This window comes from Haemaphysalis longicornis, unplaced genomic scaffold (genome assembly GCF_048455015.1).
Source record: "Haemaphysalis longicornis isolate Haplotype H1 unplaced genomic scaffold, Haemaphysalis longicornis Haplotype H1 scaffold_3, whole genome shotgun sequence".
In the NCBI taxonomy this organism is placed as follows: Eukaryota; Metazoa; Arthropoda; class Arachnida; order Ixodida; family Ixodidae; genus Haemaphysalis; species Haemaphysalis longicornis.
The window spans coordinates 11,942,564-12,086,170 of NW_027526335.1; the positions used below are offsets into that span (position 1 = coordinate 11,942,564).

The 143,607-nt window shown below is 47.9% G+C and overlaps 4 protein-coding genes across 9 annotated transcripts in view; all 4 read left to right on the plus strand.

The window, feature by feature from the left end:
* Positions 1-28,696: 28,696 nt before the first annotated feature.
* On the plus strand, positions 28,697-53,655 carry LOC144173801 (uncharacterized). Its single transcript, XM_077702059.1, has 12 exons — positions 28,697-28,785; positions 31,902-31,981; positions 34,478-34,631; positions 35,473-35,558; positions 36,142-36,273; positions 37,018-37,111; positions 37,449-37,716; positions 40,025-40,148; positions 44,744-44,882; positions 46,581-46,885; positions 47,215-48,999; positions 51,282-53,655. Exons 1-12 carry the CDS (start codon positions 28,697-28,699, stop codon positions 53,543-53,545), a joined length of 5,520 nt encoding a protein of 1,839 aa, XP_077558185.1. The 3' UTR covers positions 53,546-53,655.
* A 6,493-nt stretch (positions 53,656-60,148) lies between these two features.
* LOC144173175 (neprilysin-1-like) lies at positions 60,149-93,920 on the plus strand. The gene is made up of 17 exons (XM_077701685.1): positions 60,149-60,377; positions 62,573-62,700; positions 65,572-65,640; positions 65,721-65,891; positions 67,548-67,625; positions 68,315-68,583; positions 70,282-70,440; positions 72,039-72,160; positions 79,849-80,077; positions 80,820-80,996; positions 83,895-83,995; positions 84,080-84,138; positions 86,757-86,808; positions 86,942-87,009; positions 88,065-88,348; positions 92,463-92,536; positions 93,774-93,920. The coding sequence occupies exons 1-17, from the start codon at positions 60,304-60,306 to the stop codon at positions 93,871-93,873; spliced, it is 2,214 nt and encodes a 737-aa protein (XP_077557811.1). The 5' UTR covers positions 60,149-60,303; the 3' UTR covers positions 93,874-93,920.
* Positions 93,921-97,979: 4,059 nt separating this feature from the next.
* Positions 97,980-130,169, plus strand: LOC144173962 (uncharacterized). 6 transcript variants are annotated; one of them, XM_077702341.1, is made up of 12 exons: positions 97,980-98,131; positions 99,967-100,092; positions 104,706-104,825; positions 111,201-111,357; positions 112,209-112,336; positions 113,757-113,804; positions 113,951-114,061; positions 114,539-114,740; positions 118,520-118,699; positions 120,295-120,495; positions 121,138-121,361; positions 129,712-130,169. In XM_077702341.1, the coding sequence occupies exons 2-12, from the start codon at positions 99,982-99,984 to the stop codon at positions 129,907-129,909; spliced, it is 1,680 nt and encodes a 559-aa protein (XP_077558467.1). In that variant the 5' UTR covers positions 97,980-98,131; positions 99,967-99,981; the 3' UTR covers positions 129,910-130,169. The 6 variants fall into 6 exon arrangements, with proteins under 6 accessions (XP_077558467.1, XP_077558468.1, XP_077558463.1 ...); XM_077702342.1 differs by having other exon boundaries at positions 104,718-104,825; XM_077702337.1 differs by lacking the exon at positions 97,980-98,131 and adding an exon at positions 98,192-98,350 and having other exon boundaries at positions 129,715-130,169.
* A 5,220-nt stretch (positions 130,170-135,389) lies between these two features.
* LOC144173965 (choline/ethanolaminephosphotransferase 1-like) overlaps positions 135,390-143,607 on the plus strand; it is a 24,424-nt gene continuing 16,206 nt past the window's right edge. The window contains exons 1-4 of the mRNA XM_077702348.1: positions 135,390-135,548; positions 137,419-137,569; positions 137,805-137,934; positions 141,334-141,478. Coding sequence (XP_077558474.1) covers positions 137,427-137,569; positions 137,805-137,934; positions 141,334-141,478 — 418 coding nt within the window. The 5' untranslated portion in view covers positions 135,390-135,548; positions 137,419-137,426. The remainder of the gene's footprint in view (positions 135,549-137,418; positions 137,570-137,804; positions 137,935-141,333; positions 141,479-143,607) is intronic.

Sequence of the window (143,607 nt, forward strand, 5' to 3'; positions counted from 1 at the left end):
AGGATGCGTTGATCCAGCGCAGTACTCTGTCTTCCGAACAGGACATCGACAAGCCGAAAGCCGCGGCCAACTGCGAGCCGCTTAAGCTGAGAGACCCGGTCATGCTTCAGCACCCAGACGTGGTCCTCAAAAACATTTTAGTCGAGTTGTCTAAGCGTCGCGGTGTGCCTGCACTGCGATCCCTTTCCGGGCCGTCTTCTGGAGAAGATAGAAAACAACAGAAAGGAACAGCGGTGGCTGAGCCCAAGGACACGGCGGCGCGAGATTATAAAGGCCACCAAAAATGCTACACTGTCGTTCGGGGCTTTGATCCCATGATTGGAAAGGCAGAACTCGCTCGTTCCGAAGGGGCCTGCCAGACGACGGTTCCCCAGCAGAAGCAGTCGGGCAAGTCTTCTAAGAATGCCGCCCAACGTTCAACCACCACTAAGCCGCTTTTGAAAATCGGCAGTCTCGAGCGCAGGGCGGAGCAGGAAGCGGTCTCTTTGAGAAGGGCTGCAGCAGTGGTTAAGGCCGCGGGGACTACGGCGATTCGTTTTATCGGTTCTTTGTCCTCGCAAAACTTCTCCATTATGCCTGACCTTGCAGTACCCGTGGGCCTTCAAAGCGATAAGGGTGTAGACGTTCCTCCGCGGCGGCAGCTAATCGGTGCGCATATGCGGCCAAGCAAGCTGATGACCTTAGCTGAGTCCAGGAACCGACAGATTCTGCTCTCCAGAGCCCTAGAGGAGCCAAGCTTCGAGTCTATCTACAATGCCATCCTACAGTCATCGCAAGAGACGGCCCCGGGGCTGAACGTGCCAAAACACGTGCCGTGCAGACCAGAACGGCCCGCTTCATCGTATCGGTCCGTCTGTTACGACGACTCGCTGACCATGGTGACCCTGGAGACGCCGCCCCAAGAACAGCCTACCAAACGCGACCCCGCAGAGGCCGAGGCGATGCTGCCACCGCTGTGGCTCCAGCTAAAGCGACGGCGTCGGTCGAGCGTGCGCCACTCGTCATCGGGTTCCCGCCACCAGGCGCAGGCCACTGGGGCTGCTGCAGCGTCGTGCGAGGCAAGGAAAACGATGCGTGGCCTCGGCCGGCGGCGCTCTGCGTTGCACGAGTCCGGTGTCCGGCCTGACATCACTACCGAGGCGGGCGGAGGATGTTCGGAGACTCGCGTCGGTGGAAGGGTTTCCCGGCGGAAGTCGCTGTCTCCGCTCATGTCGCCTTTCTTTTCGTTCGAGGACACTGGCTCCGAACTAGTCTTTCTTCCAGACTCAACCAATTTCGACTGCAACGACTCGAACTTCGCTTCACAGCACCGGGACAGTTATCACGAGGTCCCCAATTGTGACGAAAAGGCGACCTCGCCGAAAAGGAGCGACGCCGGGCCTCGTTGAATCGTGGCCAACTTAACCATTCCGGCCTTTCTCTGCCCTTAACGCCACCCGTCAGAACCATGTTCGGGCTGCTTCTAATTACGCGTAGTTGTCAATAAATGCTTCGAGAAAAGCGAATTCTTGTACCGTGTTGTCTAACATTATGGACTGGTTATAAAAGTTAAAATGAAAAACGCAGGGCAATTTTGTCACTTTTTTAGCATTTGCTGCTCATGTACGTCTGCGGGGAATTACAATGCCAAAGTTCGAAAGGTAGGTATCTCAAGTTTGAGCCCAGTGGAGGTACCATATACCGAATTATTTCATAGCCGCAACTGTTCAGGTCTTTCGTGACGACCTTAGCGGCGGAGGGTCACTTTCATTTCACATCCGCTTTTGTTCTTTTGTTGTTGTTTTTTCATCTGAGGAGCCTCTACGCAAGCTTAATACCCCCAATCTGCTGCGACTGGAAACCACAGAGCTGAGGTTCTCTTATATTCAAAAAGTGTCTCCCTGTGCAATCGTTACTCGTAATATGGAAGTAGTATTGGCTATCTTTATATCCACCTCTCAGTTCGGGCCAACTGGAAGGTTATGCTGAGCAGGGTTAAACACGTTCGCTGCGGAATACCTTTTTGAGGTGTTTTACTTGCCGAGTGATCCACCCGTGGGCCATTCGGCATAAATCTCCCAGGTGCGGCATAACCCACTGGTGGGTCACGCGCCTATGCCTGTTTCATTTGCTCCAAAACAGATGGCGCTGCAATATTCCTTTCTGGAGTTAGGCGTGTTTATTTGAAAAATGCTAAAATGTTTGCGAGCAGCAGTAAATACGAGTGAAACGTATTTCAAGAACTGCGGCAATATGTTGGCGAGCAACAGAACAAGAGAGATAGGCCGCCACTCTGCTCCTTACAAACTATTCGCACTTTCCAGCGATTATAGGTGGCGCGACGGGGCATCCAGAATGGAGGACGGGACGATGATCGGGACGTCGCGTAAGTGGGCCCGTCTGGAGGAAAAAGCCGACCCGGGCCCATTAGTGTCTCTTCAGACCATCTCTTCCCTTGCCCATGAGACACGAAGGTGTTTTGTCGAAGGCGAAGCAGTTTATAACTCCAGTCACACAGTGTTTTGCGGCATCAGGGAGGCCACCGATGACATGCTGAGCATCGATGGATTGTGCCTGCAACCGAATGGCGTCACCAGCCAACCACACTGCGTGAACGTTTGTTGGAACTAAAGGTTCGGTAAAGGATGCTACACTTCCATCCATGCTCGTAAAATTGTTCAAGCACACTCTGCGCATATTTACTAGGCCCCAAGCAGAGCTCGGTAGACGCAACCGAGCACAACGTTTTGTTATTGCCACCTGCGCAATTGTGTCGGGCTAAGTGCGAATAATCTGAGTAAATTATAATTTTGTGGGCTGTTTTTACAAGGAAAGATCCAACGGCGTTTATGCAGGTTACAGGTAATAATAAAAATACCGAAACTAAATATCAAACGCTAACGCCTCTACGGCAGGGCCAGTTACATCAGCCGTGCTGTGCTTTCAGCCTGCTGTCGGAAACGCCGATGTCGCAGTAACAAATTTATTTATAACAAATACCTACATCGCCCATTCATGTGGGGGGTTCGAGATTGTTGTTGCTGTTGTTGAAAACGTTTATTAAGAAAAGAGGGGAGAGGAGTTGGGTTAAAAAGTGGAGCACTGGGTTCTCGTTTAGCCGCGCCTACCACAAAGCCGATGCTTCCCCCGAACGGGAAGTCTGAGCCTAGAGGCATATCAACTTCGCCAAGCAACTTTGCCGGCGGACACGGGTTGTATATTTTTTTTCTCTCTTTCAAACCTTTATGAAAAGCAAGATTGGAAGCTGCTGTTGAATAGTGAAGAGCTGGTGAGTAGTAGCGCCTTTTTTGCAAAGAACTGGATAATTCATGGCACTTAGCGCGACTTTGCTTATCTCGAAAATCCGCTTACCTCGAAATTTTTCCCGGTTTTTATAACTTCAAGTTAACGGGGTATGCTAACTGAGTATTTCGTTTACAAGGAGCTAAACTTCCTAGTTTTTGCTTAAAGCTCCAATCAGTAATGATTCCATAACACTAAGGCTGTGTTTCGATAAGAACTGGCACATTTAGCTTTTTGGGTCATCCCTCTTGAAGTGATGACTGCCTTTTTATTGTTGTTTATAACGACAGGCTTCGCGGGCAAAGGTACACTGGTGTTACCATTGAGAGCTATCCGAGTAAGGATCAGCGCAAAACTAGACGAAAAGCATACAAGAATAGGACACGGACGGCGTTTGTCCGTGTCCTCCACTCGTATGTTTTTCGTCTATTTTCGCGCTGTTATGTCCATGTGTCTGTACCAAATAGTCCAGCTCGCCACACATCTGAATGGGGCGTCGACTGTTAAAAATGTTGCACCACGCTCGATTCACGGCACCTTGGCGGTTTGAAGAATCGGTGGAAGGGGACAGGATGACGGAATGGCGGTGCGGCTGCAGGAAGAAGAAGAGCAGTGGGAGAGAAGGGGCAGTGTAGAAGATACTGGGAGGAGAGCAGTGGGTGTGACGTGAATTCGGTTCGCCAACACACCTCCGTCATTAAACTGGAACCGCAATCCGGGCTGTAAGGTTTCGCAGTGTCAGCATTAAAGAAGCCGACGCAATAACCTCGTTCTCGGCTCAGTCATGCAAAGTGCACACGTGAGAAAGTGTCGATGTCTGTTTTGCATTTTACACGGGCGGTGCCCTGTTTACACCACGGACATCCGCAATGTCAGCAGCATTGACCTCTGGCGACTATAAGCGCTAAGTGCAATGTTGGTTGCGCATTTTGGGACTCGCCCAAAACGGAACGTCCAAGTAAAGTGTTGGCAAGCATTCCTCTGCGGGTATATATATACACTAGGTTAGTTTTGAGACCCGCCGCGGTGGCTCAGTGGCTAAGGCGTTGCGCTGCTGAGCACGAGGTCGCGGGTTCGATTCCCGGCCGCCGCGGCCGCTTTTCTGATGGAGGCGAAAAGCAAAAACGCCCGTGTGTACGAGATTTCGGTGCACGATAAAGATCCCCAGGTGGTCAAAATTAATCCGGAGCCCTCCACTACGGCGCGCCTCATCGCCTGCGTTGCGTCGGCGCGTTAAACCCCACAATCAATCAAAATCAAATCAAATCAAATCAAGGTTAGTTTTGAGACTTGCATGAAATGAAGACCACCCGGGGATAAGAGCGGGCCAATACACCTTTGCGGGCATGTTTTTTTGGTTCTCTTAAGGCTTTAATAGAGTGAGTTTAACGTTATGTAGCCCTATATATCATTTGGTCTAACGACATGCCAAGCAATGCCAAACTTCAAGTATACGTCAAGCTTTGGGCACCTGCCAACATCGTTAGACTTGGAAATGTTAAGTTTAGCCTAACGGCGGGAAAATTTCAGATTAAAGAGTGGGCCAACATCCCTGCGCGTGTATGTTATACCTGTGGGTAAGCGACATTAGGCAACTACTTGTCCACCACGAAATGAAATAAAACCTAACTAGATGCTACGAGCTCCAATGTTCAAAAAAGCAGCAGAGGTCACGAATAATAAACGGGCTTAGTATTTCGACGTCAACGAAAAGCCCGCCCGTTATTCTCAATGCCATCGCTTGTTGCACTGCCCTGTGGACAGGTTTGTGAAGGAGACAGGTTTGGCATGGGTCCCTGGCCAACGGACGTCAGGGGCAATGAGTTAGCGGACCGTCTAGCTAATCTCGCTGTCACAGCTCCCGCTCAATTCGGCGTCGCTATTCCTGCTCTTTCTTCATCTTGAAGATTAAGAAGATATTGGCATCTAGACGCTATTCTTTCATATGCACTCTTATCAAATGAAGAGTTCCCACATTTAAAGTTTGGGTGGAATATTCGTCTTTTTAGTTCACGGGAATGCGAAGTGACTTTCACCAAGCTGCGCTGCAGGATTTTAAAGGTAAATTTATATCTGTTTAGAACAGGACTTTCCCCTGCGAAACTACGGGGCAACGCCAGGTCCTAGAATCAATCCAACGTTTTTTCCTCACCCGTAGCCACTTATCGGTAGCTAGACAGCTGCTTTTCAATGAGTCAATTGGGTGTATGCAGTCGACCTCTTCGGTGTCACATATCTACTGGGGTAATTAATTTAGAGTACGCAAAAAGATACACATATATATATATATATATATATATATATATATATATATATATATATATATATATATATATATATAAATATATACATATATATATATATATATAGAGAGATACGGGACGAGGGACTCGGTAAAGATACATATCAAGGTTGCAGTCGTCATTGCCAGTGCTATTCGGCTTTTTTTTTCTTTTTTTTTTTTTTTTTTTTTTTTTTTGAAATATATAATAGGGCCGAATGACGTGTGCTTGTCACGTTTCTTTGATTCATTGATAAATAAGCGAAAATATAAGTCGAGAAAAAATCCGCCGTTTTCCGGGAGCGGGACTCGAACCCACATCTCCGCATAACCGGTGCGGTGCGTTAACCAATTACGCTATCCCCACAGCGGCTTCTCTCTCGACTTTAAAGCGGGGGTTTATATTTACAAGAGCTCTGAGGCCGGTCAACTAGCGCCGCCCCTCGACTACCGCGGGAGACGTAGAACGTCTTCTTTCCCAGCGGCCGCCACGTAGAACGTGGTCGGAGGTCGGGGTTAGCAATTGGCATATCCGAACTGCTGGAGCCAGTGCCTCGTAATGCATGTAGCAGAACAGAGAGATACGGGACGAGGGACTCGGTAAAGATACATATCAAGGTTGCAGTCGTCATTGCCAGTGCTATTCGGCTTTTTTTTTCTTTTTTTTTTTTTTTTTTTTTTTTTTTGAAATATATAATAGGGCCGAATGACGTGTGCTTGTCACGTTTCTTTGATTCATTGATAAATAAGCGAAAATATAAGTCGAGAAAAAATCCGCCGTTTTCCGGGAGCGGGACTCGAACCCACATCTCCGCATAACCGGTGCGGTGCGTTAACCAATTACGCTATCCCCACAGCGGCTTCTCTCTCGACTTTAAAGCGGGGGTTTATATTTACAAGAGCTCTGAGGCCGGTCAACTAGCGCCGCCCCTCGACTACCGCGGGAGACGTAGAACGTCTTCTTTCCCAGCGGCCGCCACGTAGAACGTGGTCGGAGGTCGGGGTTAGCAATTGGCATATCCGAACTGCTGGAGCCAGTGCCTCGTAATGCATGTAGCAGAACAGAGAGATACGGGACGAGGGACTCGGTAAAGATACATATCAAGGTTGCAGTCGTCATTGCCAGTGCTATTCGGCTTTTTTTTTTCTTTTTTTTTTTTTTTTTTTTTTTTTTTTTTTGAAATATATAATAGGGCCGAATGACGTGTGCTTGTCACGTTTCTTTGATTCATTGATAAATAAGCGAAAATATAAGTCGAGAAAAAATCCGCCGTTTTCCGGGAGCGGGACTCGAACCCACATCTCCGCATAACCGGTGCGGTGCGTTAACCAATTACGCTATCCCCACAGCGGCTTCTCTCTCGACTTTAAAGCGGGGGTTTATATTTACAAGAGCTCTGAGGCCGGTCAACTAGCGCCGCCCCTCGACTACCGCGGGAGACGTAGAACGTCTTCTTTCCCAGCGGCCGCCACGTAGAACGTGGTCGGAGGTCGGGGTTAGCAATTGGCATATCCGAACTGCTGGAGCCAGTGCCTCGTAATGCATGTAGCAGAACAGAGAGATACGGGACGAGGGACTCGGTAAAGATACATATCAAGGTTGCAGTCGTCATTGCCAGTGCTATTCGGCTTTTTTTTTCTTTTTTTTTTTTTTTTTTTTTTTTTTTTTTTTTTGAAATATATAATAGGGCCGAATGACGTGTGCTTGTCACGTTTCTTTGATTCATTGATAAATAAGCGAAAATATAAGTCGAGAAAAAATCCGCCGTTTTCCGGGAGCGGGACTCGAACCCACATCTCCGCATAACCGGTGCGGTGCGTTAACCAATTACGCTATCCCCACAGCGGCTTCTCTCTCGACTTTAAAGCGGGGGTTTATATTTACAAGAGCTCTGAGGCCGGTCAACTAGCGCCGCCCCTCGACTACCGCGGGAGACGTAGAACGTCTTCTTTCCCAGCGGCCGCCACGTAGAACGTGGTCGGAGGTCGGGGTTAGCAATTGGCATATCCGAACTGCTGGAGCCAGTGCCTCGTAATGCATGTAGCAGAACAGAGAGATACGGGACGAGGGACTCGGTAAAGATACATATCAAGGTTGCAGTCGTCATTGCCAGTGCTATTCGGCTTTTTTTTTCTTTTTTTTTTTTTTTTTTTTTTTTTTTTTTTTTTTTTGAAATATATAATAGGGCCGAATGACGTGTGCTTGTCACGTTTCTTTGATTCATTGATAAATAAGCGAAAATATAAGTCGAGAAAAAATCCGCCGTTTTCCGGGAGCGGGACTCGAACCCACATCTCCGCATAACCGGTGCGGTGCGTTAACCAATTACGCTATCCCCACAGCGGCTTCTCTCTCGACTTTAAAGCGGGGGTTTATATTTACAAGAGCTCTGAGGCCGGTCAACTAGCGCCGCCCCTCGACTACCGCGGGAGACGTAGAACGTCTTCTTTCCCAGCGGCCGCCACGTAGAACGTGGTCGGAGGTCGGGGTTAGCAATTGGCATATCCGAACTGCTGGAGCCAGTGCCTCGTAATGCATGTAGCAGAACAGAGAGATACGGGACGAGGGACTCGGTAAAGATACATATCAAGGTTGCAGTCGTCATTGCCAGTGCTATTCGGCTTTTTTTTTTCTTTTTTTTTTTTTTTTTTTTTTTTTTGAAATATATAATAGGGCCGAATGACGTGTGCTTGTCACGTTTCTTTGATTCATTGATAAATAAGCGAAAATATAAGTCGAGAAAAAATCCGCCGTTTTCCGGGAGCGGGACTCGAACCCACATCTCCGCATAACCGGTGCGGTGCGTTAACCGTTAACCGTAATTAACCGTGCGGTGCGTTAACCGTGCGTTAACCGTAACGTAATTGGTTAACGCACCGCACCGGTTATGCGGAGATGTGGGTTCGAGTCCCGCTCCCGGAAAACGGCGGATTTTTTCTCGACTTATATTTTCGCTTATTTATCAATGAATCAAAGAAACGTGACAAGCACACGTCATTCGGCCCTATTATATATTTCAAAAAAAAAAAAAAAAAAAAAAAAGAAAAAAAAGCCGAATAGCACTGGCAATGACGACTGCAACCTTGATATGTATCTTTACCGAGTCCCTCGTCCCGTATCTCTCTGTTCTGCTACATGCATTACGAGGCACTGGCTCCAGCAGTTCGGATATGCCAATTGCTAACCCCGACCTCCGACCACGTTCTACGTGGCGGCCGCTGGGAAAGAAGACGTTCTACGTCTCCCGCGGTAGTCGAGGGGCGGCGCTAGTTGACCGGCCTCAGAGCTCTTGTAAATATAAACCCCCGCTTTAAAGTCGAGAGAGAAGCCGCTGTGGGGATAGCGTAATTGGTTAACGCACCGCACCGGTTATGCGGAGATGTGGGTTCGAGTCCCGCTCCCGGAAAACGGCGGATTTTTTCTCGACTTATATTTTCGCTTATTTATCAATGAATCAAAGAAACGTGACAAGCACACGTCATTCGGCCCTATTATATATTTCAAAAAAAAAAAAAAAAAAAAAAAAAGAAAAAAAAAGCCGAATAGCACTGGCAATGACGACTGCAACCTTGATATGTATCTTTACCGAGTCCCTCGTCCCGTATCTCTCTGTTCTGCTACATGCATTACGAGGCACTGGCTCCAGCAGTTCGGATATGCCAATTGCTAACCCCGACCTCCGACCACGTTCTACGTGGCGGCCGCTGGGAAAGAAGACGTTCTACGTCTCCCGCGGTAGTCGAGGGGCGGCGCTAGTTGACCGGCCTCAGAGCTCTTGTAAATATAAACCCCCGCTTTAAAGTCGAGAGAGAAGCCGCTGTGGGGATAGCGTAATTGGTTAACGCACCGCACCGGTTATGCGGAGATGTGGGTTCGAGTCCCGCTCCCGGAAAACGGCGGATTTTTTCTCGACTTATATTTTCGCTTATTTATCAATGAATCAAAGAAACGTGACAAGCACACGTCATTCGGCCCTATTATATATTTCAAAAAAAAAAAAAAAAAAAAAAAAAAAAAAAAAAAAAAAAAAAAAAAGCCGAATAGCACTGGCAATGACGACTGCAACCTTGATATGTATCTTTACCGAGTCCCTCGTCCCGTATCTCTCTGTTCTGCTACATGCATTACGAGGCACTGGCTCCAGCAGTTCGGATATGCCAATTGCTAACCCCGACCTCCGACCACGTTCTACGTGGCGGCCGCTGGGAAAGAAGACGTTCTACGTCTCCCGCGGTAGTCGAGGGGCGGCGCTAGTTGACCGGCCTCAGAGCTCTTGTAAATATAAACCCCCGCTTTAAAGTCGAGAGAGAAGCCGCTGTGGGGATAGCGTAATTGGTTAACGCACCGCACCGGTTATGCGGAGATGTGGGTTCGAGTCCCGCTCCCGGAAAACGGCGGATTTTTTCTCGACTTATATTTTCGCTTATTTATCAATGAATCAAAGAAACGTGACAAGCACACGTCATTCGGCCCTATTATATATTTCAAAAAAAAAAAAAAAAAAAAAAAAAAAAAAGAAAAAAAAAAAAAGCCGAATAGCACTGGCAATGACGACTGCAACCTTGATATGTATCTTTACCGAGTCCCTCGTCCCGTATCTCTCTGTTCTGCTACATGCATTACGAGGCACTGGCTCCAGCAGTTCGGATATGCCAATTGCTAACCCCGACCTCCGACCACGTTCTACGTGGCGGCCGCTGGGAAAGAAGACGTTCTACGTCTCCCGCGGTAGTCGAGGGGCGGCGCTAGTTGACCGGCCTCAGAGCTCTTGTAAATATAAACCCCCGCTTTAAAGTCGAGAGAGAAGCCGCTGTGGGGATAGCGTAATTGGTTAACGCACCGCACCGGTTATGCGGAGATGTGGGTTCGAGTCCCGCTCCCGGAAAACGGCGGATTTTTTCTCGACTTATATTTTCGCTTATTTATCAATGAATCAAAGAAACGTGACAAGCACACGTCATTCGGCCCTATTATATATTTCAAAAAAAAAAAAAAAAAAAAAGAAAAAAAAAAAAGCCGAATAGCACTGGCAATGACGACTGCAACCTTGATATGTATCTTTACCGAGTCCCTCGTCCCGTATCTCTCTGTTCTGCTACATGCATTACGAGGCACTGGCTCCAGCAGTTCGGATATGCCAATTGCTAACCCCGACCTCCGACCACGTTCTACGTGGCGGCCGCTGGGAAAGAAGACGTTCTACGTCTCCCGCGGTAGTCGAGGGGCGGCGCTAGTTGACCGGCCTCAGAGCTCTTGTAAATATAAACCCCCGCTTTAAAGTCGAGAGAGAAGCCGCTGTGGGGATAGCGTAATTGGTTAACGCACCGCACCGGTTATGCGGAGATGTGGGTTCGAGTCCCGCTCCCGGAAAACGGCGGATTTTTTCTCGACTTATATTTTCGCTTATTTATCAATGAATCAAAGAAACGTGACAAGCACACGTCATTCGGCCCTATTATATATTTCAAAAAAAAAAAAAAAAAAAAAAAAAAAAGAAAAAAAAAAGCCGAATAGCACTGGCAATGACGACTGCAACCTTGATATGTATCTTTACCGAGTCCCTCGTCCCGTATCTCTCTGTTCTGCTACATGCATTACGAGGCACTGGCTCCAGCAGTTCGGATATGCCAATTGCTAACCCCGACCTCCGACCACGTTCTACGTGGCGGCCGCTGGGAAAGAAGACGTTCTACGTCTCCCGCGGTAGTCGAGGGGCGGCGCTAGTTGACCGGCCTCAGAGCTCTTGTAAATATAAACCCCCGCTTTAAAGTCGAGAGAGAAGCCGCTGTGGGGATAGCGTAATTGGTTAACGCACCGCACCGGTTATGCGGAGATGTGGGTTCGAGTCCCGCTCCCGGAAAACGGCGGATTTTTTCTCGACTTATATTTTCGCTTATTTATCAATGAATCAAAGAAACGTGACAAGCACACGTCATTCGGCCCTATTATATATTTCAAAAAAAAAAAAAAAAAAAAAAGAAAAAAAAAGCCGAATAGCACTGGCAATGACGACTGCAACCTTGATATGTATCTTTACCGAGTCCCTCGTCCCGTATCTCTCTGTTCTGCTACATGCATTACGAGGCACTGGCTCCAGCAGTTCGGATATGCCAATTGCTAACCCCGACCTCCGACCACGTTCTACGTGGCGGCCGCTGGGAAAGAAGACGTTCTACGTCTCCCGCGGTAGTCGAGGGGCGGCGCTAGTTGACCGGCCTCAGAGCTCTTGTAAATATAAACCCCCGCTTTAAAGTCGAGAGAGAAGCCGCTGTGGGGATAGCGTAATTGGTTAACGCACCGCACCGGTTATGCGGAGATGTGGGTTCGAGTCCCGCTCCCGGAAAACGGCGGATTTTTTCTCGACTTATATTTTCGCTTATTTATCAATGAATCAAAGAAACGTGACAAGCACACGTCATTCGGCCCTATTATATATTTCAAAAAAAAAAAAAAAAAAAAAAAAAAAAAGAAAAAAAAAGCCGAATAGCACTGGCAATGACGACTGCAACCTTGATATGTATCTTTACCGAGTCCCTCGTCCCGTATCTCTCTGTTCTGCTACATGCATTACGAGGCACTGGCTCCAGCAGTTCGGATATGCCAATTGCTAACCCCGACCTCCGACCACGTTCTACGTGGCGGCCGCTGGGAAAGAAGACGTTCTACGTCTCCCGCGGTAGTCGAGGGGCGGCGCTAGTTGACCGGCCTCAGAGCTCTTGTAAATATAAACCCCCGCTTTAAAGTCGAGAGAGAAGCCGCTGTGGGGATAGCGTAATTGGTTAACGCACCGCACCGGTTATGCGGAGATGTGGGTTCGAGTCCCGCTCCCGGAAAACGGCGGATTTTTTCTCGACTTATATTTTCGCTTATTTATCAATGAATCAAAGAAACGTGACAAGCACACGTCATTCGGCCCTATTATATATTTCAAAAAAAAAAAAAAAAAAAGAAAAAAAAAAGCCGAATAGCACTGGCAATGACGACTGCAACCTTGATATGTATCTTTACCGAGTCCCTCGTCCCGTATCTCTCTGTTCTGCTACATGCATTACGAGGCACTGGCTCCAGCAGTTCGGATATGCCAATTGCTAACCCCGACCTCCGACCACGTTCTACGTGGCGGCCGCTGGGAAAGAAGACGTTCTACGTCTCCCGCGGTAGTCGAGGGGCGGCGCTAGTTGACCGGCCTCAGAGCTCTTGTAAATATAAACCCCCGCTTTAAAGTCGAGAGAGAAGCCGCTGTGGGGATAGCGTAATTGGTTAACGCACCGCACCGGTTATGCGGAGATGTGGGTTCGAGTCCCGCTCCCGGAAAACGGCGGATTTTTTCTCGACTTATATTTTCGCTTATTTATCAATGAATCAAAGAAACGTGACAAGCACACGTCATTCGGCCCTATTATATATTTCAAAAAAAAAAAAAAAAAAAAAAAAAAAAAGAAAAAAAAGCCGAATAGCACTGGCAATGACGACTGCAACCTTGATATGTATCTTTACCGAGTCCCTCGTCCCGTATCTCTCTGTTCTGCTACATGCATTACGAGGCACTGGCTCCAGCAGTTCGGATATGCCAATTGCTAACCCCGACCTCCGACCACGTTCTACGTGGCGGCCGCTGGGAAAGAAGACGTTCTACGTCTCCCGCGGTAGTCGAGGGGCGGCGCTAGTTGACCGGCCTCAGAGCTCTTGTAAATATAAACCCCCGCTTTAAAGTCGAGAGAGAAGCCGCTGTGGGGATAGCGTAATTGGTTAACGCACCGCACCGGTTATGCGGAGATGTGGGTTCGAGTCCCGCTCCCGGAAAACGGCGGATTTTTTCTCGACTTATATTTTCGCTTATTTATCAATGAATCAAAGAAACGTGACAAGCACACGTCATTCGGCCCTATTATATATTTCAAAAAAAAAAAAAAAAAAAAAAAAAAAAGAAAAAAAAAGCCGAATAGCACTGGCAATGACGACTGCAACCTTGATATGTATCTTTACCGAGTCCCTCGTCCCGTATCTCTCTGTTCTGCTACATGCATTACGAGGCACTGGCTCCAGCAGTTCGGATATGCCAATTGCTAACCCCGACCTCCGACCACGTTCTACGTGGCGGCCGCTGGGAAAGAAGACGTTCTACGTCTCCCGCGGTAGTCGAGGGGCGGCGCTAGTTGACCGGCCTCAGAGCTCTTGTAAATATAAACCCCCGCTTTAAAGTCGAGAGAGAAGCCGCTGTGGGGATAGCGTAATTGGTTAACGCACCGCACCGGTTATGCGGAGATGTGGGTTCGAGTCCCGCTCCCGGAAAACGGCGGATTTTTTCTCGACTTATATTTTCGCTTATTTATCAATGAATCAAAGAAACGTGACAAGCACACGTCATTCGGCCCTATTATATATTTCAAAAAAAAAAAAAAAAAAAAAAAAAAAAAAAAAAAAAGAAAAAAAAAAAAAAGCCGAATAGCACTGGCAATGACGACTGCAACCTTGATATGTATCTTTACCGAGTCCCTCGTCCCGTATCTCTCTGTTCTGCTACATGCATTACGAGGCACTGGCTCCAGCAGTTCGGATATGCCAATTGCTAACCCCGACCTCCGACCACGTTCTACGTGGCGGCCGCTGGGAAAGAAGACGTTCTACGTCTCCCGCGGTAGTCGAGGGGCGGCGCTAGTTGACCGGCCTCAGAGCTCTTGTAAATATAAACCCCCGCTTTAAAGTCGAGAGAGAAGCCGCTGTGGGGATAGCGTAATTGGTTAACGCACCGCACCGGTTATGCGGAGATGTGGGTTCGAGTCCCGCTCCCGGAAAACGGCGGATTTTTTCTCGACTTATATTTTCGCTTATTTATCAATGAATCAAAGAAACGTGACAAGCACACGTCATTCGGCCCTATTATATATTTCAAAAAAAAAAAAAAAAAAAAAAAAAAAAAAAGAAAAAAAAAAAAAGCCGAATAGCACTGGCAATGACGACTGCAACCTTGATATGTATCTTTACCGAGTCCCTCGTCCCGTATCTCTCTGTTCTGCTACATGCATTACGAGGCACTGGCTCCAGCAGTTCGGATATGCCAATTGCTAACCCCGACCTCCGACCACGTTCTACGTGGCGGCCGCTGGGAAAGAAGACGTTCTACGTCTCCCGCGGTAGTCGAGGGGCGGCGCTAGTTGACCGGCCTCAGAGCTCTTGTAAATATAAACCCCCGCTTTAAAGTCGAGAGAGAAGCCGCTGTGGGGATAGCGTAATTGGTTAACGCACCGCACCGGTTATGCGGAGATGTGGGTTCGAGTCCCGCTCCCGGAAAACGGCGGATTTTTTCTCGACTTATATTTTCGCTTATTTATCAATGAATCAAAGAAACGTGACAAGCACACGTCATTCGGCCCTATTATATATTTCAAAAAAAAAAAAAAAAAAAAAAAAAAAAAAAAAAAAAAGCCGAATAGCACTGGCAATGACGACTGCAACCTTGATATGTATCTTTACCGAGTCCCTCGTCCCGTATCTCTCTGTTCTGCTACATGCATTACGAGGCACTGGCTCCAGCAGTTCGGATATGCCAATTGCTAACCCCGACCTCCGACCACGTTCTACGTGGCGGCCGCTGGGAAAGAAGACGTTCTACGTCTCCCGCGGTAGTCGAGGGGCGGCGCTAGTTGACCGGCCTCAGAGCTCTTGTAAATATAAACCCCCGCTTTAAAGTCGAGAGAGAAGCCGCTGTGGGGATAGCGTAATTGGTTAACGCACCGCACCGGTTATGCGGAGATGTGGGTTCGAGTCCCGCTCCCGGAAAACGGCGGATTTTTTCTCGACTTATATTTTCGCTTATTTATCAATGAATCAAAGAAACGTGACAAGCACACGTCATTCGGCCCTATTATATATTTCAAAAAAAAAAAAAAAAAAAAGAAAAAAAAAAGCCGAATAGCACTGGCAATGACGACTGCAACCTTGATATGTATCTTTACCGAGTCCCTCGTCCCGTATCTCTCTGTTCTGCTACATGCATTACGAGGCACTGGCTCCAGCAGTTCGGATATGCCAATTGCTAACCCCGACCTCCGACCACGTTCTACGTGGCGGCCGCTGGGAAAGAAGACGTTCTACGTCTCCCGCGGTAGTCGAGGGGCGGCGCTAGTTGACCGGCCTCAGAGCTCTTGTAAATATAAACCCCCGCTTTAAAGTCGAGAGAGAAGCCGCTGTGGGGATAGCGTAATTGGTTAACGCACCGCACCGGTTATGCGGAGATGTGGGTTCGAGTCCCGCTCCCGGAAAACGGCGGATTTTTTCTCGACTTATATTTTCGCTTATTTATCAATGAATCAAAGAAACGTGACAAGCACACGTCATTCGGCCCTATTATATATTTCAAAAAAAAAAAAAAAAAAAAAAAAAGAAAAAAAAAGCCGAATAGCACTGGCAATGACGACTGCAACCTTGATATGTATCTTTACCGAGTCCCTCGTCCCGTATCTCTCTGTTCTGCTACATGCATTACGAGGCACTGGCTCCAGCAGTTCGGATATGCCAATTGCTAACCCCGACCTCCGACCACGTTCTACGTGGCGGCCGCTGGGAAAGAAGACGTTCTACGTCTCCCGCGGTAGTCGAGGGGCGGCGCTAGTTGACCGGCCTCAGAGCTCTTGTAAATATAAACCCCCGCTTTAAAGTCGAGAGAGAAGCCGCTGTGGGGATAGCGTAATTGGTTAACGCACCGCACCGGTTATGCGGAGATGTGGGTTCGAGTCCCGCTCCCGGAAAACGGCGGATTTTTTCTCGACTTATATTTTCGCTTATTTATCAATGAATCAAAGAAACGTGACAAGCACACGTCATTCGGCCCTATTATATATTTCAAAAAAAAAAAAAAAAAAAAAAAAGAAAAAAAAAGCCGAATAGCACTGGCAATGACGACTGCAACCTTGATATGTATCTTTACCGAGTCCCTCGTCCCGTATCTCTCTGTTCTGCTACATGCATTACGAGGCACTGGCTCCAGCAGTTCGGATATGCCAATTGCTAACCCCGACCTCCGACCACGTTCTACGTGGCGGCCGCTGGGAAAGAAGACGTTCTACGTCTCCCGCGGTAGTCGAGGGGCGGCGCTAGTTGACCGGCCTCAGAGCTCTTGTAAATATAAACCCCCGCTTTAAAGTCGAGAGAGAAGCCGCTGTGGGGATAGCGTAATTGGTTAACGCACCGCACCGGTTATGCGGAGATGTGGGTTCGAGTCCCGCTCCCGGAAAACGGCGGATTTTTTCTCGACTTATATTTTCGCTTATTTATCAATGAATCAAAGAAACGTGACAAGCACACGTCATTCGGCCCTATTATATATTTCAAAAAAAAAAAAAAAAAAAAAAAAAAAAAAAGAAAAAAAAGCCGAATAGCACTGGCAATGACGACTGCAACCTTGATATGTATCTTTACCGAGTCCCTCGTCCCGTATCTCTCTGTTCTGCTACATGCATTACGAGGCACTGGCTCCAGCAGTTCGGATATGCCAATTGCTAACCCCGACCTCCGACCACGTTCTACGTGGCGGCCGCTGGGAAAGAAGACGTTCTACGTCTCCCGCGGTAGTCGAGGGGCGGCGCTAGTTGACCGGCCTCAGAGCTCTTGTAAATATAAACCCCCGCTTTAAAGTCGAGAGAGAAGCCGCTGTGGGGATAGCGTAATTGGTTAACGCACCGCACCGGTTATGCGGAGATGTGGGTTCGAGTCCCGCTCCCGGAAAACGGCGGATTTTTTCTCGACTTATATTTTCGCTTATTTATCAATGAATCAAAGAAACGTGACAAGCACACGTCATTCGGCCCTATTATATATTTCAAAAAAAAAAAAAAAAAAAAAAAAAAAGAAAAAAAAAAGCCGAATAGCACTGGCAATGACGACTGCAACCTTGATATGTATCTTTACCGAGTCCCTCGTCCCGTATCTCTCTGTTCTGCTACATGCATTACGAGGCACTGGCTCCAGCAGTTCGGATATGCCAATTGCTAACCCCGACCTCCGACCACGTTCTACGTGGCGGCCGCTGGGAAAGAAGACGTTCTACGTCTCCCGCGGTAGTCGAGGGGCGGCGCTAGTTGACCGGCCTCAGAGCTCTTGTAAATATAAACCCCCGCTTTAAAGTCGAGAGAGAAGCCGCTGTGGGGATAGCGTAATTGGTTAACGCACCGCACCGGTTATGCGGAGATGTGGGTTCGAGTCCCGCTCCCGGAAAACGGCGGATTTTTTCTCGACTTATATTTTCGCTTATTTATCAATGAATCAAAGAAACGTGACAAGCACACGTCATTCGGCCCTATTATATATTTCAAAAAAAAAAAAAAAAAAAAAAAAAAAAGAAAAAAAAAGCCGAATAGCACTGGCAATGACGACTGCAACCTTGATATGTATCTTTACCGAGTCCCTCGTCCCGTATCTCTCTGTTCTGCTACATGCATTACGAGGCACTGGCTCCAGCAGTTCGGATATGCCAATTGCTAACCCCGACCTCCGACCACGTTCTACGTGGCGGCCGCTGGGAAAGAAGACGTTCTACGTCTCCCGCGGTAGTCGAGGGGCGGCGCTAGTTGACCGGCCTCAGAGCTCTTGTAAATATAAACCCCCGCTTTAAAGTCGAGAGAGAAGCCGCTGTGGGGATAGCGTAATTGGTTAACGCACCGCACCGGTTATGCGGAGATGTGGGTTCGAGTCCCGCTCCCGGAAAACGGCGGATTTTTTCTCGACTTATATTTTCGCTTATTTATCAATGAATCAAAGAAACGTGACAAGCACACGTCATTCGGCCCTATTATATATTTCAAAAAAAAAAAAAAAAAAAAAAAAAAAGAAAAAAAAAGCCGAATAGCACTGGCAATGACGACTGCAACCTTGATATGTATCTTTACCGAGTCCCTCGTCCCGTATCTCTCTGTTCTGCTACATGCATTACGAGGCACTGGCTCCAGCAGTTCGGATATGCCAATTGCTAACCCCGACCTCCGACCACGTTCTACGTGGCGGCCGCTGGGAAAGAAGACGTTCTACGTCTCCCGCGGTAGTCGAGGGGCGGCGCTAGTTGACCGGCCTCAGAGCTCTTGTAAATATAAACCCCCGCTTTAAAGTCGAGAGAGAAGCCGCTGTGGGGATAGCGTAATTGGTTAACGCACCGCACCGGTTATGCGGAGATGTGGGTTCGAGTCCCGCTCCCGGAAAACGGCGGATTTTTTCTCGACTTATATTTTCGCTTATTTATCAATGAATCAAAGAAACGTGACAAGCACACGTCATTCGGCCCTATTATATATTTCAAAAAAAAAAAAAAAAAAAAAAAAAAAAAAAAGAAAAAAAAAAAAAGCCGAATAGCACTGGCAATGACGACTGCAACCTTGATATGTATCTTTACCGAGTCCCTCGTCCCGTATCTCTCTGTTCTGCTACATGCATTACGAGGCACTGGCTCCAGCAGTTCGGATATGCCAATTGCTAACCCCGACCTCCGACCACGTTCTACGTGGCGGCCGCTGGGAAAGAAGACGTTCTACGTCTCCCGCGGTAGTCGAGGGGCGGCGCTAGTTGACCGGCCTCAGAGCTCTTGTAAATATAAACCCCCGCTTTAAAGTCGAGAGAGAAGCCGCTGTGGGGATAGCGTAATTGGTTAACGCACCGCACCGGTTATGCGGAGATGTGGGTTCGAGTCCCGCTCCCGGAAAACGGCGGATTTTTTCTCGACTTATATTTTCGCTTATTTATCAATGAATCAAAGAAACGTGACAAGCACACGTCATTCGGCCCTATTATATATTTCAAAAAAAAAAAAAAAAAAAAAAAAGAAAAAAAAAAGCCGAATAGCACTGGCAATGACGACTGCAACCTTGATATATATATATATATATATATATATATATATATATATATATATATATATATATATATATATATATATATATATATATATATATATATATATATATATATATATATATATATATATCAGGGTGTCGAACCGGAACCGAACCGAACCGAAAACCGGAACTGAACCGGTATTTTTCCCGGAACTGAACCCGAACCTGAACCGTTATTTTTTGAGCACGCTGAACCGGAACCGGAACTGAACCGAAAAAAGAAATAACGGTTACCAGTTCATGCCGAAACGGTTCGACACTCCGTTGTTTAAATTGCACAGTCAATGCAATTCAGCCCTTTTTTTTCTTCCACGTACCATCAACTTCGTACCCGCTCCCGCACTTTTCCCTCCAGACAATTGAACACTATCACGCTCTATGTAACAACAGGAGAAATGAATGAGCACCAATGTAATTAATGGCCTGTTGCTGCTGGAATCGCGAGCGTAGTGCCAGCTGACCAAATGAAATGTCATTCTGGGCAGCTTGCAGGGGATATAACGCGACTTTGCCCTTCCCTAGCTGCGATTTTATTGGAGCAATCGAGCTGCAGGAGTGCTCCACTGCGCAACAGCGAAAGCCCCCACCCGATGTATGCAAACATTTTGCATTTCATAATTTGTTTAAAAGGTTAGACACCTGCAAATTGTTAATACATGACAAGTCTGACCGCAGGAGCTGCTCTGTGGCTAAGCCGTTTGCTGCTGACCACAAGTGGCTTCGACTGTTTGTTTGATCTCCCTTCCCCACGACCGTTTTTCGGAAGTAGATATAGAACATCCGTGTATCGAGATTTTGATCCACATTTAATATCACCAGCTGGTTAAGATACGTCTGCCGGCCTGCAACATCAGCTGCGCCTCAGAGCAGAGAAAATGCGCCAGTTTTTTTTAAATGTGTTTACACGTAAAACAACAAAAAAGAAAAGGCAAATCACGCTGTTTTAAAATATTACGCAAAAAGTAAGTAAAACCAAATAAGTAAAAAAAGCACCAAAACGTCGATATTGCTCTATACTTTTATTTGCCCTGCCTTTCACAACCAAACGTGTCATCAATGCGAAGGAAGTGAATTCCGTGGTCAGTTTTTGAGGATAGTAAGTGGAGAAGTTCCTTTTTTTACAGAAACAAGCAACAACAAATATATGTCAGGGAAAACTGTAAAGATGCGCACTTAATCCCTTGGAAAGAAACTGCAGCCCTCGACCTATAGTAATAAAGCAGATGACACGTGCAGAAAGGCAGGCCACCTCACACTGCCCCATTCGCCCAGCGATCATCTTTCCTGCTTGTTCTGCAGTTTTGTCGCTTTCAGATCTGCTTTTTTTTTCGAAGGTGCACTTGTACTGACTGCCCAACTCACTACATTACTTCTACTGCTACTCGTTACGGAGAGGAGTACTGCTGTGGACGAATGAAAGAGCGTCTACCTAAATAAGTCCCATATCATGCTTTGCGCGTCAATTTTCTCTTTCATTTTGTAACAGCATAATCTGTCATAAGATTCCACAATGTAGCACACGGAACGATGGCCGGGGGTCAGGCGGTACGATGACATACTGATTGTAATGCACACTTCCGATATATCTATCGCAAAAGGAATTGCAGTGGTAAGAGCAACAATGCAGTGACTGAGCGTTAACTAAAGCTTACTTTTTAAAAAAGTGTGGCTAACACATTCGATAAGTTGACAGCTAAGAAATTATTCATGATGACCAAATAATCTAATTCATTTGTAGTATTTATGTGCGTGTTTTAGAATTTTTCTGTTTTGTTACAAATATAAAAAAAATGTGCGCCATTGGTAGTAAGCGCTGGTATTTGAACGCGGCAGTACGAAAGCCTAATTTGAGGCTACAAGGTTAGCGTGATTGGCGATTCCATTGCGACGATTGCGATTTCAATAAGAAAGGAAAGAGCAGAAAATATATGCCACCGTCGTATCTCTTGGCGGTGGCTTTATGAATAGTCGCTAGGACAACATAAAATCTGGACGAGAAAGTAGGTGGTAAATCGTCACCACTTCATCTGTTTTTCTAATATCTCGTAATTGTTTAAAGTTTGCTTTGCAATTGCGTCACTGCGCTTGGGGAACAGCAGCATCTTGAATTATTGTTTGTATTTTGATTTGGCTGTCGTTTTAAACTACTAAATGTTTTTTTTTTCTAATTGCAGTGATAATTCAACTCATCGAACCGGTTCGTGAACCGTTTCAAGCTCGCGAACCGGTTCGCGAACCAGTTCGGTAGGGGATTTTGTCGAACCGGAACTGAACCGGAACGAAATGATTTCGCCTGAACCCGAACCGTAACCGAACCGGTATTTTTTTCGGTTCGACACACTGATATATATATATATATATATATATATATATATATTAATGGGAGAGGCCTTTGCCCTGCAGTGGGCGTAGATAGACTGGTGATGATGATGATGATGATATATATATATATATATATATATATATATATATATATATATAGAGAGAGAGAGAGAGAGAGAGAGAGAGAGAGAGAGAGAGAGAGAGAGAGAGCAGTATTCCAGATATTCAGTAAAAGATATCACTGTTGAAGGTTCCGTCACTCGAATTGGTGGAGAGCATTTTGAAGTTTCGGGTTCCGTGAAGTTTAGTTCGTAGATTTCGTGAAGAGGCAGGTGCTCGAGAACGTTTATGACAGGAATGGGTCCAGGTAACCACACCAGCTTGCAGAGATAACTTTAGTGAGTATTCAATTATTTTATGTAGCGCTGAGGGATCCGCTCGAACGCGTTGCAAGTACCCTTCCTCATCTGCAGATGGGGAACCGAGTCCCAGTAATTGCTCGCGACCAGTCGTGAAATGTACACAGTGCCATCTGAAAGAATATAGATTAGGGATGCGGGTATCATCACAATACGTGCAGCATTGCATGTGCGAGATGGCAACGTGGGTCCATTTCCCTAATAAATGACGGGTTAGTGCCGTGTTGGCATAGATCCTCCTATAAAAAATAACTTTTGCGTCCCCCGAACGTGTTAGCGCCTTCAGAGTGTATGGTACACCCTGTGGGATACAAAACTACCCGAAATGCAAATACAGTAACTCCCGTTGAGACGACCTCGGAGGGATCGTGAAAAGTTGTTCGTATTATCAAAAATTCGTCTTAAGTGAACGATTTTTGCGTTTTGCACGTTACAAGAGAGCAAAACTTTACAGTCAAATCTCGTTAATACGAACCCCACTTAACTAATTTCTCACATTTACTAAGATTATAAAATCCCCGCAGCTTGCCCCTATTTTCAATGTAAAAATAATTCAGAACAACAAATTTCAGTATAGCACGTATTTCATAATAACTGAGTTTTCTCCTTTACAGTCGAGAAACATCAGTGTTTCTAATCCGGGTGAAGTGGTGGGGGTGGTGGTTCCAGTGAAATGGCGCGTATCCACTCAGGGGGATTGGCCAGGAAACGGGCGCGGAAGAAATTAGGTAATTTTTTGTAGGGAAAGAAAAATATTTAAATATTAGGATGGATTAGCAGTAGATGACTAGAGAAATAAAAGTAAAAAGATTAGAGAAAGAAATAAAAAAAAGGTAAAAACGAACGCCATTTAACGAAAATTGGAAGTAAGAAACACGAAGAAAATGGTACAGACGAAGCAGTGAGCTGGGCGCGCATATACTTGACAAGGGAATTCAGTAGGGCGAAATGATGTCTAGCACCGCAGACGGCCTGATTCCAGGATGAATGAGGGCAACGCACTACAAAGATCCCCGTGGCAGAATCGCAGTTCCTTCTCCCCGAATGACAAAATAACTGTAGCAGACAGTGGGAGGTTTAGCCGGCTGCATGTACTTTCTAAGCATCTTCGTCTTATCGAGGAGAACCGTCGGCAGGAAAAGAAGAAATGGTCGATTGTTTCTGATTCTTTGCAAAAGGTGCATAACGGCGACGGGGCCAGATTAGAGCAGTGCAATTAGTAATTTAAATTTGGCACGCGACAGCGAAAGCTATAGTGAGGGTGACTTCGCAAGCTCGCGACTGGCTTATGCTGCACTTCCATGAGTACCGGAGGTGTTCGAGCTCCGAGTCTTCGTAAGCAGAATCAGGCAGACTTTGGAGTAAGCACAGCCTACAGAAGCGAGCCGAAGTTATGAGGGAAATGGGCGGCAGAACCTCCACTACTGGACCGCCCAATGCCATTCCCGCAAGAGCATCCGCCGATTCGTTAAGCCAGATACCTGCATGTCCAGGTACCCAGACCAAACGAAGTTCATGAAGGGAGGAAGGCGATAAAGAAGCAAGGACTCGACGTAGGGTGGATGAAGTTGAAGAAATAAGGGCAGAACAAACAGAAAATGAATCCGTGAGAATTATTGCCTGTCATTTCGAGGAACCAAGCTTACGAAGGGCCAAGACTATTGCGAGAAATTCTGCGTGGAAAGATGTAGTAAAGTTAGGCAGCGGGAGAGAAAGGGCCCAATCTAGACCGGGAGAAAAAATACCTACGCCTGCCTTCTCCTTGCGGACAGAAGCATCGGTTGCAACAATGGCGTGGAATGGGAAACCGTTCAAATGATCCTGTAGGAGGCCTGTTAAAAGGTTCAGAGGGAGTAATTTCGCGTTAGAGGAGGGAAAAAATTTCATCCGGGTAAAGTAATAGTTGCGCAACTCTCGCGTGAAACAAGAACCGCCTTTTCTGTGTGTGTTCACCCAAGTGGAGTCGCTATAATCATCACCATGTTGATTGCCGATTTCTAGCGCCTCCACAAAGATGTAGTTTAATGTGCAGTAGCCTATAGCGAGCCTAGCCGCATTTGCCCCTTTTCTCTCTCGTTGCTTTGGGTGTCAGTCGGTGGCCTGTCGGTGTTTAGGTTGTTTCGCACGCTATTCACGTGTGCGGGCAGGTATTTCATTGTTGTGAGTGATCTTGCTGAAGAGTTTGCACGAAATCCAACTATGAACGCCGCTAGCGACGCAGCCAAGAAGAAGCGACAGCAGTCATCTTCCCGACGCGAGCGAATACGTCTGTGAGTCACAGAACACAGAAACACATCAGATAGTGCCAAAAAAAATGATGTTTTACTGCACATGAACAAAGTCCACACTGTCATCGATGGTCTCTTCAAATAAAGCTTCTTTGAAGTGAGTGCAGCGTTTTGATTTGAAAGTTTGCTTGTCTGCACACGCGTATACTTCCAAGGTACGTCATTCTCGCTCCTAGGTATGATCACCGGCATATAGCCGCAAGTTTTTGATTACAACGATATTTCAAATAAACGAATGATGTTTGGCGGTCCCACATGATTCGTTATATTGAGATTTGACTGTAGTTCGTTTTAACCATGAAATTCGTCTTAACCGTCATAACGACTGTCTACTGCAATGCAGAAAGGTGTCATAAACATATGTGACGCGTGATAAAAATGTTACCGTTCAATTATAACACAAATGAAAATAAACAGCAGAACCGGAGGGATTCGAACCTTCGTAACCTTCCTATCCAGTAGAGGAACCACTGTTTACAGTATGAGGTGCTCGCTGGCGCATTTCCGTAAGATTCCTTTTTCCCCGCGGGTACATGCCAGGCGTTTCCTGATTATGATGATGGGGATGATGATGACGATGATTATGGTGGTGATTATGATTATTGTTATGTTTGTGATGCTGATAATTTGAGACCCTCCCTTTGTGTCGGGACGTCAGTTGTCACCAACCGACTTGCCTGTGGTATTCTACTTATGTGCCCTGCCGTTAAATAACCTGATGGGTTAGCCCCCCTCCCTCCGGTTTGAAACTCTCCTCGCTCCCCCACCTCCTTCCTGCCCTTGCACCCTTTTGTTCTAAATTCTAATTCGGTATATTACTCTTCCCACGTCCCACTCTCTCCCCTAGTTTTCTTCCACCACCACTCCAGCCACGTCTTCGTCACCCCTATGGCCCTGAAGTTAGCTCCCCCTTACACCAATTCCCAAAAGCCTCCGTAAATGCGCTTCCCTATCGTCCAGCCCCGGTTGTTTCTCTCTGTGTTCTACGGTTTCCCGATCCCTGCCGCAGCATGCAAACGTTTCGTCCTGCTGCCTGTAGTTAGCCGTGAATGCCCGGGTTCTCAGGCACCCTGCCCGTGCCTCGAAGAGCAACGCACTGCCTGTCGTATTGCCATAGAAAACTTCCTTCCTGATTTCTAGCTTCTCTGCTCTATATGTCTCCAGGGTTTTTTCACTTCCATTTTTTTACCCAATTCGTCGTCTCTGCTGCTTTTACCTGCTTTTTAACTGTTGCGTATTCCCAACCTTCCACTACCGAATTTCCGTACCGCTTATTCAGCTGTCTGGTCCTCCATCTCCACCACGTGCCCATGCTCCTCATACACAGGTGTCTGAACACTCTCGCGACCCATTTTTCCTCCTCCGTGTCACGTAGTCTTTCCTAAAATTTTATCTTCCTCTGCGCCTCCCCTGCCTCAAATGACGACCAGCCCATATCCCCCTGTACCGCTCCATTCGTTAGTTTTGCTATGGGCCCGTACGGCCAGCCTGCCTACCACCGCCTGATTTACCTCCAAACCCGCTTTGGCCTCTGACTTCATTTATATAACCGAGTTTCCGCAAGTCAATGAAAGTCAATCCTGGTACCATGACCCCCTTCCAGACTCCCCATACAACCTCGTATTTCTTGTAGCCCCACAGTGCTCTATGTTTCATTATAGACGCGTTCCGTCTTCCGTTTGTTTTAAGGTGTGCCTCACAAGCATGCGTGCAATCTGGGACGTCGTTAAGCGGTACTTCTAAATATTTATAGTCCTTTACACGTGGTATTTCTAATTGTTCGACTGAGGCCGATTTATGCTCCGTGTCGTCGTTGAATACCATGATCCCTGATTTTTCTTTGCTGAAGGATAGCCCAAGGTGCGTCGCTTCCTCTCGGCATATATTCATCAGGCCATTCACACATCTTCGGTCATCCGACGTCAACAATATGTCATCTGCATACATTAATCCTGGAATCCGCTATTCCACCACCAGCCCACTTTTACTGTATATAAATCGAATCCCAACCTACTACCCTCCAGCTTCCTTTGTAAACTCGCCATGTAGATCGAACAGCAGAGGAGAAAAAGGACATTCTTGTTTCAAACCCTTTTAGGTATGTACCGGCAGATTGTATTCTATCCTCCCCCCCACTATTTGCACCTAGTTCTTCTGGTATAGTTAACTTAGTAAGTTAATAAATTCTGCCCCACTCCCTCGTCCTCCAGGATCTTCCATAGCTGTTCCCTGTCCACGTTATCATACGCTGCTTTAATGTCTAGAAAGGCTAACCAACAAAGGTCGACTTTGCATCTTCCCCACCTCTATGCATTGGCTTACTACAAATAAGTTGCCATGTAGTCTTCTGTCCTTTCGAAATCTATTTTGAAGTTCCCCTAGCACTTCCCTTCTACCCACTGCTCTAGTTCCAGTTTGACTGCCTGCATTCCCAACCTGTATAGCACGGACGTGACGGCGACTGGCTTGTACGAGTTCGGTTTAGTCTTGTCTCCTTTGCCCGCATAGATTAAGCTAATCCTGCAAGTATGCCTCCTGTCCGGTATTGCCTTCTTTTCTATCCCTGTGCTGATGGCTTCTAGTAGCCTTCCCTTGCTCTTTGGTCCTAATTGGTAACCTAACGCCATCCACCGGTTCGCTTTCAACACTGCCGCTTTCACTTGAGCAACTGCTAAAGTGAGCCCACGTTCGGCCACTGTGGCCTCGAGATCAACTTCAGGGTTCGGACGCTGATGGCCTAGGTTCCAGCCCCGGCGCGGGTCCTGAATTTTTTATTGTTGCAACGTTTTCTAAGATCCATTCTCCGTGTTGTTCTAGTTATTAAGGGTGGTTTTGTATTTTTTAGGCCTGTTTAGGATCCGGGCGCTGTCTATGACCACGTTTAATAATCGCTCTTCATCGCGCTGAAGGGGCCGGGCCTATGCCTTCATAAGAATGAAATGCCGCCACGAAAACTATCTGACCAGCAACGACCCCATGCCTGCAACCAAAGATAGAAAAGTAAGGACTGTGCGGACGCCTGCACATGCCTCCATGGATGGCGACGAATTTGCCCACCGGGAAACTGTCGACCAGGCTTCTGTGGGCATGGAGAAGCGTACACCACCTGTAACGCACCAAGGAACAACGTAACATTACAGACTCAATCAAGGTACTTTCCCGCTATCTACCTCACCCAAACCTCACGCATTCCCAAGAAACAACACTCATATTGCTGCAGACAAACACCTTTTCGCATCCAACAGGCTACACCGGATATCCGTGACCCAATATCCATCAGAATGCAAATTCTGCCAACAGCAAGGTGCACTCAGAACTTTTGTCATAGAGTGTTGAAAAAACAGGCCCCTAACACTGGGAGACAGTGGGAGACAGTGCCGTCCAGCCCCAGCCCCTCGGACCATCTCCTGCTCACCGGGAGATCAGCCGATGCTAAGGCGGCTCATGGATTCCTGGGGAGAGTGAGCTACTCCCACAGGAACACCACACATGCTCTCAATAAACGTTCTCTCTCTCTCTCTCTCTCTCTCTCTCTCTCTCTCTCTCTCTCTCTCTCTCTCTCTCTCTCTCTCTCTCTCTCTCTCTCTCTCTCTCTCTCTCTCTCTCTCTCTCTCTCTCTCTCTCTCTCTCTCTCTCTTTCTCTCTCTCTCTCTCTCTCTCTCTCTCCGTTGCCTTACCCTCCGTATCAGAAGAAGGATGTGAAGGAGAGAAGCATAAACATGTTTATTCCAGATTAGGCATCATGGATAAAAGACATGGGTGGCTCTGATTACACAACTGTTTAGAGCATCGGAAACATTTTTTTGTCTCGAGGTTAACCCACGTGCGCCCTTAGAACCCAAATCCACCTTCACCCAAAACAGAAGAAAGATGAGAAAACGCGAACCTCTGGAAGACAACAGGTCAGAAAGTTTAAACGAGGAACGCGGCAGTTCCAAACTGTAAATCTTTTTCTTTAACGCGATTTAAGCAGAAAGCTATCGTATTTCATGACAGAACGACTAACGTTATCTTAAGTCACATCGAGAATAATCCATCTCCCCTATAGGTGGCCAGGATGCAGCATGTCTCGAAGAAGACGAAGACTACTGGCTCGTGCACGTGCATCGAGTGGGGCGTGCAGTTCGTTCCTCGAGCAGAGCACCCCCCCCCCCCCCCCCCCGTGATAGCCACAGCGACGCGCAGTATTTCCAGGAGCCACGCTGTCACAGGATCAGCCGGCCATGGGTGGTAACCGGAAAACGGTCGCTGTCGTGAGCCTCTTGGCCCTGTGCGCCACCGTCCCGGTCGCCGGTCAGCTGGAGGCCATGGAGTAAGTCACTTCTCCCACAGCTCCTGACATGGCTGCCCATGCTACTGAAGAATTTTGCTTCAAAGGGACCACGAAGGACAAGGGTTCGATTCACGGCCGCAGCGGCCGTTTTTCAGATGGATGCGAAAAGCAAAAATTTCCGTGTGTCGATATTTCGGCGCATGTTAAAGATTGGTAATGTATATTGTCCCGGCTACTGTGATAATTACCGTCAGAATTTTCTTACCGTCAGAATTACCGTCACGGGTTGGGCTGGATTAGATTAGGTTTGTTGCAGTTGGGCTGGATTTGGGTAAGTTATGACGTGTTCGGTTAGGTAATGCTAGGTGCGGTGAGGTTATGTTGTTAGGTTAAGTTGGGACCTAATAATATTCAGCAAATTTTAGGCCAGCCAGCTTTTATGGAAACTGCCGTGAGAATTTGCCGGAGATAATTCTCACGGCTGCCGTGTGATTAGACGCAGCCAAGATTCATCGCGCATTGTATCACCGAAGTTTTACAGCCACGCTGTTCGTTCATGGCGGTTTGCGTTCTTCGCGGGTGATGTGCATAAGGGTAGTTTATCACTCCAATACAAACCCCGAAAACGTCTCGTTTCTCGTAGCGTCAATCCGATCATATGACGAACGATTATTGCAGCGATGAGGGTACCAAGCTGTCATTGCCATCAACACCACCATCAACTTTCACGTTGACGTCAAGGTCACATTTTGATATTTTGTAAATGGTGGCGACACGTTTAAGTAGACACGTTACAACTGCTATTCAGAGGAGACCATTTTTTGCTCCCACAACCATCGCCAAAATGGGAAGGTTTTTCAAAATGCAAAAGGAGAAAAGCGCAACCATTTTAGCGTCTTAACTGAGACGTATGGGCATACGCCTGTGAAGCTTTTTGGCAGGCAGGGAGGGGAAGGTTACGGGTTGACTCACAAGTGTGTGAACTAAGCATACGCAAGACTGATTTTTTTGAAGGGGCCATGCAGACAAAATACGTTTGTGTTATTCGAAGTATTTCGTGTTTTATAGTGCGCCCAGGGCTTGTCCTGCATCAAACGGTGCCGTATTCACTGAGAAATTAATTTACGTTGAAATATTGATTCTCCCTCCAAATCGTGTGTTTCCGCGACGTCTGCCAAGAAGCCACAAGGGCGGGTATTCAAACGAGTTTCCAGTGCGAAGTTAGGCTTTGCAGCATTGCTTGCCGTCAATCCTCTCAGGTGACGCTTCCAAAGTGAGCCACGGACCGTCGTCCACCGTTGCGCTGTTTTTGACCGTATTTGCACCTTGCTTGTTTTTGCTACGGTAGAAAGTAATCGTTTCGGGAAACATGGGGTATGCTCGACAAACAGCGTCACGTAAGACAACTTCGCTTACGCCGATCGGCCAGTGTCGTGTAAGACAACTCAAAGGGGCGCACTGCTGTGCAGCTAAAACAAGCATAGCGCACCCAGTACCAACAGCAGTGCGCATCGGTACTTCTATGCTTACGTGTATTTTTGCAATTTTTATTGTTTACCGCCCCCCCCCCCCCCATTCTTACTGTTGTAAAAGGAATATACATTACGTTTAAGCGCAAATCGCTCGTTCGGCAAGCTTATGAGGCCTGCCTAATTAGCGTTTGCTTCTCCAGCCAGTCGCACAGCTGGGCACATGAATTGTTGGTTCTGTTACATAAAATTAGGTAGTGGGTCGCATGGCCACTCCCTTTTTTCCTAATTATAGAGCTTATTTGAGCGAAGTGTGCGTTAAAAGTGGTCTCAGTATGATTCTAACGAGGCAATCTTTCGAATGAACCAAACTTGTGTTTCGTCTGCATGTCCATTTTCAATATTCGATTATGATACACTGGTATGTCTCACAACAAGCAAAATTTGCACATTCGCGCGTGCGTACGTAACCGCTTCCGCTCTTTTTTTGCTCGTGATATCCTGCAAACAATGACCGCTGGTCCCCAATGACGAATGGAAAGGGATATCACTGCGAAAAAAAATCGGCCACTTTTGCAAGTGAGATTCAGCGCTACCTGGCGGAGTCCTAAAAAATCAAACGGCAACAGAAACAAAAGATTCCACTAGATAAGTTCCATGTTCCGCTTTGAACGCTCGTGGAGTGGGCCAACGTGGTTCTATAAATGTTTAGTAGGGTACTTCGATTCACGCGCGACTCCACCGTACGGCAGTGCTGGCATCAAGGCACCAGACTTTTACCAGGCACCGCGGTAAATTTACCGCGGTAAATTTACCAGGCACCGCGGTAAATTTAAATTGACTTCAGCAAACCTCTACCGTGCTATCTTGGAAGGAACAAGACGGGAGAGGAACAGCATCAGAGTTGAGGGGGAAAGAGAAGGGATGCATTTACTTGCCAGGGGCGCCAGTCGACTATCGTCTTGCGTCGACATTTGCAACGAAAGGAATAGATACGCGCCCATATTTTTTTGCTTTCCAATTCGCTGCACATGTTATTGTTCCCCGCCGCTGCTAATCCCGTGCACCTATGGCCTTTCGGATGGCCTAGTGGTTAGGTTGCCGGTTTCACGACGTAAAGGCCCCGTGTTCGATTCCCAGGGCCTCCATGACCACATTTTCTTCTTGAGGCGCGCGCTCGTGGGCTCCTTGCCTCCTCGCCCCTTTCACTCGCACTTGTGGGCCTAGCGTTTCCCCCTCGTTACTTCGCCGATGATAATAGTTTTCTGTTAACAATCGTCACGAACAAGCTCAATCTCCGCTCTACTGCCTATTAACAGCGGAGAGGCAGTAGACCCGCCATTCATCATCTAGCACTCGATAGGTGTGGTTGGAAATCTTTGGGAGAGGCTTTCGCCCTGCAGTGGACACAAACACGGTTATGTTGAGCATAAGACCCGCCATTATCCATCTTTGAGCAGCGACGAAATGAACCCAACCCTAGGGAGAGCGAGGCATCATTGGACGGAATATATGTGTCATCCTGCTCCTCGGCGGTACAAGCTCGAAACGTTAGGGAGAAGCGGAATGATGGAGAGCGCGCATGCGTTTGTGTGCGTGAGAATGCGCCCTTAAGCCCCACGCATCATACCTTCCCACTAATCCCTGCAAAAGTGAAATCGATCCTTAATTCCTTTTCTCTTTCAGTGCTGGAGATTCTTTCAAGTTCCTCCACAACAATGATGACCACAATGAGCCGACGGAGAGCAGGACGAGTTTTCATCCAGGTACGGGGGCCGCCCAAGTACTCTGTGAACCTCCTTCCTCGGCCTTTCTTTTTTTCGCAAACTGAGCTTTTGATTTAACGCAAATGTTGGTCCTGTCAGGGCTCACTGAAGGTTTGTTGTGTGGGGAAGTCTGTGTTTGATGCTTATCAGTGAACGAATAAGTCAGGACTTCTTTCTCGTCTTCTGTGCATTTTTGCAGAGGAAACTGTCTGCACTAGAGGGAGGGAAGGAGGGAGGGAGGGAGAAAAAGAGGGAGGGAGGGAGGTGACAGTTGCCGTGTTCGTAGGGTGGCGCTTTTACCATTCCCAAAAAAACAGGGGTTTAGCTGATGTTATCACGGCGCAAGGGCAAGGAGCACGGCGTGACGATTTGGTCTGCAGTTCTCGCTGAACTCGCAATGTGCGTGACAACGTTTGTCGATCAATTTATTAGATGCAACGCATCTCATGCTCGCCCCTCTGTCCTTCTTGCGTCTGTCCGGCGTTGTCCGCACAGCTGCGCCTCTCCTCCTCTCCTCTCTCCGATAGCGAACACTCTCTCCCAAACAGCTGCGGGTTGGCGCAGCACGCTCTCACTCCGTTGCTAGGCGCCGGTGGGCGGCGCTGTGCTTGGCGCTGCGCGCGCTGAGCATGTGCAGTACTCTCTCTCTCCGCGCTCTCCTCTCCTTCGGGCGCTGTGAATATAAAGCGGCATGCCGCGCTCCGACGGTCGCAGTCGACGGTCGTCCGCGTTACGCTTGCACTCTCTCGCAGTACTCGACGATTGCTTGATGCAATCGTCGAGCCCCTAATTGTGCACTTTACGGACCACAAGGCACTCATTCTCGTCTGCAATAAAGACCGTACCTGAGCATACGTGTACTGCATGTGCATTGCATGGTGAAAATGGAAAATTACGCCCACCTCCCCTTCGTGTGAGAATCCCTGCTATAAGCGTAATCAGTACGATGGAAAACGCCAATGGAACCCCCCAGAGATGCGTTGCATCACACCAGAGTTCCCGCAAGGGGAGGTGGGCGTAATTTTTGCGCTTGCGCGTGGCATTAAAAATGTCGTCATAAATTGCGACTATGGTCGTTTAAATAGAATGGCCGCTTAAACGGAACTGTAGGCTGCAAGTTGGTTGGTCTTGTATTCAGATAAAGTAAACAAACTATCTGTAATTAGACCTAAAATGTCCGCCTCACCGTGTAAATGGAGCTGAAAATTGAACTTTTGTCAAACCCATGGCCAGTAGCATCAGCTTTTTCCGGTTCCGGCTGTTTAGTTTTTGGTTTCTTTTTTAACCTCGTTTGCATAGTAAGCCTCGCCTCATTAGTAGTTAGCCGGGCCAGCGCGACGAATGCAACATCACAATTCTTGTTCTAGTCGTTCGGTCTCGATTCAAGTCGTTGAGGTTTTCAATACCGCGTTGCCATCTTCTAAATTTGGTGACTCATTAGCACTCGCGAAGTTGAGGCCTGAGGTGTGCACACCATACGCTTACGTTAGAAAAGGAAGGACATAATTCTTTACTTCAAAAGCGGCTCTTTGGTGCATTTTAATGGATTTTTTAGGGCACAGTGAATAATTGTTGCCAAAAAAACTTTGTGAATGTTGTGCCTAAGCGTCTTGTAGTTTTCTTGCTTTCTGAAAAACTATAAGCTACATTCACCTTTCAATGCTTAGAGTTCCATTAAGTTCCTTTAAGAGTTTGTACGCCCATAAATTTGCACTTTTGCACAGCTCTCAGTAAACGGAACTCCTGTTAAAGGGAACTAATTTTTTCTCCCTTTAAGTTCCGTTTATCGAGAGCCTACTGTAATTGAGCTGCAGCTGAATATTTCGTACGCAAACTATTATGCACTGGAAACAATCTACATTCAATGTACTCGGCATGGCACTGCAGTTTAACTCGGGTTTTTCGGAATTCTTCTGAAAATGCATGCGGATTGTTCATATTCAAATAAAGATGCCGTGATTTTATGATGACGCATATGGTAACTTACCAGAAACGGCGTTATCGGAGACAGATAAATCCCGACATACTCACGCGGAATCACTGACGAGGATGGATAGTATTCTTGTGTTTTTCCTTTTGGCACATGGAAGTCACCTTCGCCAATTAACCATTCACAATAGTCCGAGTGTGACTCAACCGATAGCATTTTGACTAGAGTAGAAAAGGGAGAACAGCTATTGGTGCTATTACGCCAATAAAACGCTTACATGCACTTTCATGTAGACACTTTCTCGCATATTTTCTCCTATAGACAGCGCATGTCCTCGTGTGAGAATGCGCACTTTATTGCTTGTGGTTGTAATTTGGACGAAATTTTCTAAATGGTACTAATCATCAACATATTTTAACGGTATGTTTTGATTTTTATCCAAATTTAGTCATATTTCGCAGAGCTGTAGTAACCGCACCCACCTTCTCTTATTTTGGTGCCGCCGTATATTACTGTGCTCAAAAGCGAAATATTAACAGAATCCTTCGCCCGCTCCTCCCTTTCAGGTGCCCTTGGGACAGAGCGACCGCCAATCATTTCGAACAGCAGCAACAATGCCTCTGCCCCTCGGAAGCGGAACGCGTCTCTTCTGCAGGGATTTGGCTCGGACTGTTCGCCGGAGAGGCGATGCAACGCGCTGCTCGGCCTCGCCTGCATCAGGTGCGCCCGACTGCTTCGCTTTCCTTCTAAATTTATCTCTCTCTCTCTCTCTCTCTCTCTCTCTCTCTCTCTCTCTCTCTCTCTCTCTCTCTCTCTCTCTCTCTCTCTCTCTCTCTCTCTCTCTCCCCCCCCCCCCCGAGTGCGCCTTGCACATCACGGTTTGAAGCCTTTATTGTAGAATATGGGATCAACACACTAGAAAACTGCGGGTTTTGAGCCGTCTGACGGGTACACCGAAGGCTCCACGCTTAAGCGAACTTCGTATAACTTCGTATAACTGACGCGTTATGAAAACATCGTTGCGGCTTGGCTCAGATAACCTTTGATATGCAAAGCAAAAGCTTGGCTTAGTCTGTTTGAGTCTAGGTTTCGCTTGGTTAACCTTTGATGTAGCTGTATTGGCGACCACGGCTCAAGGTCGTTCGGTACCGTACAAAGCTGACAGAATGAGGCCCGGCCTCGGTTTCATTCCCAGTGAACGCGGCGTTCCTGTTTCACGGTGAACGCGCCGCCAGATAAGTCGCATATCCCGAGACGACGCAGCTGCGCATGCGTGAAAGGCGGCGGTTTTGGTCGGCAGCCGATCAGCCGAGCGCCCGCCCCCGTAGTGGCCGCCGCCGCCGCTAAGTCGCTAATAAGACTTAAAACGGGGCCTTTGTGCGCTGCGCCTACAGGGGACATGACGCGATGTGCGGCGAGGGCTGGGTCGCCGGGGTTGTGTCTCCGGTCAATAGGTTAATTTGCATATCCTCCGCAAAGCCGCTGGACGAAAGTAGTAGTAAAGCTCTGCTTTAACACAAAACGCGCGAGGAATCAGTGAGCGTGTGATTGCGTGTTGCAGCCACAACAACCAGTCATCTCGATGCGCGTGTGCCCCATCGAGCCCCATACCTGTCACCACGGCTGGTGTCCAGAAGTGCGTCAGAGGTAAGGCGGGCTTCCTCGAACCTCTCACGAGCAGCGTCAGGCTGACACGTCACTCGCTCTACTGTTGTACGCGAGCGCAAAACTCCAATGCACGGCTATTGCTTGCGTTTAGGTGGATGGCTTTTTTTTTTTCATTCGTAAAAACTCGCCCCACCTTTGCGGCTGACCCTAAAGAAACTGGCTATTGGCTGCGGAGTGAAATAACGCACCTAACGCTCCCCCTAAAAAGGGCAGAGCAACGCAGGTAAAAAATACACATTTGTAGGGCTTTCAACTCCTATGAATTCATCTCAGTGTCTCGACAAGACCTAAAAATTCAACGCCATTATCCCACTGACTCACTTATTGAATTTTAACGTTCGCGTTACAACAGTCCCGGAGTGAGAGCACTTCGGAATCTCTCGCAATCGTGCACTAGGGGCTGAACGTAAATGCACATTACGCCTACATTTATCGCAGTCAGCATGGCAAAGAAGGAATAATTTACATTTCATGGGCCAAGTCTTGAACGAGACTCACTTTTACGGAAGTGTCGCTTTTCCCTGTTCGACCGAGTCTTCTTTCGTCCTCACCGACGTTTCAGCCAAGGGCCTGTTGGAAGCGTGCGTGAGCCACCAGGAGTGCAGCTTCAACAACCCGAACGTGCAGTGCATCGACTCCCGCTGCAACTGCTCGCGCCCCTTCACGCTCACGCCGGCCCGGCTGTGTCAGCTGCGTGAGTGCTCTTAGCAGCAACCCCTCGCGTTGCCCTCCTCTCTACAGGCATATCAACCATCCTATGTCTCACGCAGCGGTTGCCACAGTTCAGCACAAATAACTGGCATTTTGTTCTGATCAACTGCATCCGCATTCGCAAAGAATGATAAAATTCCCCCTACAGTTTCATATGAATGGCTTAAAGATAAACCAGTGGCCTTTCGCCTCAGCACCTTAGCCTTTTCCGACTGTCAAAAGTTTACTACACAAAAAAAACAAAAACTCGCGTTTCGCGGAACGTTTTATCTCCCTAGTAAGCTCGTACAGAATCTTTTTTCCACCGACGAACAAAAAGTAATAAAAATTTCAGTGCCGTTACGTTTCGAACGTTTATTTATTGTTTATTGGGTGTACTCCGGTAGCACTCTATAGGCATGGCTGGAGAAGCCTTTGGGAAAGGCCTTCATCCTGCAGTGGACGCACCCAGGCTGATGATGACGTACGAAGGAATGAGTTTGCGCAAAAGACGAAGACGAAAATAGGGATGACTCGTCTTGTCCTCTCTTCGTCCTCGTCTTTTGCGCAAACTTATTCTTTCATACGTCATAAGCCAGCCAGCCAGCAATCGAGTCCTACTATGATGATGATTTATGGAGCTAAGATGCCGCACATTTTCTGTCTGTGCACGCGAATGCCGTGCAACACGGCAGCCCTGCGTAAGCTCTGATCTCTGTAATAACACGCACTTCTTGCTAAGCCGCAGCACTGACCGAAGGGGGCGACGTTCTCGGTGTCGCTCTGAGCGTGATGTTCGCCCTGGCGTTGTTGGTCCTGGCCGGAGGCTACGCGTATCAAAAGTGAGTCTACATGCTCGCTTCCGCACTGTTGCTGCAGCTGAAGACACGTGTATGGAAACTAAAACAAATTCGCTGAGGACATTCCACGACCACGCACCGTAGGCTGATTCATCCACGCGGTGCAAGCTTGGTTCGCTCCCACTAATTTAAGTGTCTGTGTATACGTCGTCCTCGATAACATGGAGGGCGACTGCGCAAACCGTTCTATGCATTGACCCTTGCTTGTATCCCGGTAAATTTTAGAAAACTGGACCAGCTTCCCTATAATCCGTTCGAATCACCTTCTAAACTGGAATCAGATGGCGCATCCTTAGAAGCGGAGCCTTTGTGGGCGCAGGAGGGTTCGCGAGCGAGACGGTTCGGGGAACAACTGGATGCCCGACCGGAGCCGGTACACGGAAAGCTCGTCCACGTCCTCCAGGACACACATGTTGGACAAGGGAGGAGGCCCCTTCGGTCACAGAGACGACGACGACGGCTCGAGGCCCGAGGGCGTCGGGGACGAGCGGATGCGCGCCAGGCTCAGCCAGCCGGCGCTGCACCAGCAGGATCCGCTGCCCCGGCACCCCCCGCGCTACATCAGCCACAAGGCTGCCAACCTCAAGGTGCGCCGCTTGCCTGCCACCGTCACGAGTGCACAGAAAATTGCTTGCAACCATGATCTGCTGTTCAAGGAGCAACGCGTTTTACGGTACATTTGAGATTTCCAAAGTAAGATTACCGCGCTGGAGCAGGAGAGAGAGGACGGGGTGGCAGGACTGTATAAAAGCGCTTTAGCACAAGTTTGCAAAAGCGCGACGCCGGGAGTCGGCGCGATCTGGCGGTCAGTTGGACGAATGCATGTGCAGCGTGGTTACCGTCTCAGCTATAGGGCTCCTGCTCTGGAGTTTTGGCGACCTGCAGCGCCCCTTGTGGCTGACGCCTCTGGGTAGTACAAAAGCAGACGACCCTCGCCGCCCTCCATGTGTTTTTAATTACAAGGTAGAGCGAAAGTTGGTTGTACTTAATTTAATCACTTTGTATGCGTTTAAGTGACTTCATACTAAATAAAATGCCCGTAAAATAGTTGCAGAGGCTAAACAAAATATCCGCTACAACAAGCCGATTTATCGGCTTTCTTTGGAGCGAGCTGTCGCGATCTTAGGGACGTAGGACAGTATCGCCAAGTCGGGTGGTCCAACTTCCTGACTATCCTTATCGTTCGTTCTTCTTGCGTCTCGTTTACAAAGAAACAGTTCGCAAGCATATCATAAACACAGAATGCTGCTCATGCTATAGCCTGAGGTAACTGTAAATGGTTGCTTTGTTGTTTAACATTTTACGCCGTACGATTTACGAACGGAAGGGTACATGTATACTAGTGAGTAGGTGAGTCAATAGAGTCAAATAAACAAATGAAGCGCAATTAAAGGACGCAAAACAAGCACCAAATAGTATGTGCTATTGCAGAGATGTGTAATTCTATATTTACATAACATAACACAGCCACATACACGGTGCGCGGCCCAAATACTTACACGCGATCGTCACTATGTTGGTTATATCTACTGCAGGGGTCGGCAACCTACAGCCCGCGGGCCGAATGTGACCCGCGGGGCTGTATTATGCGGCCCCCAGCACGTCGTCAGAACCCCCACCCCTCTCCCTGTCACTAACAATCTGGACGCCGACACGCCAGTTTTGACCTTAGTGTTTGACGGGAAGACAAGGACAGAAAATTGATCGCTTCCAGCTGCATTGTTCTCCATATTCACACTTTGCCAGATTATTGTCAGATATTATTGGCAATCCGCTGGATTTTTTTTCTTTGCCTTCAAAGACCCCCCCTCCCCCTTTCTCCTGATTTGCCATCCAGCCTCCACCGTGTCGACTTCATGCAACTCGGCGCTACACCTGAATACGTTTCGGACCCTTATTCTAGTCTGTTCAGTGCGGACTGGGGATATATGATGCTAGAACGTGATTAAATAAAGTTAGAGCAAACAAGAAAACGGGACGGCCACTCAGTTCGGACGACCACTTCGGTTTACGGCCACTACTTTCGGAATCACAAAACAGATTTCGCGCTTCTGACGCTCACTGCATTTTGTCACTGAGCCACTGAGCCACGGAATGAAACGGCAAGCTAGCGCTGCACCATGTAGTGGTAACGGCGACGCAAACCAGCAGTGTTTAATGAAAGTACGCGCATAGTGCGCATGCACGTACGCAAAAGCGCGGGACACCGCTACAGACGAGCCTGCAGTCCGCCGGACCCGCAAACTTTTACGCACGATAATCGCCGATTGCGTTACTTCTTTTTTTTCGATCACCTGCTGTTGAAACGTCCTTGTCAACAAGCGCATTAGTTTAAACAAAAAGCTTTCACTTCAAATTTCCCTTCATGCGACCATCGATCGGTGAGCCTGCAAGTGGCAGAGCGCCGACACTGTCCAAGCACTTTTGTCGACGCTGTAAACGTACTTAACGCTGCAAAGTTCTTTTTTCTAAAGCCAAGTTGATCGCTAGAAGAGATCGGACGCGTCAGGTATGGGTTGGAGACCATGTCGCAACACAATCGGGAGTATCAAGCTCATTTTTCACCTGTCAAAACGGGAGCCGGAGAAATTTGGTTTTATATTAGTCTGACCAGAAAAACTAAAAGGCGATAGACACCTTTGTGAATGCCTAGCTAAGACTTCCTTCTTCGTCATGCTCTCTTAGCGTGCTATTCGTCGCCCCACTTCTCTTTTGGAATTGGGCTTGCCAAGCATGCGGGGCTAAGATAATTCGCAGTCGTCTTAATGAACGATTGGAAGGGCGCAATTGGGGTGATTTCGATCAACGTGTAAATACCACAGTAGCTTGATTTTAGCCACGTTTTAATGCACAGGAGCTGTATTTTAAGTCATGCTTTAATGGTACCATATTCAGGAGCTGGATTCTGGAAGGGAGCACCACAAGCGTGGCAGTGGTGGCATGAAACTACCGAGAGGCTCGTCTGTTCAGCGGATGCGAAAGGGACGCCACGTGACAGGCCAGAAGACGCGCAAGACCGGTAGGTGGTGACCGTTTCCGATTAAATTTGTGTTAAGTACCAACAATTCCCAATGAGTGGTAGCACTGGCAAGCTTCAGTCAAGAGCCTCGATTTTGTCGATCGAAGGAGGCGTGATGAATGCGTGCTATCTTAAAGGGACCCTGCCACACTCTTTGAGCAGTGCAAGTAAACTTGCGCGACGTTTAGCTTACACTGCCAGGAATTCCTGAACCAAATATTACACGTGCACGTGAAGCGGTGAGCGCGCAAATCGCTGTGAAAGATGCGGAAAAACCAACTGCGCTCTCTTCGATTCTCCTCATTATGCCCCCCTGACATGGCCTAAGCGGCGTCATTGAGGCCATGGCTGTCCGATCGGCTGTCACTGGTCAACTTCGCGGCTTATTTCTCGCATTTCCTGTGACGATCCGCCGTCGTCGGCGCTGTGTGCCAACCTCTTATATGCTTGTACCTGCACGAACAGTTTTGCCGTTTGTTTTGTATTCTGAGTGCACGCAGAGTTTCATTGATGAGCTCAATACTTTTCTTCCAACCAGAACTCTCGACAACAAACGTTTATTGCTTCAAAAACGTCCTACCAGCCCGAACGCAGGCTTGCGAGCAGGCAGCTATGCCTGCCTTTTTTGTGGCACCAGACGGGGAATCGACACTAGGCCCCGCAAGAGAACGCCGCGAGCTGCTTCCCCCTCCGGGAGAAGGCGCGCAGCTTTCGTCGCGTTGCCCGCGGTCCAGTCGAGAGGGAGCCATTATGCGCGACTCTACTGAGCTAGTCCGCACAGTCGGACGTGCCGCGCTGACTGGCCCGGTTACCAAAAAATGAGGTCAGCGCGCAGTACGGAGGACACCGCAGATCCGAGGGAGGAAGGTCAATATTCCGCATGGATAGCTCAACTTATTCAGGACCAGGCCGCTTGTACTACTAATATGCATAACTTCTGTCCCCAGCGCGGCTACAACTCATCAACCCGCGCTCATACGTGACCCCACAGTGCCCGTTACGCCCCGCAAGAGGCACAACTGAACATATTTTGTGGCATTGCCCTGCTATTACCGCGGTTCGGGAGACTGCACTTCAGTCTCTCGGCGTACGCCGACCTGACACCCTCCAGGAGTGGATCGATCCACCATCGCACGTTGGACCATCGTACGCACTCCGGCTCTGGCGGGCTTCTCTTCAATATTTTAAGGACGAGAGAGGACCCGGCAGTTTCTTTGCAGAGCCGACGTCGGGACCATCCCACCTCGAAGACGTGGACAGCGGCCCCCCTCCCCTTCCACCATAAATTCCCCCATTTCTGTCGCAAGGTTTATAACCTGTACAATGCAGAAATAAAGACGTTAAAAAAAGACAAATACCGACAATCCCTGCATAGACACACACCTTCTACACATATAGGAAGCTAGACGCAGCCTCCAAAAGCGCTGGAAAAAGCAGCGGCACAATAAAAAACTCCGCATCCGCATTGCGCAGCTCTTTGAAAAGACGGCCAAATACGCACGCGAACTGTGCTGTGAAAGTTGGCTCTCCATTTAGGGCGCCATGGGCAACCACGTGAGCATGTCAAAAAAATTTCACCATCTTCCCGTAGGGAAACCCTGAGTAGTATGCGAAGCAGCCATGGGGTCGACTCAAGTTCCCATAACTTGGAAAATTCTTCGTTACCTCCTGGACCCCTTCTCTTCAAAGGCACCGTCATCAAACCAACTACGGGCCCTCCTCCACAATCACTCAACTAATTTACTTTTGACGAACATCCAGGCAAAATTATTCCCGCACGGTCCGCAACAGAGCCACACAGACTACAATGGATCGCCGAACCCCGCACTGGATCAAGACATTCTCATCTCGGAGGTGCAAGCGGCACTGCCCCGGATACGGAAAAACACAGCGCCAGGTCCTGACGGAATTTCCAGCAGGGTACTAGCCAACCTCCATGACGACTTCCTCGTGTCCCTCACTGCGTGCCTCAATAGAGTGTGGGGAGAGGGCAAGATCCCTGCAGAATGTAAGCTCGCCTACGTTCACCTCATTCCCCAACCGAACAAGACCCCTTCCATTGACAGCCTACGACCTATATCGCTTACGTTCTGCGTCGGTAAACTCATGGAGCATATCGTCCTCGCTCGCCTCGAGCTTCACCGAGACGATCGGGACCTCATATCAACCTCTATGTTTGGATTCAGGCCCCACCTCTCCACCCAGGGCATTCTCCTCCAGGTTAAAGAACAAGTCATGACTCCGGCCACTCGACACTCTCCCACGGCAATGCTGGCATTGGCATTCAAGGGGACCTTTGACAATGTATCCCATTCAGTCATTTTGGCCCACCTGTGACAGCTGCATTGCGGGGAACGCACGTACGCTTACGTGTGAGACTTCCTCACTAAGAGGCAAGCGGTACTCCACGTTGGCGAAGCGAAGTCCCACCCCATCAACCTGGCGAGCAGAGGCACTTTACAAGGAGCAGTACCCTCCCCAATGCTATTAATATCGCCCTAATTAAACTGCCACAACGCCTTGCAGCTCTTCCAAACATCAAGCATGCGCTTTATGCCGACGATGTGACAGTTTGGACGGGTACGTGCTCGTAGGGGGACATGGAAGCTCGCCTTCCAGAGCGGGCGATGTGGTCACTGAGTACGCCAAATACTGTGGACTCTCGTACGCCCCGCAAAAGTCTGAGCTCCTCGTGGTCCAACCAGAGGGACACAAGAGTGACCCACCTCCACCGGTCGAAATACACCTCGAGGGCCACACTATCCACCCTACTCCTCAAATCAAGATCCTTGGGATGTTCTTTCAGCAAGATAAACGGAACTCCACCCTCATAATTCGGCTGAAGCACACTACGGACCAGGTGTCCCATATGCTGCGCCTAATCATCACGAAGAGGCGCGGCTTCGAGGAGAATGCGGCGCTACGTCTCGTGCACGCCTTCATTATTTCCCGCATCACGTACGCAGTCCCATATGCTCTGTTCAACAAGCACGAAGAAGAAAGCGTCAATACAATATACCGAAGATCCTACAAGCGCGTACTGTGCCTTCCCACAAACACATCCCCCTTGCTACTCCTTCAGCTCGGTATCCACAATACGTAGTCTGAACTAGTTTAAGGACATCTTACAACAATACCAAAGGCTTTCTCTCACCAACGCGGGCCACCAGGTCCTCTCAGGACTGGGAATAAATACACCGGGCTACAATGGCCGACTTCTAGAGCCCCTCCCCCGACCAACTCAAGAACTCCTTAAAGTACAACCCTTGCCCCGTATTATGCTCACTGGGCACCACAGTGGATGACGTAATGCTCGCGCGGAGACCATCTCACGACAGTACAGTCACGATACTGACGCGGTCTTCACAGACGCGGCAGCATACCCCTCCTATCCAGCGTTCGCCTTGGCAGTAAGCCCCGCCCAAGGAGAAGAGATTATCACTGCCTCTGTCAAAATACTTTCACCGGCTGAAGCTGAAGAGGTGGCAATCGCACTTGCCATCTCCTCTACCCAGGCTACTACTGTAGCGACGGACAGCCAACAGGCCTGCCAGCACTTCCAGACCGGAACGGTTCACGCTGCGGCTTGCGCAATGCTACTCTGCCACCCGCCGCAACGACAGATCCAGACCGTATAGACCTTAGCCCATCTGAGAGTGAAAGGGAACGAGATGGCGCACGACCTCGCGCGAAGAATGAGTACTGAAAACACCGCCTCGGAGAGATTTACTGCCCTCCTGACATATACAGAAATGACGCAACATCTACGCCTAGCCCGACGCACCCTTCCCCCACCTCACCGACACCTATCTATCGAGCAGGCACACCACTACCGTGCCTTGCAAACACATTTCCCCACCCAAAAGAGTCTGCCGCTACACCGAACAAATTACGTCCTCTGAGCAGACTGCACTCTTTTCCAAATGGTAGTTGGATGCCCCTCCCACCCTCTCCCCCAGCCGAATCCTTACAACTCTCCCGAGGTCGGAAGGCGCGCCCTGTCCAGCTCATGCCTGTCCGACCAGCTTCGGCTGGTGGAGCGGGCTGTAGCGGCTGGCAAGGCTTATGGAGTCCTGGACTGAGGACGTCACCTAGTGAAGAGTTCACACAACATTTTCCCAGAATAAAGATGTTTATCCTCCTCCTATATATGCGCGATTTCTCATCGCGCGTAGTTTCGATTATGGTGAACAGATTTTCATAATTCTTGCGGGAGGAGATTGCTGGGACAATAGACTTTACCCCAAAATACCTTCCAAGTAGTCGATGGTAAGTGCTGCAGGGCCCCTTTAAGTACATGTTCATGGATGACTTTCGTCCTATTCCGAGTCCTCGGGAATTCTTCCGACCGAAGAGTTAACCATATAGTTTCATCTGCCTCTTCATTCGCTCATCCACTCTTATACCTATCTCTCACTCCCTATTCCACTGTCTCCATCTCTGTCGGTATGTCTGTCTCTCTTCCACTTCTGTATTCGTTTGTTCACGCTATTTTCAGTTATGGCAAAATATCAACTCGCCGAAGCTTCCACCTTCCCAAACTTTGTCACTTTTTGCAGTTGCTAATCCTGCGGAACTTTGCATCTTATTTTCAGATGCCGCGCTGGGGCGCACGGAACAGGAGTTCAGCAGCTCGTTCCCGGTTCACCTGATGAAGCCCAAGGACGAGCACATGCGCAAGATACTCGTCGACGAACAGAAGGTGGTCGTGACTGTTGAAGCCGACAGAGGCAGGCAGGTGGCTTTCTCCAAAACCGTTGAGCGCAGTTAGGCGGAATTGGCAAAAACAGCATGCCACCAACATAAATTTGCGCAATTGTAGCCGCCACGGCCACTGAACAGCCTGTGTGTAAATAAGTGCCCTTAATTTCTGTGGGTAAAGCGTACTTAGGTATTCTTGTAATTTCTCATATACGTACTGCCATGTAGTACTAATTACTCTCTTAATGGCTGTTCCTACAAGATTCTTAACCGAGTGTATTTCCACATATCAGAAATTACAAAAACACCTAAGTACTCTTTATCATGAGCGTCCAACTGCCGCACGTGGCCTCTCATTGTTATCATCATCGTACTGTTGCCACTGCGTCTTTGTCTTTTCTCGGTTACTATCACTCGTGACAAACCCGCTCTGGTATTATTAAGCAGAGAAGACATTTGGTGGTTACTGGTACTATACCTGCCTACTCACCCAGGGGTACTTCTAAAAGTAGCACGCTCAGATTACTCGTGCAGACCACAGTGTACATAGGCACACCTTTAATCAGCTAGGCAAAAAATCACTAGCCCAACACATTACAAGATACTGACAGGTGTACGTAGTGAAAGCAAAAGGCCCATCACTGCGGCTACAGTGACCAAATATTGCACTGCGCCCAAGCAAGTCGCTACTTGCCAGCCATTTTCCAATTGCTTGCCAGCTGCGTTTTGTTACCTGCCCCGGGACCTTCCTGTTTCTTCATTTTTCGTTTGATAATGCCAGTGATTCCGCTTTATTTTATAGGCTCACACTCATCGTGTACGCATGATGTATTTTCATTAATTCGCATATAGTGCTGGCTTTTGTAGCAGGTCCGCCCCACTCCCCGAATTTATTTCCTGTGTTCTCGGCTTATTTGCATTGGCTTTCAACCTCAGTGTCAAAATTTTTTTCGCACACTTATGGGGACGAAAACGAACAGATGACACGATGGCAAGCGCAAACTAACAAGCGTTCTTAATCTGCGCTGTTCTTCGTGTCACCTGTTCGTTTTCGTCCCAATTGAAGTGTGCTAAAAATCTGAACTACGCATCGTAACCAACCAGTCTGCCTTTCGGTGTTTTTGCAGTTATACAGGTAACGTACTCGTTTGCTTTCGTTCAATGCAAAGACATTAACATTTGCAAACACAAATTCACGAATCGCACTCAGAGGTCGTAATAGGCGCAATGCGACGCTTTCATCGTGGCGCACCTGGGTTGAAATTAACTGATGTGCGGCTTTGCTTTTTTAGTGTTATTGGGCTCGGTGTAGTTGCTGATTGTTCAGAACAATGCGCCGTAGCGAGCGCGTCAATAAATACAGTACGCCTTGAGGAAAGTTCAACGTCTCGTTCTCCCCGGCGAAGACGCCAGCAGGTCCAAGCTCGGAGAACGTGATGCGCTTCACTGGCCTACTATTGGAGCGCAGTCGAAGGGTCCAGCGGTATATCGTGTAACTTCGCCAGGCGCACCTCCCCCTCAACACACAAACTAGCTTTCCGTGCCCGCGAGCGTGATGCACGCAGGCCAGCTCGCGTTATCTGATTTAAGAAAAACTCACAGGTGCACCAGGCAAGAAAGCGGCAGCAGCAGCAGCCTCCTGAAAATCTGGGCGAACAGCCAAAGAAAGCTTCGCTTGTAAAAGTGGGAAATTACGGTGTCCACCAGTCAATGCTGGGCCGCGGTGTGCAGGGGCGGCCCGGAAGAACAAGCTCAGAGCCCGCCACCCGTGATGTTCCTCCGGAGGCACGAGGCGCCACCTGCGGAGTCCACCGACGACTCCTTCATGAAGGAACTGAAGCTCCGGTGCATGCGCAAGGCACACCGCATGGGCGACCTCACGGACACCGTTTCCACGACCTCCGCGGAGCCTCCGCCGCCGCCTCCTGCCGTGCACGCGGGACACCAGCATAAGGCGTTACAGACGGCGCCCCCGCCGCAGGCAACAGCGGTGGTCGACGAACAGAAGCAGCCGGGCACGGGGCAACCGTCCGCAGGTATGCTCTTCCGCCCTTCACTTATGCTCATGGAGGGTGAGACCTAATCGACCCAAAGGCCGTAATGCGTCACATAGAGCTCAATGCTGCGCTGATCGGCGGTCTTATAATACAAATGCCCTTATTTTGCACACAAATAACTGTTCACATTGCTGCATTTTCTAAGGTTTTTTTCTGTATTTGCAATAGAGAATCAAGCGAAGTAAGAACATTTAAAGGGACAACTTGCTAAAATAGTTTTCTTCTTACAATTACTATGCTACTAAATGATTTGAAAGCAATTTTATGATTTATGGGGAAACATACTAAGCAGGGATTTTTTTCTGCAGGAGCAGCGCCTAGCAATGGCGTGCCCCCCAAAAAACACGATGCTGACATCAAGCCAATGCAGCACGAGCAGTACCATACGAAAGCTGTTGGAAAGGACTTGGATACCGATAAGAAACCGCAAGTGGGGCAGAAGCTCCTCGCCCGATTTGGCATTTTTAAACCGCCCACAGACCAGAACGAGCGTGCAAGAGTAGATAAGCGGCCCGAGCTGTCGTTCGCGACAAAAGCTGCCTTGGATACAGATGAGAAACCGCTAGTGGGGCAGAAGCTCGTCGCCCAATTTGGCAATTTTAAACCGCCCAAAGACCAGAACGAGCGTGCAATACCAGATCAGTGGCAAGAGCTGCCGTTCGCGGCAACAACCTGCAACATAACTCGTCGCGCGTCATCGCCTCCTGCCATCTTCACAACGTGCGAGGCAGACGCCCAGGCGCCGGGTAGCGTCGCCAAAGCCCGACCGCATCGTCCTTCCCAAAGCGAACGCCACATCGCGGGTAACAGCGTACGGAACAGCACCGTTCCTGCGGAGGCCACAGAGAACAAATGCCTTGAGGGGTACACAAAGAATGAAGGGGTGAGGCGAAGCCCGTCACCACATTGCATGGACACAGCAGCACAGCCCGGAAGTTCCAGAACGAGCACCCGAACAAAGGAAACGAGCAATCGCCCACCCGAAAAGGCCGTAAAAGGTGTCGAGCTTGATGTCGGCCCGATCGAAACAAGTTGCGGTGGAGACACGAGCCTCAAATTTAAGGCCGGGCTCGGAGTCACAGGCGCACGAAAGCAACAAGTTGATGACGCCGATTACATGGGCATCGAAGAAGTCGGAAAATTAGCCCGCCTCCTTTCTGGGCTCATCAGAAAGCATGAGATGAAGTCCTCCTTTTCGTCTGGGCAGGATGCCACGATAAGTGAATCTGATCCACTGGAGGCAGTCCCAAAGTTCCGTAGTGGCTTCGCTACTGCGCTGGTCGGCCCAACCAGTACATCGCCGTCCAGAAAAAATGCCAAAGGAGCATTTGAGAGTGACACTGACAGCATTAAAACCAGCATCATGCACCAGGACGTGAAAAATCGTTTGCCTCTTCCACCCTCAAAAGAGCTCCCGGAAAGGCACCGCAAAACGCTACAACACACAGAGCAAGGAGCCGCTCGGACGTCAGCGTTTATGCACAACACAAACGCGCAAAGGCCATTCGGGCTGCAGTCCGGGATGACGTCTTTCAGCCCCTTACCAGATAAGTGTGGTGCCGGCCAGGAAGCTGCCTGGAACCCCTGGGACCAGATCGGGGGCGACGTGCGAGGCGAGAGGAAACCGGTGGCGTTCGTAAGCACGGCAGGACGGCCAGCAGTACTGCACATACTTAGCACTAATAACGCTGATCAGGCTCAAACATGCACCATAAGAGTGAAGGGAAGCTCTCCAGAGCCCACTCCTGCTGGCTCCCCGCAAGGCTACCCTAACAGAGCAGTTGCTCCCCAGCCAGGTTACGCTGCTCAGACGGCATTTGAGAAGCAGGGAAGCGCAAAGCGCGTGGTAATCGAAAAGATCACTGAACACGACGAAGATTCGCTGCCGTCTTCTGGTGCTGGTGGTCAAGCCTTCGCAAATTCCACTGCGTCCGAAACTACGCAATCACCGTCAACCCAGGACCGTTTTCAGCAGTACATGACAGGACGGATTGGCCGGCCTACAAAGTTTGTCGAAAGGCCTTTTGCGGATGTCCTAGCCAGTCTGGAGAGCGAGATGACAAGTAGCCTGCGCGAGGATCACCGGAAAGAAGGTGAGCAGTGTTAACTTCTGTCCTACAGCCGACTGTAGAAAGGTGCGTATATTCTAAAGCCGTGTGCGGAACCAGTCCGCCATTTGCAGACGTTCATCGAATTTTTGGTTACACGGTAGTTGGCATTTTTCAGTGAGTATACAACATTTCTCCCAACGACAGGTTAGTTTATAGTCATGAATTCTCTCCTCATTATATGGTTTCCAATCCCTAACCTCCTTGTTTACACTTCTCAATCTTTTTAAGAGTAGAAAAACTGCGCGTTAAAGACAAGTCTAATAAAAAGGGGACAGGACGGGCGCAGACTCACTTTATTTGAAAAATGAACACGAATATATACCATTTATTGCACATGCGTAGACAGCAGCCATTTCTTCCTAATATCAACGCACCATCCTGTTGATAATCTCTATATTATGCACCATCCTATTGATAATCTCTGTATAAGTTTTAATCAGTTGGGTTTTTGTCAGTTGGTTGGCCTATATACTTGTTTCTTAATAAACGTTGAAAGTTGTTAGTAGCGCGTCATCGTCTGTTTTTATTTTGGTCAGCGTCTTTTCCGCGCCTGTTTTCAAGATGAATCAACTCCAACTCTCCCAACTTTCCATCCTTTACAGAAAAAAGTTGGAATTTTTGAACAGGATGGTGCATTGATAATGGGGAAAAAACGGCTCTTGTGTGCGCCCGTGGAATAAACGGTATATATACATGTTCATTTTTCCAATAAAGTGAGGCTGCGCCCGTCCTCTCTGTGTGTCCCCTTTGTACTAGTCTCGCCTTTGGCGTGCAGTATTTCTACTCAAGCTGTGCTGTTCTCAATCCTTAACCTCATTCGGTACACCAGTTCGGGCAGTTCCACCAGCCCTTTTTAACCTCTCCTGCTTGGCACCCTTCAAGTTTAAATTCTTAAGCCAGTTCCTTTATTGCTTTACGAGTTTTTTGTTTTTTTCATATTACCACTTACCGTGAGTCCAAGAATGCCGTTGTCACTTTTACCTCCTTCGAGCTGTTAGCCTATGATGATTAAGGGAACAAAAGTTTTTCGATCCTTGCTTGAAGTAGGTGTGACATGTTCCTGACACCAGGCTCACCCGTTTTTTTACCGCCGCGTTTGTAGCGGTATCGTTCATCACTCCCTCCCCCCTATGTTGCACTCTCCCTCCATCTCCCTCTCTCTCTCTTCTCAGGTTTGGCTTTATATCGCTACTCACCGTCCTTGGGTCTATCAAGCAGATAATGGCTAATCACTCAGTATAAAGCTGCATACATGGATTCGCGCGGTTCGCGGCGTCCAAGTTTCCGAGTTTAAAGTCAACCCGACTATTGAGAAATCGGGGACTAAAGGCCCCACTAGCTCGGGGTGAAAAGGGGCTGTCGTTTTAACTCCCGGGTAATGACTCGAGCGTCTCACTACCAGACAAGCATTGCTGAAGTTGAATTTTAGGTGCGGAGTACCTTAGGACCGCACAATGTCCATCCGCCCCCGTGCACTTAACATTTACAATCGCAAAAAATCACACAGGCACCGGCAGGATTCGAGACTGTGTCAGTAGACCAGACAGAGTTAGTGTCAGTCATCTTACACATTGGACTACGACCATGAGTTAGTAACCGAGAGTCAAACGGCTTAATCCCTCGACTGTAACGGTGTGGAGTCCCTTAGGACCTCCCAAAGTCCGTCCGCGGCCATCCGTGCGCGCACCACCATCAAGCGAAAATCAAGTAAAAAACGATTTGAGCCGTGAGTTGCATTTTCATTGAGGGAATAATCAAGGTGCAACTCACGGCTCAAATCGAATGACGGTCGAGGCGCAAATCGGATGTCACTCGCGGCGCAATTTGGATGTCATTTCGAGTCGCTGTACTCCGCACCCTCGTTATCCTCCACTGAGTGAAGATGCTGCCATTTATTTCTATCCTATTTTTTTCTTGTACTTTTTTCTTACGTTTACAAATTCTTGCGCTGTTTCTGACTCGAGCAACATGAGTACTTGCTTCCACGCCTTCACCTCCCTCTCCTTCTGCTGCAGTTCTCCCTCGAAGAACGTTAGACGTTTACAATTTATAGAAACACTAAAGTAATCGCGTCATTACCCCATGGATTTAAATTACAAGTTGTATATCAGTTTCTGCTTGTTCAACAATACTTCAACGTGGGGAACTTGTTCAACACTTAACCCTCCATTTTGGGCGTTTACGTCATAACGTTTTTAACATTGCTTGTTTTTTACTTAGAATTGCTCCGGCACTCTTTTGCCGTTATGACTTGTCTGTTGCAGTTAAAGAGGATAACGGAAACGCCATCGGCAAGGCGCCGGTATCCAGCACCAGACGCAGTTCGGGTCAGCCATGCACGGATGTCCGGAGCCTCGATGCAGCATCCATCCAGCGCCCTTCAAAGGAAGCCAATGAAAGAGATCTTGCACAAGCCGTTCGGAGCAAGCAGGACGGCGACGCGTCGAGTAGCCTGAAACACGATGCAGCAGCAGCAGCAGCAGCACCGAGCAAGAAGATTGTACGATCGGACAGACACGCTACAGCCACCACGGTCGACAGCGGTGAGGGTTCCACGGAGGCACCGAGGGCACAGATGGCTTTCTGCGGCTCCGACGAAGGCCCCATGCCGCCGTCGCTCTCTTTCGTCTCTTCCACGGGCAGCCTGATGCCTCCCCTATCGGACCTCCCGAGGCTGGACCAGAGCACGAAGCCGTCGACAGGCGAAACGGAAGGCAGTATGACGTTCAGCGTCCAAGTGGACCGCACGTTTTCCATCGCGACCCAGACAGAAAGCTCGAATCCGACTAGTTCTGTGAGAAGCGAGCCCCACGCCCATGCACAGCTGCTGCCGACACCTCCCGGCTTCTTGCCGAAGCTCAAAAAGGTTCGGAACCGTGATGTAGGCCCTCGCGTGAACACTGACCACCCCTGTACAGAGGACATTAAAAAAGTGGTCATGCTGGGCAACAAATACTACCTGGAACAGCGCGCACGGAAGCGGCCAGCCTCAAGGTCAGCAAGCACGCTAGACGAAACTCAGTACGTGCTGTCCCAGATTGAGGATCCAGCAGACCGACCGCCTTCTAGGTTAGCCCTACTAGGTCCCGGCAGCAAGTTCGACGAGATGTCGCCATGCAGCCACGAATCCATGCCGGATGCGTTGATCCAGTGCAGTACTCTGTCTTCCGAACAGGACATCGACGAGCCGAAAGCCGCGGCCAACTACGAGCCGCTTAAGCTGAGAGACCTGGTCATGCTTCAGCACCCAGACGTGGACCTCAAAAACATCGTTTTAGTCGAGTTGTCAAAGCGTCGCGGTGCGCCGGCACTGCGATCCCTTTCCGGGAAGTCTTCTGAAGAAGACAGGAAACAACAGAAAGGGACAGCGGTGGCTGAGCCCAAGGACACGGTGGCGCGAGATTATAAAGCCCACCAAAAATCCTACACCGTCGTTCGGGACTTTGAACCCATGCTGCTTGAGAAGGCAGAACTCGCTCGCTCCGAAGGGACGTGCCAGACGACGGTTCCCCAGCAGAAGCAGTCGGGCAAGTCTTCTAAGGATGCCGCCCACCGTTCAAGCATCATTAAGCCGCTTTTGAAAATTGGCAGTCTCGAGCGCAGGTCGGACCACGAAGCGGTCTCTTCGAGAAGGGCTGCTGCAGTGTTTGAGGCCGCGGAGACTACGGCGATTCGTTTTATCGGTTCTTTGTCCTCGCAAAACTTCTCCATTATGCCTGACCGTGCAGTGCCCGTGGGCCTTCAAAGCGATAAGGGTGTAGATGTTCCTCCGAGGCGGCAGCTAATCGGTGCGCATATGCGACCAAGCAAGCTGATGACCTTATCTGAGTCCAGGAACCGACAGATTCTGCTCTCCAGAGCCCTGGAGGAGCCCAGCTTCGAGTCTATCTACAACGCCATCCTACAGTCATCGCAAGTGACGGCCCCAGGGCTTAACGTGCCAAAACACGTGCCGTGCAGCCCTGAACGGCCCGCTGCATCGTCTCGGTCCGTCTGTTTCGACGACTCGCTGACCGTGGTGACCATAGAGCCGCCGCCAGGACAGCCTACCAAAAGCGACCCCACGGAGGCCGAGTCGATGCCGCCATCGCTGTGGCTCCAGCAGAAGCGGCGGCGTCGATCGAGCGTGCGCCGTTCGTCATCGGGCTCCCCCCGCCCCCAGGCGCCGGCCACTTGGGCTGATGCAGCGTCGTGCGAGGCGAGCAAGATAATGCGTTGGACCGGCCGGCGGCGCTCTGCGTTCCACGAGTACGGCACCCGGCATGACACCCCTGCCGAGGCGGGCGGAGGTGGTTCGGAGACGCGCGTTGGTGGGAGGGTTTCCCGGCGGAAGTCGTCGTCTCCGCTCATGTCGTCTTTCTTTTCGTTCGAGGACACTGGCTCCGAACTAGCCTTTCTTCCATACTCGAATAATTTCGACTGCAACGATTCGAGCCTCGCGTCACAGCGCCACGACAGTCGTCACGAGGGCCCCAATGGTGGCGAAAAGTCGACCTCTCCGAACAGGAGCGCCGCCAGGCCTCGTTGAACCGTGGCCAGCTTTACCATCCCGGCCTTTCTCCGCACTTAACGCCACCCATCAGGACCATGTTCGGGCTTCTTCTAATTACGCGTAGTTGTAAATAAATACTCCGAGAAAAGCGAATTTGTACCGTGTTGTCTGACATTATGTACCAGTCACAAAATTTAAAAAGAAAAACGTAGGGCAGAATTTGTTGCTTCTTTTACATTTGCTGCTTAAGTACGTTTACAGGGAATAATAACAATGCCAATGTCCGCAAGATAGGTATCCCCTGTGGAGGTATCACATAACGGATTATTTCGGTCATTTAGCCGCAACTGTTCAGATCTTTCGTGACGGCCTTTGCGGTGTTGGGTCACTTTCATTTGCCATCCGCCTTGGTTGGCGTTTTTTTTTTTTTCTTGTTTATCCATAGGAACCTCTAAGCAAACCTACCCACCACACACCCGCTGCGACTAGTCTCCCTGAGCAATTGTTGCCCATAATATCGAAGTCGTATTGGCTCTTTGTCTTCGTTCCTCTCTATATCTTTATCCTCCTCTCAGTTTGGGCCAACTCGAAAGGTATGATTAGCAGAGTTTAACACGTTCGCTGAGGAATGCCTTTTAGGGGCGAAGCTCCTGAGGTTGTGGGTCTGGCCATCCTCGACGTATGTATGTAGCCACCTCTAGTTTAGTTCTTGGATTGTTTACTAGATGGCGTGGCTACCTCTAGTTTAGGTCTTGGATTGTTTACTAGATGACAGTACTTGTATATGATGAAAAGATGCGCTTGGATTGTTTACTAGATGGCGTGGCTACCTCTAGTTTAGTTCTTGGATTGTTTACTAGATGGCGGGGAGCGTTGTAATAAAATCCGTTCGCTGTTGGCGCGCGCTCGGAGTCGCCCGATGGATAAGGCTGCAGATGTGCGAGCCCGCGAGGCAGAAGCGCTCCGTGAAGCTGCGTGACGCCGCCGCCAAGATCCTGCCGTACGAGAGCGGGAGGCCGAAGCGTGTCGTCTGGCTGCGCGACGACGCCGCCAAGATCCCAGCGTTCGAGAACGAGAGGCCCAGCGTCACGGCAACGGCGCGAGGACCCTGCCGTACGCGAAGCGGCACGGCTGCGGCGCGAAGAGGATCTCCAAAACGTCAGAGAACGGGAAGCGGCGAGAAAGCGCGCGTATCGGCAGGCAGACCCCGATGCAGTGAGAGCTCGTGAGGCGTCTGCAAAACGCATCAGGCGAGCTCAGCCCCAAGGTGCCGACGCGCGGTTTAAGCGAGATTTTCTAGACGTTACGTTCGGACACAGATGTAGTGGGCGAACTTTCACTGAAGAGTCACGGTTTTACCGATGATTTCCCCTCAGGAGCTTCGCCCACTCATCATCATTCACCCCGTGGATATGCTGTGAATTTTTTTTGAGGTGTCGTTTTACGTGCGGAGTGACCCACCCGTGGGCCATTCGGCATAAATCTCCCAGGTGCAGCATGGCCCACTGGTGGGTCACGCGCCTATGCCTGTTTTCATTTGCTCCAAAACAGGTGGCGCTGCAATCTTCCTTTCTGGAGTTAGGCGCGTTTATTTGAAAAATGCTAAACTGTTTGCGAGCGGCAGTAAATAGGAGTGCAACGTATTTCAAGAACTGCGGCAAAATGTTGGCGAGCAACAGAATAAAAGAGATAGGCCGCCACTCTGCTCCTTGCAAACAATAGTGCCGCCCCACGTCCAATGCAATAAATATATAATTATGCATCAGCTGCATTTTCAAGGTGGCAGCGCATCACGGAGCGTTCTCGAGCACAGGTCACCGACGAGTCACACCGCACGCAGCATGAAAACGTTCTCATTGAGTGCGTCGTAGGCTACCGGTGGGTCATGGCATTTAACACCAGGAAAGTACTCCTCTGGCCATTTATACCCTCGTACAACAAGAATCGCATTACTGTGTTCAAGTGGGATGGAGCTATTCCATCCGCAAGCAGATGCATGCTTGTAACTTCGCTGCCGCGTAAGAAGAGCACGGACAGTGACCCACCGGTGAACCACAACGCAGTGAACGTGTTAACAAACGGCATATTTTAATTACTCGGAAATACCTACAAATATACAGTAATACTTTGTAAACTCTAACTCGCATATTTCGAAAAATGGGCAAAGGCGAAATTTTCCGCTGTACCGAACCATTTCCTATATGTCCCATGTATATGCTACCCTTTATTTAGAAGTGTTTTTGGGCCAAACTGCGGATATCTCGAAATATTGACTGAGAGTGGAACGAAAATTTCGCCGCCGCGGACCGTTTCACAAGATTTGCGCGATCCTGCCGCGCCTAAGTCCCTCGATTTTTTCTCGTTTAGCCGCGCCTACCACGAATCCGATGCTTCCCCCGAACAGAAGTCTGATCCTAGAGGCAAGGCATATCAACTTCGCCAAGCAGCCCTGCCGGAGAACGTCTCTTGTATGTTTTTTTTTCTTTCAAACATTTATGAAAAGCAAGAGTGGAAGCTGCTGTTGAAGAGTGACGTGCTTGTAAGTAGTAGCGCCTTTTTTGCAAAGAACTCGATATTTCAGGGCAATTTGTGCGACTTTGCTTATCTCGAAAACCTGCTTACCTCGAAATATTTCCAGGTTTTTATAACTTCAAGTTAACGGGGTATGCTAACTGAGTATTTCGCTTACCAGCGACTTAAACTGCCTAGTTTTTGCTTAAAGCTCCAATCAGTAATGATTCCATAACACTAAGGCTGTGTTTCGATAAGAACTGGCACATTTAGCTTTTTAGGTCATCCCTCTTGAAGTGATGACTGCCTTTTCATTGTTGTTTATAACGACAGGCTTAGCGGGCAAAGGTACACTGGTGTTACAATTGAGAGCTATCCGAGTAAGGATCAGCGCAAAACTAGACGAAAGGCATACGAGAATAGGACACAGACGGCGTTTGTCCGTGTCCTCCACTCGTATGTTTTTCGTCTATTTTTGCGCTGTTATCTCCATTTATCTGTGCCAAATAGTTTACTCGCCACACATCTGAATGAGGCGTCTACTGTTAAAAATGTTCTGCCACGCTCGATTCACCGCGCTATGGTCATTTGAAGAATCGCAGAAAGGGGACAAGATGACGGAGTGGTGGTGCGGCTGCAGGAAGTAGAAGGCAGTGGGAGAGAAGGGGCAGTGTAGAAGATATTCGGAGGGGAGCAGCGGGGGTGACATGAATTCGGTTCGCCAACACACCTCCGTCATTAAACTGGAACCGCAATCCGGGCTGTAAGGTTTCGCAGTGTCAGCATTAAAGAAGCCGACGCAATAACCTCGTTCTCGTCTGTCATGCAAAGAGCTCACACGAGAAAGTGTCGATGTCTGTTTTCAATTTTAGACGGGTGGTGCGGTGTTTACACCATTGAGTTTCATACTAATATATACTAGAGGGAAACCTGACGCCACTGTCTAGGGGAACCGCGCTTCAGCGAGCGTTCCGTCATGTATCGGGCAGGCACGTTCCACTTGTCCTTGGCATGGCTTACGAACAGGCTGGAAAGTTTCCTCTGGCTACAAAAAAAAAAAACAATATCACTGCGAAAGATTAATTTAATTTGTTTTGTTATTATAAAATTACAAGTACCAGAAGGATTTATTTGTCAGGGATTATTTAGAAGCTGCATGAGACAAAAAAGAAGCCATGTGGCTAACCAAGCTAAGTAGACGGGGAACGTCGCTCGCTGCAATGGCGCCGCCCACGGCGGCCCGCGATAGCAGCGGCAGATTTCCCTATTATTATGAAACTCTATGGTATACACCACAGACATCCGCAATGTCAGCAGCATTGACCCCTGGCGACTATATGCGCTCAGTGCAATGTTGGTTGCGCATTTTGGGACTCGCCCAAAACGGAACATCCTAGGAAAGTATTAGCAAACATTCCCTTTCCGGTATGTATAAACTAGGTTAGTTTTGAGACTTGCACGAAATGAAGACAACCCGGGGATAAGAGCTGGCCAATATACCTTTGTGGGCATGTGTTTTGGTTCTCGTTAGGCTTAACTAGAGTGAGCTCAACGTTATGTAGCCCTATTATTAGGACTAATGTCATGCCAAGCAATGTTAAACTTCAAGAATACGTCAAGCTGCGGGCACCTGTCAATATCGTTAGACTTCGAAATGTTAAGTTCAGCCTAACGGCGGGAAAATTTCAATTAAAAGAGTGAGCCAACATCCCTGTGCGTCTATGCTCAACCCTGTGAAAAAGCGACATTGAGCTAGTACTTGCCCACCACGAATATGAAATAAAACCTAACTAGATGCTAAGATCTCCGATGTTCAAAGAAGCGGCAGAGGTCACGAATAATAAATGGGCTTAGTATTTCGACGTCAACGAGAAGCTCACCCATTGTTTTCAATGCCATCGCTTGTCACACTGCAGTGTGGACAGGTTTGTGAAGGAGACAGCTTTGCCATAAAGACGTCAGGGGCAATGAGTTATCGAACAGTCTAGCTAATCTCGCTGTCACAGCTCCCGTTCATTTCGGCGTCCCTATTCCTGCTCTTTTTTAGATGTGAAGCATATCATGGTCGGGGCTATGTCCCTCCCTTCTCGTTGTTGCGCCGTCCACACCCCCACTGTGCATGCTCGGCTTGCTGCCTGGAGCGACAGTGTTGCCGGTGTCTTCCTGGGCCGGCACGAGACGAGCACGCTTCACGCGCCTTCGACGTTTCATCGTCGTCGGCAGCGGCGTGCGCCGGCGGGTCTCGGCAGGCCGTGATTACAAGCAGCCCACAACCATCCGGGGAACGTGCATCGACCTCATCTTCAACAACTTTAGGGTTCATCCACTACAACAGCCCTTGACTTTACATTTCACAGACCATAAGGCGGTCATAATCAAAGCGGAACGCCAACCACAGCTCGACGTCACCTACGTTGAATGTGATGATGATAATGCTTAAATAAAGACAAACTCATACCACGTACAACGTGTCCTCTCTCTCTCTCTCTCTCTCTCTCTCTCTCTCTCTCTCTCTCTCTCTCTCTCTCTCTCTCTCTCTCTCTCTCTCTCTCTCTCTCTCTCTCTCTCTCTCTCTCTCTCTCTCTCCACGTACAACGTGTCCTCTCTCTCTCTCTCTCTCTCTCTCTCTCTCTCTCTCTCTCTCTCTCTCTTTAATGCCTCTCCACTCTACCACTCTAACACCCCCCCCCCCCTCCAATAATATTGCACCATCTTCCCGTTAGGGGAACCCTGAGTAGTATGCGAAAAAGCCATGGGGTCAACGCAATTTCCCATTTCGTAGTTCCGGCAAGTGAAGTGTGGTAGTTACCATGGAAACCAAACGGTAAATATAACGGTAGCTACGCACCTCAACCTAACGCAAACGACGAACTGAAAACTAATGGGCACTTAAATCGACCACATGGCTGCTTCGCCTACTACTCAGGGTTCCCCTACGGGAAGATGGTGTAATTTTTATCTTCAAGATTAAGAAGATATTGGCATCTAGACGATATTCGTTCAGATGCACTCTTACTAAATGAAGAGTACCCACTTTTAAAGTTCGGGTATAATATTCGTCTTTGTGGTTCGCGGTAATGCGAAGTGACTTTCACGTAGCTGCGCTTCAGGATTCCGAGGCTACAATTATATCTGTTTAGAACAGGGCTTTCCCCTGCGGAACTATGGGTGCACTGGCAGGTCCCAGAAGCGTGTTCACAAACGCTTCGCTGCAGAGAGTACCTACGTGACATGTGTGATGTCACTGCACGCGCTATTCTTTTGAGCGCCTGCTAAAACGGACCTGTCCTTCTGGCTCTGTACCTTCGACGTAGGGCGCTGAGTACTAGCGCTGACGGTTTAGGTTCGAGCCCCAGGTGGTGTAACTCTTCGTTTTTTTTCCATTGCCTGTTTTTTTTTTTTTTTCAAATTGATTTTTTTTTCTAAACTCTAATCTACGCGTCGTTTTTGTTAATAATGGTGATTTGGTATGTTTTAGGTCGCTTTAGGTGTGGGGCGTAGCCAATGACCACGTTGAATTGCCGTTCTCCGTCGCGCTAACACACGTGTCATGCGGGTGCTCTGTGCAGCGAAGCGTTTAGAAATACGCGTCCCGGAATCAATCGAACATTTTTCTTCTCACCTATCGCCACTTATCGGCAGCTAGACAGGTCTTCTTTACTGCCAATTCTTATTTCTGTCGTATATATATATATATATATATATATATATATATATATATATATATATATATATATATATATATATATATATATATATATATATATATATATATATATATATATATATATATATATATATATATATATATATATATATATATATATATATATATATATATATATATATATATATATATATATATATATACATATATATAGTATTCAAGCTTACCTTTCTGCTACAGGTCGCTTGAATTGCTAAAGAATACATAATTAATGGGTAATTGGGGGTTTTATTCACAGCAAACTTTCGTTTCACGGCCTTCTTTGTCCTGACAACAAATTATTATTTCAAAGCCCTGTCAAAGCCCAATCAGCAATTAGCCCTGGCCAATCCCCCTGGTGGGTATCATCATCGTCGTCGTCGTCGCCTTCCTTTTCGTTTCCTCCAGGCGCGCACCCCATTGCTCCCATCGGGGCGGCCGGAATCTCGAGCGCCTCTTCGGAACAGCAGCGAGCCTTGCGAGCCCATGGCCTAGCACAGCGCCAAGGCGACAGGCGCTGCTACCCGCGCGCGGACACCCACAAGGCAGCGGGCGCAATAGCGACAGCGAGGCCGCCATGTCGACGTACGCCTCGTCGGGACGCCGCACCAGCACCGCGGCCAGCACGACCAGGCCACCGGCGCGTACCTGGTGAGCGGGACGCTCTTCTCTTGGATGCCAACGCTGTATATATAACGGGCAGCATGCAGAGAGAGCGAGAGAAATATCTTTAGAGGGCAGCCAGGCCAGCCCGCCTACTTGCTACCCCGGATGGGGGTGAAGGGGATATGAAAAGATGTGAAAAGACCTCTCACGTACACACGACTGTTCGAACGCACATACACGCGCGCAAAGCACACACACAATAAGGCGGAACAGTCATTTGTTAGAGTAGCAAGGCGCCTTGCACGCTGAAGGCGAACACGCGAACCTACGGAACGATCTACAGTAAGAAGGTATTGGGCTGCGTCTAATCTCACGGCAGCCGTGAAAATTACCTCCGGAAAATTCTCACGGCAGTTTACATGAAAGCTGGCTGGCCTAAAATTCGGTGAATAATATTACCTCCCAACGTAACCTAACCTCACCGAACCTAACCTAACGTAACTTAACCTATTCTACCCAAAGTATTCTATACCCTACCGAACGTATCATAACATACCCAAATCCAACCCGACTGCAACGAACCTAACATAACGCAGCCCAACCACACAGAACAGAACCTACACTAAACGTACTCCAACCCATTCTAGATGTCCTGTGCGTCGATGGCTTGTAATAGTAATGACTAGAATAAAAAACAGCATTAACAAAATCTAGATGATCGAAAACTTCAAAAATTCCAAAAACTTTTTTCACGCTTCCCCAAATCGTGGACTCCAATTTGAGGCTTTTCGTTTCAAAGTATGTGCTATACCACAGAGCCACAGGAGCAGCTGCGGGAACAAGTTCTCGGGGAATATTTTCCCCAGCGAATCTATAATTGTCGTGCGTAGTAAATCAGAGGCGACTGCCGTGAGAAACTTGTGACGGTAACTCTCATAATAGCCGGGATAATATACATTACCTCATTTTGTATCTTTTGCTGTCATGTACCATTCCTTGCCTGCTGAAGCGCCTTGTGTTGCTTCTGAGGTAGCGCAGCCTTCTCCTTTCAGTGTGCTTATGGTATTGGTCTAGAAATCTAGAAAACCTCGTCGCATGCCTCACAGAACTGGAGTGTAACAGAACGATACTGAAGGCGGCAGAAAAAAATGTAGGCCCTTGGTGCACTTACACATGCATACCCGCAGTGCACGAAATCGTATCTGCTGCGTTCACAGCTCGCCACTTCACCTGTTAATTATCAACGCATATTTAAAATGTGCTTGCCATTCAAAGGCCTCATTAAGAGCTTTATGATGAGGCACATTGTGATTACTTGCTTAGGCCATAGTCGCCATGGGCATTAGTATCTGTACTGATGATCTCTTTTAAGGCTACCCAGTTGTACGATGAGACGCGCGCGAGTTCACACAGGCAGCCATATTATAAGGAAGTGGTTAACAAGAATTTATCTTGCACAAGAATTTATCTTGCGCAAGCCGTTCTCAGGAACTGTTCTTACCACTTGAGTGTGAGCGCATTCACTCTATATAATTCACCGCCCGCCGAATTTTGCCTCGCACGGACACCCCAGTGCCGGAAGACGCGATAAGCCTCGCCCGTATACGTAGCTTCGAAATTTAATAGCGTCATTTTAGTGCGAAAGGGCTATAACCTATTTGAGCGACCGAATTCTAGAAGCAACGAATAAAGACATCGCAGTCGTACAGCTTACGTCATTTTATTGACATCATACTATTTCATCATAGTACGCGCGTTGATATGAAGCCTAAACAATACTTGAAACTACACTTTTCGGGTATCGGAGTGTTTGCCCAACGTGTAAGTGCGTGCATGATGGAATCGTCATTGTTTTACAACTGCACCTCGTGTAAACCCAGTCATACCCAGCGGCAATACCATAAAAAATTTGAAAGGACCTTGCAAGGCTAAGGGGACGCTGCCACTTAAACCCTCGATAAGAATTACGGCTATTCGCCTAGTAGGCATATATGTATGTCAGAAACGTTTGAGAGCTACCTGTTCCTTGTTTTCCTCTTTCCTCGTCAAGCTGAACAGCGTTTATTCGTAACAAATATTATTCATAGCGGTGTGCTTCAGAGGACAGCGTAACCTAAATGCTTTCTAAATGCTTTTGTAACCTGAGCGCTTTCATACTCGTGCCTTTGGTGATTTCAGCAATCGCGTTCGCAACCAGGCGGTCACTTCTTTTCTTACCCCCCTCTCCCTTGGTTGTGTAGGTTGGACATGATTGAAGAAAGCCCGAACCGGCGCAAAATCGAGGTCGGCCTCATCAGCAGCATATGTCTGGTGCTGCTCATCGTGCTCTCTCTCACGCTCTTCGTCGTGCTCACGCTCCAGAACAACCGTGAGTGGGAGACGCGGCCCCGTGAGAGCTGTTCGAACCCTCGCGGCACTCATCACGGGAAACTTTGTGTGCCGTAGTTCAGAGATTGATTGATTGTAGTTTTGAACGGTCCGACGCAAAGCAGACGATGAGGCGCGCCGTAGTGGAGGGCTCCGGATCAATTCTGACCACCTGGGGATCTTCAACGTGCGCCGAAATCTCGTGCACACGGGTGTTTTTGCTTTTCGCTTCCATCAGAAAAGCGGCCGCCGCGGCCGGGAATCGAACCTGCGTCTTCGCGCTCAGCAGCACAACGCCTTAGTCACTGAGCCCGAAATTCAGCGAGTTGTGCTTTGATGAGAGTCCAAGGGCTTAAAAAAACTTATAGATTCAGGCTGAAACTTGTAGTTTGGAATAACATATGCATAAGGCAAGGAATGCCTGAAAGCACTGTAAGCCCTATCGGCAGACGTTGATGATGATTATTCCGATGAGGTCGTTTAATTCGTAATTGAAACAAGACAAAATGTCTAGCCTGCCAAAGCAACGTAAAGCTTGCATGGCAGAACCTGGCAATTGATCATGGAAACCAGACACTAAGAAAGTACGTGGCGAAACAAAAGTAGATACGAGAACAATGATTTTGAGCAATAGAAGTGTACACAAAGACACATAAAGTATCTATTTCTCAAAAACACCTTTACTTTGTTTCTTGAGTTTATGCTACTAAAAGTATAACCGCAGAGTTGGTTAAACGCAGCCGGAATAGAGTACTGTCTCCGTCCTACGTCCATACCTTGTATTGTGACGGGGCATCAAGCAAGGCTGTTTTGGTCAGCGTTTACGCGTAGGGATATACAAGGGTTTCAAATTATTTTACCAGAAATGTTTGAAAATAATTGTTTCGCTCAACAGAATAGCAAAGTTCGGTAAATGTGAAGGTTTGAACACATCTCTTACATTCAACATTTACATCGTAGCTTGTGTTCGTTAATGGAGAACGGGGAATTGAATCGAGCCTATTTATCTATCGCCTGGCACAAAATCCATACACTGTGATCCCGTATCTAAGTAAGCTATAAACCAAAGCATGCACTAAAGTTTTATGCACGGGCAAGGGAATAAAGTATCTAACGTTCAAAACACAGGAAAGAGACCGTAGTTTTCGACAAATGTGCGCTAAGTGAATGTTCCAGGATAGGTCAGTGTCAAAAAACATACCAAGATATTTCATAGAAGTACGTCCCCAGATTTCTGCGCCATACGTCCACCCCCCCCCCCCCCACCCCCGCCCCCGCGAGTACGAATTGGTTGTTTACGTTTCTTTTTAGTGGATGCAGAGCATTCAGCAAACACTCTTACGCAGTGACCAGTGGACTACTTTTTTTACTAAAAAAGAAGGGTGCACTTTTCTTGATTTTTTTTTAAATACTGAGCCATTTTTTGTTATCCTATTTGCTAAAGTTCTGTGCGCTCTTTTTTGAGTTGCAATTTGTCCGTTTATAGACAATTCGCTCTCGTAAACAATTATTTACAAGTGTTTAATACAGACCTCAATGTTTCTCCCCTAAATAAGTGGCATGCCGACTAATTTTAACACGGCAGCATTTTGCGGCTCCTCTCTCTGCTTACGTTCGTATTTATACCTACTTTCATGTTGGGAAAGTGCGGAAATTCTAGGCCTTCGCTGCTAGTATGCTTGCAGCAGTATATGAGCCGCAATTGAACCAATTGGTTCCGTGGAACTAATAGAACCGCATGGCACCAAATAGAGCCAATGAATGAGCTGCAGTCTATCAATGCCTGGCCCTTTTTTTTAAAGGTGGTTTTCTTTTGTGCTGTCTTTTGTTATGTGCATTCGGTTTATTTTACAACCGTCGGTACTGGCGCCTGCGCCACCGAATTTTTATTGGGCGGGAGGACTTCAAAAGAGCAGTTTCGACAGCCACCTTGCATCGAAACGACTAACACGATGTATACTTTACGTAGAAGCTGGTAATAGACCCTCGGGGCTGAAAAGTGTCAGCTGTAACGAGGAGGATGGCCACTCCCCGCTAGCCTCGCTTGCATTGTGCATAACCAAAGTAACGTTGTGCATAACGATACCGTATGGCGACCGCATACGTTTTACTTCCCTCACGTGAACTTCATGCTATTTTACGTGCCCTCCCACTTTCAAAAAATAAAACATATTTTTATCGTAAATGAAAATAAAAACATTTTGCTACACCACAACGTTCAATTCAAGCTGTTCTGACCGAGGAATAGTGATCTCAGAAGTAGCCTTGTGTTTGGTAATGTGTAGCGCAACAGGCATAGCGAGCTCTTTATCGCTAAATGCAGCACGTGAGCACGCGTCATCCCGGTTCCGAGGGATAATATTTTTGTTGGATGTGGTGGTAAAACGTTTATTGAGCCAAAGGGAAGGGATAGAAGGGCGTGGTTAGCCTCCTAAGTCCAGGAGGCCTCTTGTCCGGGCTGCCTCCAGTGCGCGCCGCACCAGGGCGACCTATCTCGGGTGTGGAGCTGGTCAGCTCGGACTCCCACTGCTCAGGGGAAGGGGAGGGCTGGGTTGTGGGTGTTGGAGGAAGGAGAAGACGAGGTGGTAGGTGTTGAGAGGGATGTGACAATTAACTTTTTTTTAATCACGCTTAGGATGCGACAGACGCAGCCTAAAGGAACACCAACACTTTCCGTGAACAATTAACATCCTCTCACTATGTGAGTGCATGTGGTGACAATTGTTTGAACGTTAGTCGGTAAAATAACCTCAAATTATACGGCTCAGAAAAAAAATGATTGGGAGCACTAGATGAAAATCCAAGCGCTGGCGGTTTAACAACCTCAACGCACCGCTCATCTGGTTCAGCCTGGCGCACTGTTTCGTTTCAGCCGTGAACAAGGCGCCACTGAACCTTCAGAACGTCGTCTTCTGCGAAAACGCCACCTGCTTCGAGCAAGGTATGTACGTGCGACGGCTATCAGCGCCGTGCAACCAACGACGGCCGTGTGGACGCTCCTCCCGCTCTCTTCCATCGCAGCTCGTCGCGTCATGGGCTACGTGGAGTGGAGCCGGGAGCCGTGTGACGATTTCTACACGTACGCCTGCAAGGGCTACCACGTGAGCGTGGCCAACTCTGCCTCCAAGTACCCCATCACGCAGGGCGCCCAGGAGCAGCTCAGGGCGGCCGTCGAGGAGGTGCTCGCCAACTGTGAGCCGCTTGCCCCCCTGCCTTGCGCGCGCGCTGCTTCTTACCGCCGGAAGTAGCGTCCGGCTGATCCTTCTGCGGCGAGCTCTTAGATTGAAATACAGTTCGTACTCCGTACTGCGTGGAGCTGAACGCGTGACCAAACACGGACGAAAAAAATCCCGGGCCATCTCCACTAACGTAAAACCTAAGGAGGGGAGAAGCACGCAGTGTATAAGTGTATTCTTGGCGCCTTGGCGCTTTTGCCATCGGAGATGAAACCAATTGGGGGGTAGAGCTATACAGCTTTGCTGCAAAAGTCTCTTGTCTTTGAAGCACGCAGCTGTCTAGCACGAGGCGTAAACAAGTGCCCCGGTGTTTTTTTTTTTTTTTTTTTTTTTGTACACGCTACGTTCTAGCGCGAGGCGTAAACTATTGTCCCGGTGTCTTAGTACCGTGACTACATGAGAATACGATTACGATGATGACGACATCAGACGCCGACATCCCGAGCCCCTAAGGGGTTCTGCCCCTTAAAAAACAAAAAACAAAAATCCCCAGGCCCGCTCACCGCGGCGCTAGTGGAAACTGCCAGACTCAATTTGAGCGCGTCACAGATGTGCCAGTGTGAGGACTTGCAATTAGCGACAAGGGAAAATGAATTCTTCGCCTCGTTTGGCTCACGTGCTGGCAGCTTATGTTATTGAGCGCATAGTTGGCGCTTTAGATGGCTCTTTTCATTTTCCTGTTGATATTGTTTTTATTTTCTGAGACGTAAAAGGAGTGTTTTACGGAACTACACTTCAGTTGACAGCACTTGTTCCCTGTCTTGTCTTGCCCCTGTTCACTTACACGTCAACTCTATGCATCATAGTTTGCGTAGCGGTTTACAAAAGTGCCCCACATTTATCTAATTAGCACAAATACGCAGGAGTTTTTTGTCGCTATCTCTCTCTCTCTTAATGGCTCGCACGAAACAAACAACTTGTCTGGCCAGCAACCATGAATTGCACTACGAATGCTCCTAGATCAACCAAGACGTTTTACGACCGGAGCTCACATGTGCTACGAAGAAGTCGTATATATGACACACTTTAAGTAATTTTCGGTAAATGTCTAATGAGCTCGCAAAACCAGCAATTTTAGGAGACACCTAGAAAACACGAATATGTCATTTTGCTGCAAGCAAAAAAGTAATAAGAGGAAAAGTGCTTCGTGTTTTAAAGTTTGGTCATACAGTTAGTAACTCAATATAATTCCTTTCGCGGTGCTGCAAAAAAATAATGAAAGCTTAGTTATAGGCGATCCGATGCTTTATTGTAAGCAAAATCTTCGTTGCTGAAGATCCCAAGAAACGCAGCAAACGCTACTTCTCCACTACTATGAGCAACCGTGTTGCAGGTTATGTTCCTCGCATTGATTTGTTGATGATTTATCTTTTTGCCTAAAGGCCCGTTCACACTTGAGACTGAAACGATCAAAGCGACGCGGTTTCTGTCGCTTTAGACGCCGGGCAATCACTTTTGTCATTTGGTCTCGGCCAATTTTTTTCACCACGACAGTAGTCTCGTCACTTCTGTCGTGGCGACAAAAGCTGGAAGCTGGACCAAAGATACATTCTTGTGGACGCGCTTGGCATCATAGACCGCGTCCACTCCGCCCCCACCCCCCTCCTCCCAGGGCACGCCAACATGAAGCCGACGGACAACTTCTACCTGCGCTATGGCGTCAACCTCTTCCAGGAGTGCATGCAAGGGGGTAAGCGCAGAGAAAAGTCACCGCAGGCAAACAGTTGTTTCAAGTTTATTCAAACTTCCCTCATAGAGAAAGAACGAAGGGCAAGTGGATGAAAGATGTACTCACTTTAACAAACATTCGGGGACATCCAGAACGTTGTAAAATCTCTGCCTGAATTGGGAAACATCAGCTCCGCCAGGTGTCACTTAAGCAAAAATAGAATTTGCCCCTTTTGAACTCGCAAATAAACAAACAGCTCCTAGGAATTGAAATGATGGTCCAAATCAATGACGTCAAGCGAAGAAAAATATCCTTCGAGCAAGCCTGTCAGAATTACAACACCAATAACCAAGTTGCAACAGGAGGCGGGCGGACATTGAATAGCACCCTTGCAGTACCCTTCCCATGATCTCTCAGAAATCTACAATTATATTTTCAGTTCTAAGGATTGAATCAAGCCGTTTACTTACTTGCTATTACAAGTGTACCGAAATATTAAGCTTTCGAAAAATCATCTATGGATCGGCTAAAATTAGCCTTAAAAAACGACCCGGAATGAATCTTGCTCATGGAAGAATTGCGAGGGATCGCACGTTTTGTTTTCTGAAACTTGTCGCTTTCCGATCTTTCTCGATGGAGGAGAGTTTTGAGGTATATCCAGGGCATCTCGTGACTCACTCCTTCCTTCCGTGGGCGGCGGGCCCGCGCAGTGGCCGACTCGAAGGAGCAGCTGCAGAGCGTGTTCGCCGACATGACGTACAACCACAAGCCCTTCTTCCTGCCCAAGAGCTTCGACCTGGAGCCGCACACGCTGGCGTCACGCGTGGGCCGCAACTTCTGGTTTTTCCCGCTCATCTCGGTGCGCAAGGACGTCGACCTCGAGAACCGACAGCGCATGATCGTACACCTCGACGAGCCGTCGCTCACGGCGCCCCGGGCGCTCTTCGACGACCCGGACTTCCAGAGGGAGTACCTACAGGTGCGCAGGCGATGCGTGACATTCTTTCCGCACAGCTCACAGCAACAGGACACAAAGAAAGATTGAGGACACAGTGCTGTGTCTGCGACCCTAATTTGTGTATGTTCTTGTGAGCTGCGTATTAAGAATGTCTAAATAGCAGCTAGACCACCAGTTAACACGCGGTATATGAACCCGCGATTCCTCAAACGAGTCCGGTGACTGGCCATTTGATTTCAAAACAATGGACGAGGCGAAACGTTGCTAGGGCTACGTTCTGAAAAAGAGTAGAGCCGTCCTCTTACCATATACGAAGACAATTCTTGGCAACACGTTACTTAAGGAACCGCTGGACAATGCGAGACAGTTACGCCCCTGCCAGTCTAGGCGCGAAAGGGGTTTTTAAAGACGATAGTCTTTCTTGGTCTACTTAAACGCAGAAATTTTGGTCTGTCTGTCTGTCTGTCTGTATGTATGGCTGTCTGTCTGTCTGTCTGTCTGTCTGTCTGTCTGTCTGTCTGTCTGTCTGTCTGTCTGTCTGTCTGTCTGTCTGTCTGTCTGTCTGTCTGTCTGTCTGTGACTGGATTCAGACACCCGGCCAAAGTGAAACAGAAACTATGCAGTGGTCTTACATACCCACAGCCAAATCCAAACGTCTAAGTCATGTTCAAACTTCTTAACACTGTTGTTTGAAATAACTGTTCGTATTTGTATGTATTAAGGTATGTATGGTCGCTTCTATTCCTGTCGCTTGTGCTGTCTGGTGCTAGGGGCCTTGTCAGGCGAACATTACAGTGGCTTTTTGCCTCAGCACCATGGCAATTTGTTCGTCAAAAGTTCAATAAAGGATATTTTTACACTGTCCACTTTACTTCTTTCTTTTCTTGTCTGTTTGCCCAAAATAATAGTACACTGAAATAAGCATACTTTAGGGCTCCGATTAATTGAGGCCATTGGCAAGAAACCAGTACTTATATATAGCGCTAGAGGTATGGGATAACAAACCAAGATTGTGGAAACTCTGCAAGAACACCAATGTGGGATTTTGGAGACAACACTAACATTTAATGCTGCAGTGAAAATTCGTTTGTGTACAAAACAGTGAACAAGCTTAAAATGAGTCTTATTAAAAAACTGTGGAATAAAATATTGAGTAGTGAACAAGATATGTCAGGGTCAGACTAAAAACTAAGCTAGTTTGCCCAACCGTTTGGCTTCGAAGTGTGCCTATCCTTCGAGAGTATTATTTTAAGTGAGAGGCCTTTCCTTGCGCGCCGTGCCCCCTATCAGATTGCCTGCAAGGCATGATTGATTTTTCAGCTCGAAGATTACTGAAATTTAAGCTCCGGATTTTCTGGAAATTAGTCAACAGAAAAAAAATCAGGGAATTTTTTTTGTTTTTGACTAGTTTTTGCATTCTAGAACAGCTTATAATTGAACACATAATCTAAATGTTAAGCAATGTCTTTACGTTGCTTTTGTATACTTTTACTCCTCGCGTACTTTTTTGGCAAAGTTGGCCGCTCATCTTGTACTCCGTAATCCAGTGATATCGCCGGTGATACCAACTAGCAACCGGAAGATCGAATGTCCACGAGGACGATTGGCCGCAACTGCTGTGTGAAAGCGAGACGTGCCTGCGTAGGCAGAGCGTTTTGCTCGCCGCGTTAGGCCGTTCACCCTTGACCCCCAAACAGCGCCATTAATTTGGTGGCGCAGGCCATTCGGGATTTAACCATCGCTCTGGGCTTCGACAACGTGAACGAGACCGTACGAATCTTCAAGCTGGAGCAGATGCTAGCCAAAGGCACCACGAGTCCGCGCGCCAGGGCGCCCTACTACAAGAAGGTCAAGCTCGGCTCACTCTTCCTCGACAAGGTAATTACCGCTGCCTACGCCTTTTCGGTGAGAGGTAGGAAGTCTGCGTGGTATCGCTTCTTGTCAGGGACTAAAATATGATCATTCATGGTGAAAACGCATAAAAGACAAAGACAGAGAAGGAAAAAACACAAACACGGCGCTGACTCGCAGTTGAAGATTTTAATGAAGAAAAGCATCCATACATATAGTGTAGATCACGGAAAAGACAACTAAGAAAAGAGGTAGAACCAGTTAGAACTGACTACTACGCTAAGAGACAGACACAGCGGTCATGCGCGATCCAGATATGCAAGCTCTTTTAGAAAGGGAGAGAGATGGACAACTGATACATTTTTCATGTTGCTTGGCCATTGCATGCAGCTCTGTCTTCGTCTTTTATGCGTTGTTTTCACCATGAACATTCACCAACTTTCCCAGTTCGCCGCATTCATAAGAAATGACGATTTTTAATACTATTTTGCTACTTTGTGCTCTTCAAATCCATGGTCCTAATACAGTATCAACAATGTACCGCATTGTGAAACTCGTTCTCGGGGTCCTGAACATAACGTCGTTGTCTTTTAGTCACTGTATACAGACAGGAAACCACTACACCATGTTTGTCTTATCTGCATTCATGTGCTTTCATGAAAATGGTATGCTGGCGATAGTAAGTAATAATAATCAGCTAAATAGGTTAAAAATAGTTCATTCGTTACTGCTAGATAGCCACACACATTTCTGCGCATATGCAAGGAGCGCGAAATTACTCTCGCAAATATACCATGAAAATACATTCTCTTTAAGTATCGCGTGTAGAGGTGCCCTAAATTTTTTTTTCACTTTTGAAAATTTAGAAAATCTTGTGGGACTTAAAAACAAGGTAGTGTCTATTATCACGGCCACCGCGAGAATTACCGTCAGAAATTTCACACTGCAGTCGCCTCTCATTGGCTAAGCACGCTACCCGGAGATTCTATAAGATAAATATTCTCTACGAAGCCATGTTTGCAGTTGCCCCCTGTAACGTTGTAGTAAAGTATTTAGTTTTAAACGAGAAGGCCCAGGTTCGAGTCCGACATTGCGATGTTTAGCTTTCGGAATTTTTCGGTCATCGTGATTTTGTTAATGCTTTTGCTTACTCTGGTTTTTACTTTATCAAGAGATCGACGCACAGGACTTCTAGAGTTGGTTGAATTACGTTTCATATAGGTTGTGTTCTGTGTCGTTGGGCTGGGTTGGATTAGGTTTGTTTCAGTTGGGCTGGATTTGGGTAGGATACGACGCGTTCGGTTATGTTACGCTAGGTTCGGGGAGGTTATGTTATGTTAGGTTACCTTTGGGCGTAATATTATTCAGAAAATTTTCGGCCAGCCAGATTTTATGTAAACTGCCGTGAGAATTTTTCGGAGGAAATTCTCACGGTTGCCGTGAGATTAGAAGCAGCCTAAAAACAATTTTGATACAAATGGGATCCCCCGTTCATGTCATTCACTCCTACTCAACAAGCGAACATTATTGCGATTGCTTCCCCTTGAGCATAGCCTAGTAAAGCTGACACCCGAGCAGACATCTAATACTGCATGTTTTTTTGCCTGCGTGCTGTTGCGACGCAGTGGAACATCTACATGTACCTGAGCAACGTGCTTGGCGAGAACATGTCTCCCGAAGACGAAGTGGCACTGCGTTCCGAGAGATACTTCTCGCGCTTCCTCAAAGCCCTCAAGACGACCGAATGGCAAGTGCTTGTCCCAAATGGGGTGAGACGGGAGACACAAGGCGAACTCCATCTCGAGTTGCTTGCGTGCGCGATTTTACGGAACCGTCTGCTCATGTTAATACCCTCTTTTAGAATTCCATCCTCGCCGAAATTCTGACGCTAAAATCGATCAAAACAGCATTTCATTTTAAGTATCGTTCGAGGTTTTAATACGCGAAGGCACGCACTCTGTGTTAGTCGTCGCATCCCCCTCAATTTGGCGAGAAATTCATCTGATCTGATTGTAGGGTTTAACGCGCCGACGCAACGCAGGCGATGAGGCGCGCCGTAGTGGAGGGCTCCTGATTAATTTTGACCACCTGGGGATCTTTAACGTGCGCCGAAATCTCATACACACGGGTGTTTTTGCTTTTCGCCTCCATCAGAAAAGCGGCTGCCGCGGCCGGGAATCGAACCCGCGACCTCGTGCTCAGCAGCGCAACGCCTTAGGCGAGAAATTCAAAAGCACCGTTCCACATATATACAATAATATTATGTCCTTCTGTCTTTCGCTCACTATAGGGCACTCACACCCAGCGCGCACCACGTTCACTTTTGTCTGTCAGTGGTTGCATTGAGTGTGTCCCGATCATTACTGCAGCGCATGATTCGGGAGAGTGACCGAAGAGGTGCAGCCCCGGGGCAGGCAGCTTCGAATACGGGGAGCATGATGGAGGAGCCGGGAAAGGCTGAGCACCCCCCCCCCCCCCCCCCTCCTCCCAAGTACTCCATGCGGCAACGCTACGCACTGCGTTAGGCTCGCGTAGCCACCAAAAGCAGGCAAATTCACAAACCACTCTATTGTGCGTGTCCATCACGCACAGTAAAGAAATGAACGAACGTTGTCCCTTTCTAACTTGAGTGATGCAGCTTTTCACTCAGTTGGGCGTTACTGCACAACATCCCGGAGTTGCTTCATTTTGCCTCTAGATCAAAAGGTGCAGCCACTCTTCCATTAAAAATCTAAAAATATAAATTCAAGAAATCCGGAGGTACGGCTTCACCGTTAGCTTCGAAAAAAAAAAGGTGAAAACTACTTCAGAAACTGCTACTTCAAGGTTTTCGTTTGAAAGTCAGAATAATAATAACAACGACAAGTTGGTTACTCAATACATGTGCGGCAAACGGAAGCAGCGTCAAAAACAAAAGACACCGGGGAAGGAAAGACACCACACTTGACGTATTTTTTCCCTTTAACTGCGCATTCCTTTTACGCTGCCTCAGTATCGAAAGAATGAATTTAAGAAAGCTGTAAGTGTCGCTTCACTTTTAGCTGCAAAACAAAGGGGGGAGCTTCTCTTCCGTTCGCAATGCAGAAAAAATAATCAATTCAAGGAGGCCGGAGATTTTGCTTCACCTTTAGCTTCAAAGCAAAAGGTGAAGCTTGCTTTTCGTTCGAATGTATGTATTTATTGCACAAAAGAAAGAAAGGAAGGTCCACCAGCAGGCGTAAATTTTCTCGCCTAGGGGTGGACACCGGAACGCCTGCTGGTGTAGGGGAGGTGGGGTAGGGAGGAAAGAGTACATAGGAATAGGGGGATACGGTAGAGGGCTAACATAAATATATTACACATGGGCAAGAATAACATATATACAACGTTAGGTGACAGAAAACAAAAACAAAAAACGAAACACTAGACATATAAGTAAATATCAAAATACAGGACACGAAGGAGTAGCAAAAAGGACACCTGCACACTTACACACGCACACACACACAAATACACACACAGGAATTCTACACTAGCAGCTACACTCCACTGCGACCCGGGCAGTTACGTGAAGTTGTAGCTTAGTGCGTTGTGGAGCCCCGAGGCCCCCAGGTATGCTCCCAGGGCCTCGAGCACTTTGTACCGCTCCCTGGCACTTCCTGGGGGCCAAAGCAGTTCCTTGAGCGGCCGCACCCCTCGGAGCACGGCCAGAAGCTCCGCCCGCCCTGCCGCAAACTTGGGGCACTCGTACAGTACAGCCGGTAAAACGCTTGTCTATAACAGCGATTTCAACTTCAACCAGCTACATCCGAAAACTGCCGAAACATACTCGTTCCAAACATGTCGGAGGCAAAAGCGAAGGGCTAAGACTTCAGAATTCCGCAGTGTTTTTATTCAAATCCCGCTGAGAGTACGGCTGAGATAGGGCTGAGAGTACGAACGCTGTGTTGTAGACAAGCCTTTTACCGGCTGTACATGCGGCAGGGACTGCACGGGCGCTCGGCAGTGAGTGCAGGCGGGACTGGCCACCCGCCCCAGTCGGTGCTTCCGCTCTGCCGTCCACGCTGCCCCCACGCGGAGGCGCAGGACGGCCGAGCGCAGTCGACGAGGCAGGCGTGATGCCCGCACAGGCGGCAGACCCCCTCCGGCACGCAGCCGCGGGCCTGGATGCCTGGTACGGAGGTGTCGCTGGATGAGCAGGCGGGCGTCGTCCGCTGCCGCCTGGGCCAACATGTCCGAGGGAGGCAGCGCGTGTGCCCCGGCGGCCAGCTCGTCCGCCCGCTCGTTTCCGTCCAGGCCGATGTGGGCGGGGACCCACTGCAGAAAAACAGAAAAAAAAAGGCAGAAAAACATTTTTAAGGAAGCCGGAGATGTTGCTCCACCTTTAGCTTCGAAGCAGAGGGTGAAGCCTCTCTTTCGTTCGAAAAGAAAAAAAATCAACTATTCATCTGCCGAAACAACAATGGGAAGACACAATTTTTTCAAAATCAAGTCCAACACCAAACAAAGCAACCCAGATGCCAGCGGACCCACATCACGCCACCCCCTTACCATACACACAAGGTATTTCTTACTGGTACGTGTTTACTGCACTGCAATTGTGCGCTCTGATGCTTTACTGATGGGGGCATTACATGGCTTTTCCTAGCGTTCAACCATCGTCGTCGTTATGCATAGGGGTCCATTTTCTAAATTTGCACGTTCATGCACCATTTCTCCAAATCCAAACTGCTTCGATCATGCCGGAAGGGCGCAGTCGAACAGACGTCGGCTTCATAACGCGGGGTACCCAGGTTCGATTCCGACCACGATAAGCGTTTTAATTTTGCTTCACTTCACCCGCTATCATCGTCATCATCAGAGAAAGTTGGCTTTCCTGCAGTGCGTTTTGGATAAACTACAGACATCAGTGGGAAGGCAAAAGCTTCGCTTTAAAAAAACGCTGTGTCTAAAGGTACGTCGGACGTACCCGCAGCATTTCTTAAAGATACGTCGGACGTACCCGCAAAATTTCTTAAAGATACGTCGGACGTACCCGCAAGATTTCTTAAAGATACGTCGGACGTACCCGCAAGATTTCTTAAAGATACGTCGGACGTACCCGCAAGATTTTTTAAAGATACCTCGGACGTATCCGGAAAAACTTTTTTTAGTACGTCGGTGTATTCGGTTTCACTCGGCCCAAACATGCAGCATACGTTCAGCGTTTTCTCGCGTCGACGTCGCGTCGCCAGAAATGCATGGCGACGCGAGCTGAAACTCGAGCGACGCCGATGTCTACGCTCGCCGGATAGCGGCGTCGACGCAGCGCGAGAGAGCATCGGAAAGCGAGCGGCAGCGTCCGTCTTCGCGTGGTTTGGGGTCGTTCCTTTCAGCAGAAAACAATCAATTTCTTTTTAACTTACGGTAATCGGTTGCCTTGAGACAAATTGCAAACTATTTCTGTTCGCAAGCGCTCATCCATTTGTGGCTTGTTCGGCTTTCATCAGGGAGATCGGGGATCTGCGATAGCTTTGTGTGAGTTAAATGAGGGAGCTCTGGTTACATCGCATCCAGTATTAGCATAATGTGGCTTGTCAGCAAGATCGGTGCGTGACGAGCAAGCGTTATCAACGCCAGAATTCTGGCGCATTCCATTCCATTCGTAGCTCCCGTGGCTTGCGCAGGGGAGACCGGGGATGTGTGATAGCTTTTTTTGACTCAAATAAGGGAGCTGTGGTTACATCGCTTGTAGCACTAGCATTATTGTCCTCGGCTCCAAGAGCGGTGCGCAAGAAGCAAGCGTTACCACTGCTCAAATCTCTCAAATACGACCAAAAGAAAGCACACCCGACACTATTTGTGGGCAGCCTCAATTGGTACATCGAATTCTTCACACCTCCTCGTCTGCTCCCGTGGTCGAGCGGTTGAGAGCCGGGCTTCTGTTTGGAAAGTCCATGGTTCGAATCCTAGCAAAAAGTTTTTTTTTTTTTTTTTTTTTTTTTGCGGCGAGGGTTTGATCAGTCTTTTTTTTTTTACAGGGTACAGACAGGGTGCCAGAGTACCCTGCCTTTCAACCTACAAATGACGTTCGACGGTAACCTCACTATCAAGGCAGAGTTGAAATTTGTTTTGCTTACAACTTGAATTCATGAACGTGCAGTCAGTACGCAACATGAAGGTTAAATCAAGTAGCAACTAAAGCAGTTGTGCGAGGTGCGTCTTCGTTTATCATTCTATCTTATTTTGTTCTGATTTGACCGTGATGGCTCGAGATACATTTCGCAGCATTTCAATATTTGCCCGCCAACATACTTAGCAATAAATAAAGACGCCAAGGGATTTTTTTTTTTTTGCTAAAGCTAAAGTCTTGACAATTGCAGTTCAAGAAGCGATAATAACTGCTCATAAACGACTTCAACAGGATGGCATACGTGTCCAGCAACGCCCGCCGACGCAGCGACTGGCGCGCGACCTCGCCGGTCTCCTGCGGGCCCGCGCGTTGACGTCGAACGACGCCGACGCTCGCGCGACGCGTGATTTCGCGTCCAATGTGGTTAGGGCTTTAAACAGAAACATATGAGGGGGAAAAAAGGAAAGATACTCGTGTCGCACATGATTTTGTTTCCCTCTTGCGAGAACCCGTAGTGGTCCGCATTCGATCTCTGACCTCAGCGAAGGCTCTAACCGCCCCTTCAAGGTCCAACTAGAGAACACGAGGAAAAAAATACATTCTGCGTCAGGTTAGGCATCGTTAGATTCTTGGCTTATACATGGTGTTGCAACGATAACTGGAACACTTTAAAAATTTTTCCTGAGCGATCCGCCGCTCTGTTCACGCTCAAACTTCACACAAAGGTCGCATTTTGTGGTCTATTTTGTTTGACACCGGGAACAACAACGGTACTTACCTGTTTATTCTGAAAATAAATAAAAACGATTTTCGCCTATGGGAAAATGGCGGCGATTTGGACGTGCGAGCCCGAAAACCGGGTTTTCTGATCGTCTGTTAGCTCATTTCTAGGTGCATTTTGTGATCGTCTGCTGCACCATTTGGCTCCGTACGTGAATCCCAAACGTGCGTTTCACTCTGCAGGTGGTTCCGTCGTTCCAACATCAACTTGCGCTGGCTCGCACGTTCAAATCAGCGGCCATTTTCCCATAGGCGAAAATCGTTTTTATTTATTTTCAGAATAAACAGGTAAGTACCGTTGTTGTTCCCGGTGTCAAACAAAATAGACCACAAAATGAGACCTTTGTGTGAAGTTTGAGCGCGAACAGAGCGGCGGATCGCCCAGGAAAATTTTTTAAAGTGTTCCAGTTATCGTTGCAACACCCTGTATACATCAAACGCGTGACGGTTTTGCCGTCGATGGTTCGAGATAACCACGATAGTTTCGAGCAACGCCGCTTTCGAGCCACTCTGGGCCCTGTACGTCCGACGTATCTTTAAGAAATCTTGCGGGTACGTCCGACGTATCTTTAAGAAATTTTGCGGGTACGTCCGACGTATCTTTAAGAAATATTGCGGGTACGTCCGACGTATCTTTAAGAAATTTTGCGGGTACGTCCGACGTACCTTTAGACACAGCGTTAAAAAAATTCAAGGAAGCCGGAGATGTTGCTTCACCTTCAGCTTCAAAGCAATGGGTGAAGCTTCTCTTTCGATTGAAAGCCAGAAAAACATTTCACGGAAGCAGCTGTTTCACTGGGTTGTATGCAGGTGAGCCCCCAGTTGGGCTTAATAATATCCCCAGTGCACTTCCTTTCCTTTTCACCTGAATCACCTAGCAGTAGTAGTAGGAAGCAGATGTCGCTTCACCCGTAGCTTCAAAGCGCAGGTTGAAGCTTCATGCTCCTAAAAAAACCAGAGAAATAAATTCAAGGAGAAAAGGAGGTCGGTGCCGTTGCCTCACTTATATCTCAAAAATCAAACAGTAAAATTTGTTGTTGCGCTGTACGTTGGATAAGTGTTTTCATTGTGCAATTGGTAATGCGTGAATCACCCACTTGTTTTTTTTTTTTTGTAACGTACGCTGAACGGTACCGTTTTCTGTTTTATAACAAATTTTATTCACGCGTCATTCGAATGCGCTCTGGAACATTCTCGGACCACAAGCGTGCGAGCACATTCAAGATACTGGTAAAAAAGCATCATTACCCGTTATTTTTTCGTGTGGTTATTAGCGTAATGACGCTATTTGGTTAAAACACAGCAATTGCGCCGTGAAGGTAGGGCATTTTGCGCATTACCAATTCAGTAATAAATATTGAGTCGATCTTTCCGGCACAATAAATCATAACGATGATGCTCTTGAGCCATTTAATATTATTAGAATAAATAAAAACAATACAAAAATATGTTTGCACTTTTTGAAAGATAACAGAAAAAGAATGCGTGCAGTATCAGCCACCTAGCAGTATTCCCCGATTCCCATGGTACTTTTTTGCAGAAACCCGGTTTTTTTCCAACTGAGCAGTACTTTCGAGAAGATGTTCATAACCATTTGTATACACTTTAACCCTTTCGGCCCTGATTTTTTTTATTTCAAGCAAAGCAGTGTTTTCTGTGTTTTCCTAAATTTTAAGGCCCCATATACCCACAAACAAAAAATAGAGCTGGAAGTAAAAGTAATAACAGATTTATCAATGAGGCAATTAAGATATCTGGCAATTAAAACTTTTATGTAAAGCAACAACATCACTTTTCCACATTTTCCTAATCCTTACGACTACATGAACCTACAAAAAAAATCAGTTTTGTAGTGCACGTGTTATAGATTTACAAGCTTGGGAATAAAGCTGAGACAGCCATTTTTTTTTTCAGCCTCAGTGTCGTAATTTCGACCTCACTGGAGCTTTTTTTTTTTTTGTAGCGAGTATCTCCACTAAAATGAAACAACAGTGATATCTATCGCAATAGGCATCATTTAAGGACAATTCCCAAAAAACTAGCAGTTTTGTTTTCGTGCTAAGTGAACGCTCACAGTGCAGTGCAGACTTTATATGAACAAACTTCCCCTCCCCTTTTCCCCGTGCCCCACACCAGGGCCTATTGGCCTCCTCCTGTAATAAAGTCATCCATTCCATTCCATTCCTTCTCTATGCGCTAGAGGAACTTTTAGGTGATGGCGTCAATTGACATCACCAGGGCCGAAGAGTTAATAACGTCCGTTAGGGGTAAGGCTATGTTCAGACTACCGACGTAACAGTCATATGGTGCGCTATGAACGTAAAAATACCGTGCTTCACGCAGTTCAGTGGGCTGAGACGTGAAATGACGTCATTATTTAAAGATATTACGCCTGTTGCAACAATAGTCTGAACCCGGCCTAACGCTCGTACACTTAGCAACATTGGCATCTTACTGAATTCACCCACGGACATTCCCGACCACTGAAATGCTACCTATAGAGAATTTTTCACCGGCCGTACCCTGGCCGAGAGGCTGACTAGCGGCACGCTTGGCATGTGCAGGGGCACAGTGAACAACTTCATCGTGTTCCGGCTGGTGCAGTTTCTGAGCCCGCTGCTGATGCCCAAGGAATCCAAGATCCTGCAGTTTATGTACAAGTACACTCACGCGCTGAGGCCGCCGCCCTCCAAGCGCACTCGCTGCCTCGACATCATGGAGCCCTACTTCAAGCCGCTCCTGCTCACCGCGGCTAAGATCACCTTCAAGGACACCGAGTCCAAGCGCGCGGAGGTGCGTCTTTAGCGGTTATAACCCACTCGTTCACTTGCACTCTCTCTCTCTCTCTCTCTCTCTCTCTCTCTCTCTCTCTCTCTCTCTCTCTCTGTTTCCCTCACTTACTCAAATTGGATGTCTCGAAAAACAAACACTGAAAGAAGGGAACTCCGAAAAAATTGTGGTTGATTCCTTTGTCATAGCAATCGGGAAAACACGAAAGTGAAATGTGCAGCGAAATCTGCAGCTGAGCATAATTTGCGGGTCGGCGACTGTCTTGTGGCTGTGCTTGGCGAGGGACGTACTGCTGGCGGGTCGCTTCGGCAAAGCTGTACTGGAGTCATTTCCGTGACGGATATGACGTCAGTGAAATCTTGGTGTATCCCGGCACAAAATACTTTCGTGTTAAAATATAAAACCCGAAAACTAACAACCCGAAGTACAACGTACTCTTTAGTACTACGAAAGTGTTAAAATATACAACCCGAAAACGAACAACCCAAAGTACAACGTACTCTTTAGTACTACGAAAGTGTTACAATATAAAACCCGAAAACGAACAACCCAAAGTACAACGTACTCTTTAGTACTAAAGGTTGCTTCCCCGCAAGAAGACGCTGCGTGTAGGGGTGCACCCTTTACAGGCCGCTTGCTTCGTTGCACTGGCGTCACGTCCGTTAATAGATATGACGTAAGTGAAATCTTCGCGAATTCCGGACTAAAACTTTTTCGTGTTAAAAGTTGCTGCTATCATTCGCAGGCCAGCCGTGCCATCGCCAACTTGAAGGAGTCGTTCAAGCGCATGTCCATCAACTCCTTCTACCCACACACGGAGCAAAGCACACTCAACAACAAGCTTCGGCGCATGCGTATCTACTACTTCTACCCCTACGAGACCAAGGAGTACCAGTACATGAAGCAGTGGTACCGTTCTTGGGTAAGCAACCCTGTGCTCACTGCCTCGTTGGGCTGCCAGTGCATGCATCGTTTCGGTTGGTTTGCTGAGATGGCGTATACTTGCATATAGAGCAGATCTACATCACCAATTCACTCAAATTAATCTGTCTTAAATAAACAAAAAACTGTCGCGGAGCTGTTGGGCCTTCTACGTATTGTTACAAGGTCGAGGGCGTACGAGCACGGACCTCCATCACATCGAGGAAGCGTGGTTGGCGAGCGGCTTGCACGGGAGTTGCATCCGTCCCGACGCCGAAAAGTCAAGGCCAAACCAAACTTAACTTCTTCAACCTATGACGAGTGGAGAAAAGCAATGGTACAAGAAGCAGCACACTGACAACTCGAACGAGCAGAGAAACGTTCTTTACTGAGCCCGCAGCCGCACTGGCTCTTGTCGAAAGATAAAGCCTATTTATTGGCTCCAATGCAACGGACTTTCGTTCGAAGCAGTATCAAACACACACACAAGCAAAAGCAATTTCGTAAAGCAGAAGATGCGATGATTCAGACAACACCGCGAACAGCCGCCCCGGCAAGCCCGTGCATTCGCCAGAGGGTTCTGACCGGACCTCATTATCGGTGTTGCATGAGCGCTGCAGCATGTACTGACTTGCACGGTTCAAAAGCCCTAAAGCGAGTCGCGTGGCGCCACGCCGACAGACACACCACAGTCTATTCGAAACAGCATGCAATGTAAAAATACCCCCGTAGTGCAGAACAAATTTCTCCTCTCCGGATAAACGGAAGCTATTTTTTACGGCTTGACTGTTGTGTGCATCATTGTCTGTTATTGTCGCCGTCGTTTTAGTTGTTGGTAGCGGTGGTTTGTTTTCAATACACCTATTCTGTCTCTCCTCACGTTCCATGTAAGCCGATTTTCGGCGGTGACTCAGAAGAGTCCGCATCATGTGCTTTCACTTAAAACGACGCTCAGATTGTCAGTGAGAAATTCAAAAACGGTGTAATTCTGTAAACGATGTTCGCAGTGAAGTTCAACTAGAGCCTTATATGCCGGGCACAGCATCCCGAAAAGCCCTCTCGGCTGGATTCTTGGAGAGGTCACTGTATGCCTTCAGCGGCGCCTGATTCATGTGAATGTACACACATAAAAGTCATCAATTCCGGGCATTTCGCATTCAGTAGTGTTCTTTTTTTTGTTATTTATATATGCTTCAACGTCATATGTGACACGGAACAGATGCTTCCTGTCCACTCCGGTTCCGTTTAAAGGGACCCTGCAACACTCTTTTCAACTTTTTCTTTGAAATCTCAAATGCTTACAGAGCGTAGTCACCCAACACACCCGGTACTTAAATTAGGGGGTCGCAAAGTACCTCTGCCAAAAATTACTGCTCTATGCCCATCAGAAAGCTTCGAAACTCGCCCAAAAGATTTTTCTGTCTTTCCCTGTCTTGGCGTTCTTCGACGGCTCGAATTACGTCACTAAGGCCATGTAGCGGCTGTTGGCCGGTTTTCCTTCAGTTGCAGCAATGAACGCTTTTCGATAGCAACTTTTAAAAAAAGAAACAAAAACAAAGCAGAAACGGCAGGTGTATCTGGTGCAACGAGCAAATCACGCAGTACCGCTCTGCGCTGGCGATAACTACAGCTTTCACAGTGGTTCCAGACGCGAAGGAAAGAGTGAAAGCGCTTATCGAAAGTGTTGCAGGGTCCCTTTCACAAAATTCTGCTCCGGTGTAGTGGTGCGTATAGCATTGTACGCTCGAACGCGAACGGCCAGATACAGTATTCCAATGAACTCTGCAAAGAGACTAAGCGAAAAATTATATAGGAGTAAAATTCGAAACAGCTTTGGGTTAACTACATTTTCTATTTAAAAGCAGACACACAGCCCTGGTATACAACGTGTTGGGACATGTTAACAAAAAGTGTTGTTACAAAAAGCGATGTTTGAGACGATAAGAAGACGACCAGAAGGAAGAAGGGACAAGCGACTGCCTCACGAGGGGCGAGACTCGTGCTAGCTTCTTCCTCGACCGAATCGCCCGCTCGAAAGTCTTAATAAACCGGTGCTAGTTTTACCGCGTCTGCCTCCTGGTTTTCAACAAGTGTAAACTGCAGTTACTATATGACAACTACACAAAGAGCAAGATACTAGAACAGGAGCAGACTGTGCTTTGTGTCGTGTTCTCTCTGCAGTTGTCAGTAGCTCGCGCAGTTTACGCCTTCTTTAAGCTATGTGAACTCCCCCAGGCTTGCAATTACATTTTTCATTCTTTAGAGATCTCCGTGGGCCTATACACAGCAGAATACCAGCACCTAAAATTATCTATTTATCGAAAGCCTATGGCGCGTTTCTCCGCTTCGAAAACAGCGTAATCAGCCAAGTAAAAAGAGCATGCCCTCTCGGACGGAAGGTTGTACTATAACAGCGTACATGGAAAGATTTAGGTGAAGAAAGAGTTCGTGTAATCGCTGGCGTATGTGAGAAAGTCATCACAGGCTATTCTCGGGGGCGCACGTTACCCAAACAACTTTTAAAACGCAGCAACTAAAACATTCTTAAACTGTGAGCACAGCTGCAGGACCTTTGCCACTGCAAAAATTTTCGCAACACTGCAAGCCGCAAAGCGCGTGTATACCTTATGCAAAAGCATCGGGCAATTGTCCTCGATGCTGACCCTCGAAATTTATCAATATAAGGCATGTGTAAAATATAAAGAAAACTGAATTGGCTTCGCTACGTTAAGCCAATTCTGCAATCTACGTTTATAGATTCCAGATATGCAGGTAGCCTAATTGCTTGAAAATCCCGTTATATCATTGGCAATGTTTAGTCCTAAGCGCTCTGAAAAAGTGTGCATTTATTCTATTGGCCTACTCCTTTAAAGTGCATGTTTTTTTTTCCGCAACACAGAAAAAGTTGCAGTACAAGTACGGTCAAATCGTGAAGAGTTTCCGGAACGCGGGCTTTGAGTTCGCCAAGTCCCAGGCACACAAGACAATCCAGGACTTCGAGTAAGAAATTTTTTGTCCCAACGGCACATTAAAACTGCCCATTCGCACGACCTGCACTATTCTGCTTTCGCTTTCTTCGCATAGGTGGAAGGGATCCGTGTTCCAGCAGGACCCGTACTACGACGCTGACAACAACGCCCTGTGTAAGACCCATTCTTACTCCCGAAGAGCCCAGAGTTTTGTTCGGGCTCCATTTATCTTTGGTATCACCGCGGTCGTCTGGATGACTGCTTAGCAACCATTAATTGACTAACAGTGTTGGTGTTGACTGAGCCAGCGCTGAGTCTCTCAGTGGCTCGTTTTAAAAGCCTTTAGGGACAAGCGCTGGAAGAAAAGGCAAGAGAAAATAAGTCCATGCTGGACGTGTGTGATCCCTGTGTCGGTGTTGTGGCGCTCAGCAAATTAGCGCTGCCTTGCTATTGACTCGATTGGGCCAGAGTTTACACATGTAATGCCGTTCCATATGCAGCTGCATTTCATCTCGTCGTCTTAGCGACTAAACTACGCCCACACGTGGAGTCGGATAGACATTCGCTGGTTTTGATTCAGCGTTTGAGGAGGGGGAGGGCGCTTTTTGGAGGCGACACATGATACAAGAGTGAGGGGCGGCAGAGTAAGTCCGAGGTACTGCTATACAGGCCCAGGGAAGGTCCCCGCACTGAAAAGAGAAGCGACCGCGAGGAAATCTCCGTCTACACCAAAGACGGTACCGTCATACCCAGAGACACAGATATCCGTATTCTGGGAATGCTTATTAACGAGCACGGAGGCAACGGGAAAACAGTGACACGGGTCGTCGGCAAGGCGGCCAACGCCATCAGACTAATGAGAAGAGTGTCGAACAGACGGAGGGGACATCGCGAGGAGAACCTCACGAGGCTCGTGCACTCTTTCGTCCTCAGCCACATCACATACGTGGCCGCCTTCCACAAATGGAAGAGGGACGAAACGAACAAGCTCAACGTAGTCATCCGAAGGGCATACAAGACGGCTATCGGAGTTCCCGAATCCACCAGCATGGAGAGGTTGTACACTCTGGGCATCCACAACACCCTCGACGAAATCGCCGAGGCTCAGAGGATTGCCCAGCTGGAGAGGTTTTCCATGGCCAAGCCCGGTAGGAGAATCCTGGAGAAGCTTGGAATACGATATCACGAACAAGGAGCCAAGACGCCCGTCCCGGACGAGATCAGGAGCAAAATTCGCGTGGACACTATCCCGCGCAACGTGCACCCCGAATACAATGAAGGCAGACGCAAGGCGAGGGCCAAGGAGCTGGCGGACCTGCACGCCGGCGACGCGGGCGCCCGTTACGTGGATGCTGCCGAATATGCGAGCAGAAGAGGATTCGCCGTGGTTGTCATCGATGCTGGGGGCAGCACGGCGAGCAGTACATCCGAAGAGGCCGAAGAGGTGGCCATCGCACTGGCCATCAAAGACCCGGGCTGCCGCACTGTCCTCAGCGATTCGCGGCAGGCAATCGGAACTTTGCCCGAGGCGGGGTCTCTGCTGCTGCGACGAAGATTTTAAACGAGATACCGAGACACCGGGAAAGGGCAAGAATAAAGTGGTTTCCGGCACACGCAGGGGAAGTGTCGGACACCAACGCCAACCATAACGAAACCGCACACGCCCGCGCGCGCGAACTAACGGACCGCGCCGGGTCAAGTGGTGATCACTTGTGGTTCAGTACAAGAGACCGAATGACCAGCTTCAACGAGATAATCAAGGCCTATCGGCTCGCCAGACGCACGCTCCCGCCGCCCTGTAAAGGGCTGAGCAGGGAGCAGGCAGTCATATATAGGCAGCTCCAAACACGAACGGCCATGAGCCCGGCTTTCATGCACAATATTTTCCCGGAGGCACACCCCGACGGTACGTGCAGGGTGTGTCGCAACGCCCCCGCGACTCTTGAGCACATCGTCTGGGACTGTCTGAACTTCCCAGAAGATTCATCAGGAAGACTTCCGCCCGCCTTTGAAGAGGCTAAGCGATCTGGCAACCAAGACCTCCAACTCGAGGCCGTCCAGCGGGTCATCGTGGCGTTGGCCAGGCAGGAGACTTCGCAGCCCGGTAACGGGCGGGGGGCCTCTAACCCTGGTGGCGACAGCGAGGACGACACTGGCCAAGTCTGAAGTCTTAACTTGGACTTAACCGCAGGCACGATAAATGTTTTTCCAATCCAATCCAATCCTCATCCTTCGAAAGACGCTCCTCTCCGTTTTCTTTCTGCCGACGCACGGCCGGGCTAGAGCGGCGGCGTCCGCCGCTCTAGCCCGACCGTGGCCGACGCTGCTGCGTTCGGGACGCCGTCCCCGAGAATCCCAGGCAACGGCTGGCAGAATCTCTGCTTTCACACTTTGTAGAACCACGTGCGTGAATTCCGGTGACGTCGCATGGGCAATGGTTGTGGGTGTCATTTACTGCTTTGATTTCCAACCACCTTCACAGCGTGGATTGGAGCCAATATTTTTTTTCTTGTTGGTGTTAGGACTGTTCATGGCGCATCTATAGGTCCGAATGCTATTTTAGGTATCTAACACCAGCTATAAACTCGCACTCTAAGTTTGTCGCTAAATTGAAGGCGTCATTGCTTATTTTAACTAGCGAGTAGAGAATTCGAGCCGTGTTCTGCTCTAAACGGTCATATGCGGTACGATAAATTTTGCTCCCTTTACTACGACCACGTTGCTACGACCACGACCTTTCGTCATTACCGCAGCTATTTATATGTTCTCGGTTCTACTCCCTCTCTTTTCAGACATTCCTGCGAGCTTGTTCGAGCCGCCGTTGTATTACGGAGACTCGTTCCTGTAAGTTCAAATGACGCTTCCATGCAGTTTTTGTGCTAACAGTGGTAGTTGTTGTGTGTGGCCATTATGCACCAATGACGCACGTGAAAAGGCAGTCAAGCGGTCTTGATCGTTTTTTTCACGCGACACACAGACCGTTCTCGATACCCATGTACGGTTGGCGAATCGGCGTGAAGATGTTCCAGGCCATTGACTATCGGGGTAAGAAACTTTCACTAAATCCCACTACAGGCTAATGGGATACGAAAAAATGCCAAGTCAGTTAGTGTATACACACCATTGCAAGTAACTTTACTGGTTGGCACGCGGTGCAGATTAGTGAAATCACAAGCGCTATAATGCGCTTCACAGGGTTTGCGCTCACAACTTTTGCGATGACAAAAAAGAAAACCTAGTAGGATAGCCGAAGTGACATTGGAACAGTTCGCTCAACACTAGGGCTATGGGATGCATAGCCACATGTCAAGCTCTTGTCCGCGTATTATGGAAGGCTTAAAGATCTTGCGAGTCGCAGAAGTTCCTAATGAACTTCCGTTCCATCAACAAATCTACATTTCTAAACGAATGATTCTCGCTATCTAAATCTATCTTTCGTCCGGGGTCTCTCTGATAAAGATTGGCTGAACCTTGGGGGCGCTCAAAAAACCTTCTTCGATCTGCGCAAAAAAGTTCATTTGAGTGGTGTTGAATTCCGCCTCATATAACACAGTTCTTCCGTAAATTAAGCGTATGGTCGTATTTCCCCCCCTCCATATTAAACTTCCACTCGCGGGAACATGAATGGTTCACGTGATGACCTGCAGGCTAGAGAGAAGAAAGGGCTGAATGGTAATGGTCTGATAAGTGTCGCATTATGGCCGCCATAGGAGCAGACGTAGTTGGCTTCACCCAACGGGACCAACCGCTTCCGCTCACTCACTAGCCAGAGTCACTGTTAATTATTGATAGTGACCCTCGCTAGTCAGTGAGTGGAAGCGGCTTGTCCGGTTGGGTAAAATCAAGACAGACTGATCACTTTCCGTCGCGAAACGACACCAGCGAGGAATGCTGTACTGGATGGGAGCACTCTGTATTGATTTCTACCCAAGCGGCCAAACCGCTTCCGCTCACTAGCCAGCATCACTAGCAATAATTAACAGTGACTCTGGCTAGTCAGTGAGCGGAAGCAGTTCGACCGATTGCGTGAAATCAACTATCACTTCTCCCATGGCCGCCATGATACGACACTATTGAGACCATTACCGGGCTGTTCGCAGGGCGCACCATCACGGACAGCGCGCAGTACCGCAACTGGTGGGGCGAGACGCTGATGGCGCGCTACAACGAGGTGGAGAAGTGCTTCCGCCACGCGCATGGCTCGCTCAAGCTGGCCGACGACTCGGAGCTGTACGACCACATCGCCGACAGCGCCGTGGTCATCGTGCTCTTCCGAGAGTACAAGCGCGTCGTCCATTCGCGCGTCGGGCCCGACAAGGACATCCGGCTGCGGGACATCAAGCACTTCTCCGGCGACAATCTCTTCTTCCTGTCGCTGGCGCACGTGAGCCGCTTTCTCCCCATCTACCCAGATGCTGGGCCCCTCTTACTAATGGACGCGTTTTGTTTACTAATGGACGCGTTTTGTTGCAACACGTCCACGGACGGGGACTTTGGAAGGGGGGCTAGCTGGCGTTCAATTGCTCGCATTGCTGGCGCACGGCCGGACTGGAGCAGCGGCGAGCGCGCACTTTCATACGGCCTGCGGAACCAAGAAGGAACCAATACAGCAGATTCTTTACAGTGGGGGCGCTTCGAACCAACCCTCTGCCCTTCCAACCCGCCTTTCTGTTAGTCGACGCATCGCTTCTGGCCGAGCGCTGTTTTTGACAGTGCGCTTCGCGGCCGGCGGGCCGCTCAGCCCGACCGGAGCGTGAATAGCAGAATCACGTTTAGCTAAGCGATAACCCTATCTACCTCGACGGGAAATCATTCGCGTCACTGGTCGTGCCCTGTGCGTGTGCAAATCAAGACATCATCCGAAAGGAAAAATAAAAAAATAAGAAATGATATTTCAGTAACGGAAAGTGCCGTGTTTATTTGCCTGTCTCACCATTTTCATATAATACAGTCGCTGATAAGATATGAAGACCTCGCATATTTTTCGTCATGCGCCCCGCGTTGAAATGTTTCTTTCAAATGTTTGATTCGGCGCTTCCGAATGATAATGTTAGGCTGTTTGACCCTAATAGACCGAAAATTCAGAAGGGGGTAAGGAATCAACTATTTTAAGAACGCCCATGTAAATTAACACTGGCAGGTATCACCTGTAGCCACGGCAGGGCTAGGGCAGCGGCAAATCCGCGCGCACCGCTCCTGCCGCTCCTCTACCCCGCCCGTGCTGTGGGTCAACTGGAGAGGGTTGGTCCGAAGCGCCACGAACTAGCGGCGGTGAAAGGTGGGAACTATACCCGAAGCGCAGGCCGTATGAAACTGAGCGCCCGCCGCACCTCCAGCCCGGCCGTGGCTGGCGCTATTCGCCGCGAGCTCGACATGTAGGTGGCGACAGCGTCGCGCTGCTAGTGTGGATGCTCCGCTGAGCGGCCCGTAAGAATGCACACTGTGGGCGCGCTTCGTGCATCGCAATACCTTATTGGTGATGGCTCGAGGACAGAGCAAAAAGACGAGGCGGTAAGGAGTAGCCTGCCTTGGTGGCCTTGGGGATGATCCACAGGTGGAAAACTCGGTAGAAGGGTGCGACTGGACAATTTCGGGCCAAATAATTGATTCCGATAGGAACGGGGTTAGGTTAGAAATGGCAAAATAGGTTAGCGATAAGCTAACCACGGACGGAAGAAGTCAAGTGCGTCGTTTTTTTTTTTTTTGTCGGCCGCGCGTGCTCTTATTAAAGGTTGGTGGTGTGTGTGCGTGTATGTGGGGGGAGGGGGGGAAGGGGGGAAGGGGGGTTCGTAGTATGTTAGTGGTGTGGGCTTCACTCGCCTTTCTTCTTAAGTCTTTTCGTCTCTGATAAGCTTAGTTCCAGCAATGTATTCAATTATGAGAGAAACTTTGCCATTTCGCCCAGGCGAGGGCACGCGGAATCAAATACTCAAAGCAGCTACGCGTTGAGGCAATAGATTAAGCATTGAATAATCACCAGTGGCAGCATATTTATAGCAACTGCAAGACGAAGGAATCTTACAAGCGCTTCCACCGTTCCTGTCTCGCGCTACCCGAATCCGTTCTTTGCCCCCAAATTTTCTAATCGCACCTCTCCGCCGAGTTTCCCTACACCTCACTACGTCCCTCGGTAACCATTCTGTTTTTCCCGAGTTGCCCACCTGCTGACAGTTGTCCGTTTGTTTCACATGCACCACCCCAATGGCTTCCCTTCTTCATCTTAATTTATGCCAGGATATCTTTACACCACTCCAAATCAATGACGCTTGTTCCCCATCCCTTAACTTCCCTCTTAACTATTTTACCTTGCGTGATCTGTTGGATTCGCTCCAAAGCCACGGGTGTTTTGGTTAGCAGAAACGCCTATGGACGTTAGCTGTCGAGGTTCTCGGAATTATTAAATATAAGAGCCCCCTTTTGTTTTCTTTGTGGCTCAACTTCTGCTTCTGGCGGGAGAAGTTTTCTTAGGCGTGATATTTCACATGTGCAGCCTGTTTTGTTTGTGGCGTGTGCCTCAGTCAACTAAAAATGAACATTCAGGAACTACTTTAGCGTATGGGGTGGTTCCAACTTTTTTTTAGTAAAGCCGACTTATTCACTGCGACAACACCTACATGAGGGTCTTTTTCTCCCGAAGAGAATCGTGCCAAAAAAATTATTGATTATAAGGTTTAACGCGCCGACGCTGCACAGGCGACGAGGCGCGCCGTAGTGGAGGGCTCCGGATTAATTCTCGAACACGCGGGCTCGTGCAAAAAAGAGGGCGAAAAAGGCTACGAGCTGTGCAAAGCTCTAAGTGTATTGATGAGCATGTTTCGCGGGACTCAACGCGTCACGTAAGAACAGGAACGAAAATGTCTCAGGTTTAGTATCTAAGCCTAGTTATCACGAGCGAAAAATGAAGCGCACGCACAGGCGGCCCAGCCAGCGCGCCATCCATGGCGAGGCCGAGCGATCAGGCGCCGGCGAAGCCACCATTAATTCCTGGCCTTACCACTAGGTACCGCAGCGGCTAGGCTTCGAGCGAGCGTATCTGTGGCGTCACGTCAGCCTGCCACACTTGCGCTCCGACGGCTCAAGGTCAATGCGACGCTATGCATGCCCTTGCGAGATATGACCCAGTAGAGCGCTTTCGCTCTAAAATGAGCAGAAAGGCGTGATATAAACAGCACTTCCATGGCAATCATTTTGCTCCAGTGTATGTATCGGGCTTAGGCCAAGTTGTGACCCCGGATCCAAACCATGAGGCAGAGATAATTAGAAGGATAAGAATGGGGTGGAGTGCATGCGATAGGCATTCTCAGATAATGAATGGCAGCCTACCATTGTCCCTGAAGAAGAAAGTGCATGACAGCTGCATCTTACCGGTACTCACCTACAGGGAAGAAACTTAATTGGAGGCTGACTAAGAGGGTTCAACTTAAATTGAGGACGACTCAGAGAGCAATGGAACGGAAGATGATAGGTGTAACATAAATGGACAAGAAGAGGGCGGAGTGGGTCAGGGAACAAACGCGTGTTAAAGGGACCCAGGAAAGTCTTCTGTAAAAGTTACAAAAGGCCTGTATTGTCGCGTAGCACCAATATAGCGATGCAATGCCGTTGGAATTATTGATCTACATTCAGTATTAGCTGCGCCAGAAGCAATTAAATGCACCTCTCCCCACTTGCCGATCGACTCCTCCTCCCTCTCTGCTTCCTTCAAAGCAGCTGGAAACACTGGGAATAGCCATGTGACTTCGCGACGCGCGACTTTCGTTCTGCGCTAGCTACATTCCTGCGCCTAGGCACGCGCCAATCGCTGCGGACCCGCCTTTGCCGCCTTTGCCTCGGGATCGCGCAGGAAGGAGGGAGAGCAGCCGGAAGCCAATAACAGTGACGCCCCCGGCGGCCGACCTCGCCGGCGATTGGGCGAATCAGGGGGCGCCTTCGCCGTTGCGTCAGCCGCGATCACCGTTGCGTCAGCCGCGGTCGGCTCGCTCAGGCGTCGCGCTCATCGGCTGAAAAAGGCGATCTTCAAAAATTGTTTACAAATTATCCGTACAACGTATGGGGCTCACACTTGGCTCAAAAATCCCCCGTTATGTGTTCTACCACCTGAATGCATTTGATTGCCACCTTCACAAAGCTTTTCGGGGTCCCTTTAAGGACATATTAGTTGAAATTAAGAAGAAGAAGAAATGAACGTGGGCAGGGCATGTAATGCGAGGGCAAGACAACCGTTGGTCATCAAGGGTAACAGAGTGGATCCCTGAAGGAGGCAAGCGTGGCAGGGGGCGGCAGAAAGTTAGATGGGCAGATGAGATCAAGAAGTTTGCGGTGATAAATTGGTCGCAATTAGCACAGGACCGGGGTAATTGGAGATTAATGGGAGAGGCCTTTGCCCTGCAGTGGGCGTAGATTGTCTGATGGTGATGATGTATCGGGTGCAAGGTGCGTTTTGAGTTCGTGTTGCAGGAATTGAACACTCAGCGCCATCCACGTGTGTTAATTTCCAGGGTGTCTGCACGAGAATCTTCACCGATGCGGCACAAGTAGAGAAGAAAGGAGGGAAACGAATCGCACAAGACAGGTCAGGCTCGTGTTCAGTTCTACAAAACCGCAAAGTTCCTCTAGTGGCCTTTCATGAGCGACGCATGAAATTCTTTTCGTTGAAAAAATATTTGTTTAAAGAAGACATTCCGTGCAGCAAAAATAGTTTCACTTGAGTGGCAAGCACGAAAATAGACCGGTAAAAAGCGCAAAGGCTCATGGGTACGTCGTCTGCTACCATCACTTCCGGTTCGAGATTTCTCCTTCCCTCCCGTATGCCGGCGGCTTTCACGCGCGCGTGTGCGTGTTATTTATTTTTCACGGAGTGCGTACCTTTCAGATAAGCCCCTAATAGGATTGTTGTTATTCATGGGATGCGCGATGCATAGGCGTTTTTTTTTTTTTCTTTTTCGGTGGAAACAGATAAGCAACACGCGCCCAAGTGCGTGAAAGCCGCCGACGTACGGGAGCGAAGGAGAGCTCTGGAACCGGGAGTGGAGGGGCTCCGCGGGAGCAGACAATGCACCCATGAGGCTTTGCGCTTTTTACCGGTCACCTATTCGTGTGCCAATATTTTAGATTGGGAGGGACCCGGGCCCTCGAACTGCAGATGTTAACCATTCGGTGCTTAAACATTTTCTGCTGCCACATTTTTTCTGTATAAACTATTACTATTTTTAGCGCGAAGCCTAAACTTGATAACTATCAACACACAATGTCGGGTACTGCATAGGCGTGCATGCAGCACTTGTTTGAAGCCAGCTGTTATAGGACGGTCACAGGTCGATGCGGTCTTCATTACCTATCAGCCTTGTGATCTGAAACGTCTTACAGCTTAAACTTCTATTATCGGAAGCAAGAAACGGGTGTGTACATTTCGCATAAAAAACAATATCATTTATTTTTTTAAGTTTTCATTAGGATAGTTGTATGGGAATATGCACGATGATCCTTATTAGCTTTTGCGGACGCAATTAAATGTCGCAGCAGTAACAGCGGCACCTTATCCCACGGTTTTTTTTTTTAATTTTTGTTTTCCCCCTCCGGTCGTCACTCTTTAGAGAAAGGTTAGAAGGTTTGTGAAGGAGTGATACTGAAAAAGTGGCTCACTTGCTTCGTTACACAACGTTACTCTCCAGACCACAGCAGTTTCGGCATTGTCACATAACTGGCAGAACGTTTTTTATATATATTTGCAGAGCCTTTTATTGTAGTTGCTCGCTACCCACACATTAGATAAGTAATAACTTTTGTCGATGTTGTTGTTCTGAGCGCAGGCTGAACATGGCGCTGACGCATTGGCCCAAGTTCAAGAGCCTCTACGAGTGTTCTTCGAGTGCACACATGGTTCCACAACGAAGGTGCATGTTCTGGTAGTGGGCTGCCCAGCTCAGCTGTACACAGAATATAATTTGTTCCCTCCCACTGGCACTGTGTCCTTGTTTGTCTTCTACCAGCCGCGACGGCTCAATGCCCCGGGCAACTTCACCTTCACCACTTGTGCCGAGTACATCTGTTTCGTTTTCCGGAAAAAAAAAAATGTGCGCTGTTCTATTTAGAACACTTCCCCTTACTTTAACATTTTGATTAAATACGCAATCAGCGAGAATAAAACATTTAGCTTTTCAATAAACAAGTAATGCCGGACTGATTTAACACCTTCACACAAAGCTGAGAAATGTGTAGAAATTTCACAAAAGATTCCGAGAGCGCCCTAACAGCCACAGGCTGTTAGGGCGCTCTCAAGAGCGCAAAGAAAACTGCAGGTACATTTCAGGCAAAATCTGTATATAACCGGCAGCTTTCATTTAGTTGGAAACGCTCGTTGGGTTGGTTTTTACTATAGTAAGCGAAAAAAGCAGCCGTGCAAGAAAAAATGGCACGTTCGAAATGACGCAGAAAGGCTCCAGCCGCGCCAGAATCAAACACTGGAGGGATAGGCGGCACATAAAACGCTCCACCAAGGAGCTTTTTGCCTCTCTGGAGGCTCACATCAAGCCACACCGATTCCTTCGCCGTTTCGAGCTCCTCCCACCGAATGCAATGCAGCGATTTGTCTACAGCCACCAGAACACTCCACCTGTTTGCTTCAAAGCAGCAGAATTTTTGTTAGCACGGAATACTATGTAAGTTGGAGGGAAGTACTGAGCAGAGGAAATGTCGCAAAGCCAAGTTTTGGATTTAACAATGATAAGGCATGTACAGGACAGAACACTCACAAAGAACTCCGAAGCTTTCGTTCGCCAACCACGAGCATCTCGCGGAATTGAGTTCGGAGAAAGAATCATGTCTGGATAGAGCTTGCCTCTAAACGGATTAAAGAGGCAGGCATCATGCAGGGGTCTGTCAGGCGTTGAAAGCCCTGGTCGTCGACGTCGAGTCGAGTTGTACCACTAACGGCGCAACACTCACAAAAGCCCCAACCCATACCCAAGGGTTTATCCAGAATTTCGAATTGGGCGGGGGGCGTGTATAAAAATCCTTGCCCGTACCTATTCTGCGCCATATTTCTCTCTGATGGTTGGGGTCAGCACTAACCATCTGTCCGAAGTAGTTATTTTCTTTTACTTCTAGCGTTTCGTTTCCTAAGCTGAAGACGTTTTTGGCATGCTTATTCCTCATTACTTTAAATTTACTCATATTTATTTTGTAATTCCTGCAGATCCCATACGTATTTCTATATTTTTTGTGTTTTAAATGTTTCCAGCACATATATGTGGGGATTGCTTCTAGTGATGACTGATGCTGAATAGAGCTCAATATACCGGTGGTGAAGGGATATTTTACCCCGGGATTTTTCAAAATGTGATTTCATGGTGATTCGCGAATTTCGCTCAAAATTACACACAAGCGTTTGCGCACCCACAGATACACAGGCTGCATCATCCGGGGATCAGCCAAAACGTACAGCATCATAGATTTGTTTAAAAATTACACCCATCTTCCCGCGAGGGAACCCTGGTGTGATGCGACGCATCGGGGGATTCAACTGGTGTTTCCGTTGGGTTGATTCTCTAAATCGCGTGAAACGTGTTGTGAACGCGTATGATGCATTTCCATCACATGCGGGTGTTCCTATACGCGGGACGATGGGCGTAATTGTTGTGTCACACCACTCACTGAAGGGACCGTCGCTTCCATCACGTCTTCATCGGAAGAATCAAGTCAAGCACGAAGTAGTCAAGCAAGGTCACGTCAAGTGCGAGAGCGAGCGCTTGACTGAACCGCCGCAGCGCGATACCCGCTTTATATTCACAGCGCTTGAAGGAGAGGAAACAATGGAGGAGAGTCGTGTATGCGCGCACTTGCGCGCGCCGGAGCAGTTGTTAATGCAGCGTTACGCAGCGAAGCGCGCCCAAACAAGCGCGCCAGCTGTGGTATGCTAATGAGCTGGAGTGAGAGTGTTGCACACAGCTGTGGGAGATAAGAACGGAGGAGGGATGCGGACGGACGGCGCGACGACGACGCAGGAGGGACATGCCTCAGAGCAAGAGATGCGTCGCATCTAAAAACTAACTGCTCCCTATTTCGGTCTTTAAGCGTAAGCGCATATCCCTGCTCTTGAAGGTCCGCGTCGTGGTGTATGAAGCTTGTCATTCAAGGGCGCATGCCGTAGGGAAATTAATATGCCGGTGTTTTACTGCTAGCAGAGTGTTACATATATTGGGCAACGCTTTTTAAAGCGGCTAATCTGTTTCAGTCAGTCAAAAAGGTCAATCAATCAATCAATCAATCAATCAATCAATCAATCAATCAATCAATCAATCAATCAATCAATCGATCAATCAATCAATCAATCAATCAATCAATCGATCGATCGATCGATCAATTTCAAGGCGCAAGCCATCGGCAAATGCATATGCCGGTAATCCAAGACATAGGCGTGCGCCGGAGGCAGCTGCCGGTGGCAGCCAGCGTTGCTAGGCAACACCGTTCTGTCGGCATGTGAAGCCTCTCAATCAAGGTTGTAGACGGAAAGAATGCCGCTCGAGCAAGAAAACCTAGCTAGGCGACACCCAGGAACGTTGGTGGCAGACGACCCAGTGAGTCGTCTGCTACCGAGCATGGGCGTAGAGTTTTCATTTTCCCCGGGGGGGCGGGGGCTTGGCCCCCGCGTACTTGCACCCCGTAATGATGACGATGAAATGTACCCATCATTATCATGTACAGATACATACATACATACATACATACAGTGTGTTGCGACGATAACTGGAACACTTTAAAAATTTTTCCTGAGCGATCGGCCGCTCTGTTCGCGCTCAAACTTCACACAAAGGTCGCATTTTGTGGTCTATTTTGTTTGACACCGGGAACAACAACGGTAGTTACCTGTTTATTCTGAAAATAAATAAAAACGATTTTCGTCTATGGGAAAATGGCGGCCGATTTGGACGTGCGAGCCCGAAAACCGGGTTTTCTGATCGTCTGTTAGCTCATTTCTAGGTGCATTTTCTGATCGTCTGCTGCACCATTTGGCTCCGTACGTGAATCCCAAACGTGCGTTTCACTCTGCAGGTGGTTCCGTCGTTCCAACATCAACTTGCGCTGGCTCGCACGTTCAAATCAGCGGCCATTTTCCCATAGGCGAAAATCATTTTCATTTATTTTCAGAATAAACAGGTAAGTACCGTTGTTGTTCCCGGTGTCAAACAAAATAGACCACAAAATGCGACCTTTGTGTGAAGTTTGAGCGCGAACAGAGCGGCCGATCGCTCAGGAAAATTTTTTAAAGTGTTCCAGTTATCGCCGCAACACCCTGTACATACATACATACATACATACATTACATACATACATACTTCTAGTGCGTTTCTAGTGCGCCGCGCTTGTCCTCCTATGGTTAGGATTCGAAGGAAGAAACGTAAAAAGTATGAAAGTAAGCCGTCCACATCTGTGCCAATGGTGCAGTAAGCCTTTAGCCCCAATAAAATGTTAAGTGGAAACGTAGAGGCAACTCTAAAGAAATGTTTTCTGGTATTATGGCCCTCGTAAGGGCACTTGGGGGAGTGGGGGGAGGTCAAAAATCCTGTAAGGGGGGGGGGGGGGCGCACTGCCTTTTGGGAAACACTGGAGGGGGCTCGGGCCCCCGAGCCCCCCCCCGTAGTTTCCGCCTATGCTACCGAGGATAGGCAAAAGGCGCGTTCCCGCTCGAGCGCTACCGGGCACATTCACCACGGCGAAATTACTCAATTTTCCACGTGAGCAGAAATGACAAATGACCTACCCTTGATCGCCCCGCAGGAGTGTGCCAAGAATGGGGTCGGCGCGGCACAGCTGTCACGCACGAATAATGCAGTCTTGAAGGGGGCCAAAAAATGAGAGAAATCATTAGACAAATATATGGTAAGGATTAGGTAAAAATAACGCAATAATTTGATATACGAGGACGGTACAAATGAGAGTTAGTGCACTCCCTAATTTATTTCGTGGAACCACCTTTCAATTTTTGTTTCTGATAAGGATCGTTCAGATGGGACCAAAAATTGGCCCACGGCATTCTCGGTTAGTTTGCTAGGACCCAAAACTAAACAAGGCCACAGTAGCGTTTCGCCGATTGCGCTTGGCCGGCTGGCCACGGTGATGAGCAGCCGCCCTGCGGTCGCCATATTTTCTCGCTGTGCATGGTGGGCAGGTGAGTTCCCAGTGTTCAATTTTCTACCCAAGATTCTTCGAGTGCCTTCCCGTGAACGGCTGCGGCCGCGTTGCATGCGGTCGTGCACAGCGCGTCGTTAGCGGTCTATTTCTGAGCAAAGTTACCGACGACGGCAGTTTTAAACAACGCAAATGCGCGAAATAGCCTGTGAGGTCGCCATTTGCCGAAACGGGATGCCGTCACGGCGTTCTTTAAATGGTAAACGAAGGTGCATAGAGCGGCTGCAGCCCGCACCTGACATTCTTACTCTAACCAAACCTCCGCAATTTTATTTTTTTGTCCGTACCATATCATTTCGCATATCTGACGTGATAGAGTTTTGTTGCTGCCTGCGTACGCCGCAACTCCGTTGGCCGTTATGATCAACGCATGCCTCTTCGCTTTACTGCCTGAGGTTGCTACAAGTTATCGAGCGGTCGTCGTTGTCGTAGTCGTCCTTTGCCATCATTGTGGTGGACTGCAAAGCTGAAATCAGAAGGCATTGTGTGCAATATACACCGAGTTGCGTGAACAAAGGCTCCACGGCAGAGTTTTGACGCGGACAGCAAATGTTTACATTTGCCTTCAGCATGACAGATGAGTTGCAGTGCGCAGCGCTTACGTCTGCAGACTGGCAACTCGAAGTATAAGCACGCGACAAGAGGCATGGTTTTTCGGTGCTCTGTAACGCGTCTAGGGAATTGAGGCGGTCGAACCAAAGCGCCCTGCCGCTGGAGTGATATATTGGCCGACGTGAACACCATCAGGACTTTAAACACTAAATAGCCCTGTCGACGGGCGTGTTTAGTAAATCATTTAAGCTAGCTTTGTAATACCTGAGGTTAGTTGTAGGGCACTGTAATTTAATCCGGTTTTGAAGGAAAGACATGTCGACCCAAAATGCGATTTGATCAAGCTAGCACTCCACACCAGTATTGCCCAGTTTTCGGGACTCGAGTCAAAGAAAACTCGAAAATTCGTAAATAATACTTCAGTGTTGTAGTTTTGCGCAAGTTTTAGCCTTCTTGAGTTCTTTAAGTGCAGTGGGTTAAACTCTATAGTAATGGCAAGCACGCTGATTAGAATCATCACAAATACCGGAGAGCTACAGCTGGTGAACATTGAATGTTAATGACATTAAATACTCATTCATGCGGGTGAAAGCAGAGCAAGTGCTGGTGAACCCTGCCCGTGACACCACATACACAGTCTGGTGGCGATGGTTATATTTGTAACTGACTACACCAAGTTCACAGTGGGGCTCTTCGATTTACAGTCTCAGGCTCTCCGCGGACTCCCCGAGAAGCAGTCCGGCACTCAATTTTCCCATGTATCCCTATGACTTCGGGGAATCCTCAGACTACCTGCAGGCTATCTACGGCGAGTTCGAGACTAAATCAAAGAGCCCCAGTGTTAAAACATGGCTTGAGGGCTAAAAAGAGGAAATGGCCCACTGCCTGAAAATGTGTGCTAGCCCTAATTGAGAGGATAATAACATGAAACACATAGTCGAAGCTAACATAAATGTACCAGCACACTGTAAGGCCTCTAGCATGGAAACACCCTAATGTTACGGGCTTGGGAAGAAGGTAACTAAGTTCATATTCCACCGCCATGATAAACTTGCCCATTTAATGTCATGCTGAGTAACCATCGTTCGGGCCATTATTCCACGAGTGTGGCAAGCTTATTTTAGTGCGCAAGACGGTATATAACTGTACGTTTATATATATTTTTTCACAAGTTGCTCTGAGCATGTAACAGGACTAGTGTATCCATTAAAAGTGCTGTTTGCTTCATGGAGCACTTGAACTTTTCACTTGTACACCTTGCAGTTCGGGCTGTGCCGAATGGATGACCAGGAAAGCAATGATGGAGGCACCATCGAGGAAAGCAACACCGGGGCCAGCAGCAATGTTCAGGAAGTGGTCAGCCTCCTGCTCACACCAAACGTGACCTTGGTACGAGATCGTCTTTGCCCTGAGTGCACATCTCCTCTTGCCTGTTGCACCTTCTCTTACCACATGAACACACTTTTGTCAGGGTCACAACGTCAAGAAAACGTATTGCAGTGAATGCCCAACGGTATGTGTGAGTCTCCTAAAGGCACACTGTGCGCAAGAAATAGCCTCGTCTACGTCTCTGCCTAGCTCGTACTCGAGCGACACCTGTCGGTGGCAGGGAAATGTAATGCCTGTACTGCCAGCTCTGATCAGATCACTTTCCACACCATGCTTTGTGGCCTTAAAAAGCGTAAAAGTGAATTCACGGCTGGTAAAAAAAGCCTGGCATAAAAGAAATGCTTAGTCAAGACGTGCAAGTGTGTGACCAGCATACAGTCAAACGCCACTACAATGAAAGCTTCTACTAAGAAATAGCCTGTACAGCGAAGCATTCCATATGGACTGGCCATGTTCATATGTTTTCTATGTATTGTGAGCGCCACTGCAGCAAATTTGCCTGTTTAACGAAGAAATTCATGCGATCTCAATTGCTAAACTGTTGTTTAATAACAAATACGCTTAGCCACGCATGTGGTAACGCGCAGCTGATAGGTATGACGACAACCGTGAGTTATCCAGTTTAGCAACGCAGCTGCAGGAATCAATAAACACGTACAATGCGTGTTGTGGTGCAGCAGCATTGGTTGTAATGGCCGACGATTACGTCTCGGGGGAGACCAGGTTCTGATTTGCTCTGATTTGACAATAACGACATCACGGGGGCCATCGTAGAGAAAAGGGACGCCACAAATGGTCAGGCGAGCAGTGGTGAAGAGCTTGCCTGCAGAGCGGTAGCGGCACTTTTACGCGTTGCAGATATGCCATATTTTCGCGATTCTAAGCACCCACCGCAAGGTGGATATCAGACGCGTGGAAGCAGGCTTGAGTTGACATTGTGGCCGATTAATTTATCAGGTTTTCAATTACAAACCGCTTCAACAGAACAGCACACAACCTGTTAAAGGATACTCAGAGCGGGGGCTCAAGTTGCAGAATGGACCCGAATGGAAGTGAAGGAACTGAGTATCCGACGCAAGCGGTGGTTTCGTTGTCTGTACCTATTTTTCTTTCGAATGTTTGCCAAATAAAACATTTTCCTTGCACCAATCTCGTCGCGGGGAGGGTTTTTTTATGTGTTTCGAATCTTAGCATTCCCCTCACTTTGAGCATCACGTTAGTGGAAAAAACGGGGTGCTTAGAATAGAGTAAATACGGTATACCTCGTCTGTCCCTGACCTGGCGCTGCAGCATGCCGTGAACCTCGACAGCATCAGGTTGGCGGTCGTTGCTCATTCAGTGCATCTCGTGCTACTGTGCTGAAAAAATTTGCCTTTTTTTTTTTTTTTTTGCCTATTGCAGCGTGAATATGATGATTGTTTCTCTCAGTATGCCTATCTGCTTTATAGGGGGTCAGTGAAGTGCGTGATGCATACAACAAAGTGACTTGTATAACGAACAATTATTGCGGTCCCACATGCTTCGTTATTCAGGCGTTTGACTGTATATCTTAACTTCCTTCATTGGTAGCCAGCACAATTGCTGCCTGTCTGTGGTGCAGCCTTGCTGATATTTCACTTCAAGTCACAAAAAGCTAGAAGGGACTGAGAGGAAAATTGTTGCTTCATTTCAAACGAGGAAAGAGGTTATGCGGCTGGTCAAACAGTACGGTAGGTACAAAATTCCCTTGTTCTGTGTAAATGAGAAAACCTAGTCTGCCTTTACTGTTTCCATGTTTCTAAAAAAAATTGAAAAAAGAAATTGGGTTCCCCGGTTATGTATATCAGGGTGACCAGTTCCACTTATAACCAGATTTGGGCTTATTTTTTTCACCGAGTCACTGGTAGATTTTTTCACTCGCTTGTCGCTTTTTTGTAGGCTTATTTGCGTTTTTTGTGGAAGTATCGCTATTTTGTTATGTGATCCTCCTCAAATTGTTCATGGGGGCTGTTGGTCTCCTAAACACAGTACTGATCATTGTGCCTACTTCGGTTGAAAAAATGTGAAGAAAAAGTTCGCGCTTCATTCTGGGCATAAAGTGTTCATTTCACGAATGCATGCAGGGAAATCGGTTCCAAGGAAATAGATTTTTGCTATGTTGTTGTTGGCTATGACCATTAGCAATGCCGTCCTCAGGAAAGTGTTCTCACACATGGACCGCATAAAAATGCATAATCAAAACGGAATGGAGAATCATTGCTGAGCGACATCCTGCACGTACGTTAACAAGCGTCGAGGTGTCTCTTTCCTGGGGTATCAACCAACAGCAAAAATGGTGCAACTTTTCAAATCGAGAAACATTTATGGTTCAGCCTAAGTGGCAGCTGTGGATTTTCCAGATCAATCAGAGACATGCGATGATGATAGGGTTGCCACCTTCCCAGTTTTTGACCGGCCCGACCGGTTTTTTAGACAGCGGGCCGGTTGCCGGTCCGTACTTAAAACCAGCCGTCATTGGCCGATTTTTTTCGTCATCGTGCCGCGATTATTTGTTTGGCATTTTATAAGCGTTAATTCAGCATTTACGACGATAAATAGGTGTCGGCAAGCTGCGCAAAGACACGCGAGCAGAGAAAATATGCGGGCGAGCGTGGGCGAGATGCAAAAAGGAGCTTTTAATAGATGAAGTATGTGCGGTTTTTTTTTTCAGGGCAATACATTCAGAGCAATAACCAAAATTTCAGCAACTTTCAGTACAAACGTTATGTTGATTCCTCTCTAGGAAAATGCTACAATACATATGGCATTGCATGTCATAAAACATGGATTCTTTTTTTTTTTTTTACTGCAAATTCAACCTTCTAAATACCACGCCCCCCTCCCCCGAAGGGTTCTTTTTTTTTTTCCCCTCTCTTTCTCTCAGGGAAAGGTGGCAACCCTAGATGACTGTGTGCAATTGAGGTGGGGAACGAAACATATCTTGGGCAGTCGAAAAGTTGGTCAGTCATGCACTGGGGTGATTGACATTAATGGCAAACGTTCAACTTCAGCAGGGTGGAGACTAGGAGTCTGTATTCAACATTTATTAAGGGCGTTGTTTCATATTTTTCTATATTTTCGTGTTGCAAGAAATTTTATTTTATTTGTTTACTTCCCAACCGTGTTAGATTAAGCTTTTTTTTTTTTTTGTCATATTAGCATTAGTAAACTTTCTTTCAAAAGTGTGAGCATTTATGGCACTCCTGCTTGTTCTGGGCTAGCTCAAAAAAGTCATGCCACCTTTTTTGGGCTTTTGTTAGCTTGGGTGCATCTGGTGTCGCTACTGCCAACCATGAAATTATAAGCATTGCTTAAGGAAATTGAATGAAATGGACAATAACCCCCCCCCTCCCCCCTTCTTTTCTTTTTGCTTTGTAACAGAAAACTACGCATCTGTCAGGAAATAGGAGGGGAGTTCACTTTCCAAAGCTTGTTCAAATGAATGCTGCTGTTTGATAACAGCATGAAGAGTTCTTTCCTCCACTGTTATTGCGTAGCAGCCTAGCCATTCTGCTACTCAGGGCAGAATATCCTCCTCAATACCAGTCAATCGTGGGTGCTCTCTGGACAAAAGCAAAGCCAGCGTGCCGGACATTTGGGGCCCGTTGGGAAATGCCGGGCGGTGTAAATCGGTCTGAAGCCGTCCGCTATGGCACGCCTCCTATCCCTGCGGTTGATTGTTTCAGTGCATTAAACCTCACATTGGAGATTTAAATTTACTTCTCACCCAGCCGAGCTTCAATCAGTTTCCCAGCCTTGCAAAATGAAAATTTTAAGTCTACCTTGGCACAAAACCACGCATAAGGATTGGCATGGAAGTGTTGCCGTTAAGTAGATATTGAAGCTGTGCATTTGTCCTTTTTCTTACCAGTGGTTGTACACAAATAATCAAGTAATATGTTTTGTGTAGCTGGAGTAGTTGTAATGTATATTCAGGCTGTTGATTTAGTCCATCCAAAGTATCATAACGTAATAGCTGTTTTGGCCAGGACTGGTAGTGTGTACCTGTGTAATTGAAAAATCTAATTTCTTGCATTGCATATTGTTTGCTGCGCTGTGTGTTTGGATAGAGCTTGTTCTCTTGTGAAGATTTCTCGTCCACCATTTCTTCAGATGTTGCTTTTGTGTCATTGTAGAGATGCGTATCTATGGCTTAAGAATTTTTTTTTTTTTTATAGTATATCCCGTGTCCTCTTGTGCTGACCTGTGTTATTGCTGTCATGTTAAGTGATGGAGAGACTCTCAAGCTACATTATACAGCTTTTTGACCTGCATTTGCTCATGTACTTAAGAGAAGGAGAATAAAACCATTTAATCGGTGACTTAAAAGGCTTGTTGCGCGTGGCACAAGCTACTTCAGGGGTGAAGCACAAATTTTGGTATAGTTTACCTAAGCAAATCCAAGGCTCAAAAATGTAATGTGGGAGGCAGATGAATTAAGAACTTGTGGAATTTCGCATAGGATGTGAGGTTTTGCGTGTACAGTGGTGTTATATTACGTGCAGTAATCGTGGTGCGAAATTGATCTTTTCGCTTTATTCCTGACTTCCTGATTTGGTCTCGTGTGGGCTTGCTTCTTTTGTGCCTTATTGAAGCGGGGATTGCAGGAGGAAGATGTCGCAGAGGTTGAAGAAGACGAGTCCAGCCAGGGAATCTCCTGCGAACCTGCAGGCGCGGAGGTCGCCTCGGCCGTGGCGACCCTTGGCCTCTCGCACGTTAGTACACCGCTCACTTGAGCCGCCTTACTGCTGCTGGATGTTCAGCCAAGTGCTGTGTGCGAGGTTAGCTGCTGTGCCGGGCTGCTTCAAGGGGTCATGCAGACAAAACACAAGTTTGGTTCATTCGAAAGATTGTCTCGTTAGAATCATACTGACACCATTCTTAACGTAAACCTCGCTCAAATAAGCTATATAATTGGGTAAAAGGAAATGGCCATGCGACATACTCACTCATTTCCCGCAACAGAACCTATGATGTCATACCAGCCAGCTCTGCGATTGGCGGAGGCCGGCAAAAGCAAACACAAATTAGGCAGAGCTTATAAGCTTGCCGAATGAGCTGTTTGCACTTAAATTTAGGACACATTCTGTTTATAGCAGTAAAAACGGTGGGATAAACAGTGGAAGTTACGAAAGCACATGTAAACATTGAAGTACCGATACGTACTGACGTTGGTACTGCACGCACTATGCTTGTTTTAGCTGCACAGCACTGCAGCTCTTTGGGGTTGTCTCAGACGGCACTGGCCGATTGTCATTACAGTCGAACACGGATATATCGAACTCCAAAGGGATCGCGAAATAGTTCGATATATGAAAAATTCGATATAAAAAATATGGGCTCTGGGAGCTCACCTGTGGCGGACGACCACTTACCGATCGGCGCATTCAAGAAGGACAACTAGTTCTGCACTAACGACGCAACAGGATGCTTTATTTGCGTGAAAAGAAATTGCTGATCTTGGCCTGTTTCTTCGTCCTGTACATGGAATTAAAGACGCTGGTCTCGATATTCTCGAGGCTATCCAGGTGTGACAGCCCAGTTCCTCCCATGTCGCCGCAACTGCGTAGAATCAAGCTGAACGCAGCTGCCAGTTCACCGGTGGAGTACGATCGTGTAGCCGCATCCTCGTCCGGACGATCTTCGCCACTCGAACTAACAGCCTGGGTTCCTGCAACCGCAGCTACGATGTCCTCGTCACCGACGCTCGCAACAGCCTAAACATTGCTGTCAGCGTTCACGAAGTCGCCGGCAGACAGTCCGGCTGGAACAGCAACCGGGAAAACGGACGACAGCTCGCGAAACGTGTCGACCATGCCCTATTCGTCGTCGTCGCCGTCTTCGCAAGCTTCCGAATGTTCAGCCGTCACGAAGCCTGCCTTCCGGAAGCAGTTGACCACGCTCTGCTTTACGCTGTTCCAGGCACCCGTCATCATGTGTATGGCCCCCAGCTGGTCAACTTTAAGCTCGGTGCCCTCGCCGAGGTTCATCAAAAGTCTATCGAGGAGTCGCCTCTTGTACCCAACCTTGAACGACGCTCGAGCGGCTGCCGCCTGGCTGTTGTGTTCGGAGGCAGAAACTTGAGCTCGATGTTGTCGAGCTCGCAGGTGGTTTGGTTGGCCGAGCAGTTATCCATGAGAAGGCAAGCGTGACGCTCCGACGCCCCGGCTTCTGTCCCTGTTGGGTTTCGGCGAAGGCACTAAGCGACCGCGGAAATCGGGGGTGTAGCGACCGCCGAAGAGCACCTTCCAGCTCGTGCGGTGTTCGATATACCCAATGTCGGGAAAAATACCGTTCGATATAAACGTACGAATTTCTATACTTTTACACAGAATTTTCAAGGGGATAATTCATGAGTTCGATATAGACAATAATTCGATATACCCGTGTTCGATATATCCGTGTTCGACTGTAGTGACGGCATCTTATGGGACCATATTTGTCAAGCGAGCACCATGTTTCACGAAACGATCATTTTCGCCCTGAACAAAAACAAGCCAGGTACAAATACGGTCATCTAGGTTGACCAACGATAAACAAATCTCCACTTCACATCAAGTTTCAGCTTGAAGGCACATTCTTATGATGTCATTGCAGACGTCGTAAAACACACGATTTGGCGGGAGAGTCAAAATTTTAACTTAGATTGATTAATTTTGCAGTGAATAAAGCATCGTTTGCTTCCGGACAAGTGCTGGGGGCACTATAAAACACGAAATCTTTCGAATAAAACAAACTTTTATTTTGTCTGCATGGCCCCTTTAAGCCTCATGGCACAACAGTGCATATTTTTCGTAACAGCTAAACTGTGTACAGTTGAACCTCTTCATAACGAAGCAATGTCATTGCAGTAAATTAGTTCATTGCATTCAATATTTGTTTTAACAGTAGAGGTAAGAATCACCTCTTGCAAATCGGCAGTCTGGCTCGCGCAAGAATCCTAGATGCAAAAATGCATTATTCTAGGCTTCTGACCCACTGTAAATGAGGTAATCCTTACCTGTCTCCTTGTGGCATTTCAGACTACATGGAATGGAACATGAGAACGTGAAGTGAAACCAGTTAAATGCGCTTTTGCACCAGACGACCAAACTTACCGTAATTTTTTTTTTGAACAATTAAAGAAATGGTTCTGTTGTATTTCAATTTTTTAAATTTAGCTTTTTTTCGCGCCTCGCACGAGCCAAAATTTTTTTTGTTGCAGCCAATATCACATAGCTCTCGTGGTTTCGATTTGTTACTGAATAACTGTTACTGAAAAGAAGTGTGACCAATGAGATTTCATATTTAGTCCACTATAGCCCATAATTCGCTATATTATTCGGTGTTCGTTATAACAAAGTTTAACCAGGGGCATACAGACAATTGTGAGCCACCGTGGGCAGTAAGTGCATCCATGTTGTGGAATGCTTTGCTTCAATGACTCTTTCCAGCAATCCAGACTTCTCATTTGGAATATCATTCCTTTTTTTTTTTTCTTCCTGGTCAGAGATGCTTGGAAAAAAGGTGGCACTATGCCATCAGTAACTTCAATACTGCATTAACATAGTAGAGACTGTGCAGTACGCAGCCTGCCACCCGAGAGAGGGTGCGCCGCCTGGATTACGGCTAGGTTTACGGCTAGACTTTGCGTAGCAGACGTGTATTTCGTATGCTTGGCTGGCCAGGCTGGCTGCGGGTTAACACTACACCTTGAAAAACGTAACGTGGTGTCAGTTTTGTCGAGCAACAGCACCTACATCGTGATGGCATGGTCGTTCACAATACCTCCGCTCGAATTTTTCACATTCTCTGCGAAGGATTGGCCATAATGGAAACAGCTATTCCTTCGCTTTCATTTGTAATCAGGGCTTCAAAACCATCGAGGGCAGAGCAAGTCAACGCGCTCATCCACCTGATGGGTTCACAAGCCAAAGACATCCTGCGCACATTCAACCTTTCGGAAGCCGATTTCAAGGACATCAAAATAGTCATCGAAACATATGAGCAATATTTTTTACGTCGGCAAAATGTCATTTCTGAGAGAGTGAAGTTCAACAAGCACATTCAGCAAGTGACAGAATCGTTTGAAGAGTTTGCGGCAGTGTTTTTGTCAAAAGCTCTCCGAGACGTGCGACCAGAAATCTGCAAGACCAACTGGAATGCGATTGCCTTGTTGTAGGCCTCAAAGACATGCAGTTGTCCAAAATCCGCAGCTCGACACAGACCTCACCCTCTACAAAGCGCTTATGCAAGCCCATCAGAGCGAAGCCATCAAAAGCCAGCAATCGGCTCTACACGTCCTGGCAAAACACTGTTACCAAGCCTTCAAAACAGAACCATTGCCGAAAGTGTGGCAAAGATGGCCATCCTTGTGCATCTTGCCCAGCGAAAGCATAGATCTGTTTGAACTGTCAGAAAAGGGACCTCTACGCTTCAGTATGCTTGTCATCTGCAGACAAACAGCCTACTGCAAGCACCAACACCGCTTTTCCGGGTACAATTATGGCAGGAGCTCCCTCCGACAAGAAAACAGACAACAGTTAGCAACGTGTCACTGCGCTTCAAAATCGACGCTGGAGCAGACGAAACAGTCATCGCTGTGCAAACCAGATGACACATCCTTAAAGGTGAAAAGTACGCTTTGTCTACATATGACGGCTTTTGGCAAGTCCACAGTGCAATCACCTCCTAAATCACGTTTTTCATGATTTAGGGCGTCAAAAAGAGACTTCTAGGAAGGCCAGCTATTGACACTCTCAGACTTTTCTTGCAGCTCTGCCACTAAAAAGCAAAGTCGTCGTCACCACTGCACCAATACCCACGACTCTTCAAGGGGCTTGGACTTATTCAGGGTGAATATGAGCTTGAGCTGCAACAGGACGCCAAGCCTATCGTGCTGATCTCGCCACATCGGGTGCCCCTACCTCTCTGCAATATAACCAAGGAAAACCTGAACTGTATGCAACAATTGGACGTCATCATACCTGTGGAGGAGCCAACTAAGTGACGGGTGCCTGTGATTGTTGTTTCTAAAGGATCCGGAGACATCTGCATCTACATCAGTCTCGCAGAGCTCAATTGGTACGAGCGCCGAAAATGGCATCCGGTTTGCGATGTAGAACACTCATTTGCACAGTTATATGAGGCAAAGGTGTTCCCCAAGATTGACGCCAACTCAGGGTTTTATCAAATTCCCTTCAGCAAGAGAGTCGCCTGCTGATAGCCTTCATCACCTCTTTCGGAGGATACTACAGAGCACTTCCAACACAGAATGGCCCCAGTAATGGAAGAGCTAGCAGGTGTGATTTGTCACATGAACGACTTCGTAGTTTTACGTGAAGGACACGATCATCACCTCCATGCAGTGCTGCAATGCCTTGAGAAAACTGGCATCACGCTAAACACAGAAAAGTGCGTGTTCCGAGAAATAAGCATTGTTTTTCTGAGACACAAATCGATGAATGGGGAATTTGCCTAAGCAGCAAGCTCCTGAAGGTCGTCGAGGATATACCACCACCACCAACATCAAAAGCTGAGCGGCGCGATTTCTAGGCATAGCAACCTAGCTAGCACACTTTGCGCCCAACATGGCCGACCTGATCACACCATTGACCTCAATCCTGAGCTCCAAGCGGGATTTTGTCCGGGACCTACCTCAGCAGGAAGCTTTCGACGCATTGAAAAAGCTCCCGAGTTCTCTTCCTGTCCTAGTGCTGTACGACCCAAGGAAGCCCACAGTGGTATCAGCAGACACATCCTCTAATGAACTCGGCGCCATACTCCACCAGAAGCAACGCAATGACACTGGAGGTCGTAGCCTGCGCATCACTCACAATGACGGACACAGAAAAGAGGTATGCCCAATATAGCAGGAAGAGTTGCCACTTGTCCGGGCATGCAAGAAATTCAGAGATTACCTTCTCAGTATGTCGTTCAAGGTCCGGACGGTCTACAAGCCCTTAGTCTGATTAATGAGCAGCGAAAATCTCTCGGAACCGACGACGGCTTCGCATGCGACTTGTCCAGTACCAGTACAACGTGCTCTGCATCCCTGGGAAAGATCTGATTCCAGCTGACTCCCTTTCTCACTCACACATCAAGGGAACACATGAAGATGAACTAGCTGCTGTAGTAGAGGGTTATATGAGCTTTGTTACATCAGCAACACCGGCTACACCTGCAAGCCTCGAATCAATCGTCAGGGAGCAGCAACGGGACAGCGTCTACCAACAACTTGCTAAGTGCAGCACAACTGATTTGCAGCAGTGGACCATCGCTCTAATGACTGGGTGTAGTGCGTCGCAATGGGTAGGTTCGAATCCCCGGTTCAGTTTGGTTTTTGGTGGGATTGATTTCTTTTTATTGAGGGAACATTTTCTATGCTGCAGTCACCATTTTGCACTGCAACCTTCATTACTTTATGAACGAGTTGGCAGAATGCGTGCGTACAGACACTGACGCACTGGGGAGTTCTCGTTTGCGGGGTATTGACAAAAGCCCTGACAGCCTGCAGACGACACTGTGCCGAATCAGCCGACTATCAGCCTGGTGCGAACAGACCTCTTGCGACACAGGGACTAGCCAGGCAAGCTCCAAAGGTGGGGGCAAAGCGCCTCGCAGTTGAGCATCTCCAATGACGCGGAGGGCCACAGTGTGTGCCTCGGCTAGTGATTGTTACGAATATAAGCGGTGCTGGCAGGCTTGTCTGACTCGTGCTACAGCCAACAACACAGCAGAAGCGCAGCATGCCGATTCCTGAGGTATCAAGAATGCCCAACCAACGAAAATGTTTCATGCCAAGCATGTTGTTTAATAACTACTCTAATCTTGGACATCGCAAGACCAATACGTGTCACTGCTGTCGTTTTTGCAGCCCTCACAAATGTCACTTAGTATTCTTCTTTGAGGCTTTATAAATTAAATACTGCTTTATTGATCGGATAAATGATGATGAGTGTGTTTATTTGAGCCAGTCTGTGCAGTGAAAACACAAACACAAGTTTTACAAATTCGCTTCAGTGTCTCTTGAAAGCCAGTTGTAACAGCAGCCTTAGCTGCCATAAGTGGTGGGTGTGAAGCAAATGCTATGTCTTGTCTTGTTGTTGAAGGAGGTCGATCCGTGCGGCCTGGGAGTGAAGCTGGAGGACGGGTCCACAGCGTTCCTCCAGGGCCTGGATGGCAAGCTGCTGGGAGGCACCACACATGCCGTCACGCTGGAAGACGGCTCGACGGCCTACATACAGGCGGGGCCCAGGGGAGCCATAGGTGCGTGTTCCTCTCTGGGGCCACAGGTTTGCCCTCCCTCCCACGTTCGTGACATGAGGGGCCTTAGCGACTGACAGGTGGTGTACGGTACTGTTGGTCACACCAGGGCAGGGAACAGTTGTCTCGTTTGATTTCTTTTTCTTTGTTTGTGCATGTTAGTTTCTGCTCTGAGCTCCTTTGTCTTTGTAGTGATGGCCTTCCCAAGCAATGTGAAAGCATTAGTTTAGCTGTGAAAGGGATGCTGTGCCACCTGGGAAGTCATAATTCAATACGAAAGTTTCTTCTCATCATGCACAATCGGCATGATAATGAATCCATGTGTAACGAACATTCAATTTCTTTGTAATGGGCTTAGTTACATGGCTGTGTCTGTTATACCTCACTAAACTTTAGGTATATTTTCTTGAAGAGTGGTGTCAGTTTACAATGACTGAATTACCTGCTGTTTAAGCCAGAAAAATATGACGTGCAACAGTGTGTACACCCTCCCAATTTTTCATCAATATCACAAGTTCATCAAGGCAGCTCAAATAGCCTTCTATCAATCAGTTCCTTTTAAAGTAATAACAAGAGAAGCCCTGCACAGTTGGGCTGCAAGAGTAATTTGTGCCCTGTGTCGTGTCTCAGACATAGCCATTATACAGTGGTGGTTTTCTACTGGATTGTTAAGGTTCATTATAATGAAAGTCGACTGTGCTGGCCAAATGCCATCGTTGGCTATTCCCCTTAGCACTAAACATGAGTGTCACCTCTTGCATTTCAGTAATCTGCGCTTTATTTCCGAGAGGGCAGGGGTGTTGCATTTTGCTGCCCGTGTGTTGATTGTGGTGTTTCTGCTGTCTTGAGTGCAGAGGGTCTGCAGGCAGTCACCCTGGAGGATGGCTCCACCGCCTACATCTCCACCACGACCACCGCAGAGCAGCTGTTCGGCACAGACGTGTCCGAGGCTGCTTTCGGATTGGAATCTCTCGGTTCTCAGGTGGGCCCCGTTCCGGAAGTTAAGGTTTGGGTTCCGTTAAGGTTTGGGTTTGGGTTAGGCATTCTGGTGTGGGCAGTTCTGTAGAACACGGTTTTCAGCAGCATTCATTTGAACAAGCTTTGGAATTAACAGCAGGTATTTATGTTGTTTACCGTATTTACTCGAGTCTAACACGCACCTTTTTTCTGGAAAGATAGGTCCCAAAATCACATGCGCGTTACAATCGAGTACGACTCAAAACTGCGGTGCCATATCCCCATCGACATTTTAAGATGGCTGCTTGACTACTGAATGCGTAACCAGCGCGTTGTAGTCGGCGCATTTTTGCCTTTGTTGTCTGTGTAGTCTTTTTTTGCGTTCCTCTGTTCTTTCCGCCATGGAATGTCCCATTGCGAAGGCACGGCGGGTTCCCCCCACAATGCTGCGTTTAAGAAGAAAGTAATCTTGTGCACGGAAAGCGATGGAAACCGGGCTGCATCACGTGCATTCAGTGTTCCGGACATTTGCGTGCAGGACTGGTGCAAACAGAAAGAGAAAATTTTCCCAGGCAATGCGACACAGACAGGGTTCAGCGGATCAAAGAGGGGGCGATATCCCCAAATAAAAGACCCGCTGACGGAGTACGTGCAGCAGCAGCGAGCAACTCAGAGACCTGTAACGACAGAGCTGCCATCGCTGCCCCGGACCATCGTCCTGATGACTGTCTTGCCGACAATAATTTCATTTCGTGCCACCTTCGGAATAAACCTTGCTTGTTCCAAGTGAGAAAAAGTTGCATTTTTGTATTAAATAATGAGTGTAGTGCGCGTTACAATCGAGGACATAGCGTTTCTTTCTTCTTCGGACCGTGAAAAATGGGTGCACGTTACAATCGAGGGTGCGTTAGATTCTAGTAAATACAGTAATTTAGCAAAAAAAAAGTTCTTTCTCTCTCTGCGGTGGCTTGCTGCGGTGGCTCAGTGGCTAAGGCGTTGTGCTGCAGGGCACAAGGACGTGGGTTAGATTCCTGGCTGCGGCAGCCGCTTTTCTGGTGGAGGCGAAAAGCAAAAACGCCGTGTGTTTGAGGTGTCGGCTCACATTAAAGATCCCCAGGTGGTCAAAACTAATCCAGAACCCTCCACTATGGTGCACCTCATAACCTCTGTAGTTTCGGCGTGTTAAACCCCATAATCAATCAATAAAAAAAATTTTTATGGAGCTCATACTTTATACATTGTCTATTGAAGGGGTCCTTTCCTTGCGGCACGTAAGCCTGCTTATGTACTTTGAAGGTGAAAGGTTTGTAGCTTACCCTGGCTACACCGTGTTTGCATCCCTTTCTTTCTTAGCTTTAATTTAGCTTTCGTTTCAGGCTTTGCAAAAGACTTGTTAGTCCATGGGGCAGTCAGCACTAGGTCTTCATTTTTTTCTACATTTGCAGGCATCAAATGAAAGCTGTCAAGAGGAGAGCAGTGCAGGAACCACAGATGTGAGTTTATCTGCAGAGCTAGCAGTCATCTGAGGCAGTTTGGAAGCCTGCTTTTGTAACTCCAAACTTCTTTTGTGGTAGAGGAGCAGTGATGCAGTTTGCTAGTGTGATTTTATTGTTTGTGTGTTTCTTTGTTTCTGCCACAGAACGTTCCTGTAGCAAATGGAAGCTCGAGCACGGGTACAAGTGAAAAGGGCGGCTTCCTGTGCGGCTATGAAGGCTGTGGCAAGCTCTACACGACACCTCACCACCTCAAGGTATGGCCTTGTCGGAATTTCTTTTTAATTGCAGAGCACTGTAGGGGCTTGCCTTGTCGTCGTAGCTCGCTCGCTGGACGCAAGTAGAGCCACGCAGCGTTCGGGTGTCATGGCATCCCACAGAGGCTTCGAAAGCCAAGCTAGTTACACACAGCCACGCGAGTTAAACACAGCCACAAAGAAATTTTGAGTAAAGTCGTTTCAAGGAGCAAGCAAGACAGCGCTTAAGTGGAACTAAACTGAGCTGAAACTACATTTTTGTCCGCTACCCAAGCAAGTGGCCTCAGTGTTCGTGAGACCATCAGTGACACGCTTTTTTAGAGGACAGTTTTTCTTCTGGTATTTGTAAGCAGTCCTGCGCACGAATGGTTGGCTCATGGATACCTGGGAGGATGTGTTCCAGCCTTTGTCATCACTGCGGTTGCGAGAGTGGCGCCCTGCTGATGAAAGGGGGCTCTCCTCTCCCAACGCACGCAGGTGCATGAGCGCACGCACACGGGCGACCGGCCCTTCAAGTGCCTGGTGGCCGGCTGCAACAAGAGCTTTGTGACGGGCTACGGCCTCAAGAGCCACACGCGGGTGCACACGGGCGAGACGCCCTACCGCTGCGTGCACGACGGCTGCACCAAGACCTTCAAGACCTCGGGGGACCTGCAGAAGCACGTGCGCACGCACACAGGTGAGCCACTGGGGCCACCTGCGTGGCTGGCTGAGCCGAACGATGAGTGTGAGGCTTCCGCCTCCTGTGAGAAGTGGTGGCGGTAATCCCACTCTTCCTCACATTAAGAGCAGAGCTGTACGTAACACGTTACAAGTAATTGATTGCTTGTAATCACAGTTTCTTGTAATGTAATTGATTACTTTTTTGAAACTAATGTTCTGGGTAATTCAATTACATTTTCTTGTAATTGATTACCGGTAGTCAATTCTTTTCAGAATCAGGTTGTAACAAGCATTCTACAGCAGTTCTCGTCCCGAAATTATTTGGCCTCTCAGTAGGGACCCCCCATCCTGTCAGATTGTCGCCGCAGCCCACCTCCCATTACACCCAAATCAGCAGCTTTCACAGAGAGCGCGGAGGCGCGACCACACAACGGTGCGCTTAGCTGCCCAGCTCTTCAATCTTTTAGCGGTTTTCGTCACTGGTGCTGTGTCTCCATTATGGAGGCTTCTTGCAATCAATTACATTTTATAGGAAGTAATTGTAATCGGTTACTTATTTTCTGTAACATGTACAAGTCTGGTTAAGAGTGGCAGTCATGTGAAGGGTGGGGCCATCACTCATGGGATTTTTCTCTTGAGTGGCAGTGATGCGTGGCATCATCCCGAAGAAGGAGGATTCCTCTCCTAAAGGTTCGCGTCATCTGTCCTTTGCGTATCTGAGGCGGTCTTTGTGTGCTTGCATGTGTGGGAGTTGCAGCCATTGCCTGCTGTCATGCTTTTGTGTATTTGTAAATTCCTCTTGAAAAAAGTTTTGAAATTATTATTACGTGGGAGCAAACAGAGAGGGACGCACGCTTACCCACTGAAAGGTATTGCTTTCAACGACGCGCAAGCAATCTAAATATGTTCAAGCACCCCTTGGTTTCTTTGCTTGTATGGTGTTAGAAAATGCATTCTTGTGTGCGTCCTTTTTTCTATTTTCTCTCACCCATTTTATGGCGGGACTGTTCTGTGCGCATGACAATTGTCGCTAACTGAGAACTGTCAATGACTACATGCACTAGCTGTACTGAGGCTGAGACACACAAAAAAAGGTCAGAGTTGTTGAATGCAACAGATTGCCTTATGAAGAGGAGCACGTGGTTGGAGAGTACTGACAGGACTGGCCGAACAGTTAAGATCTTCTTTTAAGTGGAGTGGGGGAGGAGGAAGAATTCTATTCAATGTAGAGGTGGGGACAAGAACATCAGGGTTGTAGTATTCAGACGACTTTGTGTGAGAGCAGCATTAAGAAGCGTTTTCGGCAGGCCGCAGAAAATGGGAAACCTGTGGCTTAAAACTTGCGCAGACATGACTGGTCTCTCTCTCTCTCTCTCTTTCTCTTCTTATTTTGCTGATTTGCCAAGATTTGCTGGTTTCATGATTTGCCAAGTGTGCCTATGTTTCCTGCGGTAATTTAGAAGCACTAAGGTTTGAAGCATTGTCAGATTTGTGGATGGCTCTCTTTCAGTGTTGCCATTGGTCTAGTTTCAATGAAACGCCTTTTGTGTCGGGTGCCAGAACGTAGAATGTCAAGTACCTTTCCCCTTCCGCTGAGGATATTCTCACTAAGAGCCACACTACACAGCTAGTGCTGTAGAGGCAGCTGCTAGGCCGTAAAAAGCAGCCCTTTCAATTTCTGGGGCGCAGTGCTTGGTAGGTGTAGAGAGAAGCCTCTCACTTCTAGTCTTTTTATGCCTTCACCAACCTGCACAGAGGCGTCTGCACATTTGAGCAGTGAGAACAGAAGCCATAAAGGTTGAGCATAGCGCAGCCCCAGTGCAGCAGTCCCGTGGTAACACCTCAGTAGAAAACACCTCTAGTCCTTGTTTGAGATAGGGGGTTGTAATGGAGGCACCATGGTCGTCAGATAAGACAAAAAAGGAAGGTTTATTTAAAAGTAAAAAGATGGCCCTTTGTGGTAAACTATGGTTCTCTATTCTCTACATCCACAATAGCTTATTAGCCAGCAAGGACACAAGCCTATGTGAAGTTTGGTGATTCGCTGCTTATACATGGTATTAATATAAAAGTTTAGCGGACGATTTCTTCTCTTGGCAACACTAAAAACCACCATGACTGTGCTCACCATGTCTGTGCATGCATCCGCATCTCGCAGGAAAAAAAAAAAGAAAGAAAAGAACAGGCCCCAGAGTCTGTCGTCTGCACCAACCGACTCTCGGCCATGGTGTCAAAGTCAACAGATATGAATGATAGCAGTGTCATTGTGTGGTGATGCTCTACTTGCCCTATGGAACTCTGCATCACCACTGGAGAATGGAGCCGCAGTTAATGGTGGGGTGCGAGTTGTTAGCTGGGAAACTAGCGCGCTCACTGACAGGTGAGCAATCCGTGGGTGATACCAAAACACGGCAGTTGGCAATCAGTTGATCTGTGCCAACAATGTCACTCATGTCTTGTGACAGGTAGGTTGTTGGACGCTGCGCGAAACAGTATCTAACGACAAGGTCATGAATGCTTTTGAGCTTGCTGGGACACGTTACGCAAGCTACACCATGCCCGAGCCCTTGCGTCCCGTTGCTAAGGCGACATACATGGTTGCCGGCATGCGCGCCATGCCAGTGATTACAACCTATAGTTTTTTATTAAAGGCACTGATTGGATGGAGAAATTTCCGGCACACCTTGCAAGGTTAGATTCGCCCGTTAACTAACAACAACAAAGAGCGCAAAATCTCTTCATTCCGTTGGTGAATAGTGAAAATAGCCTAGCATCGAGAAGTTTTGCCACGACACGTCTGACCAAGTATGATGTAAGTAAATACCAATGCAGGTAGAAATGACGAAGAAGTTAGCATCTCGAAACAACAAATAAGTTCAAGTGTCAATTTTTTTTCTTCAAAAAAAGACCCGCAACAATTGTGCTGAAGCTAACTCTCATAACGGTATACTATTACGAGCAAGTATTACTGAAAACACTCAAAATAAATAAGTAGGGAAGTAGCTACGTAGGCGGCAAGCCTTTCACGAAAATAAATACAGAAATGCTGTCACCAAGACCAGTGACGGTCCACAGTCCACCAGTGAATGTCCACTTTTTGCGCCATTTCATTCACTGGTGCATTGTACTGCAGAACTTGATCCTCCAGATTGCGGCAATAGACAGGTTTAACATTCCTTTCCCATGTTACTTTTTTGGGGACTGCCACAGCCTGTAATATATGGTGCGGCTTCTCCATATGGACCGAAGCATAACCAACTTGGTTAGAAATAGCCATAAGAGGGGCACTGGTGGTTGTGTTGTAAGTGTTCTGTTAGGAATATAGCATAATGGGTGCTTGGAAGGCAAACATTCTTTTCCGTACATGCATGTACGTAGACCGTGGCGTCCCCATTGTCATCACCATGCCCTCGTCCTCACTAAAACAGCCCCACTCATCACAGAAGACATTGGATAGGTCACCCTGCTCCTTATGCGAGACCATGAGGAGCCGGGAGGAGCACTGGGAGACCATGGTGGATGAGTGGAAGGATGTGTTGCTGTCCCTTTTGGCGGGTAGATGAGTGGTCTTGTGCTCACATGGAATTCAGTTGGGGGCAAGTCCTTCTCACCAAGGGGAACACACTGTTGTGTTGTGGGGCACTCGTTGTCCCTGTTTTGGTGTTCTTCCATCTAAAAAGAACAGGGCTGAGCTGAGCAGAGTGAGAGTGGAATGACTGCATCCACCACTTGTCATCACGTGCTGTGTCCTCGACGCGGACGATTCCCTTGACGGCCCCCTCTCGCCCAATGCAGGGGAGCGCCCCTTCCGGTGCCCCTTTGAGGGCTGCACCCGTGCCTTCACCACGTCCAACATCCGCAAGGTGCACATGCGCACGCACACAGGCGAGCGCCCCTACGTCTGCAAGGAGGAGAACTGCGGACGCTCCTTCGCCAGCGCCACCAACTACAAGAACCACATCCGCATACACACAGGTCGGTCTCGCTCATACTTTGCCAAGGTGATGGGGACGCTGACCAGCACAGCCTGGGGCCAGGTGCCTTGCTGTTAGGCCGTTCCCCTCACCTGAGGTGTTGTTTTCATGCTTGAGAGGAGTGTTTCTGCCACACACCTATCATATTTATTCGAATATGAAGCAAGGCTTTTTTCCAAAATCTGTAGTCTTAATGTCATACCCCACCTGATATTGGGAGCTCGATATAAATATATATGGCAATTTTTAGAGGCGAATCCCCTTAGGGGCTGGGGCTGTTGGCGTCTCCTGTCGTCGTCGTTGTAATCGTCGTTCGTCTCATGTAGTCACGGTACTAAAATACCGGTTTACGCCTCGCGCTAGAACGTAAGAAGTACTGAAAAAACACTGGGACACTCATTTACCGTAATTACCCGATTCTAACGTGCACCTTTTTTCCGCAAAAATAGGCCGAAAAATCGCATGCGCGTTAGAATCGGATACGAAACCGAAACTGCCGAAACAGCTGAAATTTCGTTCCACCCATCGCCATCGCCATGTCAAGATGGCGCCAAAGCTTTTAGCAACAATTTTTCGGGTCTAGGCGCCTAGGCTTTTCTTTCGGCGTTCACACAAATCCTCAAATTATTTCACTTGCGTGCTTGATAACAGCAATGGCAGCAGCGGCAACGAAGGTGTCCCGCTTCCGCGGCTTACGAGCGGCTCCCACGCGTTCACAACGAGCGGTTGGCTGAAGCGTATGCCTCTGGAGAAGCTCGCGGGATGGGCATGCGAGGCGTGGGCCACGATCCCATCGAACATGGTTGAACGTTCGTTCAGAAGTGTGGCATCGCGAACGCGCTTGACGGCACCAATGACGAGATGTTGCGGTCAGCGGAAGGCGACAAGGAGCTCTCGGAGAGCTACGAGGAGTGAGACGAGTGAGATTACTTAGGGGAATAAATCACCCGTTTCTCTCGCATTCGATTTTCTTGCTCACAAAGTTCCTTGCGCGTTACAAACGGAGGTGCAAGTTTTTTTGGTTTTTTGCCTGGAAAATCGGGTGCGCGTTAGAATCGGGGGCGTGTTAGAATCGGGTACTTACGGTATGCCTCGCGCTAGAGCGCTTCATGCTTCAAAGGCAAGAGACTTTTACAGCAAAGCTGTATACCTGTATCCCCCAGCGGTTTCATATCCATTGGCAAAAACGCCAAGGCGCCAAGAATACACTTATACACTGCGTGCTTCGCCCCTCACCAGGTTTCGCGTTAGTGGAGATGGCCCGGGATTAGTTTACTCTAGAAACTACACCCTCGCCTTATAATCGTGACCGCCTTACAATCGAATCAATATGGTAGACCTCTGCCAGCCCTTGAAGATGGAATGACTTCCCTTGACCTGCAAATGCAGTTCCGAGGTTGTCGTTATGCGTTTATATGCGCTGACGGAGCTGTGTATGGCTGTAAGTCAATGTTGGTAATTGACGCCGGAGCTGCCGTAAGGAAGCCTGTTGCTTGACAAGAAGACACGTGGGGAAGGCGTGGGGACCTCTGCTACATTTTCTCTATGCTACTTGCTGCGTTGCCAAACCCGTACCCCCTGCCCGTGCCCACGCAGGGGAGAAGCCGTACGTGTGCCTGGTGCCATCGTGCGGCAAGCGCTTCACGGAGTACTCGTCCCTGTACAAGCACCACGTGGTGCACACGCACAGCAAGCCCTACCTGTGCAACCTGTGCGGCAAGAACTACCGCCAGACCTCCACCCTGGCCATGCACAAGCGCACCGCACACGGGCTCATCGTGGACGACGCACGGCTCGGTACGACGCGTGCTGCTGCACTCAGCGTCTTGCATGGAATGGCAGTGCTCCTAGCACGTCTCTGAGCTTAGGTGTGCCGAGCACGAGGACGCAGGTTCGATTCCCGGCTGCTGCGGCCGCCTTTCTGATGGAGGCGAAAAGCAAAAATGCCCGTGAGATTTCGGCGCACGTTAAAGACCCCCAGGTGGTCAAAATTAATCCGGAGCCCTCCACTATGGCGCGCCTCACCGCCTGCATTGCGCCAGTGCGTTAAACCCTACAATCAATCAAGCCTAGGCGTGAAAGCTGCTGGCAGGCAAGGGGGCTGACAGTTGACGACGTCAGGTGCGTGTAATTGTTTATTTGTCAGTCCCCAAGACAACAGTGCTTGCTGTCCGAATAAAACTAAAACTTAAAAAGAAAAAGAACCCTAAAAGCAGCTCTGGAACATGGTTGCACGTACGTCTTAGCAGATATTGGCCAAGTTGCTGACTTTGGTGTTATGGACAAGCTTATGCAACGATCATTAAGAAATGTGATAGTTGAGTTATTACTGTGTAGAGATGCACCATTTGTGACAGCGTGGTTCTGCTGTAGAAATGTGCTAGGTAGCAGTGCAAACGCATCTAACGGTATGGTGCTCTTGCTCTCCATTGAACACAGATATGGGTGAGGATGAGGAGGAGGAGGAGATGGAGGACGACCTGGACGACTCCGACGCCCTGCAGAATGTCGAGACGCTGATCGAAGAGAGGCCGACGGGACGACGGCGCAGAGCAGCAAATGTGCCGACGACGACGGCTGCCACCACGACCCTCGTGGTCCAGCAGGGCGGCACTGCGATGGGCGACACCCTGCGTCTCTCCTTTGACCCGCAGGCCTTGCAGGTAGTAGGCCCTCCCCCTCCCATGTGCCCGCAGGTTGTAGGCCCTCGCCCTCCCATGTGCCTGCAGGTTGTAGGCCCTCTCCCTCCCATGTGCCCGCTGGCACGCTTCAAACACTCCTATTTTCTTTGAGCAAATGCTACAAGAACTCTGCTGTTCGGCCTTAGTAGCCTAAGGGTACGATTGCGCATTTGGGCGCAAACCATAGAGTTTCATACAATAATAACTAGAGGGGAAACTGGCGATAGTGTCAACACAAACACTGAAGCTGCGCTTATGCTTCGGTGAGAATGATGGGTAGTTCTGGATCCGGATTGCGTGGGATCGAAACAGGCCTATGGCTGCCCAAATTGTTTTTTGTCAAAAAGCTCTTATTGCGCATTTCGCTGTGAACAAATCACATGACGAACAAGAAAAGTTCGTGATAAAACGGCGCGTTTAAATAAAAAGCAGGCGCGAAGTTGAGGAGGTTAGTGTAGTAGGCTTGCCATTTGCCGCCACTTCCTTAAAAGGTATTTGTAAATTGTAAAAGTTTCGGCGCTTGCAGTTTTTATTATTAAGAGAAGTTTTGTGCTCATAAAAAAAGAAATTTATTACCTTTGGAGAAGTTATTCTAGCCTGAATTAGGGGCATTCAACAAGTTGCATTCCTATTAGCCACCGGCACTGCTGGTCTATGCCGTAGGAGAAGGCATTGGACATGAAGTCCCAGGAGAAAATGAAGCTGGTCCCAGCTGGTGTATGGTTAAATTCCCAGCTGGGCCCAGCTGGTCCCAGCTGGAACTAGCTGGTCACAGCTGGGAATGTAACCCTAAACCAGCTGGGACCAGCTACGTTTTCTCCTGGGGTGTGGCTGTTCCAAGCAATTCGAAGCCGTCGTCAGCTTCAAAAATACATTGCTCTTCCGAATGAGCAGCGCCGCAACTCGTAATTCGCAGGCAACTTCACCGCATACAGAGCTGTCATTTGTGTTTCCGTGCTTGCTGTGCCGGCAATGAATTCATAGCCCGGCTGATTCACAACTATAGTTACAAAAATTGCCACTTAGGGCGGCGTCAATGCATGTGCGGCATTCAGTTCAAGGAGAAATGCAGTTTTGAACACTTCTTCCAACATAGGCAAATGCATTCATGTAAATCCCAAACGAAAACGAAACTGCCTGCAATCCATAGTTCCTTTCACAAGCCATCGAGTGCCAATCCAAATTTAGAACTACCCATCACGCCCATTGCGGCGGACGATCGCAGCGCCAGATTCCTCTCTAGTTGTTAAAAGGGCCCTGAAAGGCGTTTTGAGCACACTAAATGAACTAGCGCAATCGTTATATTGGGACGTCAACGTCATTGTGCAAAGTATTACTCTTTTACGCGCAGCGGAAAGCTCACAATTTTGCTGCAAAGTTTGTCGCTTTTTTCTCACCCTTCCCTTCGTGTTTTTGGACGCCGCCATCTTCACATGTCTATGTCATCGATTCCCAGGTCTACGTCATGAGGTAGACATCCTGCTATTGGGCGGATTTTTCACGCATTTCCGGCAAAGAGATGTGTCGTCTGCACAGCGTCGGCTCGCCGGGTGATCTGCCAGCGGAGTGCCAGAGTTCTTGGAATTTTACGACTATCCAAACAAGTGTAAACAAACGCTTAATTGTTTGTATTGAATGCAACACGGCCATAACACGACATGGATATTCTCTTACCTGAGTACGTTCCATAAAAAAAGCGTTGAAGCCCAGTAAATTTCACGACTTTTCCGGAACCAGGAATGCACCGCGGTGTCTCATGTCGCCGTGAGGGACGAGGCAGACTCGGATGTCCAAGCTATGTACAGTTTATGTACAGGTATTATTTACAAGGCATATACAAGGGGAGCAGAACTAGCCCGCAGTGGGGCTTAGAAGCTTGCCGGGGTCCAGCCGGCGCAGGCGGGACTCTCCCCGTGACCTGCAGCAAGTTCAGAGCAAAAAGACCCCTATCCTCTCGCCGGGCCTGACATGAATACCCTCGGTGAGGGAAGGGAAAGTTCAAAGAAAACAAGAAACGGCAAGGCCGGGTACAATACTCCCAGACCAAGCAAGGTGCATTCGGAGAACCTCTACACATAGTCGTCGCCACCCAACTTGTCAAAGAGAGCGGCGCCTTTTTGTCCCTGGCCGGACACGACCCTACTCGTTTCCTTAGGCGCCGTGCGTTGAGACGGCCTAATTGTTAGCGGCCCTCCAAGTGACGGCCGTCTCCGCGTCTCCGTCGCTGGGGGCGCCCGCAGTGCGACGACCTCCATGGTCAAACCTTACAAGCCCCAAGGCACTTCTTTCGTGCAATCGCAGAGAACACCCTGAGCCGAATGCCCGGGTTTGACGCATACATTTTATTCAACTTCAAAACAATCCAGAGATGCGTTTCGAACGAACACGTCACAACATGCATTGCAAGTCTGAACCGCGATTGACAGATGATCAGTTGCCGCCTCCTGCCCGTTGTAAATTCGGCACTCACCTCACGTGCAATTTGCGGGGACGAACAGCAAGTCACACTGGCGCGCAAGCCGGGAAGGCTTTTAGCCACGCACACTGCACTACCCCATGCTAGGTTGAGTCGTACGTCGCTCGAGAAAGATAATCCAGACCATGGGAAGCACTATCCACCCGCGGAAGCACAACGTCGCATTTCATCGTGAAACAAACGCGTCCACAACACACACACCATCGCCTCCTGTATTTTTACAATGCCAAACGCATCGCGCACTTTCCAATGGGAGTGAGTGGTACGCCTGCAGTGCCCACATGTCGCGAGGTGGGGCCCCGAGCTGAACCGGGATCACTCAAACGTAACTGACTTCGAGAGTGGTTTGTGCCTTGTTACCAAAGCAACCGATGTTTGAGATTGTCAAAGAAATGGTGCTCACGCCAGCGCTAGAAAGCTCAGAGCCGCGGCGGAGCATGTTTTGCCAACGTTGCCGCTCTCCAACACGCGTTGCCCCAAGCTGAACTGGTCACATGATTGAAGCGCTGGGAAGGCTACCGATTGGGGGAGAGTGGCCAGAGTAGAAGGAGAGGGCTTTGTTGGCTGGCCCGGGCTGATGTGCATACAGGAGGCGATGCACACACACACACACACACACACAGCTTCGGTCGCTGGCTTGGCTTAGCTGCAGGCTTCGTTCGGACAGTCAGTGATGTTATGACGATACATTTCTGCATGAGGGCAACGTGCTAACCACTCGACATATTTAAAAACACAGGGCCAAAGAACTTGGTTCATGGGAAGCAAATTACTGTCCACAGAAGAGCGCAACCGTGGTTGGTTGTCGCGCTACTTGCCGCCATGTTAGAAACGCAAGCGGCCTCACGTGCGCACGCTATTTTGGTGAAATAGCGTCCACTATTCTTCCGTCTGCTAAACGCAGAAGCGTCTTAACATACGGCGCATGCGCAGTGCGAACGATGCAAAAAATAGCTCTCGCTAACTGTTTGCGTACGGCTGCGTACGTTATTCTAAAACTGGATATGGGTGCAGCTTGTCAGAACACGGGTGCACGCTGCTCGAGTGCGGCACTGGTTTGCTCTGCGCCTTCCCGTTCATCGCCACTGATCAAGCGATCCGAACCAGCGCGTTTTGTGCACGGGTTCTGTATCAGTTTAAAATGTCTTTTTCACATGCCGCCGGTAGGAATTACCACCGCCGCAAAATAAGACCCGGCACCAGCGGGGCCACATCTGAAACGGCGCTTCTTTGGATAAACAGTGTGCAGTGCATCAAAGGGAATGTGCGCACGATTCTCCCCGTGCGGCTGCGAGTTCGCCGCCGATAGCAACTGCAGCAATGTACACCGCGAAAGGGCAAGGCCAGGCCACACACATGCGGCCAGGTCTTTCGTTCGCTTTTCCAGCCTTGAGCGGAGTGCAGGATCCATGGTGTCAACAAAGATGAAAAAGCCAAAAGAGCTTGCCCGTAGCAACGGCAGTCTGAGGAGCGCAATAGCGGAAGTACGTCACCACTGAGGAGCGCACCATCATGGTAGGGAAGGCTTGTGCGCCGTCAACAGCGGAGAAAAAGTTGAAAGGAGGAGGAAATGCGGCGCGATGATAATGCGCGGTTTTTGATTTACGATTTCTCAGCTAATACTCATCGCTTTAACAAAATTCTTGCGGGAGGAGATTGCTAATACATTGCTTTATTTGGTTACATGTACATCCATGCATCGGCAGAAGGTATTTCAGGACCCCTTTAATGTATGAAACTCTATGGCACAAACGGCCTGGGTTCGGGCCCAAGCGATGCCAAAATTTGTGCAAGATCGGTGATTTTTGTTTTATGTTATAAAATGTTCTCTCGGCTCAACCCTGTGAATTTGTGTTGCAGATAGTGATGATTTTCTACCTTGTAGGTCATGGGGTGCAGCATAAGAACCTGTTTAATTAACGTTCTCCATCATGGGGTGCAGCATAAGAACCTGTTTAATTAACGTTCTCCATCTCAGTGGAAGTGCCTGGCTTGTACCTATCTGAAAACGAAGTATGGCTGCTTTGCTGCTTTGGGGGTGGTGCTAAAGTGCACAAATTCACTGGGAGAGGTGCATTTCTCTCCCAAAGGCAGATTTTTTCATAGGCAGGATGCCTTTCATACAACCAGGCCAACTGAATGAACCGAGCCTCGGTACTGCGGCACATTTAAAATGTGCTGAAGGTTATGAAAGAAGCACCAAAGAAGTCAGAGCCAGGAAACTGATGCCTAAGAGGCTGTTATAGTTAAAGTTGAAGTTGAACCCCCCCGCCCCCCCACCTTTTTTTACCTTTATCTTATGAATATGTCGATTTTGCAGGCCGGATTTGATCCCCTGACATCAGTGCAGGTTTTTATGTGTATATGGCCGTGATCGTGTGAAGAAACCTGACTATCAAACCTGATTTTGTAAACTTTTATGGGGAAAATAGGCGTCACTTTGTTGAACCCATGGATTTGCTTAAATGGCAATAAGAGCGGAACCCAGATGTGGCCCCTGAACCACCAGCAGCTTCCTTGGGTAGATTGCAGGGCAGCCATGCGGGGCCACTGATTGCACATTAATGCACATGGTCCCCCTCTGTGTGTCACAGGAATGTGCACCCACACTACTGTAAGGGGCTGCATTGCACGCGTACAGCTGCTTGGTGCTAGCCCGCTTTATCTGACCTATGGCAGCAGCACGAAACGCTCAAGCACAAGATAAGCTCGGTGGCATCGTCGATGGGGATTGAGCACCGTGAAATCATTGGCAAGGCACTTGTTGCAATAATTTGTGGTTTACCCAAAGCTTTCATACCTTTCTCAATTGTGCAAACATCCCACAATGTCCGTTGGCTTTGAAAAATCAGAATTTAACCGAGTTATCATTAAGGTCCAGCGCACAAGCTTCTCATGTCCTGGTATCCTTTGATATGGGTTTAAGATGGACTCTCAAATGCTGCATCATGGCAATGAATTAAATTTTCCAGGCACAAAAGGTCGCTTGAATATTTAGACTGTACTCATTTGGGCAAATTAGTAAATGCAGACCATTTTTCATTTGGCAGGATGAGTGCCAGTGGGCACTGGGGGGCATTGAAATTCTCACCAGCTTTTTCTCCAATGGTCACTGTGTGATCACCGGAACAATGGGCATACGAGAAATTGTCCAATATTCACTGCACTAATAATCAGAATTTTTGTTTCTCTAGTAATCAGTCAAAAACGTGCAGCCAGGGAAGCTGTGATTTATGCAATGGCAGCTGCACCCCACTGCGGAGCACATGCTAAATTATGCAAAGCTGTCCTTTGTTTTGTGTGCATGCCACCTCGTACCAGGGAAGCTCATCTTATCATCCTTGTGCTCTCTGCACCCAGGTCATCCTCCAGTGAAATTGCGTCGGATCCTTAAATGATCAGAACCTATACGATGAAGACAAAACCTCATTAAAGAATCTCAGGTGTTAGCTTTGATTACTTTCTTTTAAGGTGTGCAATGCGATGTAACCTTTCCACCTTTACTAAAGAGAAAGCTTTGTGCTTCCACTTTATGTGACCGTATTGCAGCGAAACCCCGATAGTACGACTTTTAAGGGACCGTGTGAAAATGTCGTATAACAGGGGTGTCGTATGATTGGGGTAAATGCCGCCCTCGCAGACAGTCTCACACGACAGGTGGGCTAAGAACTTACTTAAACTACTATATTTAGTGTGCTCACGCGTAATTTGCGAACCCTTAGCTGAAATCTGAAGTTTCTAAAAGAAATGAAATGCATATTTTGTGCCCCCCACCCCTCCACGCGTCTGTGCTAGCCCGCCAGCACTGTGCCTAGCACGCGCGAGATAAGCTGGGAGGGCCGATGCAGCCGAGTAAATTGAGAGAAGGAAAGGCAAGAGTGTAAATTGACAGGACAAGGGAAACGAACGATAGTATGAGGCGAAAGGAACAGAGCAACAACGTGGCTTTGAAAGACACTGATAAGCAGAGAGCAGATACGGGGAGAGAAAGGAAGAAACTTGGATCGAGCGGGCGAGGTTAGCGGGTTCATAAAGGGCGAACAGCGCACAAATATGACAACACACAAGGAAGAGAAGACAGGACAAGCGCTGAACTACAACCGATTTTTTATTTCGCCATGAAAGACATATCAACCAAGACATATCCAATAACAAGGCCCAAGAAAATATGACATAAACACTTATTGCGCGCCCCCCGCCTTCTACACTCGTTGCTCCAGATACTGTTTTTCTTTTTCTGAGAGTGCAACACATGGCCTGCTGGCGCAGTTCTCATCAAGACGTTCAATCTCGAGTGCCTCGGTTACCTCTCGCGTATGTCTGTCCTTCCCTCTAGCAATGACTGAGCCCTCCCCGAACAGCGACACGCAGGCACTATCTTACCAGTGCGCAGCTAGGTGGCCCGAAACAGCCGTCTTTCCTACGAGGTTTTTATGTTCCCTCAGCCTATCGTTAAGGCATCTACCCGGCTGGCCGACATAGGTTTTTCCACAATCCAATGGGAGAGAATAAATAACGCCTTCATTACATTCAACAAATTGTTCTCTGTGTTTCTTCGAGCACCCCCCTTTTTCTCTGCCACCACCATTCACCACCGGACACAGCTTCGAAAGCATGTTAGGAGCAGAGAATATTACATCAACACCTGCGCGCATGCCAATCTTCTTGACGTTATGTGCAACCCTGTGCATACAAGGAACCACCACAAATTTTTCTTTCCTTCGCCTTATCTCCGGGCAGTACTGGTAACCACGTTTTAACTCTTTTAATAAGTCACGAGCCACTGCGGTCAGCAAATGTTGCAGGTACCCAGCAGACAACAGGTGGTTGATTTGAGCCATGAAGCTTTTTTCTGCTGAATGTGCACATGACTTCAAAAACGAATTTTTTAGACAAGACTTAACAACGCCCCGTTTTACCAGTTTTGTGTGATTGGAGGAATAAGGAAGTAGTGGTTTTGACGCACAGGGCTCGTACACCCAACACACATGTTCTTGAGTAAAATTAGACATCATATTAAATTAAAAATTAAACATCAGATAAGGCGAAGGAAAGAAAAATTTGTGGTGGTTCCTTGTATGCACAGGGTTGCACATACGTCAAGAAGATTGGCATGCGCGCAGGTGTTGATGTAATTTTCTCTGCTAATAACAAGCTTTCGAAGCTGTGTTTGATGGTGAATGGTGGTGGCAGAGAAAAAGGGGGGTGCTCGAAGAAACACCGGGAACAATTTGTTGAATGTAATGCACTCTCAAAAAAAAAAAAAAAAAAAACAGTATCTGGAGCAACGGGCGTAGAAGGCGGGGCGCGCGATAAGTGTTTATGTCACATTTTTTCGGCCTTGTTATTGGATGTGTCTTGGTTGATATGTCTTTCATGGCGAAATAAAAAATCAGTTGTAGTTCAGCGCTTGTCCTGTCTTCTCTTCCTTGTGTGTCGTATTTGTGCGCTGTTGACCCTTTATGATGCTACACCAACTCGCCCGCCAAGCCATCCTCGTGAACTTCGTTAGCGGGTGTTCGGTCATCGCTGTGGGGTTGCAGCGTCTGTGTTTTCACGTTCGTCAGGCTAGCAGCTGGTGCTAGCCCATCCGGACCAGCACCAGCTGCCTGGTGCTAGCCCTCATGGTGCTTACATTGCCTATGATGATGCCCTCAGTTTGTCCCGAATTTTGTTCACAGCATTAGTGAATGCCAATAATTTTTCTGTCTCTGCCCTCCATTCTGGTATGTCCAGATTAACATCAAGCAACTCTGAGCCAGTGGGATTTGTTTGCTTGGAGGCAGAATGCCCGTGGGAAGTTGGAGGGTGGTGTGCGTTTGACCGAGCGGCACCCCGTCTCCCGCTCTGTTCCAGCAGGAGGGGGGCACCCTGGTGCAGACGTCCACTGGGCAGCAGATCCTGCTGGTCGCAAACCCCGCTCAGCTGCTGGCACTGCAGCAGTTGGCGCTGCAGCAGGAGCAGCAGGCCTTGGCCACGACGGACGACCAGGAGGGCGACATCCTGGGAGGGGAGGACGTCGTCATCACTACCGCCGCCCTCCCTGACCAATGAGACCGCACAGTTATGCATTTCTGTTCACCACACACTGCCTTCCCTGTTCCCCCCCCCCCCCCCCCCCCCCTTTTTTTGTACATATGTGTATAGGCCTGTACAGATTAGGTTGCGCTACTGGAATGGAATGAGGAGACTTGGCACTGTCCTGTGAGAGACAGCTTGGCTTGACATTCTGCACAAGAATACCGAGACGGTGGTGCCGTGCACCGAAGTTGTTTTGGAGCGGAGAAATAAAACTCGAAAAAAGTTTCGACTCATGTGTTCCTCTCTGCTGCTTCAGTGTCACAAGTGCTGCTGTCAAGCTTTGAAAACACTCACTTGACTTGTGGCTGAATGAGACTCTTATTGGGGACTGTTCAAACAGGAGCTTGTGGCTCCACTGCTTTCGCACATTGTTCAGAACAACTGGGCAAGGCCATTCTTTTGTAGTAAGGTGCTGTTCAAGGAAACACTTGTTTTTCTGCAAGTAGCATTGCTACAATCATCTGGTGAGGTCCTTTATTCCACTGAAAGTGGGCTCCATTATTTTAGGATGAAGAGTTGTTGGAGTAGGCTGATGTGTTGAGCACAGCCATCGTTGGAACTTTATTCTGCGAAGCCATAACTTTAATCTGAACTATTTGGTGTGTTTTCACAAGGCATTGTCCTCCTGCTCCAGGGGTGTGGGGTTGCCAAAGAAGGCTGTATTTGGCCATACAGTAAAGCCCCATTAATTTGGCCCCTGTTAATTTGGACTTTCGGTTAATTCGGACGCAGCGTCTGGTCCTGTCCAAATTCTGCATTGTTCTATGGCTGAAAGCTTAATTCGGACAGATTCAGCTGCAATTCGTTTAATTTGGACTCCCCATCGAGTTCAGGTGGGGAAACAGCAGCGCATTCAACCGCAGCCACGCTTCAGGTAATTCAGATTCACAGCAGAAATCAAGGCGCACCTAGAGAACTTCAAGATTAGAGCAGGATATGAACAAGCTTGTGTACATCTCAGAGGCTCAAAAAAAAAAAACCAAAGCAGCTCACACTAACACGTAAGACTTGAAGGTAGCGAAGCTGTACGCAACAGTAGCGCGTTTCCTCTTTTTCGCCTTGCAGCGTTGTTTAAGCGTCGCCGCTGTACGAGCAACCACAGCTGGATGTCCATCCTACTCCATCACACACGGTTCTGCGCGCACATCGCCTTCCTTCGTCGTGCGCACTTATCGCTGCGGCGGCAGCGTCCTCTCCTTCCTCCGCCACGTGGCGGCACGGGACCCGCATGCTTCGCCGTTACCTCCTCGCCTATCTCTCCCCGCCATCAAGCGCTGCTCCAATCCGGGTGCTTGCGGAAGGGGATGTGGTTTGACCTCTAGCTCTCGAGGTCAAAACTGGTCACCCCGTGAAGACTGCCTGAGGTAGCATACTGTAGCTTTCGCTACAAAAAGAAAAGAAAAGTGCATGGCACTGGTTCACAACCAAGTGAAAGGTAGAATGCCCGTTGCTGTGGCAATCAATCTAGCCAACAACCATAGAGACAACGAATTTGTTTGTTTGTTTTCTTTTATTTTTCGTGTCGAAAAAGAAATCATTTTTCAGTTGGTATGACCATACTCGCGATAATTTGGACACTCGGTTAATTCAGACATTCTCTCAAGTCCCGTGAAATCCAAATTAACAGGGTTTTACTGCATTATGGTTTATAGCAGCTGGTACAATGCCTGGGATGACCGTAACTGAACTCTCGCTCAATTTTGCGTTTGCTTATAGTGAGCATAGGAAGATTCGGTGTCTTTTCTTTTAGCTATTGTTAACGAGGGTGCGCTATGAGACCCATGATGCGATGGCAGGCGACTTGGAGAAGCAACACAAGTTGTGGGTGAGCATTGCTAAGACTGAAGAGGTGTAAAAAAAGAAGGGAGGGGGGAGGAAAACATAGGAGACGCACACAGCAGTGACTAGCAATTCACGTATTTATTGACTGAATGCAGTACATATACACCAGAAAAACACAGTGTGATTAAAGCAAATGAACAATGTTGGTCATTTTTTGCCCAGTTTCTGTTCTGTTGTTGCCCATGCAATGTTGCTTTCTTTCTGGTCTAAATTGTGCTCGCGCAATGAATGCTTTGTTTATTAGTAGGTGCTGTGTGCGTCTCCTTCTCTTGTGCCATTTCTCTTGCAGTTTCATTCTTGACTAAAGAAGGTACAGCAGATGGGAGCGGACAATAAAGACAGTGTAATTACTGTTAGACAACATATACTAACATGTTTTTGCTTCTATCAGATATGAAAACTGCTCCCATATTTAAACTGTCCCTTGGGCAGCCTTCAGAAAGTGTTGTAAGCCTCACCGGAACTAAAAAGTTCGAATAGTAATTTGCAATCCTTGTTTCTTGAAACAACTAAGCAAAAGAGGCAGTTGGAGGGGAAGTAGGGAGAAAGGGGGTAGCAAAATGATCTTGAAAAATTGTGCGAAGCACACTTTACGTGGCAAAAAACTGGAACGTTGTTACTGAGGTTGACTGATTGCCATTTCCTTGTTGGGAGCAATTCTTCTGCATCCTGCAAAAGAGTAGAAAGAGGTGTCTAAATTTAAAGCCTGTTAAGCTTTACTGGTAAATTTCACCTGTTGTCAACACTTTTTGAAATCTCACATGCTGGGGGTGGATGCAAGAATTGAATTTGTAAGATGTGCTGTGTTGCTCTCATAAAATCTTCAAATGTAAACATCTTTTTTTGCTGAAAATTGTGGCTTGTTTGTGCTTGGTAAAGTGATGAAAACCGGTTGCGACAAAACATGACAGGTGTTACAAAATCTTTCAGCCTCTATTTTATCGTACTTGTACACACATTGGTGCCGACTTGGGCTAAGCCCAAAGAGAATTGAAAGCTGTTACGTGTGGCTGTAAGCAAGCAAGGTTGTACGTTTTATTCGCAGCCTTAGAGGCAGTATTCTTTTCATGTAAACCTGTGGCTGTAAGCAAGCAAGGTTGTACGTTTTATTTGCAGCCTTAGAGGCAGTATTTTTTTCATGTAAACCTAGCCTCTCAAACTACTCAGCATTCTAGTGAGTTCCTTTAAAAAATGAGCGAATGTTGTAGTCTTTCTTTCTTTTTTTTTTTTTTTGCAATATACTGTATTACCATCTCTGATTTGAAGGCTGGCACTGGCTGCATGTACAATAGCACTGTGCTCGCAGTTCAATGTGCCTTTGTGTAATTGTTTGACACCGTTGCCGCTCTGCCCTGCAATCCAACTCCCTCACCATGCCATGTAGAGATACGTTCATCGTACGTCTAAATTTTAAGCTCACTGTAAGTTGCAGTAAATCTGTTAACTGTGACAATAATGAAGCAGCATTTAAAAAAGTAAGCGTGTTTATTTGCAGTATTTGTACTGTTTACATCTACAAACGGATTCAGAAGCAGTGTTTTGCTTCTTTGCCACAATGTAATTGACCAAAAGAAACACTGCATACAGTTATTTTTTTTTCTATGTGAGCAAAGTGACATCACATCCACTGCACCCATTATTAGCATTAGGGTTATGAGGCCAACACTCAGTCGGGCGAAAGAAGTTTCATTTTTCTGTCAAAACCATTTCTTTTTATGCGCTCGACATTCTTTGTTGCAAGTCAGAATTGCTGTTCAAAGACTACAGCTGGCTGTCGATAGGGCGGTGCCGACAGTTTTACGATAACAGGCGGTAGTACTATGATAGATAATTTTGCGTTGGGACAACCTTGAATGCTATCAGTAGTGCTGTATCCATTGTATAATGTCAGTTCAAAGCTGACACACCGTTCCCATTTTGCAGTATAGTATTATCTTTCAACGGAATTTTTATTTGCACCAAGGCGTGTGCATGTGTGGGATGCTACATCGGTTGGAAAGGTAAAAAACCCTTTAGCGTGAACTCCCTAGCCAGCCACTATCGCCAGGTTAACTGGTGATGAAAATGGGGCAGAGCGAAAGGAGTGGATGGAAAAGGTGAGAGGGAGTCGTGGGGAGGAGGTGGCAACAAACCAGCAACTCCGTAGTGAAGGCCTGGAAGAAGGGAAAGAAGCGGGTAAAACATTAGTTCTATCGTTTAAACTATAACGATAAACAACAAACGGGACGAGAATCAAATACAAAACATGAGTGACGAAGTGATGCAACAACGAGTCCAAACTAAATTCTGGTCGAAAGCTTTTTTGGCTGAGCAGAAAATGCCTAGTTCTATTTAGAATTTCTATCAACCTTTGAGTGTTTTGGCTGCCATATTTTTAATTTGGAAATTGAGATTTTCGTTTATAACGGGCCCATGCAGCACATACTAGTAAAAGGCACTGAAGAATCGACATTTGGACATGTTGGTATCGGTTGAATATGCAGAAGACAAATAGATTAGATAGAAAGAAAACAGGATGGCACGTACAGAGTGGAGCGCTGTCCTGACCACATCCTTTCCAGTGTTTTAAGTGCAATGCACTTCTTAAGCGACCCTGAACCTGCGTCCACCGGCGATGTCCGCGCACGTGGAGATGGGCGCGCGCAGCCTGGCCGCTGACATAGCACATACCCACGTGGGGGATTGGCCAGGAATCTCCTCGTCTTCCTTGGCAACGAGGGGAGATGGGCGCGCGCTGCCTGGCCGCTGACATGGCACATACCCACGTGGGGGATTGGCCAAGAATCGGGCGTGAGAAGGGCTAACGCACCTGCTTAAAGGAGTACTGACACGAAATTTCAAGGCTGAGATCCGCTCTAGCAATCAAGTACAACGACAACACAAATAGGTGTCTGTGAATAAATGCATCTTTCTTTATTTGTAGTTGTGTGTGTGATCTCTCTTTCGCGAACATTACCGAACCGCGCAAATTCAACTCGTGCATTCGCACTTTCACATTCTTCCCCTAGGGGAAATGCGGGGAATTTTCTGCGTTGACCCTCAAGATGTAAAAGTTGCTCTTGGGACTGAAAAAAACTGGTACCTACAAGCCGACTGGATCCGCATGTCCTTGCAATATATTAAATTACAAGAGCAGTCTCGCATTTTGGGTCAGTAAAGATGCAACCTGCACGTCGGCGATCGAGGGCGCGTGATAATGCATGGAGAAAGAGTTTGGCGAGTGGAATGACATCTTTTCGATCTGACGTTGGCTGATGGAGGGGAAGGTTCTCTGCACTTTCTCCCCTCGCATCGCGCAAGCGGCGCTTGTGATTCATGTGTTTACGCCTGCTCCTTCTCTTTCCTCTCTGCCTCTATTTCTCTCTCGTCATTTTTATTCACTCCCCCCCCCCCTCTTTTTTTTCCCCCCCTCCGAGCGCCCGAGCGCGCTCATCTTCCCTCCATGCGCTCATCGGAGGAATATTTTACAAGCGCTTTCGACCGTCAGAGGCGCTGCTTGCGTATTGCTTGCACTGCTTGCACACTCACCGACGTTTTTTGTTTACTTGCGCCGGCCTCCCTCTCTATTTTTCGCTCTCTCCCGAGCACTACATGAATGCGTCTCCGCCCCGCAGCCCGAACAGTTGTGTAACAACTGGTTGTAGTTCACAAACGCGCGCATTTTCGGCTCTAGTGATTTCGTCTTTTGTACACGTTGAAGGCAACTTTAGCGAACTAAGCAAGTGATTTACTCGTGTTGGACTGCATTCACGCCAAAGTTTTCATTAAACGTGAGTATGCATGAATGGGCACGTGTGAGTGAGTGCGTGCTGCGCCGTTTATGCATGTAGTAGTGCTACAACTAACCCGCTGTCGAGGTGTTGGGAACTCCTCAACCGGTTGTTTCGCAGTTTTCATTAATGTCATGCAATGGTCGGGCGTTGTAGCCAGTGGAGCTCTTCGATACTTATCTGCGCTCACCGCCGATTCTCCGAGACGCAACCCGCGCGGTGTATTTGTTTCTCACCTGGATTCCTGTCGAACAGAGTCCTCGGCCTCACCGCTGAACCCCAGTGCAGCATCGTACTGTCGTTAATAAAAAATAAAGGAAGAGTTGGATGTCTGTTATGATGCGGTACAGCCAATGAAGACACGCCTGTCTGTGCTGCTAATGTTTCAGTGTTTATATTATTACTGCTACGATTATTTAACGGAGCATTCCCTGAAATTTTGGCGCGACCGGACGCTGCCGTGCAGTGGCGTAAATCATGGGGGGGTCAGGGGGGTCCTGACCCCCCTTGTGTTCGGGCTGGGGGGGACACCCCTTGCAAGTGTCCCCCCCCCCCCCCCCCCCCCCTTGAGATTCATCTTTCATTTACATTTGGAAGCAAAAACAACTGTTGTTTTTGTCACTAATAAGTACTGCACGAGCTGAAATAACCATCCCGTTCCCGCTAAATAAAAAGAAGGTTCGTTTTCCACAATCGGCGACGTGCACAAGGTGCAAGCGGAATCACTGAAAGCAGGTAAAACCTGTTTCCGCTGTGGTTCGCCGAAATAAATTAAAATTATTTCCGCCAATTTGTTTTGAAATTGCTTGCGGTTACCGGGCTCGTTAGCATGCTCGTTTTTCTTATTTTAATTCAAATCACAATAGTAATTTGTATATAAATGAAAATAAAGCACAAAACAAAATGGCCGCCTTGGCAAGATGTGTGTCCCCCCTTGTGATTTTTCTGGATTTACGCCAATGCTGCCGTGGTTGCCCAAGGCCGAAACGCATGCCCAGCAGCCCAGAGCCGACCTTGGAGCTTGTGTTCCTTTTCCCCCTGAGCCAACCGTCGTTTTTCTTTCTTTTTTCGAGCTTGCATAATTTTGTTTTGAAGAGCTTCCGTGGACGTCACGATCTGGCTAGCGTGGTAGGTCCGCACGTGATCGTTGAGGGGGCAAATCACACGCACCCTTGCATGCAGCGCACGGGGAACACCGCCAGTTGCGCGACTTGGTGCTCGCCTTGTGCAACCATCTGAGCCTCTTAAGAACTCAGTGGCCGTGAGATGGCAGATAACTTCTTCCGTCATAAGCGTCTCGGCTCTAATCTTAAGTGGCGTCCCCGATAAGCCACACAAAAGGGAGGATAAGCTGACGCGTGCCACATCCGGTGTCTGTGAAGCGCACTGCTTGCAGACATATGTATGTCAAGCGTGTAAAGAAGACGTTTTCGTGTCAATCAGCCTATGACAACGCTGGTTGAAAGCAAGTAGGTAGGTAAAACTTGTAATGAGCTGAATATAATTCATAAAAATTGTGTGGCTAAAAAAAATGCAAGGGCTACTTTAGAATCCATCAGCCCTCAAAATTTGCCCACAGAACTCATTAAGGGGGTCGTCGTTCATTCCATAGGTGTAGATTATTGTTCTTGTTGAGCAGCCAGCATTTGCTGATTATCACAGAATGAAACAGGTGGCCTCACAACAATTCTGAGCAGTACATGCAGTCCAACACCACCACCGCCATAAAAAATGGATAGACAAAAAAGGAAAGTATGGAGCTGCTCTGGAGCTGTCGAAACTGGGAAATAAAACTGACGAAATGGTTACATATCTGCGGCCATTTGTTCGGTTCAAATGTCCTTGCCAATATTGCACGTTTCCATTCCAGGTGCCACCATGCATCTCGAAAAAACTACGAAGACGAAAGAGAACTTCGGTGGCTGGGTGCTGCCTGTTGAACAGATGGACAATCTACGAAAGATGCCCTATTTGTACAATGCAAGTGCGGGCTCCATATTGGAACTGCTGTTCCTTCAGAGGCCAGTAATCTTACACAAACTTACGCTCGAAAGATGCGCTTGGGTTTTCAGACAGCTTCTCATAGGACAATAATTTAGAACTTGGTGAACCTTTCATTCACAAATCATTCTACCTGTGGTAGATGTTTTGGAATGCTCTCGTAATACCTAAAAAGAAGCAAAAGTGTCTAGAAAAAGTGAAAACTAATCTGTTGTCCGAGTACTCGCAATTGAACGCACTGATCTTGTCACCTAGGTTTTGGGTGTGGTGCCTGAAGTTTGTGCCTGCAAGAGTGGCCCCTTGTGTTCTCACATGCACAGGACTTGTAATAAATGTGTGTTGCTGCCTGATCCTCCTAAGTTACAGCACCGACTTGCGCTCAGAGGTGAGCTTACTGGTTTTTTTTGTTGTTGTTGTTTTTTTTTAATTCTCCAGGAATTATTGTTGAGTGCCCCCATTCCTATTTGAGTGTGTTTGCACAGAACCTCCCATTCTCAAAATTTTTGTAATAACTTCTGATTTTAAAACTTTTTATTGCTTGTAACGTCGATAAACAAGGGAGTTGAACGGAGCCATCTGATAGGTGCTTGCAAACACGTTATTGCTCTGCATTCTTCTTAATGCCAATGTCTTTTTGCTGTTTGGGCTTCACCTTTTCATTTTGTTATGCCTTGCCTGTACACATGGTTCTCCTTTGCTCCCACTTGGCAGGCACTAGCGCGGCGCCGCCGCATGTTATTCTCGCACAATGTATTAATAGCGCAAGACCTTGATGGCCATCGGGTGTGTTTACACCGATGCCAGCATGTGGTTTGCTGCTTGGTGGTACTACCAGGAACTGCACTCATATAGGGTGTCCTTTTCCAAGCGTATTTTTAGTCACTGATTGTCTTCTTTTATTATTATAAAAGCATTGTAGGAGCAGCATTGCTATCATTTCAGTGAGTGACTGCTATGGCTAGGATCATTTTGTGTGCAAGAAGGCCTATGACTTGTACACTACCTTTTGCTTAGAATTCGTTTAGATTAGTAAGCAGACCTCTATTATGGCACAGCTGATAGCCCAGTTATGAGCCGGGGCATGCGATAACTGCCTGCGTTGAGAGAGAGAGAACAACTTTCTATCATCTAAAAGGACTTCCGACATCACAAATATGAAGTAAGAAAAAAAATATGTTCATTTGGATGAACAATAGGACACACTGGGAACTGGCTGCCCATATATCACTTGAACAAAAGAGCTACCTTGATCATCATGATTTATGGTTCAAGTGAAGAACGACGAAAAGTTTTTATTGCTATCATTTGTAATAACAACGGAATTGCACAATTTCGGTTACCTGTCACTAGCCCATTGAGCCACCTGGGCTGGATGCGAGTTGACATGCGTAAACAATATTTTCTTAGCTCACGGAAGTATGTGCTGCCCTCTATTCTCTAATTTTTGAAGTTCCGGGATCCTTTATCTGTCGATAGACGGTGTTAAATGTAAAAAAAAAAAAACCACAAAGTGCGAGAGAAAAAAATGTAATGAAATGAAAGCGATTTTCGCATGTAAAAGGCTCAGTCGAGTCGAAAAAGCACATAAAGGGGAGGGCAGACTCTGAGTACGGCCATGAATGTGACTTCGCCCTGGGTGCCGGAAGTGTTGGTGCAACTTGCCAAGTACTCTTCTGCGTATTTGGTTTGACGCCTATCCCCAACGTGCACACTTGTGCATCAGTGTGTGAAGTTGCCGCGCCATCGTGTTGCTTGCAGTTTTCACTTGCCCCCCTATGTAGGATTTGTTGCCAAAATAAAATTGGTACTTGAAAAATTTTGTTCATTGTACATTGTTGCTACTGTGATAAAAAAGTTAAATCAACCAGTACTCAATGTAAAACTACAATGTACTGCGAGAACTGGAAAAAAAAAAAAGCTCTTGCCTAAGGTAGAAGGATTGACATTTGGGCAAGTTGGTACTGGTTACGCATCTTCAAAAAACAGCGTAAATACAGACACGGGTGGAAGAAAATGTCCGGATGATGCTGTACTAACAACTAATTTTATTGCAACCTGTATTTTCACAACTATTTTATTGAAAGCTTTATTGTTAAACATAGGTCCCCATTTGTGGAGTGTAAAATGGGGGTTTATCAAATTCTTTTGGATTCGGTGTATGTCAGTCAGACCGGTTGTTGTATTAATGTTAGATTATTAGAGCACAAAAACTCAGTAAAACGCGCGACGTATTCACATATCACTAGGCATTGTTCTGGACACGGGTGCATTCCGCCGTTTCAAGATACCACCATCCTTTCGGTTCATGGCGATCAGCTCATTAGGGAAATCCAGGCATTCCACATTAGAAAAATAGGTGATTTGTGCATTAGTGAACCGTCGATAGCGCTGCATGAGAAAGAATTTTTGTTTTTGGATCAATCAGTTTGAGAAATTCATAATCTGCTGTGCATCATGATGTGTGAGCACGTGGGTTTCGGTCGTAGTACTTATATGGTGTTGCGGTTTCAATAAAATTAATTGTGAGTACAGCGTCATCCTGTCATTTCGTTCCCCTAGTGTCTGTGTACTTACGCTGGTGTTCGAAGATGTTTGCATGAGGTAATTTGCAATATTTTTATTCTTGTGCACTGCACAAAAGTAGAAGCGCGATTGCTTGCACGAGCATGACCAGTTGCTGACATACGAGCGTTTCCAGCATTAGCTGTGTTGCTTTGTTTCGAGCAGTAAGGTTGCATCAGGTTCAGCAGGTTTTGAGAGAGATACATGGCAGCTGAAAGGGAGCAGTTGTGGACTTTCTGGCAAATTATGAAACCAAGCAGCACCATTTAAATCCTTTCTTGGAGTCCCGAGGAAGCAAAGAACATAAACACCAGAGGCTGCAGCTTTGCATTCGTAGCTTCATTGACATGTTGCAACTTGAGAACCAGTGCAAGAACTTGGACACTGTGCTTGCCACGATTGGCAGTTCCCGAACTGGACTGCCGTACAGCTTTCTGCAAACCCTGCCTAATGTGCACAGGGTGCTGCGACAACAAATGGGTGTTCTTAAAGGATTTTCATTTACACCTGCTATGTTCTTCGCACTGAAATGTTGCACGAGGGTTTATTTTCTTTAACACAAGCAGTAGTAGCACTCTGTCTTTTTAAGGACTGATTAAAAACTTTTTGCCTATTGGGAAGAAGCTGGCTTTATTTTTTTTTTTCCCTCTGAAGGCGTGTCTGCACCCACAGGTGAAAAAGGGTTTTCTTTCGATTTAAAAAACAATCGAGGGCAGCGCAGTTGCCCGCATTATAATGCAAAAAAAATGGACCAGAAAGTGCAATCAATGTTTGCACAAAGTTCGAGCATAACCAAGCAGACTGTTTCTCAAATAATTTTTTGTACACTCATTTATTGTTGCAATACCTGGTATACTAGTTTGAATATTTTATTGATCCTAGATGCTGATTAATTGTTTAAATAGTGTGATAATTGCTGTTGTGCTCACTGTATGTAAACAATATGCTTAAAAAAAAAGATAATCTGGAGCAGTGTGACATTGCAGTGTGCACCTGCAGTTGACTCTTGTGTCAGGGTTGCATTGAACACTCGTAATGCACATCACAGCCAGGGACAGTGAGAAATGTGTGGATCACTTGCCCATCTGCATTCGGACAAACGGATGACGTTCATTCTTAGTGCCGTAACGGATCCCGGTGTCCATCTGCAAACGGTGACGGGTGGCTGCCACTAATGGGCCGAGGGTGCGCCCTCTCTCTCCCCTTCTCTTGCCACCACCAGGCACCGTGGTGGACGTTTGTGCTGTGCGCATGCTCCTTGTTCCTCTACCAACTGCTGGATGCCCTAGATGGCAAGCAGGCCATCAAGGTGCAGAACACCGCCTTGGAGGAAATGTATGACCACGGTTGTGACGCCCTCTCTACCTGTGAGTATGCACCTCTGGGTGCAACACTCTCTCTCCCTCTCTCGCTCAGACTCACTCTGTTTGGCGAAGTGTTACTAAAAGGGCCTTGCTGAATTAAGAAAGCATTTGTTCAAACTCGTGCTTTAATTTCTTGGTTCTTTTGTCAATGAGTAAGAGAAGTCTGCATTTGCAGGCTTTCTGCAAATGTGCAATGCTTCTTGTAAGCTAGCTGGCCTGTGAAGTTGCACTGTGGACAATGCAAGTGTGAGGTCTTTGGATGCTGACCATCTTTAAGTAGAAGTTCTTTAATTAAATGAAATAAATTGGTGGCCCCAGCTGTGAACTATTTCAAAGACAAGGCATGCAGACACATGGCAAATTTAAGTGGGGACTACGACTGTTTGAAATCAAAATGTGCAATATCGTAGCATCTATATAACATATAAGAAAAAGTTGCAATGAAGTCAATTTGTTAGTTCGGTAAATCAAGGTCCCTCATCCTCCCCACTGCCGCCGCCTCAAACGGGGCTGAGAAAAACAAGCAGTGGCATTGTTCGTGTGTTTCCTTTCTGGCACGCCCCCTTGCTTGCTGTGATGAACTGCGTGGTTGCGCAACAGCACTCACTGCAGAGCTTACATTGGAGGAGCGGTCATTTTGAAGGGGGACAAACCAATCAGCAGCAGCAGCTGTCCGAGTAACCATTGGCACGTTCAGTCAGCAACAGTGAGACGGATCACGTGGCATGAAAAAACAGTATAACTGGTATAACAGTAACTGACCAAGTCAATGCCCAAAGTGACATTTCGGAACCTGTACAAGCTCCTTGTTCATAATGGGGCCCTTGGTCAGTGACTGTTATACGTAGCGTTTTCCAGCAAATAGTGATGAACTATCCTCATCTTTTGACTACCTCACATGGCATGCTGCGTTTCGCATATGTCCATGTCTATGTGCACTCGCCATGTGTATTGCCTCAAGCCACATGGTGTGCCAGAAAGAAAAACAAACAAGGACCTCAATGCTCGCCTTCACCAATGGTCGCTGGGGCAAGGGCTTGGGAGGCTCTAAAACATGGTATTTTTAAAGGCCAACTAAACTCAAAATTTCGACCTCTTGAAAAGACATTTTCATATAGTCTGCTGAAAAAGAAAGCAAGGTGCAAAATACGACAGCTGAAATACACGCACAGATGCCGCAAGCGGTCAGCAAAAATCGGTGATTTTGAAACCGAAATCGAGAAGAGCACAGCCATTGAAGTGATGCTGCAGCCATCCAGCGAGCGGCCGGACGGTCAGTAGCATGGGAGCAAGCCTGCGCGCAAGCTCTACGCACGCACAGGGCAGCAAATGGGTGAAGCATTCGCAGCAGAGCTCGGCTGGTTCTCCAGCTGCGTGGCTGGCCAAAGGAAGAAGCCCCCGTCGGCTGGAGCGTCACAGGCTGTTTATGTGACCCGCCGACAGGTGCAGCGTGGTCGGCGGCGGAGCTTTTTTAAACGCTTCTGACTGACTCACAAGGCATTTCACGGGGCTACCATTCGTGTCCAAGCTGATTTGGTGGTACTACTTACTACACATTAAAACATTCGTGTCCAAGCTGATTTGGTGGTACTTGCTACACATTAAAAATAAATTTGGTCGAGGTGAAATTTGAGTGCAGTTGGCCTTTAAATGATGAATTCATTGCTTCCTTTAGAGCTTTGTGCAAGCGGTATTAATTTGTCTCCAACCAGATAAAAATGTGCCTAGTGTACACCTTCAGATGTGGCATTGTCTGGCTTTCACCCAAGAGCTTCAATTGTAATGAAATAATTTCAAGATGATTCATTTCACGAGTGAAAAAACAGCGCTAAAAAGACAGGACAAGAAAGGACACAGGACCACGGCGCTGACTAACAACCAAATGTGTTTTATTTCTTCAGTCAGCATATATACTTCACCACTATCACAAAGCAATGACAAACAAATTGATTGGAATACTCCGCCTGCGCAGAGGCTAAGAGGCGATCAATCAGACATGAATTTTATCTCTTTTGGATTGATCGCCTCTTAGCCTCTGCGCAGGCTGAGTATTCCAATCAATTTGTTTGTCATTGCTTTGTGATAGTGGTGAAGTATATATGCTGACTGAAGAAATAAAACACATTTGGTTG

Excerpts from the sequence above, each read along its gene's own strand:
- LOC144173962 (XM_077702336.1), top strand. Across the intron at positions 111,358-112,208 it reads GGGGCCCAGGGGAGCCATAG|AGGGTCTGCAGGCAGTCACC; the intron begins GTGCGTGTTCCT and ends TCTTGAGTGCAG. Across the intron at positions 112,337-113,756 it reads TGGAATCTCTCGGTTCTCAG|GCATCAAATGAAAGCTGTCA; the intron begins GTGGGCCCCGTT and ends CTACATTTGCAG.
- LOC144173801 (XM_077702059.1), top strand. The coding sequence starts at position 28,697 with ATGGGTGGTAACCGGAAAACGGTCGCTGTCGTGAGCCTCTTGGCCCTG. Across the intron at positions 28,786-31,901 it reads GGTCAGCTGGAGGCCATGGA|TGCTGGAGATTCTTTCAAGT; the intron begins GTAAGTCACTTC and ends TTTCTCTTTCAG. Across the intron at positions 31,982-34,477 it reads CAGGACGAGTTTTCATCCAG|GTGCCCTTGGGACAGAGCGA; the intron begins GTACGGGGGCCG and ends CCTCCCTTTCAG.
- LOC144173175 (XM_077701685.1), top strand. The coding sequence starts at position 60,304 with ATGTCGACGTACGCCTCGTCGGGACGCCGCACCAGCACCGCGGCCAGC. Across the intron at positions 60,378-62,572 it reads AGGCCACCGGCGCGTACCTG|GTTGGACATGATTGAAGAAA; the intron begins GTGAGCGGGACG and ends TTGGTTGTGTAG. Across the intron at positions 67,626-68,314 it reads CCAGGAGTGCATGCAAGGGG|TGGCCGACTCGAAGGAGCAG; the intron begins GTAAGCGCAGAG and ends GGGCCCGCGCAG.